Source organism: Pteropus medius, unplaced genomic scaffold (genome assembly GCF_902729225.1).
Source record: "Pteropus medius unplaced genomic scaffold, Ma_sr-lr_union100, whole genome shotgun sequence".
NCBI lineage: Eukaryota > Metazoa > Chordata > Mammalia > Chiroptera > Pteropodidae > Pteropus > Pteropus medius.
Window position 1 is genome coordinate 2,450,609 of NW_024350924.1, and position 133,492 is coordinate 2,584,100.

The window sequence follows — 133,492 nt, forward strand, 5'->3', positions numbered from 1 at the left end:
CTTCCTTCCCCAGGGACCGCTGTACGCCACTGTGATGAGCACAGGGGGTGGCTCCCCCCAAACCTCTTTAACTGCACGTCAGTCACCTTCTCAGAGCTAAAGGGCTTCGTAAGTGAAACTCCTCATCTCCGTTCCCTCCCTCCCCTTCCCTCCGTCCAGTTTTACGTGGCCCACCCAGCTTCGAGAAACAGATTCTGGAATTCTAGCCCCTGCCTTTTGGGGCCCCAACTTGGAGAGGCCATTTCTCCCCTTTCCTGAAGCCCTCATACTCCAAAGTTCCAGTTCTGACCTATGAGTACCTCATTGCCACCTTCCTGAGCTGACCCCTCCCCTCCCACCTGGCTCTGTCCTAGGCTGAACGGCTGCAGCGGAATGAGTCAGGCCTGGACTCGGGGCGCTCCCAGCGGCTGGCGCTGCTTCTGCGCAATGCCACCCAGCACACGGCTGGCTACTTTGGCAGTGATGTCAAGGTGGCCTACCAGCTGGCCACACGGCTGCTGGCCCATGAGAGCGCCCAGCGGGGCTTCGGGCTGTCAGCCACGCAGGATGTGCACTTCACCGAGGTGGGGCTTGGAGCGGGCAGGGCTGGCTAACGGTTAGGTCAGGGTCATGGTGAGTGAGCCTGCTCCTGGCAACCTGGGGGCAGAATGGGAAGCACTCCCCACCCCTTCCTCCACGAGATCTCCTGAGCCGTGGCCCAGCACCTGGGTAATTTAGAACACCTCTACCCAACCCTTTTCATAGCAAGGTGCCCATAGAAAATAAGTTCATATTGGGGCCTGGTCTGACCAGGCTTCTCAGAGCAGAGGCCCTGCCCATAGTGCCAGGGCAGAGAGGAATCAGCATTTAGTACATCCGTGTGGGTCCAGGCACAGGGCCTGGGCAGCTTGGCCAGAGAGTGAGCTGGAAGGATTAGAGGGAGGGCGAGGTAGGTGGGGAGCCAGGGCTGGTCTAGGCACAGGCTGGGGCCCAGTGGTGGGGAGGAGAAGGCGCGGGGCTACAGGCACGGCTCATCGTGACCACGCCCACCCCAGAATCTGCTGCGGGTGGGCAGCGCCCTCCTGGACGCGGCCAATAAGCGGCACTGGGAGCTGATCCAGCAGACGGAAGGCGGCACCGCCTGGCTGCTCCAGCACTATGAGGCCTATGCCAGTGCCCTGGCCCAGAACATGCGGCACACCTACCTAAGCCCCTTCACCATCGTCACGCCCAACATTGGTGAGACTGGTGCCCAGGGCAGGGAGGGTCCATGGCAAGGGTGGTCGTGCTGAGGCCCTACCTGCCTCACATGGGCTCCGACCTGTGGCCCCCTCTCTAGTCATCTCTGTAGTGCGTTTGGACAAGGGGAACTTCGCTGGGGCCAAGCTGCCTCGCTACGAGGCGCTTCGGGGGGAGCGGCCCCCGGACCTTGAGACAACAGTTATTCTGCCTGAGTCTGTCTTCAGAGGTCAGTGGGTGCCTAAGGGGCGGGGCAGGGGCCAGGCTGGGACATCTGTGCAGGGCCCAGCTCAGTGGACAGTGTTCCACTCCCAGAAACACCCCCTGTGGTCAGGCCTGCGGGCCCCGGAGAGGCCCAAGAGTCAGAGGAGCTGGCACGGCGTCAGCGGCGGCACCCGGAGCTGAGCCAGGGTGAGGCTGTGGCCAGTGTCATCATCTACCGCACTCTGGCTGGGCTGCTGCCCCATAACTATGACCCAGACAAGCGCAGCCTGAGGTGAGCAGCCGGGGAGACGGCGATAGCACGGGCAGGAGTCGGGGCGTGGATTGAGTGGGCGAGTGCTGAGGCACGGGGCAGGACGAGGGGCTGGGGGCGTCTTGGAATGGCAAGGGGGATGCCTCAGTCACACGACTACCATGGTGACTGTGTACCTGCCTGCCACACATCAGAGTTCCCAAACGCCCTGTCATCAACACACCTGTGGTGAGCATCAGCGTCCACGATGATGAGGAGCTTCTGCCCCGCGCCCTGGACAAGCCTGTCACGGTGCAGTTCCGGCTGCTCGAGACAGAGGAGCGGACCAAGCCCATCTGTGTCTTCTGGAATCATTCGATCCTGTGAGCCTGCACTACCCTACCGCCAAGGCTTTGGGCCGAGAGCCCAGGCCCCTGGGCTCCCCACCCTCCTGTGTCCTGACCCTGCCTCCCTCATGCAGGGTCAGTGGCACAGGTGGCTGGTCAGCCCGAGGCTGCGAAGTCGTCTTCCGCAACGAGAGCCACGTCAGCTGCCAGTGCAACCACATGACAAGCTTCGCTGTGCTCATGGACGTGTCCCGGCGGGAGGTTGGACCCATAAGGGGCGGCTGCAGAGTGGGGGTGGGTGGGGGGCCCAAGGCGCTAGGCTGGGTGCTCAGACCTTGCCTGCCCTTCCTAATTTCCCTGGTCCCCTGCTGCCCACTCTACAGAATGGGGAGATCCTGCCACTGAAGACACTGACATACGTGGCCTTGGGGGTCACCTTGGCTGCCCTGCTGCTCACCTTCCTCTTCCTCACTCTCCTGTGTGCCCTGCGTTCCAACCAGCATGGCATCCGGAGGAATCTGACTGCCGCCCTGGGCCTGGCTCAGCTGGTCTTCCTCCTGGGGATCAACCAGGCCGACCTCCCTGTAAGACGTCCCTCCTCACCCAGCTCCCAGCCACTCAGGCTCCCCTACGAGTCCTCCCCACTTTCACTGTCCACCCTGGTCCCTGCAGCAGCACCTGACAGAGCCCAGCCCTGGCCCGGCCCACGATCTCCTCTTCTCTAGCTCCCCTTACTTCCCCAGCACCCCAGAAATGCCTTCCGCTTGCCCAGACTCCCCATGAAGCACCTCCCAACACCCAGGCCTTCGCCCTCTTTGCCCGACAAGACCAGAATCCACGCTCTGGGGGTGCCCCGGCTGCTGACGCGGCCTGCACCCTCAGTTTGCTTGCACAGTCATCGCCATCTTGCTGCACTTCCTGTTCCTCTGCACCTTCTCCTGGGCCCTGCTGGAGGCCTTGCACCTGTACCGAGCTCTCACGGAGGTGCGCGACGTCAATGCCGGCCCCATGCGCTTCTACTACATGCTGGGCTGGGGCGTGCCCGCCTTCATCACAGGTACCCCACCCCGCTTCTGGGGCTTGAGGTTCTACATCCCCAGGTCCACCTTCATGCCACGTTCTCCCCACCGTATCCCAGGCCCAGAGGCTCCACATCCTGATGCCCCAAGTTCTTCATAAGTGTCCCTCGGATTTAACCTGGCCCCTGGGGGTCCCGCCCAGGGGCTGCGTCCTCCATCCTGACCTACGTGTCCCTAGTCGAAAGGATGGCATGGACTGATGGTGGACAGAAACTGTCATCCTCTGTGCCTGGCCCCATGAGCCCACCTGACTGCCTCATTCCCAAGCCCTGACCACCCCTTCCCCTGCTGCTGTTGTGCTCCCAGGTCTCGCTGTGGGCCTGGACCCCGAGGGCTATGGGAACCCCGACTTCTGCTGGCTCTCCATCTATGATACACTCATCTGGAGTTTCGCTGGCCCTGTGGCCTTTGCTGTCTCGGTAAGTGTCAGAAAGTGGACTGGGGCTGAGCAGGCTGAGTGCATCTTCAGGATCTCCATTAGGAGCAGCCAAGGCTGCTGGGCCCTCTGGGGTGGAAGCTGTCCATCCCCTGATGAACCCCCTTCTACTTCCCCCTCTGCTGCTAGATGAGTGTCTTCCTGTACATCCTGGCAGCCCGGGCCTCCTGTGCTGCCCAGCGGCAGGGCTTTGAGAAGAAAGGCCCTGTGTGAGTATGGGGTGTGGGTGCCTGGGCAGCCAGTGGGCAGCAGTGTGCTCCCACTCATGGCCCGCCCCCTCCCCAGCTCGGGCCTGCGGCCCTCCTTCACAGCCCTCCTGCTGCTGAGCTCTGCGTGGCTGCTGGCACTGCTCTCTGTCAACAGTGACACTCTCCTCTTCCACTACCTCTTTGCTGCCTGCAACTGCATCCAGGTACCCTGTGGGAGGCCCATGGGGGCGGGAGGGGAATCCTGGCTGTAGGTGCCTGAATAGGCACTGAGACGGTCACCGCCTCCCACCTCCCAGGGCCCCCTCATCTTCCTCTCCTACGTGGTGCTTAGCAAGGAGGTCCGGAAAGCACTCAAGTTTGCCTGCAGCCGCAAGCCCAGCCCTGACCCTGCTCTGACCACCAAGTCCACCCTGACCTCGGTGAGGGAGCCGGGGTCTCGGGTGGGGGGAGAGGCCAGGTGCCCAGGGAGCCTGTGCTGTGTGCTCTGGCCCCACTTTTCTTCCATCCCTACATCCTTTCCCGGAAAGGAGGAAGGGGCGGTGCAATGGTACGTGTGGCCCGAGAAGAAGGGGACCTGGGGGTGGGGAGAAGGATTTTGATGGAAGAATTGTGTGTGGAGCTTGGAGGAATAAGGGGAGGAAGTGGCCAAGGCAAGTAATCAGGTCCTGAAGGCCTAACACCTGAGAAGCCCTTGGGACCCTTGGTAAATTTTCTGTATCTCCCAGGATGCTCTCAGGAGACAATTCCTGGTGCCGTCTTTTACCAGCAAGCTCTCATACGGCCGAGTCCGTGGTACTCGGGGCACGTGGGACTGGCACAGCTATGGCAGAGCCACAGACACTACTAGGCCCCGAGATGGAGGGCAGCCCAAATGTGGGGCCTCTGTCTTCCAGACTTGGGCGTGTGGGAGGTAGAACTTAGGGCAGGCTCCCTCAGATCTTCCACGACCAGCCTGGGGCCGTCCTGTCCTGCTCCTCTGCTCACTGACCTCTCTGTTTCTTGGCTAGTCCTACAATTGCCCCAGCCCGTACGCGGATGGGCGGCTGTACCAGCCCTATGGAGACTCAGTGGGCTCTCTGCACAGTGCCAGCCGCTCCGGCAAGAGTCAGCCCAGCTATATCCCCTTCTTGCTGAGGTGAGCCCTGGAGCTGGGAGGGCAGGGAAAGGGAGGAGAGCGCCACGCATGTTGCCAGACCCAGGCCAGCCGGCTGCTGGGCGTTCACACCATGGCTGACACCGGTGGCAGCTTGGATTAGAAGCCGTAAGGGATGGTCGTGGGGCAGGAACTGGAAAACCCAGGAGAAAGAAGAGAATGGGACACTGGGCCAGAGGCCAGGCTGACCTCTCCAGCATTGTCTTGTCTTCTTAGGGAGGAGTCCACACTGAACCCTAGTCAAGGGCCCCCTGGCCTGGGGGATCCAGGCAGCCTATTCCTGGAAGGTCAAGACCAGCAGCACGGTGAGGACAGAAGCCCCTGATGGCCGGTCGGGTTGAGAGCACAGCTGTCCGGGTTTTGCGGGGTGGGCAGAGGCCCGTGGGCCAGCTGTGGTCTCTCCCCCACCTCCCAGATCCTGACACAGACTCCGACAGTGACCTGTCTCTTGAAGATGACCAGAGTGGCTCCTATGCCTCTACCCACTCGTCAGACAGCGAGGAGGAGGAGGAAGAGGAGGCGGCGGCCTTTCCTGGAGAGCCAGGCTGGGACAGCCTGCTGGGGCCCGGGGCTGAGAGACTGCCCCTGCACAGTACCCCCAAGGGTGGGCCAGCGCCAGGGCTGTGGCCTTTGGGGACAGTGGGAGGGCAAAGTGCCTGGGAGGTAAGACTAGGGAGGTGACACTCCTGGCTGTCTGCCTTCTCTGGGCCTCATCTACTACCTTTCTCCACCAGATGGGGGCCCTGGGCCTGGGAAGGCCCCCTGGCCAGGAGACTTCGGGACCACGACAAAGGAGAGTGGTGGCAATGGAGCCTCCGAGGAGCGGCCACGGGAAAATGGAGATGCCCTGCCTTGGGAGGGGTCCCTGGGCCCCCTTCCAGGCCTTTCTGCTCAGCCTCACAAAGGCGAGTGGGCAGTCTCACACCTCACATTTGCTCCATGGGTGGTGGGGCTCGCTAGGGCAGCCTGGTGCTCTCACCGCCTGCTTCTCATGACACCTGCCCTCCTGACTCACAGGCATCCTCAAGAAGAAATGTCTGCCCACCATCAGCGAGAAGAGCAGCCTCCTACGGCTACCCCTGGAGCAGGGCACAGCGTCATCTCGGGGCTCCTCAGCCAGCGAGGGCAGCCGGGGTGGGCCCCCTCCCCGCCCACCACCCCGGCAGAGTCTCCAGGAGCAGCTGAACGGGGTCATGCCCATCGCTATGAGCATCAAGGCAGGCACAGTGGATGAGGACTCGTCAGGCTCCGAGTGAGTGTGGCTGGGTGGGCGGGACAGGGTACAGCCCCGAAGAGGCCCCCGCCGGGCTCAGAGCGCCTCCAGGCCTCCCCGGCCTGTCTGGTTGGCAGTTGGAGGATGACCGGGTAGAGCATGGCCCAGCTCCCTTCCTGCGACATGCCCACGAACTATGGTGCCTGTGGGGTTGGCCCAGCCCAGCATCTGGCAGAGTGAGGGAGGTTGGGGAGCTGGGGTTGCTTTTCTGTTTCCTTCTTCTGGTGGAAGCTTCTCACTGTCCCCTCTGCTCCTACTAACTCTCTGTCTGCCTTTTCTGTCACTTTCCTTTCCTGCCTCTCCAGATTTCTCTTCTTTAACTTCCTGCATTAACCCTGGGCCGGTGGTTCCTACACCCTGAGGCTCCTTTACCTTCCCCAGCTGCACTCATGCCTCACTCCTGTCTTGTGCTTTATCCTGCCCCTGCTCCCCACCGCCTGCCCGCAGCAGCGACGAAACGTCCATCTGAGGAGCCTGGGCCTTGCCGGGAGGGGCACCCAACCCCACCCAAGGCCATCTAGTGCCAACTCCCTCCCCTACCATCCCCCTCACTGCACTTTGGACCCCTGGGGCCAACATCTCCAAGACAAAGTTTTTCAGAAAAGAGGAAAAAAGAATTTAAAAAAGAATCTCCACTCTTCATGACTTCAGGGATTAATTTTTTTTATATGCTGGAAACTGACTCCCCTTTCCCTTCCCAAAGAGGATAGGACCTCCCAGGACGCTCCCCAGCCTCTCCTCGGTTTCCCATCTGCTGTGCCTCTGGGAGGAGAGGGACTCTTGGGGAGAGCCTGCCCCTCATTTGCCATCACCAAAAGGAAAGGACAAAGCCACACACACCCAGGGCAGTGAGCCCTGCAGGCTGCACCGGGCAGGCCTCAGTATGGCGAGGGCATCAGGGCAGAGGGCGCACCTCAGCCAGCCTGTGCCACCCTCCCAGGAACTGAACAAGCCCTGTTCGGAGAGGGGGCAGAAGGACTCAGCGCCCCCGGACCCCCAAATGCTGCATGAACACATTTTGAGGGGAACCCGTGCCCCTGGGCAGTGGCCGGGCCACTCCAGCCCCTCTCCTTTCCCTGGACTCTGGCCTCGTGCTGCAGCCCAGGCGTTTGCTCAGTTTGCTGACCCAAAAGTGCTTCATTTGCCTGCCCGACCCGCACGTGGGGAAGGCCAGTCGTGTTGAGTTGCGCTTCTTTGCTGTTGTGTGGGTGGGACGGAGAGTAAGAGTAAATACAGTGCTGACTCAGTTGCTCCGAGCGCAGGTCTCAAGTCTGGGTTCTGGGGTCCACTCACCCGCCCCCAAGATCAGACAAACCCCACTTTGTCTGACATGCTGTAGCCACTGAGACATGTTCTATTTTTAACCCCTTCTGGGAATTGGCTCTCTTCTTCAAAGGACCAGGTCCTGTTCCTCTTTCTCCCTCACTACTTCCCCAGCTCCCTGCGAAGAGAGAGTTAATATATATTTTTTATTTATTTGCTTTTTGTGTTGGGATGGGTTCGTGTCCAGTCCCAGGGGGTCTTGATGTGGCTGTTGCAGGTTGGGTGTGTACCCAGCAGTCCTGGCATGGGGGCCCGAGGCCCTTCCCCTTACTACAGGCTGTCATCTCCCTGCCTCCCCCACCCCACCCCGCCCCAGTTTTGCCAACTGCTCTTCATTTGAGTTGCCATTTATGCTCAGCATGTATTCCAGACCTGTCACAGACTTTCCTCTGGAGCAGGTGGCTAGAAAAAGAGAATATGGGCGGAAAAAACACTCCTGTTTCTCATTTGTAAAGCTGGTTTCTGGCTCTCCTGCTGTGGATTCTCCCCCTGACTCTCCCCTCAGCAATTCCTGCAAAGGGTTAAAATTTTAACTGGTTTTTACTACTGATGACTTGACTTAAAAAATACAAAGATGCTGGATGCTAACTTGATACTAACCATCAGATTGTACAGTTTGATTGTCACTGTAAATATGGTAGGGTTTTGTGTTTGTGTTTTGTTTGTTTTGTTTTTTCCATTTCCCCATACTACTGAATAAACTAGTTCTGTGCGGGTTGAGCATTATCATCATGTGCTTCTGTTCAGTGCCCTACCCTTTCAGAGGGAGGGAGGCGTGGCTTCTGGAAAACAAGGGCAGGAAGGGCCAGGAGGTCAGGGGACTCAGATAGCAAGTGGTTGGTGAACTAGCCCCTCTACTGATACCCCCAACAGTGCTCCCTAAATAACATCATTGGTGCAGAACTCGTGTCCTGGCATTTCCAAGGAAGATGACAGGAAAGTATCATTTTTGTGAGGACAGGAGGGACTCGTTTAGCAGGAGAGGCTGCACAGAGCAGGCAGGTTTCCAACCCAGCCTCTTAGGGCTGAATCCTTCGAGCAGAATTCAGGAGGTAAGGAGGGACGAGCTGAGAAGTTATGGGAATTTAAAGGTGCTCAGTCACTGGGGGCCTCCTAACTCCACTTCTCTGGGCCATTTCGTTTTTCCCCATTGGAAATGAAGCAACTATTTATTTTCTAGACAACTCTGTATTCCGTGACATTTCTTCTCTTCCCAAGTTCTGTGTTTTTCAGAGTTCTGTCTGACATACTAGACAGGGAGTTAACAAGGGGACAATAGAGGGTAGTGATTAAAAACACAAACCTGGGAACTAGATCAAGTGACTTAATCTCTCTAGGCCTTAGTTTCTCTGCCTGTAAAATGAGGAAGATAATAGCATCCACCTATTTGAGCTTTTATGAGAATTAAATGAGTTAACACACGTAACATGCTTAGAACAGTTCATAGTGCATTATAAGAGGCCGATAAACTTTTTTTTTTTGGTTTCCCTCACTGTTGCTACTGGTTGGGGGCAGGCAGAGGTGGAGTGCAGAAAGAAAAAAAATAGGAAGCGAGACTAAAAGGGATGGAAGTAAGCAGGCAGGTGAACAGGAAGGGCCACTGCGGCAGGCAGGGCTTCTTCCTAGCTGGCATTGCCTAACGCATGTTGCTCAAGCCGGTTTGGAGCAAGATGGGGCTGGGGACGTACAAAGCTCAAGACTAACCGAGAGGGTCAAAAGATCATGCCTTGCCATCTTCGACCACCAGGTGGCAATAGCACGTGGGTCTGCTGCTCCTTTTGCTTCTAATGACCCACCAGGGCCTGACCCCACCCAGCCCTAGGCCACACCTGCCATTTGCTGGCCACATCTAAGTGTGTGCCTAGGCTTGCCAACTTTCCAGTGCTTCTGTCAGAGCAGATAGTCAACTGGGCCTACTCACTAGTGCTGGACAGAGCTGGGAAATACACCTGAAGTGTTCTTGCCTCTACCAAATTTCTCCAGAGCCAAGTATTCAGTGTGTCTCCACATCCTCTTCCCCAACTCAATTCTTGGAATCCCAGAGGCTGCAGGGGTTGCTGCAAGAGACTGAGGGAAAGGTGAATGTCCAGGCAGCTGTCATTGTGATATAGGTGAATGTGTGAAATGAACCTGAAGATCAGCCATAAAAAGGAGAAGAAAACAGGGGAGGGCCCCTGGCCTGGGAACAGAGGAAGGCCATTTCGGTGCCTAAGTAGGGTGCTTCTGGGCATATGGGAGTGGGGGTGGGCAGCACCAGCAGGCACTCCACTCTTTGCCCAGTTGCCAGCTGGCTCCTTAAGTCATGGCCTGGCCTTCAAAACTCACAAGGTATTGAGTTGGTTCTCATTGCAAGAGTCAATAGCTGTGAGAAAAGGGAGACCCTTCATTAAATCTGTTAAATGAATGTTTGTTGTGCATTCAACAGCCATCTTGCACTCAAATATTTTTTCAATAAATGAATGAAATTCTCTGCCACATACAAATCACAACACTAGGCACTGCAAATCTGGGTGCCGGCCCTCGAGTCCACTAGGGGAGATAAGAGGAGAACAATTCTAATGAAGTAAGGTAGAGTATGATGGGGTGTTCCAGTATCTTCTACCTGAGGCAATCAGCAAAGCTGAATACCAGGGTACCCAGCAAAGGACCCTCTCATTGTATAAGTACAGCAGACAAGATGCTGAGGACTTCTAGGAGGCTCCATTTTCTTGCCACAGGAGGAGACCCAAGTTTAGGATCTAAATAATATATAGACCTTGGCTTGAATAGCCTCACATACTGTGAAATAAGCTATACTTAACTTGATCTGGACCTTTTAATAACATACAAATCCTGGGAAAAGGCAGCCTGTTCCCATCTAATGCCAAAAAGGGGGGTCATCACGGCTTGATTAGCTGGAATCTCAAGGCTCTAGGGTCTATTCAGGCCCTTGCCTGAGAAGCCCATCCTGGCTTCCCCATTGGAATTACATAGGCGTTTACTCCAAATTTTTTAGAAATTGGACCAAAACTTACTTTCGCATATGCAGAGACTATAAAAATACATTTATTTTATTTTAGAAAAATGCAGGTCAACAGAGTAAGCTTATCATAAACTGGCCTGTTAAGAGTCACAGAATTCACAGGAAACAAGTTCTGGAAGCCAAGGGCCTGCCTCTGCCTCTCCAAATAGGCTGGAGTCCAGTGGAGGATATGATTCAGGAGGACTGGTCCTCAGAGAGCAGGGAGGTTAGCTGCAGAGGCCATTCGCTTGTAAATGTCCAGTGAACCCACTGCCTGGGAAGATCAAACTCTCTGGGGCCAAACATGGAGTTAGGGTGGACGAGGACAACCCACTCTTCCGCATTTCTCATCTTCCGTTTGTTAATTTCACAGCTGGGGGTGACCTCTTGTTCCTAATCTTCTTTCAAACCAGAGAGTCTGAATCTCCTCCAGCTTAACCCTAATCCACTCTGCTCTCATGGTCTCTCCTTCTGGGGTGCCAGCCCTGGTGGCAACTCTTCCTCCCGCCCCTGGGCCAGGATCTGCTGAAGCCGGAAACTGCCTCCAATGAGAGTGCTTAGGAGACCGAGTAGAGTGAGTCCAGGCAGTGACTGTAGTGGTTTGCTACTGACTTCTCACTGGCTGTCCTGATCTCTTTACCTAAAGAGACAGGAGGAACCGCTTTATTGCCCTTCTTCCTCAAGCCTCTATGCCATCCAGCTGAGTTCAAGTTCCTCGGGCTAGGGAGAAATGAAACACTTGGACTCTCCAGACTTCCCTCCTCATCCTCATCTTGCCACACGGGATTCAGGGCTGATGTGTATAACAGCGCAGAAGCCCAGGAGACAGTGAGGAGAGTGACAGCATCTCAACTAGTCTTACCTGGTAGGTCCTGGGACTGCGACTCTCCTGGGGGGCTGCAGATTGCTGCGAGTGGCACCAGTAACGGGAAGATCTGGTCGTTGGGAAACAGGAACTTGATGGGAGTTTACAAAAGAAATGAATTAGCAGAAAGTTCAAATGACCTTCTCAAAATGACATACTGGTTGAAGGCAGAGTTTGGGATCGGTGCCTTTCCTCCTACCCAAAGTAAAGAACATGAAGTTATTTGAAAAACCAAGGCTCAAACTCTTGGCCCAGTCCCAAATTCTCTCCTCAACTCAGTCTCACCATCTTCAAGGAGAGTTGCAATGAAGATGGAGAAAATGGTCATTGTTACCAGCTCCGGGAGGGTACGGTCAAGCTGGGCAAGGGTAGGTATTCTTCCTCCTGACTTCTTACCCTTATGTCCATTCTTCCTACCTCTGTGCCCAGTAGTGCTTGGTTTTGGAAGTCCTTTCCGAGTTGACAGAGAATCTGGAGCTAGGGCACCTTTGCTGGGTGGTATACTCCGGCTGGTGAGTGGCACTCGGCTGGCAGGCCTGGGGATGGCCGAGGGAACAGGCAGTCGACTGGAAGTTTTAGCAGCTGCTCCCTGTGGCCGAGACAGGCGCTGAGAGTTGCTGGTAGAAGGTGGTGGGGCCAAAGCTGGTCTGACAGGGGTAGGTGGGCCTAGGTGCAGAGTAGAGGAATTTTAGGGTGAGCTCTACATCCTCCCTACTCCCAATCACCCACAGCTTTGCTGCCCAGGTCCTCTCACTTGCTGTTGCTCTCCCACTGGGCCCAGCTTTTCCCCGGATTGGAGGAATTGGTCGGGCAAGAGGAGAAGATGCTGGGCTTTTGGATGTGGGGAACAGATTGCAAGTGGGTGACTCCTGAAATACAAAGAGAGAGAGAGAGAGAAAAGGGGACTAAAATGGAAAAAGAATCTGTTCTGCTGGCTGATTAAAAGATAGCGGTGGAAAGTTGCCTAGATCCCAGTAAAGAAGGGCAGAAGTTAGCTGCCAACATCATCGCACCACCAATACCATTTATTGAGAGCTAATTATAGACGTTATAGAGCTATGCGCAGACACACTGGTAAACACATGGCTTATGGTATCTCGTTTAGTTTCAACAGTTCTGCGAGGTAGAATTTTACTATCCCCATTCTACCAACGAGGAAACCACTGTATGCCTATACCGAATCATGCACTGCGTCTGGGGGCACACATCCAGCCCAGACCCTCTAAACTCACCCTCTTCATGCTGGAGGGCCTCTTTCCAGAGGTTGCCCAAAGAGCCCTGACTGACCCCTTCCTATCGCTGCTCCGGAGTCGGGGTGTCAGGCTGCTTGGGGAAGGGGTGCTCCGAGCCAAAGAGCTCACAGTGGGCAGCAGGTCGCGGACAGGACTGTCCTTCAGCACAAAGGTCTCCCGCCGAGGGCTGGGCTTCACCCTTCGAGGCCCCAGGCCCTCGCCTGTGGTCTCCCGTTCCTGCAGGGCACACCGCTCCAGCTGTGCTGCCAGCTTGTTGGCCTCATCGAGGATCTCCTCCAGCTTCTCTGGGCTGAGGTGGCCTAAGCTGAACCTCAGACCCTGGGGGGTGGGGGCCACGGCATTTGAGTCACTTCGGTGGGAGAGGCCTCGTCGGGGGGGTTTCTCCGGAGTCACCAACACTGCTATGTCTTCCTCCTCACGACTGAGACAGAAAACAAACCAGGCACCGTGCCCACACCACAGAGAGCAAGAGACTGTACAAGGGAGACTGAGCAGAACCCACGACAGAGCTAGAGACACAACCCCAAACCATGATGCCAATGCCGGCTGTGAGATCTGACTTCTAGGTGATGAGACACCCGGTTCTAAGGCCTAATAGGCCTTTAGCATTTACTGACATTGGAAATTATGCCAGGATGAAAATGCAGCAAATCCATTTACCCTTCTTCTTCACTCCCTGCAATCTCATTCCAGCTTCTCCCGTCTTTCTTCCCCCGGTAGTAGTGTCAGAGGCCCAAGTAAATCAGTAACCCATCAGCCACAGCATGCCCAACCTTGCTAATTTACCAACCCAGGCCCCAGAGAGCAAAAATTCAGCAGTGAGGGGTTAGAGACAGAGGCATCCCTGGAAGAAAGTAAGCAAGATAAAGAGGCTGGTACCTGTCAGATGGTGACAGCCCTCCAAAGTCCAACGTCTCATCCACTATAAACTTCACATCTGTAGGGAGTCAAGAATGAACGCCAGCTTTGGGTCCCTAACGTGGTTCTCAATGGCAGGGCTTCGATCTTCCCTCCAGGGTTTCCTTACCTTCCTGCAAATCTCCCATGTTCCAGCCAGCAGGAGCAGGAGTCGGCTTAGACCTGAGCTGGAGAGAAAACATACCTTTCCTTAGGTCTCCCTCCTGCCCAAGGCCCCCAGCCAGATTCGGGGTGCGAGCCAAGGGGCTGGGGGTCATGCTGGAGGTAAAGCAAGCTTCTCAGAAGCGGCACCTGCCCGTTAGTACCGTTATCTCTTGGGAAGGTGCGCAGAGCTCTCCCTGCACCCTAATCCCCCTCATCAGACTGACCTCCCGCCCCCCTGCAGCGGGCCTCTCTCCTCACTGAGGGCGGTCTATGCGCTCTGTTTTCCTACCCGCCACCATCCTCCAGATCTTCCTCTCCCCAAGCCACCTCTCCACTCCCCGCGGCACCGTAGACACACCACACCTCCAGCCCACTCTCAGTTTTCGCTTTCCACTTCGCCTCACCTCCCGCAAACTGTGCTTTCTTCCCACAACTTAGTCCCGGGAATCTGCTCCGAGGGGGCGGGGCTCCTTTCGAATCTTTCAGGCCCCACCCACCCCTACCACCTGCGCGCAGTGATTGGCTAATCCCAGCATTCTCCGCCCCTTGGGGGGCGGGGCAGCAGTGGAGAGCTGGCCGGAAGTCTGCAGGTGGGGGCCGTGTGAAGAGCGGTTCCAAGAAAGACTCCATCCGGAGAGCTGGAGCGCGACGGGCGCGCGCGGGTGCCCGGGAGACCCTCGCGGGCCAATGAATATGGGTTTCGTTCCCTGTCACCCCCTCTTCTCCCTCTCCCCGAACCGCTTGGCGGAGCCAGAGTTTGTGGCCCCAGAGACCGGCGTGGTCACCTGACGCCCTTCGCGGCCGTCGGCCCAAAAGCTAATGCTCTGCCTGAGGCAATTGGTTTTCTTGGGTTCACTCCATATGCAAGCACCGCGTTTGCCATATTTCTTCAGTGGTGATTTTTCTAAGTTATAGAAGCGCTTAAACACTGATATCTTAGTTATGTCGAGCTTCTTCTCTAAGAAGTACATCTTCCATGGCTTTTTAGGTAAGAAATTTCAAAACCCGAGGCAGCCAAGGTGTAAAAACAGCGGGTTTTTCAAACAGGGAGATTTGGATTCAAATTCAACCGTGATCCTTTCGTTTACAAGCGAAGCAAGCTTGTCTCTTTTTATACTTAACCCCTCGGTTATCTCGGGACCATCACAGTTCCATCGTTGGGGGATAATTAGGAATATCGAATTTTATGCCGTGTGCCTTAGAGGCTTTGAGGGGCTGTTTATAATTTGCTCCTCTAAACTCAAAGCTGTGTTTGTAAAATGCCTAAGCCTACTTGTTAGGGATTTTCTTTCTGTTGTTTTCAAATGTTGCCTGTGAATAGGCTGGGCCACCAGTTAACAGCTTCTTAGGAATGTTCTAAAAATTAAATTAAAAAGGTCCTAAAAGTGGTTGAAGAGCTAGCCTGTAAACAAAGCCTGAGCGCTAGTCTCCAGCCTTTGTGACCATTATTATGGCCATTTTATAGGCTTTTTTGTTTACTTCCAGGTTTTTAGCTGTGAAGTTGAGGTGCTGAAGTTTGCAAGAGTGAGGTGTTACTGTAATAAATGCCACAGGAAGCAAAGGAGCCTTCATATTTAGTGGGGTGATAAGGGAAAGCGTGGGGAGGCCCAGAACTTGCAAGCTTCTGTGAGGGAGAGCTGAGACAAGAGGATTGCTGGTTGGGGAAAGTGGAATTTTAGTTGCTTGTAGGATTCAGGGTCTCTGGAGGTGAGAAAAACCAGTAGCTTCCCTCTGTCCAGGCAGGTAGTGGTGGAGTGGAGATCTGGCGGGAAGAAGCTGTTAATTAACTGCATTCTTTCTTCCCTTACGAAGAGCCTGAGTTGGGGAACTCTGCACTTACTTCTTCACCCATTTTCAGGTAAGTGGGGGAAGCAGTTTTGGCAAATTGCAAGTTAGTTTCTCCTAAGGAAACTCATCTCCAATTTCTTTCACCAAATTATGATTTTGAAAGCTGTTGCAGTATCAGAAAAAAGGCAGTAGAACTATTTTCTCTTCCAAATGACAACAAAGTCAGAAAATATAGATTTCAGATACAAGAATTCTTCACTCAACATAAGGCCACTAATTTGGGAAATATTTGCCCCCTGGAGCTGACATGTATGAAAAGATGTTTAAGATTTTGGATAAATCATAAGTGAATTAATGAAGAAATTACACCCCCTCTCAGGCACATGGTATGCCTTAGTTCAGAAGATACTCCACAGTGTCCAATGTATAAATGAAAAAATTCAGGATTCCAAAGCAGGTCTCCTTGAATGCAGAAAGATTAACTGTGACTGGGGTTCTGCTTTAGTGTAAAGAAGATTTTATTCCTTCATCATGAAGGTTGAGAATATATGAACTTTAAGGGGTAGCCATTGAGTACTTCAGCAAATAGAGGCATGGGGCTGTTGGCTGAGGCCAGAGGTCTAAGTAATCTTAGGGCATTATAGCTGGGAATATTTCACTCCTTCCTCACCTAGCCAGGCCCTGCTTCTGTACGCGACTGGCTGGCTCTGGACTCTACTCCATCCCCCAACATTCTCAGCAGTGGTTAAGTACATTAGACCCTACAAAATGATTTGTGTAACTGTTTTCTAAATTTTCCCAAGGATTGTGGATAACTAGTAACATTTTAGATGTATAGGAAGAAGTTAATTTATGACATATAATGGATGCCTTGGGGGCATTGGGACTTAATTCTTACAGAACACCAGTTGAGAAAGGCTGGAATAGATACTTTGCTTCAACTTGAAACAGACCTTTGGTCTGAACAGAAAAGCCTTTCATACTCTTCTCAGTGGAAACACATCCCCTTCCTCCTTAAAATCTTACCTAATATATACTAGAACCTGGAAATCTTTTCTTCTTAAGCCCATACCTACTACAGTGGGGGTCACTTAGTAAAAGAGATGAGAAGAAATAGGGAAGGCTTGAGGTCAAATAGACCTGATTCAAATCCTGACTCTGCTACTTACCAGCAGTATACTTGGAGTAATTTATGAGGTTCATCTTATTCATTTGTAAAATGAAGACTAAAAGAGACAAAGTACTTAGTTCAATAATTGATACACAGAAGGCTGTTTCAGTAATATATTACTGTGTAACAAACCACCCCCATATTCAGTGAAACAATAGCAACCATTTATCTGCTCGTGATTTTACAATTCGAGCAGGGTTCCACAGGGACAACGTGTCTCTTCTCCACAAGTAGATTGGCTTGACTATGGCTAAAGGGTCCAAGGTGGCCACACATGTCTGGGGCTGTGGTGCTGGCTATCAGCTGGAATTCTTGGCTGTCTTCTACAAGACCTCTCATAATTCAGTAATCTATCTTGAAATTCCTTACATGGGAGCTGACTTCTAAAAGCAAAAGCAGAAACTACCTGATCTCTTAAGGGTTTGGCCCAGAACTGGTCCAGCATCACCTCTGCTACATTCTTTTGGTCAAACCAGGTCACGTGGTCAGTCCAGATTCAAGGGGAAGGGAAACAGACCCCAACTTTGGATGGGAAGAGTACCATGCTCATACTAGGATGAGACGAATTGTCATTGTCTTTTGCAGACTCCATCACGGAATGCCTCCACTATCTTACTTGTTTTAAGAATGAAAACAAATGTAAGCAAGGCATCTCACCTTATTCTTTCCCTAGGGCTTAATGAGACTCTGCTCCAAGTTCTTCAGTATCTCCCAGCCCTCAAGTCTTAGGGCTCTGTCTTTAATAAGCTATGTACGTATATGTGTTTCCTGCTGTCTGGTCCCTGTGCTAGATATAAATCCTATTATCTAACTTTTACTGAAAATCCCAGAGAGGAAGAGAGCAAGTCATCTTCAGCATCTCTTTTAGTACCTGGTACTAAGTAGAGTTAAACTCAACTCTGTCACAGACTGCCTCGGGACAGGACAGTGTTAGAAGCCTCTGTGGAAGAGAATGTGGATGTGGAAAGAGAAAGTGGAGTCTGAGGGGTTCGGAGATTCCATACAGTCTGGCTAACGAATTCCAACTTTCGAAATTTTTTCCATATGGAAAAGCTCAAACAGATGGCACTTAATGCACTGAGGATACACACATTTATTTAGATCAATCCAAACCAGACGCTGTGCTGAAGCTTCTTAAGGATACAGTCTCACCACAGTTGGGCTTCCTGGAGGCACAGAAAAGAGAATTTGTTGTGGCCATAACAGTGAACAGCCAGAGCACATCCAGGGTGCTAAAACAACCCCTCTGCATGGTCCCTGGGTCCCGTGCTATGAATTCTCTACTTACCCCGCTTCATTGCTGGGCATTGGCTGGGAGAGAGGTAAAAGGACAATTAACACTAACAAGGCTAACACCAACCCAACATAACTCTCTGACAGGGAGAGAATTGAGGGATGGCGAGAGAACCGTCTTTGCAAGCCATCTGGCAGAGAGAGCTCTCCTGAGAAGTCTGTACTCTTAATGTGTACCTTACGGTTTTCATTTGCTATTTATCAATGATAGGCTTAAATAAATGGCTTCTGGGATTGAATTCATTCTCAATTTTTATCAGCCAGTAGCTGTAAGTCAGAGGAGACATTGCTAACCAGTTCTCTTTGATTCTCTCATGAGCTTCTTTATCACCTCACCCATTGATTTGTGGAAAACAATTCTGCAGCAAATAAATGATGTAGTCTCCGAAGCTGCTACAAAATTCTAAATAATAATTTGAGTTGCCCTTTGCCAGTGACATGCTGCTTGGAACCACATACCCACACGTTCAATGATTATTGACATGTAATGATAATGATGGTTATCTTCTCTTGGAGGAGAAGGAATCCATAAACTTCAAAGTAAAAAATAGGCAATGAATCTGTGTTTCACCATGCTTATGATACTGAGGTAGAAACACAATTGACAAGAGTCGCTTCCCCCTCCTTTCCACGCTGCTGCCAAGCGGTGGTGGTGAGCTTCGCCCATGCTCCACTCCTGACTGTTCCCTCGACATCTTTTCTCATAGCACCCGCCTCGCTCCCTCCCCACCCCCTTTACAATTAGGTAGATACTATCACTCTTCTTCAGAGGACCATTAGGTTTAATTCCTACCATGGAGTTGAGGAGTACAGATAGATAGAGGGTGTGATAAAAGTAGACTTCATCTATGGTAAATTCCCTCCATGGGGATGATAGTATTAACTTACAAAACAATGGTTACAGGAAAGGTTGTCACCAGTGCATGCAGGGTTGAAAGGTGCAGGAATGTATGTTTCCCAGTCTCAACAACACTAGCCGTAAACATTACATACTCTGTTCAGACACCCTGTTTCTCTTTCCTTACCTTCCTCAGAGTTGCCCTTGTCCTCTTAGGGAGCCTCAATAAGGAGCTACAAGAATTCAGACATTTCTTAATATTAATATCTCGGAAATCTCTGAGAAACCTTTTTAAAGTTTGGCAAATTTATTGGAGCGACATTGGTTAGTAAAATTATATAGGTTTCAAGTATAAAATTCAATAATATGTCATATGTATATTGCATTGTATGTTCACCCTCAAAGTTAAATTTCATTCTGTCAACATATATTTGACCCCCTTTATGCTTTCCTATCCTCCCCTTCCTCTCTGGTAACCACTAAACTGTTGTCTGTGTCTATGAGTTGGGAAACCTTCTTTCAGAGTACTGGGAAGGGATATACTTCTCTGGTCTTTTGGGAGTCCATGGTGCTAATGAGGAGTCTGTGCATAGAGAAGAACAGGTCATGTAATGATCCATTCATTCTTGATTTATGCTACACACGCTTAGAGAGAGCCCACCGTATGTCCGAACCTGGGCTCAATGCTAGCTGGTGGGGGTAGGGGGAGGAGAAGGCGGCAAAGGCAAACAAAACTGTCCTCGCCGTCACAGTGCTCATAGTTTAATGGGGAAACAGATCAGTAACTAGACCATCATAAAAACAAAGTGCTAAATGCAATGATGGAGATCTGAACGAGGTGACAGGAATGGACAAGAGAATGAATACTTTAAAAGAGGTAGAGAGGATGTGCATTTGTCTTTGGTTTGTCTAAAAGCCCAAAAAACAGCTGCAGCTTTCCTGGACTGAGTCAGAAGCAGACTATAGTTTAAAGAAAAATGATCTGGATGAGGACCAGGAGACTTGGGCTCTTTCTACCATAGTGACAACTCCTCAATTAACAGTAGAAACCTTGGGTAAACCCTTCACCTACCTTCCTGTGCTTCGGGTTCCTCCTTTGCAAAATATAAATAGCAATTCTTCCTATATTCCAGAATTAGGATGGAGAGGAAGAAATGAGATAGTGGAAAATAAAAATGGCTCCTCAAATACATCCTGATGATGACAGTGATGAGTGGGCCTGAAATGGGAATCAAACCAAACCCTTCTCCATCTAGGCTTGTATCTCTGCCCTGACTTTTCCACCTTTGGAGAGAGGAGATGACACACCTCAAGGCATGAATTCTGCCCTTACCTTTCACATCCACCCGACAGTCCACCGACGCCTCCCCCAGGGAGTTAACTGCCTTGCAAGTGTAGATGCCCCCATCAAAGGGACCAGGCTTGCGGATTTCTAGCGAGCAGATTCCCAGATTTGTGAGGGCTCTGTACTTGGGGTCACCTTGGATATCCATCTTGTTCTTCAGCCAGATGATCTTTGGCTGGAAGATAAAGTCAAAGGGGCAACAGGGATAGTAAGAAACAATTGTTCTGTCGGTGCTTAGTCTCTGGGACTCTTTGCCTACAAGGCTTGGGGACACACCAGCCAGAGAAGCAGGAGTAGGGTGCTTTAAGAACAGATGGTGCAGGGATCAAAAAGAGCTAACAGCCTTCTAGATAGCTAGCTCCCTGAACCTTCTATTTGGGAAGGGGTTCCCCTTCCAGTACCTTCAGCAGCCTTCACGCTTCTTCTTTTGATTGAAAAGAGCACCTGAAACCTCGCCTTGTTCACCAGATATTCCTGACTAGAAGAAAGGTGATAACTTCTATTCTGCCCTGCTCACGCAGCCCCTTCATGGATCAGAAGCACCGGGCGTCAGGGGCTCCTCTTTGCTGTATATACATTATTGAATCATTCATGTTCTATTTCCACTGTTGGCTTGTTCCTTCTGGTTAGAAAAGAGTTTCTAGAGTGGAATTATCGATATTTTTTCTGAGATATTATTTCCACATAGTTTGGTCCAGGACTAACACACAAAACGTATTTGATAAAGGCTGTTTTATGCCATGTGTGGAGAGCAGTGACTAGATTGTAAATAAACAGCCTTTTTCAGGGGCGTGGCCTAAGGCTCAACTCTAGGCAGCTCATATGTGTGTGGCCCTGATCAGATGAGGCTTGGGTGAGTAAGGAGAAACCAGCGGCATTCCATCACCCTTGCTGGAGAAATGACTTTGAAGCTCATGCCCAATTGTCAGCTGGTCACAAAGTGACGTCTTTATATATGAGGGACAAACATTAAAGAGAAAACTGGGAGCATTATCCACATTAGACTATCTTAGATTCTGAGTGCCCTCACTGTTCCTGCATAACCTGCTGTGGAGGAGGCAGATGATGGTGATGGGAACAAACATTTTGACGAGAATGCTCTTTGACATAACTAAGGTCAGATCAGGAGTAGGAAGCTGCACGGCTCGGCCACCCCATAGAACTCCCTGCTTACCTTGGGAGAGGCGCGGACACAGCAGAAGAGCTGAGTATCGTAGCCGGTGACTGTAGTGCAGTCTGCCAGAGGCTGGGTGAACTTTGGGGCTTCAGAGAAATCTCGCTGGGCAAAACCCTTGGTCTTATAAACAGTAGCTGAGGGGACCAAGAAGGGCTATACTCGAGGGCCTAAGATCCCCATCCTCCTTCAGCTCTTCATCCAGAACTCTTCCGAGTTCAGGGTCTCTGTGCCTTACCTGCTTTCTGGATGTGGGCGAGGTCGGCAGTGACGGGGGCCGTCTCGCTGAGCCCGCACTGGTTTTCAGCAAAGACTCGAAAGGCATAGGAGTTGCCAGCGATGAGGTTGGAGACTGTGCAGCTGGTGCGGCGATAATGCTCTAGCACCGTGAACCACAGCTTGGGGGCCCCGAGAAGATGCCGCGAGTGAGACACCCGTTTTGTGAACTCAAGCCACCTTAGCCCACCACGTGGAGCTACCAGAGCCCCATTCCAGAATATGCTATGGCTCCATCCCTCCCTCCTAGCTGGGCCTCACCCCAGATTTTGCGTCGGCCTTCTGCACCGTGTATCCGAGGAGTGCTGCATTGCCTGTGTCTCGGGGAGGTGTCCACTCCAGCGTAGCGTTGGAGCCCGAAACGTCTGTCAGTTTGATACTCTGAGGAGGGCCAGGCCTCTCTGAAAGGGTCAAACAAGGCAGTGGGCATGGTACAACTCATATGCATGGAAATCCCTTCAGGAGTGCCCCTTCCCCTTCTCTGCTCAGCTACCCTTCCCTTCAGCTACCACTGTGTCCCATGCTCCGTGTGGGGAAGTCACCCTGGCTTCTCGAGCTCTCTGTGATGGCTTCTCTTCAGCCTGGAGAGGGAGCCCCTGAGGACCAACCCATCTTCTACTCCCCCCACGGTACCGATCACCAAGATGTCAATGGTGGCAGTGGCCTCCAGCCCACCCAGCTGCACGCTGAGCTGATAGCGACCCGAATCAGCACGCTGGGCTTCTCGGATGAAGAGGATGGAGTCCCGCTCCCCATTCCGCACGCTCACACGACTGGCATCCAAGGCACAGCCATTATGTGTCCAAGTGGCTCGAGGTTTGGGTTTGCCCTGAGAAATGGGGATAAGGCTGTGAGCAGTCCCAGGAGGCCTCTTGACTCTCCACCCCAGTTCCACATGGTTACTTGACTCGCAGCTGCAAATTCATTGAGTTAGAGGTTGATGGACTCTCCCGGGGGACTTTTATCTTTCAGCAGCAGCCTATAGGATCATGGGGAAGGGGGATGGTTTTGAGTCTCCCACCCTTTGGGACTGTAGGTCATGGATACCCAGGGCACCTGAGACTAACAATAGCTACCCAAACTCCTGAGAGCCCTCCCAGCTGAGAGCTCCCAGATCTCTGCTGACTGAAGGGCATAGCCTCACCTCAACACATGAGGCCTGACCCGACCCACCCTCAGGGGTGCAGATGGAAGGGCCATTTGGTCTCAGACTTCTGGTCATGTGGCTCCCTCCATTCAAGGCCAGAACGACTGCTCGACTGTTAGCAGGACTCCTTATATCTGTTGCCAAAATCAAACCCTGTCCTGGTCCCAGAGATGGACCCAGCATGGGGCCGGCATGATCACCTGGAACGGGATTAGTAGGTTCACAATGTCTCCAACCTTCCGGATATAGGTCTGCCTCAGGGCCCGAGGTAGCCAGATCTTGGGGTTCTCTGAATGACAGAGAGAGAACAGGGTGGTGAGCCTCCTGTGGTGGAAAGAGTAGCACTCAGAGGGGATGGGTACTGCATCCAGCTGTGCTGCACGGGCAGGCGATCCAGGCGTCACAGTAAATGAAGTCCTCTCGTAGGAAATGGGAAGATTGCTCCCATCATCTTGCTGGGATTTAGGGATGAGCGACTGGCTAAAGGATCCTCTAGAAAGCGTTAAAGTCTTGGCAGTAAGAGCACTAAAGTGTGAGCCTGACGCTTCTTTTCATTTAACTCTCACTCCTGACTTTCCATTAACTGAGATTTCTTTTTTCTGTTTGTGCACAGACCAGTCCAGTCTGTGTGGTTTGTCTTTCCACTCGTTTTCTACTTTTATCCTTAACAACACTCCTTTTACCAAGGCCACTTTCAATGTTAATCCGGACCTCCAAGTGTCAGCCCCGTTCCCCAGTTTGGTGCCAGATTCCAGGAGAAAGCTTCCCCTCCTGCAGGCAGAGTCAACATCCTGGCCCCACTAGGACAGCACTGATGTCATTGCAGAGGGAGCTGGTGTCTGAGTCCCTTCCTCTGCGTAGCTGCCCAGCTCAGCGCCTGGTAGTGTCCTTCCAGTTTGTGGAGGATCACTTTGTACAAACAGAATCTGGGAAAGACTAGGTCCGCTGCTCACTCTCCCTTGATCTCCCAGGCATGTTTCAGTGAGAAGAGAGATTAGATTATGTTTATCAGCTTCCAGGATGAAGGTGAGAGTTGCTCAGGAACGTGCTGAGTGTGAGGTTTGGAGAATGACCAGGTGTAATTTCTCTCCTCAGCCTCAGGCTGCCGTGGCCAAGAAAGTGCAAACATTCCACCTGGGTTCCCTTGGGGCCTGGCTAAAATTGATACCATGTTCCAACCTTCTTGCAGCTTCCGTCTCCTCCTTCTTAGTCTGAGACAGTCAGTCCCCTACTGCTGTTGTCTTAAGTGGAATATGACAGTGCCTCAGTTCCCACCAACTCCGGGCTTCCCCCCAGTTCATTCTTAGCAGTTGCAAAGACTTCACCCCAGTACACAACTGCAGGAAACAGCAGAACTGCTTGATCGTGAATTCCAAACATTTTGATAATATCCATTTCCCTGTAAATATATTTCTGAGCATTCACCCCGATGTATGTATGTTTACTTATAAACCGAACTATTTAAATACGTACATTATATAATGGAAAATTTTGAATGGTGAAATTTGAAATAAAATACACAGTGGTTCTGCTGTGTTCTTCCTACACCTCAAATTGTGACTATTTTTTAGAGACCAGGACTTCACGTCCATATATCCCCTCCTCCGTTATGATCTCACTGTCACTTGGCCTTTGTACATGAACATAAATACGAATATTCAGTGCACGCTGTCCATCTTATTTATCTAGTTTCCATTTTTGCTATGTGGCTTATGTTTCCACCTGGATTGTGCTGTCTTCGACTGCACCTCACCCCTGCCCTGACAAAAGCAGGACCCAGGGATACAGGGCCTCGGGTGCTCTGAGGGCCGCCCTGCCTGGGCTGCTCAGGGCCTGACCGCCTCAGTAGGAACGCGACCGCCTTGGAGCCCCAGGCAGCTGAATGACCCTGCTCTTCTTGCCCTCTGTTTGACTTTGGTGGTTTGGGAGGGGGCAGAGCATGAAGAACAGAGGAAGTGTTTGTGTGATGCATTCCTCTCCTGGGGCCATCTTGGCAAGCCACCAAGTAGTTGAGAACAGGCGGATGTGACTTAAGAGTTTTCTGAAAAAAAGGAGGGCGGCAATTGAAAAGGAGGGTCAAAACCTCATCTTGTTGGGCTTGGTTCCCCCTTGTTGGGTGGGGAGATCGCCCTTCACACTTGCTGAGGAGAAGCTGGGTCTGCTGTCCTTTGCTCTGCCTATAGAATATCCGAACTGTGAGGGGCCTTGATGAGCATTCACTACAGAAGACTGGAAAGAAAGGGCTCAGAGAGAGCAGCAGATGCGCCGAAGCTGTCATGGCCGTTGTGACGTCGTGCTGGCACCAGGACTCCTGCCTGCTCCTCTAGGAATATGTCTGAGGGACCCATTCCCTGAGCATGGCGATCTGTTTACTCAGGGAATGGGTCCACTTGGGACTGGGCACCATAGTCAGGCCTTGACCATGATATTGTCCCTGGAGGGAGGCAGCAAAGAGAAACCCTCAAGAATTGAAAAGGCTGAGGCGAAGAAAGGAGCCAGGTTGTCGTGTCTGGAAGGTTTGCCAACTGAGCCCTGCGCTGCTTAGGCCTCAGAAAGGAAATGGGCTTCTGGAGATTAGTGCATGCTGATGTAGGTATTTGTTCCCACTTAGTGTTTCTTTTGTTTCTTAGAAAAATGCCTTGGGAAATGTTAGCATTGTTTCACCTGAACTAAAGAGAAAAATTAAATAAGTTTACGTGTAACATAAACTAAGATGGAATTAGAAGGATGAGCAGAATGGCCCTAAGACCCAGAGGGGACTCCAGTGGAGGCAGAGAGACAGGGACGAAAGGCTGACAGCTAGGATGGTGTTCTCTCCCTCCCTGGAGGGCTCCTGTCCCAGTTCTTGGCTTATGTGTGGAATTCCCTGACACGATGATGAATTGATAGGGGACAAACTTAAGTTACTAGAACGTTCTGACAGGATTAGTAGGTGAGGATATGGCTTTCAGCAGGCTCCAGGCCCTGGTGGGAGGGCAGAGGATGGGCTTGCCGCCAACACAGTTGACAGTGTGCAGCAGGTGGCAGAAGAGTGTTTGACAGCTCTAGGTGTCCCAGGAGCAGCAAGCGCTTCCCCAGCTCAACCCAGGCCTGCCCAGCAAACAAGAGCAACCTGACCCCTTGCTGAGAATGTTAATAGGAGGGCTCGTTCGGGCATCTCTTTTCACGCCTCCACAGTCCAGCGAGGTGTTAATTGTACTGACCTTGGGGAAACATGGCCTTCCCCTCCTCAGATGCAGGAGGGGTGTGAACCAAAGACTAGAGACCGAAAGTGGAACCTAGCTTTTCTAAGACCGGGTTTGAGAGCCACGGTTTGGTTTTATCCCTCCAGAGAGTCTTGGGGAAAAGACATTTTGAAAAGTCCTTTGAAAGCCCTCGACTTCTGAGCTGTATCTCCCTTAGCACTGTATTTCTCTCAGACTGTCGTCTAATTCTTTCTTAGAAATTAGTAGAGAAGGAGACTACTTAAAGTCCAAAGATCTCGACTCTTCTCGTTCGAAAATTCCTCCTGGCTCCACCCTCTTTCATTCTGCTGAAGTTTATGCCCATTTTCTTATTCTATGCTCATGGGAAAAATTGTTCGTATTCTCTCATAATTTCCTTTCACATGGTTAAAGATTTTCATCCAGCAGCTCGCTAAGGGCTGTGTCGTTCAGACGATGTTATTAATTGTGGCCTGGAGAGTGAAGAAACAAGATGGACACATTTGAAGAGTGAAGGGGGTGCGTGTGTGCACGCGTGTGTGAAGAGCATGAATGTGTGAAAGCGTCTGTGTGCATGTGAGTGTGTGTGTTTATGTGCATGTGTACATGCACACGCACATAAGACTATGAGTACATGCATGCGTGCGAGTGAATAGTTCAGACGAGGATGAATGCACGAGGTGAGCTATGGCTTTAAAATGTAACCAGAGATTTCCAGGGATCCAAAAAGTACCAACATTTCTTAGGGAAACATTGGCAGATACCTAGGATGTGGCCTCGTCTGCGGGAGTGTGATGAGAGAGCAGTGTGGTGACCTCGGGAGCGCCTTGCGAAGGACAAAGTGTCATCTCCTTGAAGCCCTTGAAACTAAAGTCAAAGAAATTAAAAGGACATAGAGACAGGCGACACTTCGCTGAGGAGACCCGTCACCCCTCCCCTCGCAGTAGTCTTCCCCTCGAGCCCTGGCTCACTGTCGCTCTCTCCAACATTGTTCCAGTCATGATTCCCGGTGAATTCAACACCGTCCTGCCAATTTCTGCAGGGTGTCCCATCTGTGCCCGCCTCTCCTCCAGTGATTTTGTTCCCCTCTCCTTCGGTCTGGTTCTTTGCTCATTCTCTAGGCTAATAACCGCATTATTGCCCACCAAACTTTACATGATCTTTTCCATAGCATAGTTATCTGAGAAGTGCTGCCTCCCTGGCTGTCTGTCTGACCGTGAGACTAGTTCTGCCAGTGATATGTGAGTAAAAATGATCAGAATTACTCCTGAGCCAAGGCTTTTAAGAAATGAGTTCTCTATCCCTTCTTCCACTTCTGGTCGGCTGAGCCAGGCACAGTGGGGACACCCCAGGTGAGTGTCGCAGAGCTGTTGGCTACCGAGATCCCAGCCAAGGACAGCTAGGGGTAGGCGGCATGGCTGCTAGTAGGGAAACTTGGGACTGGAAGGGGCATCCGCCACCTCCTAGTTGCAAAATGCCTCTTTGCCGAGAGGCTCACGGAGATCACCAGGGAGGAGAAGCCAGATGCTCCCACAGAAGGGTTCTGCTTCCATGGAGCTCAGAATGCGAGAGGACGGGACTTCCCACGGGAGCTGGGGGGTGTTGGGGTGGGCTCTGGAACCATGGCACTGTCAAGGGAAAGAGTATCGTGGACCGTTCACTAGCTAGCCTCTCAGTTATGCAGGCTTTTCATTTCCCTCTTCTCCTGATCTAGATGGCCACCATCTCGCCCCTCATTCCCTTCCTGCCTGGCATTGGTATATCGATCAGGTCCTCCCAGTCCCTATGACAGACATTTTTTAAAGGTAAAAATATAAGATCATTTTTAGTTACTCTAAAGTGCCAAAAACACCATTCACTGAATTCTCAGCTAAAAAGCAAAAACCCAACAGCCATTTGAGCAGCAAGAAAGAATCTACCAAGGAAGGGGGCGGGAGCTCCAACTAATAATCCTCCATCCTAAGTCCCATCCCATGAAGTCATGCACCTCTGCATACACCTACGGAGGTGCAATGAGGTATAGGAATATCCTCCCAACTCCCACAACCCGGCCTCCCCGCCCTCCATAACCCCCACAGGTCACCTTCTACAGGGGACAGGAGGAGCTGGGGAATGGGGCTGCCGGCTCCCTGTCGAGGTGAAGTCTGGAGTTCTTCGGCATCAGCTGGGCTGACTTCTTTCACCTTCAGCGTGGGTCCCGAGGCCACCTCTGCTGCTGTGGCTGCCTCCATGCCGGGCCACCCGAGGCTGGGCTCCAGTGGCAGATTTTCACTGTTAGTGGTGAGGGAGGGGCTGAACACCTGCTCTCCAGCCTCTCCAGGGGTCCCTGCCACAGAGTTATGTAATTGGGCTGGCTTTGCCCCACCCAGCTACTCCCAGCAAAAGGGCTGAAGCAGGGGCTAGGGGAAGAGAGGGGGATCAGGCAGCAGCCGAGAATAGCCACAGGAGGAGGCTGAGATGGCTGTTATCTTGGGAGCGAGATGACACCCCTCACACAGCACCAGGGAGGGAGGAGAGAGCTTGCGCTTCAAACAGCTCCCCGCTCTCTACCATGCAGACCATCCAAATGGGGCCTCTGGCTTCTGTCAGGAGGATTGGGTGACATCTCGACTTCTGACCTCCAGATCATCCGACAGTGTGTTCAGGTCCAGAGAAGGGGTTCCCGGGATTAGCTGATTGACAGGCATACCTTTAACTGCTCTCTGTTCCCACATTCAATGAGTTGTCTTGTCAACTCGACCTTTCTGGGGTGCGTCCCCATTCTCTTTCACCTCCCCCTAGTGGTAGTGGAAGGTAGAGTGTGTGCTCTGGAGACAGACGACCAGGGCTCACTTTGGCTGTACCACCAACTAGCTGTGTGACTTGCAAACACATTAGTCTCTTTGGTCTGTTTCCTCACCTAAAAAATGGATATAATAATAACCATAGAGTTGCTGCAAGGATTAAAAGAGGTAATCTGTGTAAAGTGTTTAGCAGAGTGTAACCAACTGCGTGCTTGATAAATAAGCTATTTTTAGGTCAGGTCAGCACTTGCCCCTTTGAAAGCTCCCTTGCCTATGAGATAAAGTACAGATAGAGTAAGAGGCGGCCGTTGTGGAGGGAAGAGAGCCAGGGGCATAGGGTCAGAGGACTTGAGTGTGACTTTTGGCTATACTGCTTACTCATTAGTTAGGTGACCCTGAGCAAATCACGGCCTCTGGTGATTTGGTCTATGGTCTATGAAACAAGGGATAATGATGCCATGATTGTGTTGAGGATAAAATCACAAAAATACAGAAAAGTGGCCAACCCACTGTAGGTGTTACATATTAAAGGTCCTATGATTTCCAGGCTTACCCCAAACTATCATTCTAGACTTGTTGTACCCTCCATCCAAATTATCTGGTTTCCCATCACCCCCTTATCTCCAGAAGCCAGCATTCCCTTGTGTGTGTGTATGTGTATATATTTCTATATAGACTCCGAGAGCAGTTTTAGGTTCATAGCAAAGTAGAGCGGAAAGTACGTAGTTCCCATATACCACCCTCCACTATGCCTTTATTTTTTTATGGAAAAAAGTGAGGTGAGCATGGTTGAATGAATAGACTCTTTACTCATTTTCCCCCTTTTAGCCCTCAGTTTGAGGGCAGAGTCAGTAGGATCCCAGAAGCCTGTGTTACCGTCTTAGGGTGTGGGACAGAAGCCCAGAACTCCTCTTTGCAATTTGTATAGGCGCTCAGGGCCAGGATAACCTGTAGACACACTTTGGATCCAGGAGCTAGGATGGCCAAACAAACAGGGTGACTGTGGAGCTCGACCTCTGGAGCTGGTTGGTAAGAGGCTGCACTTGTGCCATATAAGGGCTAATGTGAAGGCCTCTCTCACTGATTTCTCTTGCCTGACCTAGCCAAGGCCCTTGTATGTACAGACAATCCCCACACCAGGGGACTCCACACTCCCCCTTACACCCCACTTAACTCGTGCTTTGATGAGACTGGCCCAAGTTTTTTTGGTTTTAGCCCTTGGTTGCAATGAAGGTGTGAAATGCATACTCCTAGGGTCTGTCCATTAAAACAGTCTAATTGAACAGGTTTGGGTGGGATCCAGGAATCTGCATTTCATAAAGCAACCTAGTGATTCTGCTGCAGGAAGTCTGAGAATACTATGTTAGAGAAACCCCTGAAAATAAAACCACCTTAGATCTACTGGGGGAGGAACTCTTCCACCAGATGGTGGGTTCCTCAAGAGCCAGGTTTTTTCAGACTGAGGTGAGAATAAGTACTCCGTGGATACATCACCCCAGGATGGCAGGCTGAGGAGCCAGCTCAACCTTGGCTCCTAAAGGAAATATTTTAGAAGCGAGGAAGCCTGCAACTCTTTGAAGGTCTTTAAATGAAATGGATCAGGAAGGGCTGAGTAAGAGCAGCAAGAGAAATATCTTGTCACCAAAGTTCAACTTCAGTGTTGTCATTTGTCAAACCTGCTATAAGGAACACATAATTCGGGAGAGTAATTATATGTTGCTGTGTCCGGAGGAAAAGTAATTGAAACCTGAGAAGGTGTGTGGGGTGGATTAGACTTGCTGGGGGTAAAACAAGAAAGCTGGTCTTACAAATACCCACGGGAAGTAGACGTTTATGAGCATAAAGAGGAAAAAAAAAAGTGAGTAGTTTCCTCCGTAAGTTATCTTATGCCTTTCATACTACAAATGCACAGCCCTGGCATTTAACTGGCTTATTTGCTGGTTTGGTCTGATTGCTGAAGCTAGAAAACTGGAAAAGCTATCATTATTAACAAATTGTAGCTTAGTCGTTTCAATAGGTCAGGTAACAAAGTCTCAGTCTGTTTTATTTCTAACCCAAATATTGCAAATATACAGAAAATTACCAGTACAAAGTTAAACACATCCAGATTTATTTATACAATGCTAAAGAAATTTGAGTTTTATTTCCATATTGTGGAATTTTATTATGGGGTCTGGCTTTGTTGTATAAATGACATGGGTCATTGAGACTTGACTATATCCCACTTCACATGCAATTTTCTGTCCCAAGAGAACAGAAAACTGGGCTTTTTAGCGCACATGCAGTAATGATCTTAATACTGCTTTACACTTTAGTAGGAAGGCAGTTGTCCCCCAGCTTGGGGAGGAGGCAGGGAAGATATAGAACAAGGAGGGACAACATGCTCAGAAAGGGGACAAGAGACAAGAGAGGGCTGAACAACAGGCACATGGGGACCCTGAGCATTTCTGTGCACGAGGATAAAGAGGGTATGACCAAAACCCTCCTCCCTAGACATCCAAACACACGAGGTGGGCAGAATCATCAGGGAACATTCAAGTCACCTGACCACAAGCTGAGGGCATGCACAGGATGAGAACTGCATTAAAGATTTGGGACATATCAATAAATCATTAACATGTACACTATACAGTTTATACATGTATATATGTACATATATATAAAGGTACAGATTAGTTTGTTATTCTCTATTAGCTTAAGAACGTACTGGTGTGAAAAACTGCATACAGCAAGGTGTTGAAGACAATTTCATATTAATGTTCTGAGTCTTACTGTTATAACCAAGAAATCGACATGCTCCTGCTATTTCAGTTTTCCTCCATGAGGACAAGGCCTGGGCTCTGCTAGGGCAAGACGGTGCTCCCAGAGCTGTTTGAGCTGCGCAACTGGTGGCAGATGGAACAGAAAGTCTGGTACCTGCTGAGTGCCAGTGCTGAAAGTCTGGCCCTCCCTATCACTCCATCATGTAACGAATCCTAAACTTTGGTTTTGTTCAAAAGACACTTAAGTCCACGCTTATTTTCCTGCTTGAGGGAAGGTAGTGGCCAAACTGAAAAGCTGAATCTCTTCCTATTTTTAGCAGTTTCAAGCATCCAGGCTTCGCATGGGATGAGGGGGCTGTACTGATAATGAGCAGGGTGAGCTATAAGCCATTACAGATAGGGGCAGGGCTCTTTAGAGCTCCCCTAAAAGGAAAGAATCTCTCTACCTAGATGATTTGCCTGGAAAATAAAGAAATGACTGAAGCCAGGCCAGCCCTGCCACCTGGCTGGGTGTGGACAACCCTGAACTCTGATCTGTATCCTGGTGTGACAAAGGCCATGGGAAAACCAGCAGGAGCTGGAAGTGACTGGCACATTACCAGTCAGAGATGAAAGGCCAGCTTGGGCATGTAGAGGCCGAGGCAGACCTAAGAATGAGAGATACACACTGGAATGCCTTTTCAGAAGCAGATGGCAAATTCTCAGTTTCAGTTAATCTACTGAATCTCCTGAGGTCAGCCTAGAACTGCCACACCCTCTAAACATTTTATTCTTCTAAGTGGCGTTCCCATTCAGTTAACAGCCTAGCTGTATACATCCCTAGTCTCTCTGGTCTAAGAACCAGAAGCTCCCTCAGGTCCAAGACACCTATCCACAGAGCAGGAATGACGGCAAGTTCTTCACCTGGATTTGCGAGCTCAGACCACTTTGAACAATCTGATATGTCCAATCTAACTTAAGATGCTAAATTCTATTGCTGAAACCTCCAGAAATAATCTCTTTTGCTACCATCAAGGCTGGGACTTTACACAATGATATGCTAATGCTTTACTTTCAAAGATGATGCTCATAACCTAACATCAGGAGGACAAATTAGAAATCTTTTCTTTTTAGACGCATCATAGATTTGGGCAGTTTTACTCACTGGCTGAGGGCGTACACTTGTGAGTGCGCAGGCTGATGCAGAAAGCTAACTAGGGAATATGAAGGGAATGAACCACGCTTGTTAGCAGTCCTCAAACCAACTGAGCCAGGTAGCCAGTCAGGGACAGGAAACCAGGAGAATGGAGAAGGTGACTCAGCATCCTGCACTCTTGAATAATGACCTTCAATGAGCTGAGGGGCAGTTTTTAAAATGCATATTTAAAATTATCGTTACTTTTGTTTTCAGCCATGAGAAACAGAATAAAATTATCTGTTTACCAAGGGGCACAAAACACTGCTCTGAGAGAAATGTCTCTGCCCTGCAGAATGGCAGGTGGTCTGCGAGCAGGAACCCTCTCCAGGTATGCAGCACGTGCAGAAAAATGACAAGAGTTCGGAAGACAACCAACCAGGATTGCTCGTAACACACTCAGAGACCCTGGGGCAATCTACTCAATTTTTGTACTTCAGCTCCATCTTCTAAAAAAATACGGATTACAACCCCTGCCTTTTTTTTAACCTCGCAAGAATGTCATGAGGTTCAAATGACATAAGGCAAATGAAAGTGCTCTGAAAATTGCTAAATTCTACAGAAATCTTAGGTATCATTATATGCAAATAACCCTCCTGTTATATGGTTAGAGAAAAATATGAACTTTCCTACATCTTAAAAGTGATCAGAGAATCAACATGTATCGGCACACCTAGCCCAGTGAGTATATGCTGGCAGAAAAAGTGTAGGTGTAATTAGGTCTTTTCTGGGCATCAATTTCGCTTTGAGCAGAAGGTAAGGGTGTCTAGGACAACGGCTGACACTTTGCCATTTGTGAGCAGGTTATTCTTTGGAATAATTTTTAATTATTTTTAATTTAAAAACAACGCGAAATGAATGACTAGTGCTCTCTGGCTCTTACAAGTATTCTTGTCACAAAAAAATACCCTAACTTTATTTCTAACTGAAGCTCCCTGACTTGTTTAATTTTACTGTAGTTTCAAAGTCTCTAAAATTCTCCATCCACTCCCTCCCCCACTTGCCCTGCTGCTGTTACTCCATTCTGGTGAGGAAAGAACTTAGCCATCTGCTCACACGTTCTGACAAAAGTCAATTTGGCACATTTCCTTTTTCTGACTTTCTAGCCATAAAATGAACGAGCAGCAAAATGGCCTGTACCAAAGAAAGTCCCAATCATAATTATTGGGAGGAACTGTGACCAGCACAGTACATACCTAAGACCTTGGAAACATACTATAGTACATTCCTGTATAGCAAATATTCGAGCTGTATTAAAACTAGTTATTGAAGCTTTCCATTCCTATATGGCCAACCCAAAATCTACCTCACTACATTCTATAATTTATTTAATTTAAAAAAATGTCAAATGGAAAATTTAAATTCAAAATATGGACTTAATGTATCACACAAAACATCATCTGCGCTGGAAGTGTCAGCTGGTTTTAGGCCAATACGTTACTTGGCAAAGCAGGGAAAAAGGGGTGAGAAAGAGAGGCGAGCCTGGCAATAAAATTCCAATTAAAAAAAAAAAAGCCTATTAATCTGAAAACATGTCTTCCCGGCTCCATGTACAGCAGCCACCTAAGAGGAATCAAATAAGCAGCCATTATAACGATTCGCCAGTGAGCCAATACAGCAGGTAGAAGGGCACATGGAAGACTGGTGTTCAGTCCTCAGGGACTACACCCTGCATGCCACCAGCAGCTCGAGCAAAGCGATCACTCAGCCTGGGCAGACATCCAGGGCAAGCCTGAACCCTGTCCTTGAGTAAGTCCACTGGCACACATACAAAGCATGGCTTGAAAGATCTCGGAAGAAGGAAGAATTCCTCCTTTAATAGGTGCTAAATCTAGTCAATTCTCTGCTGCTCCCTTTTTCCTGTCCCAAGTTAAAAATATTGTCCTTTGAGTTTTCCTGATTTAGTGTCTTGGAAGCACATGGTTTAGTCACCAAAGGGCAATTAACAAGGGTATTGCCTAATTAAACAGGGAAAAGAAAAATCACTGTGATCTATGGTCCCTGAAAAAAGAAAGAAAGAAAGAAAAGTAGGGATCTGTGTGAGGAGCTGGTGTGTGATGTTCTTGGAGCAGGGCTGTCCCCAGACGGGTAAAGACAGCCCAAGTTGTGCCAGTCACTTCAGCCTCTGTGTTTATCTGTGCATCTGCTTTTTGTCACCAGCAGAGCCCAGGGACAGCACCAAGTACTTTGTGAGAGTTGATGCTGGAGCTGGCAGGTGCCCTAGGGCAGGTACCATGCAAAACATGCAAGAGTGGGGCTAGTAAAACGTTCCCTTTAAATTCCATTTCATTTCCCTTAAAAAACAAAACAAAACCAAAAGACCCCATACTTTGCAAAAAGACAGAACTTGAAATAAGAAGTTAAAGAATTAAAAATTTCCCTTCTTCTCAGAGCCAATTGTAAGAGCATTTAGGGTTTTGCGCCCTCGCCCGCCCCCTACATTTCTTTAGTGGAGGTCCTTCTGGCTTTGACGGAAGCAGCAGAAACAGAGCTGGGTCCCTTGCAATGGGAAATTTATTTCCCTAAGTCGGAGCCACAGGGAGTGTTAAGAGGTACTGCGGTTCCATCATCCACGCTCAGTCCCAGGTCCGTTGAGGAGCTATTCCAGGAGGTCCTGAAACAACAGACATAGACCAAAAATTCCCATTTTGAAAGCAATTGCCTCGTATCTGGCTGACTAAGTCTTATAGTCATTAAGTTGCTGCTTCTAGCTTATACCCTCCTTTGCCTCAATTGTATCTTGATCATGAATAGGAGAAGAATCACTTTTTTTTTCTGTACTTCTGGACCACCCCTCAAGAAGAAATAGTCTCACCTCATCTGAGTCGTCATGATAACCACTTTTATGAGTGTGGGAGGCTGTGTCCAAAGCATCCACGCCATCCACACCGTTGGCCTCTGCATGCTGCTGTAGCACAGAGTACCGATGTACCAGGAACCTGTGGACAGGAAGCTCTGTTATGCCCCACATGGTGAGGAGTGCATTTCTCATAGGACTGTGGATTTTCTGTGTTTTATACACTCACAGAATGAGTCACACATATAGGAAGCATGGCCCATAGTTGGCATATGGAAACTATAAGAGCCAAGAAGATTTAGGCCTGATGTTTTAGGACATCACTTCAACTAGCTGGTTTTTGCCAAGGGCAGACTCAACCATACACCCTTGGCTGACTTTCTGGTTTGAATGCAGCACCTGCGATTGACTTCCACGTTCCTTACCTTCCCCCACAGACATATTTCTTCACAATGAGCACTCCTGCTACAACTGTGACCAGCATCAGTCCCACAGTGGCCAGGATAATCGGAACAGAATTTGACCTGGAATTCTTGATAAAGTAAAACACAAACAAAAAATTTCACGTTTGCATATTCTAGGGCTGAATTCAAAAAGGCCACTCATTCCCTTTATTTTTCTGAACGATCTGAAGTCTTTAGACATTTCATGATGATACTCTTCAACCCCCAAGATGAACCATCTCAGTGTTACCAGAATATTACAGCTGGCAGAGGGTCACCAGAACTTCAACTGCCTTGAAGCTGTCAGAATGGTGCAAACTCAGTGGCTTCAATGTCAAAGTTACACTGGAAGCCTTGGAAACCTAGATCAAAAGGTAACTGACTGTTGCCCACTGTAACTATTTATAAGTCTTGGCGCTTTTAAGGGTGGAGCAAGAAGGGGAGAGTACGATAATAATGAGTTGAATGAATCTAGAAAAGGGCCATTACCTGGGAAGCAGCTGTGCCAATGCTGTATCAGGCAGGCCATCATATGACATCAAGATTTATTTTTTTACTTAGTTTTTGGTAGGTTTTTACAAATAAGCCTTTTCATATCATTGTTTGAGTGTGACCTACCTGCTTCTGGGTGGGAGATAGGGGGTGTGTGTTTTCAATGTATCCAAGAGGAGACGAAGCTGGATTCTGGGACAAGCTGTGTCCCTGTGGACGGGAGTCCTGTGCAATCACACACACAAACGCTCTGAGGACAGCCACCAGGAGTGCAGGGCAGGGGTGCAGAGAAAGAGGAACTTGCCCCCTGACAAATACACACACCCACACATTCTTCTCCCACTGCCTTAATCCCACCCCTGGTCAGGTCCTTGTCTTTCAGAAGTTACAGGAGGGACTACAGATTGTCCAACTCTCATTTTACAGATTAGAAAACTGGGGACCACAGTTTATTGACCTAAGTCACACTGCTTGTCCCGTGCTTCTTTATCAAGAAGTTTTCTCTGAACATATCCCTAAATCCCAGCCAGACAGTTCAGTACTGCAAACCTATAATCAACCCCATAACTTGCTTCTAAATCAAAACCAGCCCAATATTACAAAGAACACACTTGGCATGACTGGGCACAGAGATCCACCCTACCTACGGTCCAGTGCGCTTCTCTTCCACATGCGCAAAACTCCAGCCCTTTACAGCCAAACTTCTTCAGTCTTTTTTCTAAATGACCCCGAGCCTCAGAAATTTCCTCAACTCCATGCTTCTAAGCCTTGGAACTTTATGGAATACAATTTTTTCCCCAACAAAAACGTGTTCAGTATGTGAGCTTATAATTGGGTTACGTGACCCCACCCGTCATCCTAACAGTTTCCTTTGACAGAAGTAGTCTGGCCACCCTGTATTACGTAATAAAATTCTGGATGCGTTGACTGACTATTCCTGATAGAATACAAAACCACGCTTGCGCCTGAACCAGATCTACTTTAACATACCTGCTTTTCTGGATTCAAAAAGTTGCTTGTGCATTTCTTTTTCAAGTCTTTTACTTCTCGAGCTGGATTCACTCCACCTTGGCACCTGTCTCCTGGAATTTTCCGGTACCTGAAAGGCAGATCAAATTTGTTAACAGAATAAAAGGATATATGCCTGGATTCTTGCCTATATCCTGAAAATAAGATTTGAAAAGCTACAGAAAAGCTTCTCATCCTTACACTACCTTTCGGGCCTCGGGGGAGATCCACAGGGAGGTCTGGGGATGTTTTGTGTAGTTTCAGGCCTTGAACAGACCAAGCATCCCTGGCCTCACTGCAGGGACACGCCCGCCTTTCTGCCTTAGGCGACTGTGCCAAAGAACTGTGACCTGGGAAAGCATGTTAACACGTGGTATGAAAATGGGAGGGGGAGTGTTTATCAGGGGAGGGGGCAATGCGGCTCCTCTAAATCAGTACTGTCTAATATGGTAGCTATTTAATTAAAATTAATTCAGTTCCTCAGTCACTCTAGTGTCAGTAGCCACACAGGGCTCATGGCTACCAGAAGGGACACAGCAGACTATAGGACCTTTCCATCATCACAGAAAGTTCTGTTAGACAGTTATTTTTCTAGAGTGCTCTAAAACCTTGCTCAGATCTCTCTGCAGAGAGGAGCCGCTTTTTACTCTGAATAATGGTGATTCATCTGTCACAATAAGGGAGAAAAGCCATCTCACCCGTTTGTTATCAGGTGCTCCTCTCTGCCATACAGACAAAACTCTAGGTCGTGGCCCTTCAGCTCTGGCTGTTCCACACACTTGGAGTCATTTTCTGGACGGAAGTAGCCAAAATCACTGCAAGAGTCAACAAATAAAGTATCTTTCAAAGTTGCTTAACGACAGTAAGTGACTAGCAATGAAGATTTTAAGTGGGGCAGTGGATGGTTAATATTCCAGTCTTGAGTTTCTAAAAAGTAGCTCAGAAAGGCTTATTTCATCTATAAAGAAGGTCCATTTAGGAAAACAGACATGGAGGGCTTAGCTGGTGGTGGGAGGTGAGTAGCTTATGGATGGGCCTGGTTAACTCAGGACTCAGTGGCTAGGAGCCCTGAGGCTGGAAGCCCTGCACAGACAGCTCAGGCTCTGGGAAGGGAGTGACTGTGACCCATGCAACTAAGACAGGTAAACAATGGCATCAGAGTCCGATCTAAACTCAGGGACACTTAGCAGTTCTTTTGTTTACCTCCAGGTAACTCATTATTACGTTATCTGGAGGTGTACCAGGGGTATACGCAAACCTTTCCTGCCCTCTCCATTTCCGACCCGCTTAGCTTCTCAGATGGTCCTCGCCTCCAGTGCGCACGCCCTGTCCTGCCCTGCATTCTATCCCATTTCTCCATAGTGCCTCCCATCTGCTCTCCTTTCTCCCACTTCCCCACAGAAATAACACACGGCCTCCGCTCCAAGCTGACCCTCTTCCTGAGCATCCTTGGCTCCAACCTTCAAACTGCCCCGGGACCTGCTTCACTGCCAGTGTGGGAGGGACCTTCAGGACCACTCACCTGGCGGTTTCTCCTCAGCCAGCATCTCTCCTGTTCCTTCACCGTCCTCTGCCTCACTTGTACTATTTTACTCATTTACTTTTAATTTTGTGTGTTTTGGCTTCAAACCCCTCTGCAACCTTGAAAATGAACATGAGGCCCCAGGAGGGCTCACTAATCATCCATCCAACCCAGGGCGCCCTCCCTGGCCTTGTTAACCTTGACCACCTGTTCTGTGGCACCTGACACACGCCGTGCTCCCACCCACCTCGGCACTGCAAAGCTGCACTTGTCTGTTTCTCTGGTCACTGATGGCTCTTCTCTTCTCTTTTTTTACCCCATAAATGAAACGGTTCCAAAGGTTCTATAATTCATTCTCTTACTTTGTATCTGTTCTCCCTCTGTGAGCTTAACTATTTGTTGCAACTAAAACTTCCAGGTTTTACCTCTTGAGCTCTAATCCTCCATTTCCAAATACCTGCTAGATATTACACCTAAATCTGTTGACAGAACCTCAAATAGAACGTTCAAAACACATTTTTTTCCTTCATGCCAGCGTCTCCTATTATTTCCTTATGTTTGTCCCTGACACTACCTTCATCACCTAAGTTTCAAGTTTAGCCTGAGCATCCCCCTGCTACTCACTTCGTTATCGTGACTACTGTGACGCCCCCCATGGCCTATCTTCCAGCACACCCTGCTTCTTCTCAGATGCTCATGGTCAAATCCCGCCGCTCGTCAGGGCTCAGCTCAAACGCCACCTTCTCACTCAAGCTTTCTTTGACCTGCCTACTTCTAGCGGGGAGTAGCCTTTCCCTTCTCTAAATCCCTGGGGGCACTTACCACCTTCTGTTTTACAACATAATTGCGAGCATCTTACCAGGAGGGTCTAAAACAAACCTTCTGTTTTCATTTTGCACTGCCCTGTGCACGGCAAATATTCAATGAATACTTGGGGAATATATAGATGCTGCTTGTACTTCAAAGTTTTTCTGACAAATATTTAGGTGAGATGGTTGGGAGAACCTAAGATGAAGAAGCCATCACCCCTCCAATAGCAGAGGGAAACTTCCAGTAAAAATTTTAGGTATTCAATCCAAAATTTCAGGGAAAGTACTCTTGCCACTCAAAAGGTCCACATTTCTCAAGCACACGTGGTTCAGCGTACGGGCTCTGGAGCCGAACTCCGGGTTCACATCCCGGCTCCACCACTTCACGGCTGACTGACTGTGGGCAAGTTAATCGCAACCTCTCTGTACCTTCATTTCTTCCCTTTGTGAAATGGAAAAGACAGCAGTACCCGTCTCGTAGGGCTGCTGAGGTTAGGTGTAAATTAGGACAGTGCCCGGTACAGTTAGTGCCCCATAAACTATAGCTGCTACCATTACTTCTATATGATTATCAAATATAACGTGCCTTCCAGGAGTCCAGAGCTCAGTGGTGGAACCAAACCTATACTCGATGATTAAAACACAGTAATGGGGGTTCAGTGGGAGCCGAGGTGAGGGAAACTTGGGAAGGCTTTAAAGAGGTAATATCTGAGCTAAGTATCAAAGGCCAAGTAGGAATCCATCAGGTTTGGGGGTCAAGCAGGGACTGTGGAAAGACTTTCCCGGCGGAGGAAGCAGCATGTGCAATGGCATGGAGTTGGAAGCACAGCATGTCTGGAAAATAGGAGAAGCTCAGAAATTAAGAGCCTAGCCTATGTGCAGTCAAGGGTGGGCAACAGCGCTTAAAGAGTTTCATGGCATCAGTGAGCTCTAGCCATACGGCATCAGCGATCTGAGAGGCATTTTTCCCGTGGAAACAGAGAAGGGAGGACCCCTGGCCATTCCACAGACAGATATAAGCCACACTGGGTCAGACTCAGGTTCCCTAAGACCCATATTCTCTGTCACCTGTGGTTTGAGAGAATATGATGTAGGGGGACATGACTGCTATCTATCTGCCTCTGTTCCAATCCTTTAGGATCCACTTTTACCTTCTGTCAGTATCCATAAGATTAATATCTGTGATGTAAAGGAGTCCCTCTTATTTGCCTCCTTGCTTAGGCTACCTAGGGACTGCCTTGCCCTTGCATAATCAACTAACTCCATACCAGCCACACAACTGATCCTTAAGCCTGGATGGTCCTGAACTCTAGGGAATTCACCTTAATGGCCTCTAAACCTTGGGGAACATATAAGGACCATAAATGTACCGATGTAATCTCATGTCTCAGGATAGAACCACTCTCTCTGCCTTCAGTCCTGCAGGTGACCCAAGATATAGTACCTGCTGAACTCAGGTTGCTGGGCTTTCTGCTAAAGTCCAATGCCCCCTTAGCTCCTGTACCACTTTTCTTTGTGTTTCTGTCCTATCACCTATTTTTTTCATTCTCCTCCTCCTTATACACCTCTCTCCTTCCTACCACTGCCAAGTCAGAATTTCTGGTTGTTGCTGGTTCTGTCCAATAATTAACTATCTTATATGATAATATTATCTGTCCAATTATCAACAACTTTGGTTCTCTTTCTCTCTGCCTTAAGTTCCTTAGTAAGAAGCAGCAGTTCTCTGTTCTTGGGGAAGAAGGAGAAGAAAAAGATTTAAATATTTTCGGCTCTATAAGACAACTGTGTTCCCCCTTCTCCAGTACAGGAAAGAGGCTGACAGGGATCTGAGGAATGCTGATACCAAAGGAAGTCTTCCAGGGAGCAGAGGCAGACGGATGGCTGCTTGGTCACAACATAGTCCCGGCCATTCTGACAGACAGATGACTTGCGTAGCCGTAGAAACTGTTCTTTATAACCTAAAATGCAACCATCTCCATAATCTCCAGGGTCTGTGGAGTGAGCCAACCATATGGTATAGTCCTTCTCTTCACCTAAAGGAAAGACAGGTTGTTCGGGAAACTGCATGGCACAGAACCCACCCATGTGATGCGGCTGCCAGGCTACAGGAAGAACAAGGAGAGGAAGACTGGGGGTGTCTGCCTCAATCTATTGCTTCGTTTTGGAATTGCAAACAAAAGTTACATTAGTTGGAGCATACCAGCAAGTAGCATTTCTTCATACCGAAGGGAGATTATTTGCATCTCATTACTCATCTGAGTATTAGGAAAACCCTATTTGTTTCGAAGTGGGAAGCTGGGCAGAGGACCTCTAGATTCCTTCTAAACTGAGAGGCTGCTGTCTATTTGTCTTGTGCTCCTGTACCCTTACTCAGCAGGAGCTGTCAATGGTCAGCAATCAGATGTTTTCCGTTAGGACAAGACTTCAATCAGTCAATTTCGCTATGGGTTAGTTTGCTTCATATAAAGGGAAAACATTCTTTTTCTAGACTTTTAACTCTAGTCAACTGGCTGTTAAATGAAGACTTGATAGCAGTCAACCTGGCTTATATCGTATCATCGACTTTTGGAAAAATGACTCAAAGGCTATGACCTAAAGACTGTGGATTAGGTTTTTATCCTTTGGGATATGAAGACCAGCACAGAGCCTGTTAAAGAACAGGTGCTTAACAAATCTTTTAATGACATTAAACTTTAGGGATAACTGTAGAGCTGCCTGCTGAGCGGAAAACTCGTAAGCCAGCTCCTTTACAGCCTATTTGATACATTTAAATAATAATGACTCTCCAGTATTAAATCACGTTTAAAAATTTTGTAGAAAAGTAAGGTCCAAATGAGTGCTTGTGTTTCCTCCAGGAATCACTGAATTAACATTCTGGGGAAATGGACCCATAATACACTTTAATAATAGTCAGAACCAAAATTCAACTAAAGCGTCTTGAAACCTTGAAACCTTAAGTATCATATTATGCCAACAGGTAACTATGGGTCAAATGGTAGTCGCCTCTGCTCCAGTTTTTTATTTTCTCCTCCATATTTTTCAGTACAATGTCAGCATCTTTTGTTCTGGGGCCTGGATTTGCTTGCGATTTTTGCACTTAACATTTAACTCCTTTTCTGAAGCTATTTTCTGGGCTTTTATCATGCCTTCTAGTTTGAAGTCAAAAACTCTGAAAATGGTTAGCGTGGGCTTCATGCCTGCCCAGTAGCCATTCTAGTGACTCACCTATGACTGACGTTTAAGCCAAAACTCTTGGCATGAAAATTTCTTCATTTATCGACATTTTGATAAGTGACACAATTAATTAGATGCTCTTTGCAACACTCTTTTCTTAAAGTTTCCTCTTTACAGTTCTGCTGTACTCACAGGTGAAAAATCCTGATACGTTATGAAATAATTTTAGTCAAACACAAGCATGCATTATCCTTATAAGCGGAAAAAGTCTCATGTGACAGATTGAACAATGAAAAGCTATACTGAACTGGTCTGTCACACTTGCTTGCAATAATTTCATGAAGCTTAATCTCTGGTATTTCTATATGACAGTTGTAGCCACATGTGGCTGGTCTGAATTGAAATTTACTATAAAGATAAGTGTAACATATACACCAGATTTTGAAGACTTAGAAGAAAAAGAATGTAAAATGTTTCACTGATAATTTTTAATACTGCTTACATTTTAAAATATTTTGGATATGTTAAGATAATTATATTATTAAAATTAATTACACCTCTTCTGCTTTTATAATGTAGTTGATAGAATAATTTAAATTACATATTTGGCCCTCATTTTATTTCTCTTGTCCAAAGAGGGAGCTGCTTTTCTGATACCATTCCATTGCCTGATTACCCACATGGAACATCTCTTAATCCTCTTTCATACGCGTTTTCTTTTTCCAGCGAAAAGATATTAAGCTGAATTGGTTATTTAGGAAAAGAGGCTTATAAGTTTCTGGTAGGAAAGGTCAAAGACGACACTCACAGTTCCTTTCAAGGACATCTTTAAAATCGATGGTGTAAGAGACCCACTGGCGAGTCAGGAAAGATTCTGTGAAGCCCCAGATGCTGATGTTCATGGACCTCGCTCCAGGTTCCGAAGCGAGGCCTGTAAAGTAGATGGGCTCCCTGGTGAACACGTAGGTTTGCCAGCACTGACCTTCATCTGTGGAGAACCTGAAGCCCCAAACATCATGACAGGGGATCAACATTTATCAGAGTATCAGGAAACCACTCTGGCTGTCTGATCTCAAACCAGGGAGGAATCCTCATATTTAGGGGATGGCTTACTGACTGACAATTCTATCAATTTTTAATGCCTATTAAACAGGGTAGGGCAAAGGGATCCATTCAGAGAGTATAGAAAAAAATGCCTTTATAAAAATTCTCTCAAAGGAAAGAGAGGGTAGTGATTATGAAAGAATGGGCTTCCAAATAAAAAAAACAGAAATTACTTTATAAAAACTTGTACTTAAAGAGTTATTTCCCATCCAGAGAGCTTAAACACTTCCAAAATCTTTTTGTGGAAAGAATATTTTAAAAAGTGACAAGAAGTGTCACCTAGAGGGAGTGTTTTAATCTGAGTTGCTCTAAATGTAATCCCTTCCAGAATCTTCTTTGCAGTTCTTAAGAATGCACAGATTTGAATCAGGGTCTATAACTGCCCAACAAACTGAAAAACTTCCCACAGTTACCCTCTACGTGGATAGTGTGGGCGGAGCTGAGCTCATGCATACTTAATCACATTGATAGGATGGCTGCTGTGCTCAATGGCCACAATGATGCCTCCGGAATCCAGGATGGTATAATAGTGGGGTCCTTCCAGCATCTTCGTCCAGGAGTAACCCCCATCATGTGAGATGTACACATCCGGGATCATCACTGAGATGGCATCTCCCACACTACCTGCAACACAACCCACCATCTCCTCAGCACAAATCAGCAAGGAAACAGGATTTCCTGCCAAGAGAATAATTTTGAATGATTTTATCCTATTATTTCCCATTATGTCTCCTGTGATGGGGAAAAAAAGGCCACTGAAAATTTGGGAAAGGGGAAAGTCATGCTGCTCTCTCTGATGGGAGTCTATGAAAAACTCAAAGTACCATTATTATGCAAGACATTCTACAAAGGATGGTAAAAGCCACCTATGCTGATTTTCTTACAGGTTTCAAGGCTGTGGCTGAGTTCCAGTGTCGTCAGCTACTTCTTCCTGTTAGGTGGGAGGGAGGGGAGGGCTGCTTACCATGGGCAATGACTATGCCAACGGCATTGGGCTCTGAGAGAGGGGCCATTGGAACGTTTAATTTCTGGGAGATGCTGTAGGAAGCGTGAATATGGAGGCTGCACTGTGAAAAGAAATCAAAGTTTAGATTAAAACCAAAGGTGCAATTTTTTACTGATCCTACAGAGCCTAATAAAGCTTTGAACCTTACCCAGACCTTAGTAGGATCCTCCTTTAAAAAAAAAATGATAAAATACACATACCATAAAATTTACCATCTTAAACATTTTTAAGTGTGCAGTTCAGTAATATCAAGTACATTCACACTGTTGTGCAACCATCTTTCTTCAGAACATTTTCATCCTGCAAAACTGAAACTCTACCCATCACACAGTAACTTCCCATTCCCTGCTCCCCTCAGCCCCTGGCAACCACCATTTTACTTTCTATCTATGAGTAACTATTCCTGGTACCTCATATAAGTGGAACCACAGAGTATTGGACTTTTCGTGACTGGCTTATTTCATTCAGCATAATGTCCTTAGGGTTCGTTCATGTTATAGCACGTATCAGAATTACCCGCCTTTTTAAGATTGAATAATATCCCATTGTATGTATATACCACATTTTGCTTATCCGTTCATCTGTTAGTGGACACCTGGATTGTATCTACTTTTTGTCTCTTGTGAATAATGCTGCTATGAACATGGGTGTGCAAATACTTCTTTGAGGCCCTCTGTTCAATTCTTTGGATATACACCCAACGTGGAATTGCTGGATCATATGGTGGTTCTATATTTACTTTTTTGAGGAATTACCATACTGTTTTCCAGTGGCTGTACCACTTTTCATCCCCACCAACAGTACACGAGGGTTTTAACTTCTTCACATCCTTGCCAACACTTATTATTATTTTTTTTTTATAGCAGCCATCCTATGGGCACGAGGTGATCTCTTGCTGTGGTTTGGATTTGCATTTCCCTAATAATTAGTGATGTAAAGTATTTTTCTTGTGTGCTTAATGGCAATTTGTACATTTTCTTTTAATTTAGGTTTTTTGTTGTTGTTGTTGTTGCGTTATAGGCTCAGTGTGATATTCTTGATTCTGAAATGCATTAGTATATTTGGGACAAATTATGCAATTATTTTTTCCAGTGTAATCTGCCTTAATTTATTTTATTCATGCATTACACCAAAGCCTCTGATCAATATTTAAAGCATGATTCCACATAAATAAACTTGATGAATACCTGACATATTTTAGATACTGTGCAAGACGTGATGGTGATTCAAAATAAGACACCGTCCTATCTTTAAGAAATATTTCTTAGAAACTAGTTGAGGTATAAAGCAGAATGAAGTTTAGTGCTTTAAAAGAGATTTCAAATTGGTTAAAATGTTAATTTTATGTCACGTATATTTTACTGCAATAAAAAAAGAGGTTCGAGCAATCTATTAATGAAATGAATTAGAATGATTAGTTCTAACTGAAGATGGGCGGCGAGGGTTTCCACTAATCCTAATGAATCAGGGTAGGGGAGACAGGCACAGCGTCCCTAGGAACAACGTGAGCAAGGCCGCAGAGGCAGAAACATACAGGAGCAGCAGAGGATGCCAACAAGGGCATGTCAGTGATAAAATGGGCAGTGACGAGGGAAAGGCAGAAGAGAGCCTGCCAGGTAGGCTCAATCACCAGGTCACTGACTTCATTCACAGGCAAAGGGGAGCCATGAAGAGTGTTGAGGAGGGAGAGGCACGGAAGTGTGAGGGTGGCAAGGCAGTTAATGAGGCCACTGTACTTCCCCAGGCTTCAGGTGAGCAGAGCAGGCTCAGGGCAAGGTCACAGCGGAGGGATGAAAAAAGGGAACAGAAGGGAGACAGACACTCAATAGCACTTAGGAGTATAGAGAAGGGAGAAGAGGGAGCATTGGGGGTGGTGTAGGTACCCTTTATCTCACACTGTCGGAGGCTCTTAAAATAAGACAAAAAACCCTGTCTGGAACAGCAGTGTATGTCAGCCACAGGCATTCTGAGGAGAGCTCAAGAACTACACACGCTGTCATTTTTTGAAGAAAATTCTGAGTGTTTCCCTAAGCTCCTCTCAAATTCTGAAAGAGCCAGACACAAAGCTTGTTTTCTTTTTTTTGTTTGTTTCTTGCCTGTCAAGACTTGTCACTCCTGGAATCTGGGATCTCCTGGAGCAATGCCTTTGTATTTCTAGTTCTGTCTCTCCTCCCGGTCAGCTCTTGCTTTCCCATGCACTGCTGGATTACCGCCCACACCCACACCCACACTACGTGGCACCCAAGAAGAGGAGAGGGCCAAGTTCTCTTCCATTTGTTTCCGGCCAGTTCGGCTTTGCACTGTTCATAAATGGCTGGCTGGTCTACGGTTTTTGGAGAATTCCTAATGTCTCATAGCGGCCATGCTGACGCCTCACTAATCAAAGGCCCAACTGTCTATTCTATTTTCACTCAACAGTTTAATAGAACACACACACTGCCCTCACTTATGCTTTTCTTTGGAAGACAAATAATCCATAGTATTTTGGCTTTTTTTCACAGTTCCTATTTCCTACATTCTAAATTAGTTTCATTACTCTTATTCCCAAACTTTCCACCTTTATCTGTGGACCTCAATCAAGTACAAAACTTCATTATTCAAAAGCCTGGCTCAGGAAGAGCGTAATGGCTGCTTTGCTCCAAATGCATATGACAATTGGAGTAACACAAACCTCATTCTTATTTTTTGCTGTGGCGTCACATTCACTGTTTTCAGGCTTCCTCAAGTGCTTCCACCTTCCTCCTTGGTCAAAAGTAATCATAGTCTGGATAGAATTATCTGAATGAGAAAAGAATGACATTAAGCATGAAAAACTGAATTTAATAGGGTGCATACAGTGTATCACTGTAGAACTCTCTCCTAACTAAGACTGTGTGACACCATTATAACCCTCAGTCTTGGTGAGTAAGTGAGCAGCACTCTAAATGTGATATCTGAAAAAGGCTTCTCACCTGAACAAGACCCTGCTGATTCCAGAAATCATCTAGACTGACACTCTTGAAAAAAGATACCTTTTATCTCTTTATTAACACAAACAGACGGATGTCCATTCTCCTTTCTTGTTTGCTTGTCTTGGAAGTAAAATCTACAATGGGAAGGCATCCTCATCTTTACTCAGACAAGGCCATGATACTGGACCTGTTTTAGGAAATCTCAAGATTGGAATGTATGTACTTAACTCTGAATTAATAATTCCCAATTTTGTCTCATACCCTATCCTTATACCTTTTCTTTTTTTTTTTTTCTCATGTCTTTTTTCTCCCTATTCTCTATTTTCAATGATACAAACTGTGGCAGGTTTAAATTCAGAGATAATATGCTTTGAAGGAAACGAGAAAGTAAATAAAGGAAAATTCATTTATTCAATAAATATTTATTATGCATCCACTATGTGAAAATTGTTTTAAGCTTTTGGGAATATATCAGTGAACAAAACAGAAAAAAAAAATCTCTGTGAAGTACACATTCTAGTAGAGTGAGGTAAACACTAGATGCTGTAAACAGGTAAATTATATAGTATGTTAGAAAATAAGTGCTATGGAAAAAAATCTGCACAGCTAAAGGGGGACTGAGTGTTTGAGTGGGGAGGGGCAGACTGAAATTTAACATAGGGTAGTCAGGCAGGTCTCATTCAGAAAGTAAATACGAGCCAAGACTGGAAGGAGGAATGTCTCAGCCTTGCAGGTATCTGGGGAAACGGAGCGCGCAGTCAGTGCGTATCTCTAAGCCACGAGTGTGTGAACCTGGCGTGTTTAAGGACTGGCAGAGAGCTGGAGTGACCAGAGCAGAGTGAGCAAGATGAAGGTGAGGTCAGGAAGGAAACGGGGCCAACATCACTTAGGACCTTGTAGACCATTGCAAGGTCTTTACAAAATAAAAACAAACATCCCGTGCTTCCTGCCAAAAATAAATGCATAAATAAATAAAACCTTAGGAGTCTTTGTACTTTAGAGTAATGTGTTTATTTGTATAACTGGGCTTTAGTAAAGGTGAGTGTTGCAGAACCACTGGGTAGAACACAAGAATCTTGGCTGGCATTGCTATGCCCTCTATAAGGAGAAAAGCAGGAAGTGGTTCAAACTCAGGCTCATTTCTATAGGCCTAAACCTCTCAAAATGGAAGACTTATTTTATAAACTAAACAAAATAGAACCCCCAAAATATTACTTTCTACCTTGTGGTTGCTTTGCTTTTTCTTAGTTCTATTTACCATAACTTATTTGAAGAGCCAGAATTTACATGGGTAGGCTACTGGCTAGGTAAGCAACATTAGTAGGGGGACAGGACCATCAGTCTCCCCAAAATCCTCAACAGCCAACATGTTCAGCTGAAGGACAGCTGTGGCAAGACTCACCTTCTGAGAGCACACTTGTAATGTAGACGCCCCGGAGGGAGGTCACGTTGGTAAAGTCCGTCTCGCCGCCTGTGGTGGTGTAGAGATGTCGGTCCAAGGACTTGGAGTAGATGATACCTCGATCATCTGACGTAAAGATTGTGCCAAATCCAGTATCTGAAATAGGCAAACAAACGAAAACTCTAAGTCCTGGGAGGGAACAGAGAGACAGCAATAGCCTAACCATACATACCCCTGAACGACTGACTGCACATTAGCCAACTGTCTCTTTTCATGATGTAGACGCAGACCTGAGAATTAATCAGTTTAATATGCAAAATCTTTAGGTCCATTTTTAATTCTAGTACCCAGCTTAGTGCCAGGAATATGGGAGATGCTCAGTTTATTGAATGAATTAATCAGATACTCCAGAAAAGCTCTATCCAGATATATTTTGGTGGCAGAGGCACTGCACTGTATTTAGAGTCGTATCTTACATATCTCTAAATCTTTATACTCTGGAACAATGCTTATCAAACTATCTGTGGTGAAGGCTCAAATTTTAAATTTCCATTATGTCACAAACCAATGCTTTTGTAAAATATAAAATTAATCTTCAGAAAAATGAAATACAAAAGACAGACAAAATATAATCAACTCTTTTATCATTAGATTCAACAGACATTAAATTACTTTGTCAAATGGCTGTAAGAGTTTTGAAAAGCTTGCTCTTACTTCCTCTCCTTAACAATGAGTTTGCAAAAAACAGTCCCAGTCCCCGGCCATTCTTTGAGCAGCACTGCTCTAGAACACCTGGACATGCACACGAACCATTGAATGTCAAAACAAGTGGCCTTTTTGACTGAGGCTACGTATTATCTCTAAGACAAAATGTTCAGTAAAACACCTAGGTAATAAATACCTAGGGGTAAGAGGAAAAATCAACATGGAAGAAGGAAAGCTACTCAAAGTAAGTCTCGAAGCTTAAATCTCTACGATTTCAAGGGTGGGCCAATGAAAAGCTCTCACCTCCAGGTTCATCTACATGCATGAATACCATGTCATCATTAGCTGCTAGGATAGAATAGAACTGTTCCTGCCCCACAGAGGGGAGCTGGGCCATGCTCCATGTGTCCCCTTGATCTGTTGAGACATGAATCCTTCTTGTTGTATCCTGAAACAAATGACAGCATTTATCTTTTTAATTTTCTGCCAAGGTGTTATGTGCAGGGACATAATAGGGACATTATTATTTAATAATCATACGTATCATTATCCATTTCCTCACTGAGCACAATTGCTATAAATGAAAGGTCCCAGTACCAACTACCAAAGCGTCTTCTAACCTCCAGCAAAGTTCCAGGCAATGAGACAATCCATTCTGTTGTAAGTAAGGTTATCTTGGCTTCCTCTTTGGCTTCTTCATTCTGGTGTAACCTAAAAGCTATTATCCTCTCAACCTCTGACATCCCCATTTCCTTCGACAGAGCCAAGAGTGTGCTGGGACCATCATTTGTTTGGCTTTATAGCCATTCACATATCCTTGCTCAGATAATTCTTAATACGATGATTGCTGCATAAAGGTTTGTTTCCTCTGAGACAGTCCTGGCATAATCCAAAGAAATTAGATAATTAAGGGTCTAGAAAATGGTGATAAAATCCATGCTTGGGAGGTCACAAGGGGAGTCAAGATGTGACATGTCTCCTCTTTAAGGAAGTCTCTCAGAGCAGCCATAATGAGGGCAATGAGGCTGGGAAGAGGCCAGAGTCAGAAATCAATAAAAAGATGGTGATCAGGGCATATTTAGCTCTTAAGAGGAGTCTGTTAAGGATGCAATTAACACTTACTTTCTGACAAATAGTTTAAAATAGCTACAAGGCACAATTAGCCACGGTGGGAGAATTAGTCCTGGGGCTTCCATATGTTAAATACTCTTTAAAGTTCAGTGACAAGTACGGTTGGCTTATTTTTCTAACTTACACCTAGTTGTTTACATTGACTCTTACTCTCATTGTTAGGTAGAAACTAGAATTCAAAAGCACATGGTAGAATTTTAATTTTGTAGACAGTAGCAGTAGAGTGGAGGGGGCTACCTCTGGAATTAATCTGATTTCCACCAGGGTACCACCTCTGCGTGACTCCACGGAAATGACTCAATTTCCTCAAATAAAAATCAAGATAACAGAGCATTAGCTTATAGGGTTGTTTGGAAGATTATTTCAAAAGTGCTCGAGGGAGTTATCTGTAGTTACTGAGTCTACTTCCCCATCTCCAATTCTCTCTGAATCCACTTTAATCAGTCTTTTAATCTCAGTACTCCAAGTGAAACTGCTTTCATCAAGCGCACCAACAACCTCTATTTTGCCAGCGCCAGTGGATAATTCTCAGCACTCACCTAACTAATTTGGCATCTCTGTTGAATTTAGCACAGCTGATCACTTCTTCCTTCCTGAAACATTTTTCCACTTGACTTTCATGACATCACACTGTCCTACTTGCCCTGCCTCTCTGGTCCCTCCCGTCAAATCTTCTTTGCTGAGTTGTCCATCTCTTTCCAACCTTTCAGTGCTGGGTGCTTCAGGGCGTGCGCAATCCTCTCAGCTCTGATCTACCTACTCCTTCCTCCAGAAGATACCATCTAGTCACATGGCTTTAAATATCATATATAACTGTGGGAGATTCAAATATCCAAATGCTTATTTGACATTTCCACTTAGATATCCAACAGGCATCTTATATCTAAAACTGAATTCTTGATTTTCCTCCCACAAACTTGCTTCTCCTGCAGTCTTCTGCCGTCTTCGTAAACAGCACCACCATTCGCCGAGTCGCTCAGACCAAAGACCATAAAGTTATCCTTGGTTCCTCTCATTCTCTCACAATCACATCTAATCCATCGGCAAATCCTACTGGCAATACATTTAAAATATACATCTGCCATCTTCCCGCTTCCTCCCCTCATCCACTGCCGGCACCTGGTCCAACCTGCCACGCCGCGCACTACTGTAACAGCCTCCCAGCTGCTTCCGCCCCATCAGACTACTCTGCACACGCCCATGCTGTCAAAAGAGAAGTCACATTACATCATTCCCCTGCTCGCAACCTTTTCACAGCTTCCCGACACAAAGAAGAATAAACGTCAAGGTCTTAATTACGACGTACAAAAGCCCTGAAGGACCTGGCTGCCGGCCCCCTTCTCTGGACCGCCCTTCTCTGTGCTCCAGCCGTGCTGCCCTTCTCACTTCTCGTCGCGCTTTCAAGCATGCTCCAGCCTGAGTTGTTTGCACTTACTCTTTCCTCAGCCTAGATGTCCACATAGCTAATGTTCTCACCTCAGTCAGGTCTCAGAGCGCCCATCCAAACCACCCCCCAACCCCGCTAAAAATAGCCTGCCACTTTCTACCTCCTTATTCTGCTTTAGATTTCTTCATAGTTTTAATCATTACCTGACGTTCTATCATATTTGTCAGTTTAGTATCTACCTCCCCTACTTAAATATAAGCACTTAGAGTGGGACACTTATCTGTTTTATTCACTGCTATATTCTCAGGACTTAGAGTTGTACCTCGTATACGGTAGGTACTCAATTAATGTTACCTATTTCTGTTACTGTTCCTGGATAATGAGCAAGTGGATTGCTTTTTTCAAATATTCATGTCTGAGTGAAACCCAAATACTAGGTCTACATACCCCAAAACAGATACCAGAAATCATGTGGTGATGACAGGCGAAGTACAGAGTAACCTGGAAGAGTCAGTCAGCCTCTATAAAAAGAATCACCCCCAAATCTTACAGTGATATTAGATACGGCAAGAAGGCAAGAAACTGTCAGTACAAATAGTAAAAGGGATCTATTTGAGGCACATTTACAGAAATATCAGAACCCAAAGAGAAGAGGCAAACACCCACCTTATCAGCCATTACAGAGGCAAAAAGAAAACGTCCCCCAAGACCAAATGAATAGATTTTCACACCAATGGTTTTGAAGCTTTTCCCCAAGTCTGAAGTCCTCCATAATTCCAGCGCTCCAAGATCAGCTTCTTAAGCAAGACAAAATATTAATTAAAACTTCACTTACTGGTGAGCCCCTAGGTTCAAACAACTGTTTTAGAAATGTTTTAAAATTATATGGCATTAGACATAGGCAATTCACATTTGGGTTTTATTTATACACTGGACAGAAAGATAGAGTTTACTTAATTCCAATACAGTGTTGCATTAAAACATTACAGCCACAGCACCCTGCTTTACTTTCTTCATGACACAGTTTGAAATGATCTTATCCTATTTTAAGTTGTCTTCTTTGAGTTTGCTTTTCTTGTTGATCATCCAACATCCCTACTTAAATTTAGCTCTATTTAGCTCCGTGAGAGCAGGCCTTGTTCTCTCCGTCCTTAGAATAGTGTTTAGCACACTACTGTAGGTGTTCAAATGAATGAATGAATAAATGAAATGAATCAGTTGAATAAATAAGTGAAAGATTATGCTCTCTGCTTTGAAACTGTGCCACTGATTGGAAAGCCAATTGCTTCCACTGACCCAAACGCAATCTATGTTCTTTTGCAAAAATCACTATGCATTTCAATGTTATTGTTTGTAGTCCAACATTTACTTTATGTAAACATGTTGCTAAGATTAAGTATACTGTATCTATGTATAGCCCGTATTTTTATTTGATCTAGACACAGTATAGTAATTTGGTTGTAATGTCAAGATTTTAAAAATCATTAACAGCTATCTTCAGCTATTAAAACTATAGAAGAATGGAAGGATCTTTGATGTTTCTACCTCTTAAAATCCTAGAATGTTCTATCATAAACAGACAATAAGACATTCCTCTGGAACTAAAATATACTTACTGCAGGAGCCATTCACATACGTTGTAAAGAAGATGATGTTTTCTGATCCCCTACAATGAGGCAAAGACAGGGAAAAGACATGGTTCAAGACTGTTAATGGACTGTGTCGACCTTAGTCACAAAGCTCCCGGCAAGTTTAATAAGCTTTATCCGTTGGTATTAGCCAAAACCACCTTCTCTGTACGCCTGATTCTTCCACAGCCTCCCAGTCAAGGTCCCCACATCCTGGGCCCCAGGCATTTTCTATTCTTTATGTCAGCTCTTCCAGCTGGTCAAACTGGTTTACTCATGCTCTCCAAATCTGTCTCTTGCATTTGTTCACAGTACTTCCTTCTTAAAATGCTTTTCTTTTGTGTAACCAATTCTTACCTTTACAATCTTCAGGCTCCAGCTTAAAATCTAGCTCTTCCACGAAGCTTTCCCTGTCACCCCAACTAGAAGGCTTATTTGCTATAAACTTCTAGAGCAATTGTTCCCAACCAGGGAGGATTTTGCTCCTTAAGGGGTATTCTTGGTTGTCACAGCTGGAAGAAGGGGAGTTGTTACTAATATCTAAAGGACAGAAGCCAGGGATGCTGCTAAATATCCTACAATACACAGGATGATCCCCACAACAAGAAATGTCTGGTCCAAAATGTCATTAGTGCTGAGGTTGAGAAACTGTTGTAGGGCACTGTTCCATTCTGTACCAGCCACTCGGCACTCCCCTGTCTCCCATTTAGTTATTTTAATCGCATAGTATATGCCTTATCTCTCCTATTAGACTATTGGGTTCTTTAGGGCAGGCACTAGGTTTTATGCTTTGTTGCTTCCCTTCAGAACCTAGGTCAATGCTCTGCATGAGCTAAATAATTTTAGTTCTTTCAGAGCTTGAATTATTTAAATTCTAATTTGGAAAGGGAGTTCGCAGGCAACTAGGTTTAGACCATGATGGTACTTATAGGTCAGCAGCAGCGAAAGAGGCTGGCACTGAGCGTGTTCTTTCAGAACTTTAGGTTGTCAATTCCTAGAAATCAAAGATCTAAAAGTGAGTAAACAGTTAGCCACTCAGTTAGCTTATATTTAGACTAATCAAAGAAACGAGTTACCAAAGTAAAAAATCTTGTATAGAATAAAAAATAAAACATCATTTTAAAATACCTTTTCAGTTTTAAAGATGAGTTTCTATTTGTTTCTTTTAGCTTTATTGAGGCATAACTGACAAAAATTGTAAGATAGTTAAAGTGTACACTGTGATGATACATATGTAAAGATGAATTTTAATGATCAAAATTACCATCTTTCTTGAACATATCCTACATATTTTAGGTTCATCAGATGCGAAACAATTTGTTAACTTACTTTAAAAATTACTTCCTTCCTGATAAAACCATATAAGGTACAAACACAATTAAGCCACATAAAGTGAAAGCAGATGTGGCATGTATACCATATTGGTACTGTAAAAACCAGCACTTTCTGGAAAAGGCCCACTTTAGTTAAGCAACATTTTAAAATATTTTAGTTAATTTTGGCAGACATATTTGGCAATATCTGTATTATACATTTCCCTGACTCCCTAAGTAGAAGACAGTAAACATTAAACTCTTCCTTGGGATTATGGATCATTGTTGTGAACATCATGTGAAACTCTAACAACACAGCGTTCCCATTAGAAGTTACTGAGGTACGTGTGCTGTCTTCATCTAGCACTAAATTCCATCCTGTCCTCTCAGCTTTTGTCTGCTTACAGTTCTCCGGGCATGTGCCTGCTGTTTGCACTCATATACTCCACCTCTGGCAGCAATCTGCTATTAACTGGGAAACCAGATTAACAAATTTGCTGAAATTAGTCAAAGAGAAAGAACAAACAGGCTCTAAACAAGGGTCTGAGCCTAATCAGAATTTTGGAGGTATGAAGGCTCTTCATTCAATTCTTGCTTAGCCATCCCCCAAATTCCTCAAGCAAATCTCCATTCATAGACAGAAGGAAAAATCTAAAGCCCAGAGAGGTTAAGCCACTGACTAGCAGCAGAGCCAGGTTAGAATAAAGGTGACCTGACTCTCCAGTAAGAGCCCCTCTACTGTGTCATCTCTGAGCAGGCACCTGGGTGTGGGGGTGTCCCAGCGAGAGAAGCGAATGAAGTTTGGTGCACGGTGTGATTCCAGCGGTCTGCAAGCTTTCTGGCTTTCTTCCTTATTCTGTACTACATTCCTTATAACTGAAATGGATCTCTAGATGAGGGAATATAAATCTGGGCACAAGGAAGTACGTAAGTCCCCAAATCAAAGCTGTATTTTCTACTAGTCTAACTGATGTCACCATTTATGGAGAATAAACCTTTTGCAGGCAGCAGCTACTTAGTCACATGCCTTGTTTTCTAGTCAAATTCTAGTGTTTAGCGAGACTAAGTTTTCTTTCCCAGCAGAATTAGAAGCTCCTTCAGGTCGAGGTCTGTATAAAACCCCTTTCTCGTGTCCCCTGTGGCACCCTGAGGAGTGCTTGGCACATAGTAAATGCTCAGTGTTTATCTGTGTGACTTTTGGCAGTGCTGTCTGAAAAGGTTCGGGCTCTGCGCAGATGGAGTCTTCTGTTACTCACCATTTGGCCAAACATACTGCTTTGTGGATTTCTTCCCATTTTCCCCCAAAATTCTTGGACACCCATAGGCCATTCTGAAAGATTATAAATGACTTATCAAAATTCCAGCTTTATCCTGTGCAGCTGCTTATATGACCTTTAATAATTCATATCTAATCATTCAGGACATTAAAAACATGCTAAAGTTCCGTCCGAGCTGCCCGAGCTCTAGAAACACACACATGGTTTACAGGGGCCCCCTCAGGGTCTTGGAAGCTCAGAATAACCAATGCTTATGAAGTGCCTACTATGTGCCAGGCACTGTACCGGATGTTACTGCTGCAGGGGAGGGGGGGGGGAGATACAAAGACAAATAAGACACGCTACCTGCTCTCAAGGAGCTCACAGTTTAACAAGGGTCCCAGATAAGAAAGCTTGATACAATGTGGTGTTACAGAAGCATGGTCTCTGGACTAAGAGTAGGGGGAGGAAGGACACTGACCGCATCAGAAATGGTTTGTGTAGAAGACAGCTGAACTACGTCTTAAATGATGAGCAGTGTGACCTAAAGAAGGCACGTGGGGAGAGTGGATGCTATGGCACAAAGGCAGACTAGAACCAGGTAGGAAAGGCAGTGAGGTGATAAGACACTGCAGTCTGTGCAGCGAGCTCAACGCCTTCAGACACTGATGGAGCACAAATTCCAAGGTGAGGGAAGGAAGAGCAAATGCAGGGAGCGAGTGGAGGGCCAGCTCAAAGACAGCCCTCCTGTGCCATGCTGAGGAATCTGGTCTTCATTTCATACGAGGTACTCAAAGGAGGAAGGTGTGCTAAATAGAGGAATGACACAGTCAGTTTAACTTTTTTAGGTGGAATACTTGGATGCCAGCGGGAAAGACAGAGTTCAGAGGGTCCAAATCAGAACCACGAAAAGCAGTGAAAACTGCCACATTAGCTCATGAAGAGTTAGTGAGGCTCTAAGCCATGTGAGGAACAGGCTTTTAAGCTAGATTCAGTCAAACTGGACAACTTTTCCTGTAGGATAGAAGAGGTGTGTGTGTGTGTGTGTGTGTGTGTGTGTGTGTGTGTGTGTGTGTGATGTGTGTCTGTATGTGTGTCTGTGTTTGTAAGTCAATCACTCTAGCATTTTGGTTGAGGGATGAGGTGTACTGTAGACTCTTTAGCTAGCATAAGGATTAAGGGAAGAGAGTATGTCTGAGAGAAGAGCAGGAAGAAGTTAGTTAAGATTGAGTCTGAGGTGCCTGTGCGAGACCCTGCTAGAGGTATGCGGGGGCAGCAAGACAGGACGCTGAAGCCCCAGGAAAAAGCCAGGGCCAGAGACCAGGACTTGAGAATCTTGCACATTACAGTAGTAATATAGAGGAAGAGTAGAAAGTTGCTCGGAGTGAAATGAGCAGTAGAGATTTAAGATTAGGTTGAAAGGAGTTTAAGAGACCAAGAAGGAATGGCTAGGAGAAAAAAAGATGAAGCAGAGTTCCCAAAAAGAGGGATTGGCCAAAACTTTCGAATGCAGCAAAGACTTTAGTAAGATAAAGACTGACAGACAGTGCTGGCAACAGAAGCCTCCTGGGCCCAGATTCAGTGGAGGTGGCACAGCGATGTCCTGGTACAGCTGAAATTAAATGGGGCTCATCTAGGCAGGATTTACCTTCAGTGCTCACCCCACCCCTGACCATTCTTCTTTAACTTTTCCTGTGCTTATAATATTCACCTCCCAGAATTTCTAATTTACCTAATTTTACTTAGAAGTAAGAAAGGGTCTGATATCACCTCTTTGCACTTTAGTACAAACTGGTCCATCTTCTCTATCTCAATTATTTGTACTTCAAACTTACCCTTAATTAGAAGAAAATTTAAGCATAAAAGCAGATTGTGCTCACCTCTTTCTGAAGATAGCCTGTTTTAATAATCTTAAGATATTCTGTAATGGTGATGGGGTGATCAAAGGGGATACGGATAGTTCTGTCCCCTTCGAAGGGGTCTTTGCTCCCTTGAAGGGCCTTCAACTCAAGCTGCTGGAGGCCAATTTCCAGGAATTGTTTCTTAAAGATCTGAAGCCTACCCAGCAGACCAGTTTCCTTCCTCCAGCCTTCTTTGGCTAATCTTAATTCCGACCTTCCTTGAGCCCTCCCATCTTACTTCTGCTCAAAGATCTGCCCACTGAAGGCCCAGAATGCAGACGTCTCTTCCAGTGCCCCTCATCCTCCCTTTGCTACTCCTTTGCTTAGTCTGACTTGTCCACATTTGATGACCCTATTTCTGTCCCCAGAACGGTCATCACAGCTGTGGCTCTCAAATTTTAGTGTACAGGCTCAGCTTGTTAAAAATACTAGTCAACTTGCCACCAAAAGTCACCGATGTACTATATCTGCATTGGGGCCTAGGAATCTACATCTTAAACCAGCCTCTCCGGGGTTTCTATCTGATGTTGCTGGTCAGTAGACCACACTCTAAGAAATAAGATGAGAGAAAGCCATATGAATATAAAGTATAATTGTAATCATCACAGTCTAGCAACTCAGCCACTTTGGGCCTTGATAAAAGACACTGGTCCTCAGGAAAAGAAAGCTGAACATCTTCCTCAGGAAACTGTCAGAAGAGGTGGGAGGGAAACTGGTTTCTGAGGAGAGTATAGGCATGTGGTAGGGTGTAGGGATTTAAGATCTTTTTTTAAGACTCTAGATATTTAATACATGAGTGTCGAAGACAGAAATCAATATGCTTGATATACTATGCAGCAAACAAAAAAGAAAAATTATGAAGATGTGGTTTGGCCACAGGACAGGAACAATGACAACATTAGGACTTTGACAATTTATGTTTGTCCCTTGCAGAATAGGAATATAAACTGTTTTCTAGTTCATTACTCCAATAGCACACATCTATTTACTTAAAAAACCATAATGACAACTAGAAATCATACTTATCTATAATAGATAACACATGAAAATCATGCCCTTTACCAAATAGGAAAAAAAAAAACCACATACTTCAAGACATAAGAAGTCACTATAAAGCAGTCCAATACTGTATAAAAAGCATTACATACAGGGTTCTTTTGAGGCAGTATATTCTGAGACAATAAAAACCCAAAGGCAAGACAAGTTCTTTAACTAGACTTACTTCAGTGCTAAGGGCTAAAAGATAATCAGAATTCTGAGGGCTGTACATCATCTGAGTCAGAGGATGAAAAGGGAGATTGGTCTGAACAAAGTTCTTTGCAAAATCTGATGATCTGAAGATTCTTCCTCCATGACTTCCTCCAGACACCTCTGCTGTTAAAATCACCTGAGTAGGAAGAATAAAGTTCAGATTCAGGGTATAACATTATAAAAGCACAAGAAGTTCTTACATCATTTTCACCAGACATTAGTTAAGAAAATTTTAATACCGAAAGTAAGAAAAGTTATAAAAACAGATTTGTTGGTATACCCCACCCACGTATTAGTCTTATCAAAAAATATTATCCTGAATTGAGCTAATGGATCATACCTAAGAATTTGAGCCTGGTCAGTTTGAGATTAGCCAGTTTCCCAAAGACTAAAATGTTGTCTCGAGGGTTAAACATTGTAATGCCAAACAACTGCCACGTGAAGTGTTGTTGGTGCACCTTAGGGGCCAGAAAAGAAACTGTGTGCCGAATTCCATTCTTTTGTGATCTGTATTAAATTATGTTTAATTTTAAAATATAGTAATAGTAAACTAAATATATTGCTGTGTATCACTGGATCATCCCAATATTAATATCTGACAGCCCACGTGTGGCTCCATACATGCATGAATGAGCCTCACCTTTCCAGAGTTCTCAGGACCAATAGCCATGCCAAATTCAGTCCGAATGAAGGTATTATTGATGAGATTTGTAATATCCTTAAAGTTCTTTCCATAGTCCTCACTGAGGGGAAGAAAAACAAAGACAAATTTAGAATGCAGTGGTCACAGACACTGTTGTGTTCCTACCCAGCTTCCATTCCCTTTCACTGACTTTACTAAAGACCCGCCCCCCTACCTCCCCCACCTCAGCCCTGGTCACATGCCTCAGGGGACTGACTCCATCCCTAGCGCAGGTAGTGGGCCTGATTGGTCTGAAGGGAATTTCACCTCCTTAAGAGTAATGGAGTAGGGAATGGGGGAGTGACCCACGCTGAGGCAGGAAGAAAAAGGGGGAAATGTAGCGTCTGTTAGGAAATATGTTTCCTCATACTTCAGACAGAGCCACCTGACGAAATGATCTGTCTTCCTTTAGACCAGCAGTTCTCAACCAGGGTATTGTTGCGTGTGCGCGCGCGCGCACACACACACACACACAGCCCTCTACGCAACCATCTGGTAATGTCTGGAGACATTTTTGATTATCACAACTCAGGGTGGAGGTGCTACTGGCATCTTGTGGGTAGAGGCCAGAGATGCTGCTAAATATACTACAATGTACAGGACAGTTCCACAACAACAAAGAATTTCTGGCCCCAAATGTCAACAGTGCCCAGGTCAAGAACCCCCAACATTGTAGTATATGAACACAAAGCAAAACATTGCTATGGGCATTGTGGCACAATGAAGCCAACACACGGAGAACACTGTCGAGGCAATCCTGCAATCCAGCCTACGACGCTGGACTGAGCGACCCCGAAGCCCATCCTTCCTCTGTATTTAGTTACGAACCATTAATTCCCTAGTTTTAAGTTGGGATCTCTGCTAAGCGTAGCCAAAGCCTCACTCATAACTGATCTGTCTGAGCAGAGTACTCGTGAGAAAGCTGTAGGCTAAGCAGCAGGAGTCCCGCAGTCTCTCTTCCCCCAGGAGGTTTCTATCCCTAGGCACAAGTATCTAACACATGCGGCTCAGGAAACACAGCTAGGGAAACAAACTTAATCTCAGCTCTTGGGTTGTTAAAGCTTTTCCCAACAGTTCATTCCAACAATAATCTTTGAGAGGTCTTCAATCCCATGTTTAGATTTTGAAAAATATAAGCAAGAAAATCAATGTCTAACTCTGACAGGTTTAACACTATGTGCCATTCTCTTAAAACAGAATGTATCTTAAGACTCATTAAATTTAAATATCCATCATTGAAGACCACTGTATTGCAAGTTAGTTGCCCAGTGATAAATGCAACGTGAAGTAGTCTTTGCTGATAGAATATGTGACTTCAAAGGTGGTACAATCTTGCCAGCAGCCTCCACAAGCAAAGAATCACAGAACCAGAGGACATGAGAGATGCAAGGGATGATGAACAGAACATCTTGTCCAATTCCCTCAATTCACAGGTGAGGAGGTTCAATGGAAGGCAATTTATCAAAAGCCAACCAGTCAATTAAGGGAAAAATTGAAGCCATATCCAATTCTTTTAACTCTCAACCCCAAACTAGAGACAACTTTTAATTATTTGTGAGGAGTCTGTCCCTTACGACCTGCAGTTTTCATCTATTTTGCCAGGGCCTGTGGCCTGGCAGTAACGATCAGCTAAGAGGAAACTGGAGACAGACACAGGAGAGAATATCTCTGAGTTGTCTGTTTGGGTCCCTGACAGTGTGCTAAAGCAAACTACACGTGAACTTAAGTTATCTGAATGACTCTTCCCATCTCTTTGCATACACACACAGAAAATTCCTAGATAAATAAAACGGATCAGGCACCACCCAACAGATTCATATGTCTCACCCCCCTGCCCCCCTTTTTTGGCTTTAAAGTACAAGAAGAGTTCTTATCTTCCTGACCGCAGGCCAAGAGATGTGCATAAACAATTCCTAGCTCTACAGTGTACATATCATCAACAGCTCTGACAACCTTCTAAAGGGGCTGGCAGCAGCTTGATTATCACCAGCTCACAAATCTCCCCTCCTTCATGATATACCCCAGGGAACCTTCACAAATCTGCTGGCAAGTATGCTGGCTTTTTAAGAACTTGGCACAACAAACACATCCCTGACCTCCAGAGAAAGAAAGCAATGTGAGAAAAACAAAAAATCATCTGCTACACTCTGGTATTTATCCAGTTGAACAAATGGAGCTCAATGAACTAGGGTCGACCTGCTGGCATTGAAGTGGGACTTTGTGGAGGCCATGCTGGGTTCAGGGATGTGTTTAACATAACATTTTATTTAAATGTAGCTATACTTTCTATCAGCATATATATCAGCATACGGATATATTACCAAGAGGAAACCAATGAAACCCCTTGAGAAATAAATCTACTTTTCAAATTCCAGATGATAATTAATAGAGAGCAGTCAAATGAAAAGTTAACAAAACCCTGTGAAACCATCTGCCTTAGAAACAAATCATTTTAATAATAATTCTATACGCCAACCCTAATACTGCTCTGATTTCCAAAAGTATATGATCATTTTTACATACATCTGTGGTAATTTAGTACATAAGAATATGCACGTTTATAAGAAAATAGTGGTAGAATACAAATATTTTTGGAATAGAGCCTAATACCCCTAACGAACAAGAAAAATCTAGAAATTATTAAAACAAATGAAAGAGAAGTAATCATCACACAAACTTCTGGTAAGCTACAGCATCAAAATTCTTAGGGAGATGAAGCACTTAAAAGGGAGTTTTTCCAGAAGAGTCAAAGGTTGATGTTCAATCCAAAGGTCAGTAATCTAGAATTACACCCTTGTTTTTGAGTACTTTTCATTTACAATATATAGGTCCTTGTGACACTAGGCATGTGACCTGCAGACATTTAATTAGAAGTAACAGTAAAAGAGTCCTACAATATCTCAGAGCATCTTACATATTTACTTTTCTCAAATAAGCACAGATGTTCTTGTTTGGTTTGTTTTCAGGCCTAACCATTTCTCTATTCCTTTAGTTCACTTTTGCCATGACTAAGTCACTATAAACTGCAACATTAATAAAACCAAGGGTGACAACAAACTCTTTAAAAAAGAAATTATAGTTTTGTAGTTTTCACTGAGAGAGCTTATGTAGTTGATTCTCATTATTCATGGATTTTTTTTTTTTTTTACTGTGAAGGTATTTTTTAAATAATTAAAATAATTTTAAATACAGTTGGCATATAATATTAGTTTCAGGTGTATGACATAGGGATTAGACATCTACACAACTTACAAAGCGATCACCCCAATAAAACTAGTACCCATCTGACACCATACATAGTTATTACGATATTATTGACTACATTCTTTACGCTGTTTTACATTCCCTTGACTATTTTGTAACTTCTAATTTGCACTTCTTAATCCTTTCCCCTTTTTCACCCAAACCCCAACACCCCTTCCCTCTGGCAACCAACAAAACGTTCTCTGTATCTATGAGTTTGTTTCTGCTTCGTTTATTTTGTTCTTTAGATTTCACATGTAAGTGAAATCATAATGGCATCTGCCGTTCTCTGTCTGACTTTCTCCACTCAACACAGCACCCTCTAGGTCCATCCATGTTGTTGCAGGTGGCAAGATTTCATTCTTCTTTTATGGCTGAGTAATATTCCTTTGTGTATATATATACCACCTCTTCTTTATTCATTCCTACATTGGTAGGAATGTTGCCTCCATATCTTGGCTATTGTAAACAATGCTACAATAAACATGGATGCACACGTCCCTTCAAGGTTGTGTTTTGAGTTTCTTTAGATAAATACCCAGAAATGGAATTACTGGGTCCTTCTTTGTCTCTCATTGTAGCTTTGTTTTAAAGTCTGTTTTGTCTGGTATAAGGGTTGCTAGCCCAGCTTTTTTTGTTTGTTTCCATTTTCATGAAGTATCTTTTTCTATCCCTTTACTTTCAGTTTGTGTCTCAATCTGAAGTGAGTCTCTTGTAGGCGGCCTATGTAAAGGTCTTGTTTTCTTATCCATTCAGCCACCCTATCTTTTGATTGGAGCATTTAATCCATTTACATTTAAAGTAATTGCTGATAGATATATAGTTATTGCCATTTTATTATTCATATATGTATTTTTTTCTTTTTCTCCTTCTTCCTCAAAAAGTCCGTCTAACATTTCTTGTAATGCTGGTTTGGTGCTGATTAACTCCTTTAGCTTTTTCTTGTCTGGGAAGCTCTACATCTGTCCTTCAATTCTAAATGATAGCCTTGCTGGGCAATTTTGGTTATAGGTCCTTTACTTTTCATCCCTTTGAACATTTCCTGTCAATCCCTCTGGCCTGCAAAGTTTCTGTTGAGAAAGAAGCTGACAGTCTTTTGGGAGCTCCCTTGTAGGTAACTAATTGCTCTTCTCTTGTTGCTTTTAAGAATCTCTACCTTTAACTTTCGGCATTTTAATTATGATGTGTCTTGGTGTGGGCCTCTTTGGGACTCTCTGCGCTTCCTGGGCTTGTATGCCTACTTCCGTTGTTAGGTTTTCTGTCATTATTTCTTCAAATAGGTTTTCAATTCCTTGATCTCTTGCTTCTTCTTCTGATACCCTTATGATGTGAATGTTGGTATGCTTGATGTTGTTCCAGAGTCCTGTTAAATTATCTGCACTTTTTTGGATTCTTTTTCCTTGGTGCTGTTCTGATTGGATACTTTCTGCTACCTTATCTTCCAATCACTGATTCAGTCCTCTGCTTTATCTTATCTTCTGTTGACTCTCTCTAATTATTTATTTCGGTTATTGTATTCTTTATTTCAGCTATTGTACCCTTCATTTCTGATTGGGATTTTTTTTTTTGTTTTCAATCTCCAGTTTTATGTTTCCTATCTCTTTACTGAAATTCTCGCTGAGATCACTGAGTATCCTTATAACCAGTGTTTTGAACTCTGCATCTAACAGATTGCTTGTTTCCATTTTGTTTAGTTCTTTTTCGGGAGCTTTGTTCTGTTCTTTCATTTGGGACATACTTCTTGGTCTCCCCTCGCCCCCATGTTGGTTGCCTCCCTGTTTGTTTCTACATATTGGGTAGGGCTGCTGTGTCTCCTGGCCTTACGTTTGTGTCCTATGGGGCCCAGTGGCACAGTCTCCATGGTCACCTGAGCCAGGTGCTCCAGGTGTGCCCTTGTGTGGGTTGTGTGTGCCCTCCTGTTGTACTTGAACCATAGTTGCTGTTTGCACATCAGTGGGAGGGACTGATCCACAAGCTGATTGGTTGTGAAGACTGGCTGATGACTACAGCGGAGGAGCTGCTGTGCAAGGGCTGACCCCACAGTATTGTAGTTTTCACTAATTGAAAAATCTTATATAGTTTATTCTCATTATTCATGGATTTTGCATTGGCAAATTTGCCTATTCACTGAAATTTATCTGTAACCCCAAAATTAATAGTCGTGGCACTCTTGCGGTCATTTGGAGACAAGCACAGGGCAGAGAAATATTTGCGTCACCTAGTGCACATGTTCCCAGCTGAGGTCCAACAAGGGGATGCTCTGCCTTCTTGTTTCAGCTCTTATACTATAAATGTCTCCTTCATGGTCTATTTAGTACCATGCATTTTGTATTTTTGTGCTTTTTGCTGGTGATTATGCTGTTTAAAATAGCCTCCAAGGATAGTGCTGAAGTGCTGTTTAGTGTTTCTGATCATAAGAAGGCTTTGATGTACCTTACGGAGAAAATATGTAAGTTAGATAAGCTTATTTTGGACACAAGTTGGTTGTGAGCTCAATGTTAATGAATCAACAATATATATTACATAAGGTAACTTTAATCAGAAACACACATAAAACAATATTATGTATTGATCAACTGATGAAGATGAATGTTGTGACCAGAGGTTTGCAGGATCTTGACCCTGTATTCCTCCTAGGAGTGATGGTTCAGTATTCACTAATTCAGTATTCATGGAGACTATGCAGAACATAACTATTATGAAGAATGAGAATTGACTGTATTGAGATTTTCAGTTAAAAGATCAATAGGGAGAATGTAGCTTATTAAAATGTGCCAAAAGAATCATAGCCCTGAAACTGTTGCCAGGTTAAATTGGTAGAATTGAATTTACAGTAAACTGAACTCCCAATACTTTAGTCTCTTTTTTTTACTCCACTGTCTAAAGCAGTAAAAAGTGAGCCACGCATATCATTAAAAAAATCTATCAAACCATCTTAGAAAAGGTGGTTTACTGTACTTTGCTTCAATATCTGTTGTATACCTTTAAAGTTATCCTTATTTTAACCTCAAGTAACATCCTGAAAAACTTACATCGACTATGAAATAAACTTTGATGTAAAATCTATTAGAGAATTCTTTATTAACGTCTAAAATGTGAAAAATTCTCAATAGAAAATAAAATCATAACTAAAATAGTCTAGCAGTTTTGTGGTAATTAGGTACGGAATAGTGGTATAGGATAATACTTACATTTTCTTCACTATGTTTATGTTACAAGAGGCCATAAAAGGAACAAAACATCTTTTAGTTGCCAAAAATCAAATTATCATCTTAACTATAGCTAGCTTATTTCCTTTTTAACTTCATATTTTAACTTTAAATGTACTTTACAATCTATTATGTAAATTAATATTCCTTTACAGAGACTCAAAATTTATACTATTCAAACACGACTTCTTTAAATTGACGATATTAACATATTATTCCATTTTTATCGAATCATTAATTCCTATGAGGCTTTATTATTTACCAAACCTCTCAACAATTCTTTTTCACAACCTAAAGACCAAAGTCTACTCTCTCTAACTCAGAACAGGTAATAGAGACAACTTCCTTCTATTCTCGTGAGCCTCCACGCTGTACTACTCAGAGCAAGTGGCATGCGATGAGCTGCCTTTTATTTGAACTCTTGACTATCTAAGATTTAGTGGAGAAAGGTAATCCAATAGGTGATACAATCATCAAAGCTGTGAAGAACAGAAGAGTCTTCAGAGTGCATTCGACAGTCTTTTATTTTATTTCTCAGTTGGGCAACCTCAACAGTCAGGACTCAAGTTGATCAAACTTCTCCATCCCTTTCCCATTTCTGAAGCAACACGTGCCTCTTGGCTGTTCAACGATATGTGTTCAATAACGTAACGTGAGCCACATCAGGCCAGGCCAGATGGAGAAGCAACAGGCATATTTGTAGTTTCCACCTAAACTCTGGAAGACTTTTCAATTCACGGCAAGGAGGAAATAATTAATATTCAAAATGACATTGGTGAAAACACACAACAACAAATACTGCTGTGCAACATTCAGAAAAGGTATCTTAGTAATATGATACTATACCAGAAATAAATAGGATTGCTCTTTAGTAAAGTGTATGTTTGGGGTTTCTCATGGACTAGACAAATATAGGATGAAAAGGGTTGAGTCAGATGGTGGTAGGTATTTAAACAGTAACCCAGTGATGCCGTTTTTGTTTTGTTTCTGGCTGTCTTAAAGTAAGCACAATATTGAAAAGCAAAATGATGGGGGAAAAGTCACGAAAACACATTTCACTCCCCGTGGGTCTGACTTGGGAACCTGTCAGGTCCAATTCTGGCCACATGGTTAAAGAGCAATGTAGAAAATAAAAAGTGAATTCAGAAGGCAAGAGGAAAAGTGGCTGAAGCAACAGGTATACAAGATAATTCAGCCTGGAGAAGGGGGAGTTTACTGAATAGCCTTCAAACAATGTAGAGGTCAATCAGAGAAGAGGTTTTCATTTGCTACTAAAAGATGAACTGCAATTAGCATCCTCTATGACATATATATGTGTGATATTTATCACAGCAGCATTAGTAATACTGAAAAAAAATTAGCTACAACCTAAGTGTCCAAGGTAATACTGATTAAGTAAATTCTGTCAGTCTAGTAAAAATGATAGGTTATAAGCAGAGGGGATATGAACAATATGGTGTGAGCATTCACCAATCAGAATGGATACAGGTCATAATGCCAGGTAGTAGTAAAACTAGCATGTTGGCAGGGGCAGAGGTGTGTGTGCACCTGTAGAAGCCATGGAGGCATTTGGGGGCAGACAATCACTTCTCACCAACTGGCACGAAAAGCTTTTCATTTCAGTGGCTAGTACAGCAGCGCCAATACACGCTGGCTGCATGTCATGGCTGGCTGGAGGCATGGCAGCAGCTACCACCACCAAGTTCTTACTCCATGCCAGACACTGCAAAGTGTAACTCACGACTGCTCTAAGGTGGCCATTATTATCATCTTTCTTTTACAGATGACAAAAAAAGACTCAGGAGAGGTGGGGTAAATGACTTGCACAAGTTCATTCTGCTTGCAAACGACAGTGCTGAGATTCAATTCCAGGCTTATTTGCCAACAAAACCTTGCAACTTTACGCTGCACCATGTTGCTTCCCAAGACTATGTAGCCATATGGTAAACGGGAAAATCAAGATAACAAACTGTAAATAAATTAAGATTATACTTGATACCAGGGTGAATCCTTTTCTCTTAAAATTTCCAAATGTTTCATATGGTTGTACTACTTTTATAATGGAAGAGAAATTGGTAAGAGAAACTGTATCATAAGGAAAAGTTTTATGACAGCACGATTTCTTAAACACTGGAAAGAGTTACTGAAATTACAATTTTTTCCTCTTGGCTTTATTGAAATATAATAAACAATTAGTTGCTTGTATTTACATTGTACAATTCGATGAGTTTTTTTTTTTAAATTATAGTTGGCATACAGTTTCAGTTGTATAGCATAGTGATCAGAGATCCATATAACTTGCATGAAATTACAATTTTTAATGTATTTTTCCCTCCCAAACAAGATACTTTTCAACTGTCTGATGGTTACACTATTGTTCTAATTAAATAAATAAAATCAGCTATAAATTATGGCCCTTTCTAGCACTAGAATTCTACAATACATTGTCAACCCTTATGAAATAAAAAAATATTATCAGTTCAAAAATTACAGAGAAGCCAAGGCAAGTCGCTCATTCAATTAGTATGGATTTCCTGCCTGCCATGTGTCAGTTGTTTGGTTAGGATGGAGAACACCGAGGTAGTCAAAAACCTTGCCTTTGTGGAGTTTACAGCTATTCCAAGATGGCAATTCCTTCTCAGCCTGTCTTTAAACCAACATTACTGTGTTGAACGGCAAAGAGCACTGGCTCCAGGCTGAGGAGCAACAGGTGAGGATCACACCTACTGGGGAAGGTTGGCTGATCCAGATCAAAACTTCGACACGGGTTCCCTCCCACCTGGGTCAAGACCAACAGTCAAAGAAAGAACCCTGAGAAAGTATGAGGGCTGCTGGGAGAGCCCTCGGCCTTGGGGGCAGTTTCTATGTCATCTACTAGGACGCTGCATTTCTTTAGGATCCTTGGGGGAAAATGGGGTAGGAAAGAATGATTGAGAAGACATTTAGCAATTTCCACGAGTTAGCTGGTCTTGAATCTTATGGTTAAGGAAAAGAACCTACTAGTTAACTAAGCTGCGCCTTTGAGAAGACGATTCTAAAACTTTGTGAATGTCAGAGTAGAGGTTATGGTTCCAGAACATATGTTCCACCAGTGTGGACACTACAAAGTACTTTGGTAGGTCTGAACTGAGAACCTCTGTCTGATCTAGAAACAATCTGTTTGGGGCTCACAATGTTAGAGAAATATATTCACTTGGAAGTACAGTGAGGATTGTTTCTTCAGGGATATAAAAACCGTCTGTGCTCATAATAAATAAAAGATCATTGAATTCCATGCTACCTTCCCACAAATATTCATTTAAATTAACAAACACCCCCCCCCGCCCCCCACCCTCCAGATCAAAACTTCGATAGTTACATATTGTTCTAATTAAATAAATAAAATCAGCCCCCCCACCACTCCCAGCCCCATAGACTCTTCCTCCACCTTGCTTTACTTTTTGCCACTCAGTCAGGTCAACTTAATCTCCTTGGTACTATTCCTTTTCATATTTCTTCAGGTTGCTAAGCAAATACAAAAAGTGTGCTGAATGTGACAGTTTGGTGAAAATTTAAGATGGCTGGAAGATCTTTTAAACTAACTATTAGACTCCATCGTGTCTGGAAAAGCGGGGAACTTATATTCACAATGTGTTACTGAGTCAATCCCCCACCATGTTATGCATCTCACCTTCGATACAGCTTGGACTGTCCAAAAGTCATAATTACCAGCGGTACATGGAAGGTAGTCAAGACCAGAACGATCTGGAGAGAGACAAAAGCATTTGGTCAGTAAGAAAGATAGTCTCATTACATGTTTGCCTATGATGGGATTAAATCAACACCTAAAAAATTGCCAATAGCCCTGCTCTGTCACAGCCTATATTGTAATATGTCAGAAAACTAAGAAGGACCAAGTTACTAGGCTTCAATGATTCAAGGTCTCAAATCGCTTGTTGAAATGGTCCCATCTCCTATGCTTGAAGCAGTGAGGCAGAGCTAATCAACTACACATTACAATAAAGGAAGGACTTAACCGTTTTGTATCCATATTACTGTAAGATATTCTCAGGCAAGAATCATCTCTCTTCCTGCTTACAGAGGCTATAACAGTGTGGGTGCCCTAATAGAGGTCACGGTGTCAAATGTGTCTCTCCTCCCTGCTGTTAGTTCTCCATGAAATTAATTTCTTAAGTATTAAAAATATACATGAGGAAAAGATTCTGATAGATTAATACAAAAAGCTAGGGAGCCTCAAAATAGCCATGTAACAAGAAATTTTGGAGATACCAACTATCTTAAATGAATGGATATATCATGGAAATTAGGACACAACTCAAATTTTAGAAGAAACTGAGACATGCTTACAGAAATTCTACTAGAAGCTTAAAAATTAAGGTAAGAAATTTCTAACTTGCTCTTCTGCGCCAGAATTATATTTCTTTGGGCTCCTGACACAGCCCTCATGCACCTCAGTGACATGATACACTGGAAAATCAGAGAGTATGAGCTGTGGCCCCTGCCCGTATTCAAGCAGGACAATGACAGAGCCAGCAAACGTCAAGCCTGAGGCTGACGCATCTTCAGCTCCATATGAGGAGGGATGAGGAGCTGAGTGACTCTCCTTCCATCCCGTTGATCCTGGCAGCACCTACTGAGTGATGCAGGAAGAGACAACAGATGAAACATGAGCCCATGGGTGCCACAGTCCTTCGACACTGTGAAAAAGGACACGGGACCAATACAATTTGGAGGAAAAATGCCAAGATGTGCAATGTGCAGTTTTCCACTTCTACACGGGGAATTGACCAAGTACCGTGAGGCTCCTTTCTCAGCGTATAGCACTCTCTTTCCTTTCTCCTTTTTGCTCATCTCGATGCAAAGTAGCTACCATGGGCTCGAACGGTACCTATCTTCCCATTACAGAAGAAAGTGGTCACGAGATGTTTCCAGTTCTAAAGCAAAACCTAAATGACCACACCTTCTTGAAAGTCTGTCCTGCAAACATGCATTTCTGTGACTGAGCTTAAACGCCCCAAATCTCCACCTTCTTCTTACTAGGCTGAATTCACAGCCTCAAAACATTACTTACCCCAGTGCTATCTCCAACCCAGGACAAGGATACTGAGCCACTGAGATCATCAAACACATGCTAAAAGGGAAAAAAAAATCACTTAGAAATGACATCTCTCCTTCCATCTCTGACTTCCTTAAATAATTCAGAAGACTATTATTTTTTTTCAAAGTAATTAAGTTTATAATTATAAGGGGAAATGGATTCCCAGAACAATATTTGAGAGAGACAGGATTTAACTACTTAACTTGAATTACAAACAACTTGGAAATTTTAATTCTCTCTCATATAAAGTAAGCCAAGCAGATGCGTTTTCTTCACTGTACCAGATGGGGAGATGGGACATTCTAATTGCTTTCTCCAACAGAACTAAATATAAAGATGTAGAAAGTATTCTTAGGCTGCTTTAAAACAAGAGATCACAGCCCACATTGACAGATATAATTGTAACCCAATCGGCATAATTTAAATTTTTCTAGGCAGCCTACATAGTATAGCTGAATAGTTAATAGCAGGATTCCTTTTGCTTCTAGGCTAACTCACTCAAAATGACGAGGGACAGGAGCAAGAGCACATGCCCTTGTTTCACCTTTTTAAATGATAATTAATAATAAGAAGAGACCCTTAGGAGAGTTGTAGCGAGAGAGAGGAGATAAAGGAGGGGTCGCTAGAACATCGCATCCGAAGTACGGTGAGCGTGGTGAAGTGTAGCTTCAATAATCGCTGTAGGTGCTTTTGGGTTTCGGTTTTCCAATACTTTCTCTATTTATAAACCACTTATATTTATAGTATAGATCCATTATAGGAAAAATGTAGATAATACTAAGGAGGTATAATGAAGAAAATATAAATCACTCATAATCCTATCAAACAGAGATATTCAAAGTTAACGCTGTATGTATAATCTTCTAGTCTCGATCGTTTTTTAACTGATAAAGAAATAATTCCAAAAAGGCCATATTGGCACTTGGTAAAAATTTCCGACCATACAGAAATGTACATGGACAACGTGAAGATCCTTCCTCTCCTCCTGCCACATGCCCCACTACTCCAACCCCCTCTCCCCAGAGGGGTTAATAGTTTAGTAAACACTTCTAAGTTATTGACAGTTATACTTTTCTCTTCTGGAGACTTACATCTTATGAAGACTTTTAAAACCTTAAACGTGCCTCTCCAAATATAAATAGTTCCTTAGAAGCAGAGGATATAATTTTATACTTCTTGGTTTTCCCTGTGCCTAACACGATACTTTGCAAGTCAATAAACATCTGTTGAAAATGGTTATACATCCTTCCCAAACCACAAACTCATTCTCAAAATAGAACATGTCTATAAATGGTGGGATGCCAGCTGCTTGGTCACTCAAGCCACCAACTCCAACAGAGATGTTTGAAGAAACAGAACTCAAAACACTAACTGTTTTGTTTATCTTCTAATTTTCTTTTGTGGTCTTCCTGAATGGGCCTCTGAATTCACCTTTTTCTTCTCTGGACTGTAAGTACCTTTGAGATTAGAGGAATCGCTTGTATAATCTCCGTTAGTTGTACAATCAGTGCCTCACAAAGGGCTTGCTCGGTAAGTGCTGTTTAACTATCAAATGCTCAGGCAGAGCTTCTCACAGCCTCTGCAGGACAGAAAGGCTATTCATACATACGAGCTGGCCAAGCATCTGAGAAAAAGTAGGGCTGCTAGAGACATCTGGAACCAGAAGCTTAAGAACTGACACAGCAGTGTGTCTTGTAAGATATTCCACACAGAGCAAGACGGCATGTTCTCTTGAGTAAGGATACAGCATCTGAAATTACATCAATGAGTTCCTTTAGAAGTAGAAATATCCGGAGCTACCACAAGTACTGGATAGACCACACAGGCTAACAGTCATCTAAACACAGGCTATCTTTCCAAGGAAGGTTCTGGTCACAGCAACTGAATAGGATAAAAAGAAAAATTCCACAATTGGAGTTCTGGCTATCTCGATCAGGCCACAATGTAGTTCATCTTGAGCCAATCAGGACCTGCAGCTTTCGCTTCTGAAGCAATGCTCTACACACCTGGCCCCGTCAGTGCACGCTGGCATCACTCACTGTTTCCTTTTACCCTGTCACAGAAGGGGGAGGATGATGTTACTAGCAACCCACAGCTTCACCTAAACAACTCGAAGGCTAGGTGACCTCATTCATCATCCAGAGGGTTCCTTTGTCAATGTAAGCCAGAGTTATCAACTACATCTGTGGTCTTCTGCTACTCTTAACCCTCCCTCCTTTCCCTTCCCAAGAGCCAATTAAAATTTACTTTTGAAAATAAACAAACTCATCCACTTACGGCAAATGTAGCTAATTCTTTATATTTCAGTGTTTAACATTCTTATACTGGTAGAAGTGAAATAGAAAACTGAACTCAGATTTAACAGACCAAAGCTCGAGTGTAAAGAAAAGGTTATATGGAAAGGAGACAAATCCAGGGGAGTCGGAGGACTAAACGCACAGACACAGTCCCGCTCCTTCAATGAGAGGATTGCAGATGTCCAGAAAAGGGCCATGGTTAGGAGACAGAATTCACAAGTGTCAACAAAAGGCCATCGATTCTAATGCTTAATCATTTATCATATTTAACATAATGTACAGGTCACTCTACAGTGTGGTGGCATCTCAGATATTTCGAAATATGTATTACTTTTAATTATAGCAACAAGAACATTGACCGTCTCCCTTACTAGACCTGAAGCCTATCCGGTGCAGAGACTAAGCCTATTCATTTTGGCAACTAATATATAATATACTACATGGAAGGCACTCAGTAAATCATAAATTCATTTTCTTTAAGAACTTGTGAAGCTCTGAAAAGGAAGATGATGAAGTGAAAAGGTAAAGCCAGACCCTCTTAATTTCCCCATGGCAGAAATGAGTATGAAACGTAAAAAGTTCTATACTGAGAGGACTTCTGCTTCTGGCCAAGATGGAATAACAGAGATCAGATTTCTCTTCCCACCTGAAACAACTACAAAACCTAGAAAATATATAAAACAATAGTTTTCAAGACTTTGGATTTCAGTCAACAAAGGACAATAGTCCCTGAAAGACAGGAAACAAACAAGGGCCTGCATCTGTCCTAGCTGACCATCTGGGGGAAATTCCATGCCACAGTGTAGGGCAGGGGAACCTAGCCAGAGCCCAGATGTCTCCTTCAGTTGAAGAGATGAGCTTGTAGTCTGGGGAGGCCACAGAGGCTGTAGTTACCATCGACTCCATCCACACAGTCAAAATTTGGAAAAGATGCCCTGAACACATCAAAGTGTTTAAAGGCACTGGCCAGGAGTAGACTAAACAGAAGAGAAATTCAAGTATTTGAGTATGAAGAAATAAAGGTCTGCATACTGAGATTTAAGCAGGGCTTGCAGAGGTGGGAGCACATAGAAGCAATAGCAAGACGGTGGTGGAAGGCAGCTGTGCAGGTAGAACAAACATGAAAATATATGCAAGTATTTTGAAAGCTGTCAAAGGGCAAGAAATAAAATATGTTAATATCACCAACTAGTAAAGTGCTGAGCATACAGTAGATGCTATTAAGTACTCATTAAATATGAATTTCAAAATCAGGATAAACAAAGTTAAGGTGGGAATCAAAAGAAAATAACAGAGAAAAGGAAATGTGTGTGAGAAGAACAGTGCTTTTGCTTGAAATACCCAAAGAAAGCTGGGACAAGGCCACAGGATCATTTCCTTACACAGGCATGGTGTCCAGTGGTACATACAGCTGAACAGAATCAACCAATAAGTTATGGTTCAATTGTTCTAATCAAAGCAAAGTAAGATGAATAAAAGAAATACAAGTAGAGGACAAAGCTTGTGGCTACAAAACAAACAAACAAAACTGTAAGGCAGAATAACCCCTACAATATTAAAATACTGAACACATAAAAATGTTAATACACTGAACATAGACATTTAGGAGCAAGAAGTCCAGCCAACAGAAGGTAGCGTGAATGTCTACTTTAAGCACTGTTACAAAAATGATGTTATGTGTTAGTTGTATACATGACAATTAAAATGGAGAAGGTGGCAGGGGGACGGGGGGATTTGAAGCATGTTTTATTTCTGGGGAACAATACCTATGTTGCTCCAGCATAATATGCATAAGAAGTAGATTATTTAGCACAAAGAGAACATAATCTGGCCACTACATATTGCTAAGCAGATAGCCAAATGTATGATCTAGAAGCAGGTCAAAATTAAGGGAAACTATGTAAATATGCTTTTTGTGTAATTAACAGTCCAAAAGCCAGTATCCAGAGGGGCTACAGAGTAAATACGGTAATTCAGATTACTTAATTATACCCTAGGGTAGGAAGCTCAGAAATCAGGAAGTTTAAAACTATGTGGTTACTACAATATTATTGACTATATTCCCTATGCTGTACTTCACATCCCCATGGCTACTTTGTAACTACCAATTTGTACTTCTTACTCTCTTCACCTTTTCCACCCAGCCCCGCAATCATCCTCCCATATGCCAGGTGGGTACTAGACTAATCAGGGATCACTTCGTAAATTATACAAATTCTAACCACTATGCTGTATACCTAAAACTATTATAAAATAATATTGAATACTGAACTCTAATTAAACAATAAAAACAATTAAACAACAACAAAAAAAACTATTTAAAATGTCACTGGATCTATCAGGAGTAGGTGAGCATGAAACTGACCACATCTAAAGAGAGATACATTAATCCCCTAGCACACTTACTGGCACAGGAATAGACAAGCCCGATCGATGGAACTAAACAAAGTCCAAGACTGGGCCAGGTTTCTTTTAGTGTATGATAAAGTTAGCGTGCAAGTTAGTGGTGAAAGATTTTGGAAAAACTAGCTATTTGGAAAACATAAAAAGCTGAATTCCTAAATCCCTTCTTACTCCCACTCCCAAATAAATTCCACATAGAGCGAAGATTTAAATATAAAGTTAAATCATAAAAATCCTAGAAGTATGAGTGGATATTTTTATAATCTTAGCATGGGAAGACTGTTATAGAAAATGATACAAAAACCAGAACCCATAATATAATACAGGGATTACTTTGACTATATAGAAAATTTTAATGGCAAAATACCAAAGAGAAAGTTAGGGGAAAAAAAAAAACTGGGAAAATTATTTGCAACGTGACAAAGGGTTAATTTAGAAAGAGTTTTCAAATCAATAAGATAAAAGCAAAAATTCTCAAAATAGGCAAAGGACACAAATAAGCAATTCACAAAAGGACACAGAAATAGCCAATAACATATGAAGAGCTATTTAATCTCACCAGTAATTAAAAGAATCAAAGAAAAATAACGTGACAGACACTTTCCACCTTTCAGAAAAGCTTGACAAAATGTATACAGTGAGGGGTGGTGACCAGAACCCTTATGTTCACTGTGGGTGGAAATATATGAACTGTTTTTCTGGAGAGCTATTTGGTGATGTAAATCAGAACTGAAAATGTCCACACCATGTGACCCAGCAATGCCACTCTTAGGAATTTATCACAAGGGGATAATTATATATTTTTACAAACGATGTTATGCATCTGGATGTTTATTGCAGCTAACAACTATTGAGCACATTCTGTAGACCACTGTAGATCCTGAGAAAGAAGATACCCAGAAAGGACTCTTGGTGGCTAACTGGGCTCAAATTTAAAAACAGAGCCTAGCAGCCGTTTCTAAACAGGGACCTCTCATGCAAACCACACTTCTGGAAGAAGCCTGCACTGAACTGCCTGCCTGCACTGTGATCCTGTCATATGAGCAGACCTTTAAAAAGGAGTTCCTAGAATTGTATTTCAACCAATAAGACTGAGGTTTTCCCTGTCCAATCAGAGCTGTGCAGGTATATCCCAGCAGCCCCTTCATGGACTGTTCAGAGTGGCTCCATTCTAACCAATCAGGACAGTGCCTTTTGGACCAATTAAACTGTGAAGATGTGGAGTCCCCGATGGACCAATCAGGGACCAAGGGCGGAGACCTCTCTATATAAGTCAGCTCCCCTCTGGCTCAGGGAGCACACTTTTCACCTAAGATAGGAGACTGCCTTTCTGTGGCTGGAACTTAAACACCCAAGAACTCTCACCAGAGTAGAGCCAGGTAGAGCAGATTAGAGCAGATAAGAGCAGAGAAGCTGGACCAGTGCAGGGCTGCCTCCCAGCTGTGTTGTTTCATAGCTGAGATGCAACACTATTCCGCTGTTCTCACAGCCATGCTATAGCACAGACTGAGCTGTTTTACAATGAATAGTTTCCTTCTTTACCGCACCGCAAACTGGGGATTCTCGATGGTGCTGAACTGGCACAAATGACCATTGGTTGCACCATCTACTGTACTGAGCATGTTACATAAATTATCATTTAATCCACATAACAACCCCATGAGCTATTACTATGTCTGTATATTCTAGATGAGGAACTTAAATAAATTATGTTAAGCAATAAAACAATAAATCAGATGCTACTGAAAACCTTTCAGGGATTTACTGACATTGAAAGATATTCATAACATGTTGAGTAAAAGGTTAAGAATAGCATATAAAGTTGCGTGTGTGTATTATAGTTAAAAAAAGTCCGAAAGGATGTTCTCCAAAATATTAACGGCAACTGTCTCTAAGTGGTAGAATTTATTCTGATGCTCTTTATAGTTTTTTTTGGATTGACTGAATTACTCCTTACCCCACCTCTAATTAGCAGGAATCGTTTAAAAAAAACCTATATAATTTATTTCTATTTTGAAAAAAAAGGATATAGGAAAGGGGAGTATTAAGAAGTACAGATAGACCATGTCAGCTTATTCTTATATTACACTGGCTGACAGACGTAACAGAAAGTTAGAGAGCCTCTCGACCCTAAACCACACTCACACGATGGAGTTGATTTAATTTAATGTAGACTTCTTAATGCCACATCCTAACATCATTATTTACTGACACACTAACCTTTTCAGAGCCACGTTCATGTTGAACAGGGATTTCTAGTAGATCTGGGATTTCTAGTGTCCCAGATGTCACTGACAGGCATTTACTGCCCTGAGTAGGGGAGCTCTGGACAGCAGGGAGTCACTGGCTGGTGTTTATAACCAAATTGGTTTAAGGGACTCATTATGTTAGGAAGTAGGGGACAGCTTGTACTGCCTCCTTTGAAATACATCCACCTTGATAACTGCTGATGCAGGACTCATCAAAGAGTTTACTGCCTACCATTTTAAAGCCTGAGGGCCACACGTTTTATGGACCATGAACTAACACAGATGTCCATTTCTGTGGTCATGTGGCTAATCCCTCGTTCCACCTAGAAAAAGAGAAGGGCCACAAAACACAACATTCTTCATGGAAATAACTTTGTCTTCACATCTAATGAAACCAGAAGCCTAGTTAAATTGTTGTTACTATTGCCTGGAGAACTTGAAGTCAGTCCCAAGAGTCACTGTAGCTTGGGGAAAAAAAACTTGGTAATGAGAAACTTCTGCCCATCTTTAGTTACACACCTGATCAAAAGTAAAACACTGGAAGCACTGGCACAGCCACGCGTGGGGCGTGTCACATGGCAGTGCTCAGTTCAAAAGACACTTGCAGAAGACCTGACCGTCATGCCATCAAGAACCACCTCTCTGACAAGTAAACAAGGGAGTGAATTCACAGATGCCAACCTTCCCACACATTCCTGCTTCTGACAAATACGTGGGTGTGCCGACCATGTGCCGGACCCTACGTGGGGTGCCGGACCCTACCTGGGGCACCGGAGAATCAGCAGTGATTATACATGTCCTGTGCTCATGGAGCTTATACCCTATAAACATGCTTCTCACAGAAGTCTAAAAATTAAGGCTAAACATGTCAGACATTTAATCTACAGAAGATAGCCTGTCAGAGTGAAAATTAAACTACAAAAGGGTATTAAAGCCTAGTCCAGTAACTAACTGGTTGGTGAAGCAGGCACAAGCATTTTCTCTTGGGAATCTAGGTTTCCTTAAGAGTAAACCTGAATTATGCTCCTTCACTCACTGGAATAATACAAATCAAATGAAATAACATACAAGGGCAAGGCACTGGTGATCCCATAAAGGCTAGAAATTCTAGATTTAGGTTTCCAAACCCCAACTACGGAATATAGGGATAGACAGGACAAAGTGATGTGCAAGAAAGGTCTGGAACACAGCTTGGGCGATGCTCCTGCAGGCAGGAAGAAAGTCTTACGAGAATACAGTTTTGTTAAGTATGGCACTGCTAGGATCATAAAAACAGGAGCCAAAAATAAGATCACAAATGTTCTAGTTCTCACAGAGTCTATTCTTAGAAATGAAAAAGCTAAACATAAAAATATTATACAAGTTTTCAAACCTATTCAATTATTCAGAGTTTCCTGTGAGACAGGAGATAGAGAGGTGAGCACTGGACTAATAGTCAACCTAAATTTTATTTCCAGTTCTACCTAAAGCCTTGTGAACTTGAGCAGCTCAACCCTAACTTCAGCGCCAAGGCCAGGCGGCTGGAACAACATTTCTAGTCCCTATAAGCTTTAAAATTCTATGACTCATCAATAATTTAACCTCTCAGTTTGCTTTTCCACTGCTCTGTCTTCATTAAAAAGAAAAAAAAAAAGAAAAAAAATCAGCTCCCTGCTCGACAATACTCATGTTAAAAGCAGAGAACAGCCACCTCCATTATCTAGAAACCTAGAAACCTCAACAACCTGGACACTCGGTGAAAGAAAGCAAAGGAGACCACTGATGCCACTGTCCATGCAATACAAATCTGTGCTTTCGACCTCTAAGAGAAACGTGCAGACCATCACTCTACATCAATTTGTTGAGCCTGTCAGAATTGCCTAAAATTAGAAATCTGTTTCCATAGCTTACAGGAGAAGCAAATCGAATTTGGAGATAGTGTATCTAGAGACAGGGACAGCAGCAAGAAGGAAAGGGAGTTACAAGGGGGCTACGATTTCTGCGGGAAAAAGGTAAACTTCAACAAGAAGACAATGGCACGAGGCTTATAAACCCGGGCTGCTTAAAACGGGAGAAAATAGCCCCACCTATCTCAACAGCCCTTAAGGGCATTAACGCCATTAATGTGGGTCGTGTTATAGCATAATGTAATCTCTTCTGATCCAAGGTCATATGGTTAACTAAGAAGGCAGAGAAGTATTTTAGAAATTTTTCCATTAAAACGAAAACAAAACCTTCGTCACTTAAAAAGGTAGCCTTAGTTTTTGAAAAATTCACTTTCATGGGGTAATTCATTCATTTCTAATCATGCCTAATAAATGAGCTAAATTTCAAAACTGTTGGCATTTAATTTTTATATCTTAGTCGCATTTCAGAGAAAAGAAAGTGACGAAGGGACATGCCCCAGCTGCCAGCTGACCAAACCGAAACGGCTCGCCGCTCACCCACTGGGTGCAGGGGCAAACTCCTCACTCCCTCTGCCACCGCCACGCTGGCCTCCTTCCAGACCTCCGGGCACACCAAGCTCCTTCCAGCCCCAGGCCTTTGAACATGCTGTTCTCTCCGCCTAGGACACTCCTACTGGCAAAAATTCATCTTCAAGTATCAGTTTAAATAATGTCTCAGTAAGTCCTTCCTAACGCCCCAAACTAAAAGGACTTCCATCAATTATTTTCCTGTAGTTATTTTTTTTGTTCTTGGTACTTACCATATTTATAATTACATATTTGTATAATGTCCATTTTCTCTACAGGGATCTTGTCTGCTGTGTTCCATATCAGTTCCCAGGAGCCAGTACAATGCCTAACATGTGGCAGGTGCTCAATAATCAATTGTTGAATTAAAGAATAATGATAATAGTATTGACATTTTACTGAGCACTTACATCAGGCACCACTGCTACTTTCTAGATGAAGAAGGAGGCTCTGAGAGGTTAAATAATTTGTCCAAAGTTACACAGCGGTTAAGTGGCAGAGCAAGGATTCAGACTCATGTCTGTCTGACTCCAAACTATACACTTAATGACTACTGTTTCTCCAGCACTGTGTGAGGCAAAAGTGGCGAAGGACTCCTAGTCCAAGTGTGGCCTCCACCTTCAAGGAGTTTATAACCTGGGGAATAAATATTTAATAAATGAAAGTGAATGCAAGACAGAACACTACGGTGAAGTGCTGGATTACTTAGCATGGTTGAATGCAGGAGAGAACAGGGAAAAAAAAAAAAACCAGCTAAAAGGGCATTCGGACGGGAGGAACGCTCTGAGAACAAAGATGGAAAAGCAACACAACACACGGCAAGTGAGAGAGAATGGCGAGAAGGTCATTTACCCAGAACGAAGGGTTAACATAGCCAGGAAGTGGTGTAACATTAAAGGGATAAGCACAAATAAAAATAATTACATTAACGTTCTGGTCTTCTATGCTTCCAAGCAAAGTTTTTGAGAAGTACCCACCACATCTCATTAATATTTCTTAAAACTTCACAGAGGTCAGTAGAGCACAAGGCTAACTGCGGCTGCTCAGTTAAAGGATGAGGGTGAAGCAGGCAAGGGGCTGTCTCAGAGCTGTCGATGTAAAACCACAGTCACCGACTCCAATCAAATAAAGCTTAATAAAGGAGAGAAATAGTTATTAAATTATAAGTAGTCTTACGTTTTATAATTGTAAGTTTTTTAAAACTGTGTAAGTAAATAACTTTATATACTTGAAACTATTCTAACCAGATGACCAGGTATCTGATGATGGTGAGATTAGTATCTTCTCCGACTCCCAGAGTGTCAAGAAAGACTTTGGATAATCTCTCCTTCACCTTACCCTTTTTGTTAACCCCAAGTCCAAGGATGTGAGTAAGATATATATCTTAATCCAGATTTGGTTCCTATGAAAACCCATAGTAATTCTCTAGGAATATGCTATGGAAAAGAAATATAAGCATATACACAAATATGTGAGCATCTAACTGGTCATGCATCAGAAGCTTTATGAAGATAATCACCAAAAGGTGACCTCGGGAAAGGATAATACACACTGAATCTCACAGTCTTATTTAATCTTCATAATGACCCTAAGAGGTAAGTATTAGTACACCCATTTTAAAGATGAAAAAACTAAGGTTCACTGAGATTAATCCATCCATGGTCACCACTGAAGTATGAATCTAGGTCTGACCTGAGATCCTGTTGTTCCCTCTTAACCACTGCCTCAAAGAACCATCACTCATATTAACAAGTTAAAATTTTGATGTAATTATGAAGGTTAAAAAAAAGAACAGACTCTTCTTACATTTCTGCCAGTCTTGACTCACTCTCATTCTCGCCGCCCCCGCCCAAGCCTGTCACCCCACCTGCCAAGTGATAAAACCAAACACATCCATGCCTCAGCTGTGTCCTTTTATGCGCATGGTCCTCTGGAGTTGGTATTTACCAGGATTATTTGGCTGACAGCTGGGCCTGGTGGACACAGTAAAAGACCAAGAGGCTTATTAAGAAATCACATAAATCATATGTATATGGTACTTTAGGGTTTTCAAAATATTTTCTCTTCAAAGTCTCATGATAATGCACCATTTTATATGATGGGGATCTGAGGCTTAGAAAGGCTAACTGAACTCTGCTGAGAGTACTAAGACCTTTAAGGAGCAGAGAAGACCTCACAACTACATGACTTACAACTGGAGTCTATAACTGCCTTATCTCTAAAGCAAATGCACCAGTTTAAAACATCGCTGTGAAACACTTGCAAATGTAGCAGCACCATGTTGGGACATGTGTTCTACTCCCAGCTCTCGACCCATACGCAAGTCATTTGGCTTCATTAGTGAAAGCAAGAGATCTGACTAGCAAATCAGCCTAACTATGATTCAAACAGTTTAGCACATTATCAGCAAGAGTTCAAGCTTATCCTTGTTCACTACTATTCAGAAAAGTCTGTTCACGGGCTTCACTGTCTTACAGCTCTGGGTTTCTCATACCTCAGCTCATGTACTCACTTTCAACAAGACCAAGGAGTCCAGAAGTGTTCCTTGGAACGCTTAGCCCTTCAAGTGTAAAAGATGGCTGCCCTGCTCTCTACTCTGTTCTCCTATGGGACATACTCTTCCAAGACCACAGTAATGGTCACCTTCTGAAAAGATAACTCTTCTTGGCTCCCCATTTCCAACTCTGGTTTCTCCAGCTCTAGCCCCACGTCTAGCACTATCTGTTAAAACACTCTCTCCAGTAAGTCCTAACAACGAACTCCCCACTGGTACCACCCTCTCTTCCTATCCCCTCCATCCAAAGAGCTAATTTTTTTTACCTCTATATGCTTTCCTGGAAACTTTACTTCCTCATCATACTCCTCATCAACCACTTCTCCCCAACAGAAACTTTCCATCGACCTTGCCTGAGCATGTCTTGGATTTCTCTACCTCCGTGCCTTTACAGATCCTCCTAAGAATGACCTCCATGCTTTGATTCTCTCTTCACACGGAGGCCTTCCCAAAACACATTAGAGTGGTCATGCCTCCTTCAAAAATTCTTCCAAACTCTCAGCAAGCCATCTTTGAACACCTCAGTCCTTAAGGTGGCACCCCTGCAGGCATCTTTAATGTTTAACTTTGCTTGTCACAGGCCTGGACTCTATTACATGTAATTTAGCAAGTGTTTCAATAAATGACAATAGTTTACATTTAATAAAGCATTTTGGCAAAACTTCGCATTTTCCCCTTCAACTAATCTTAAAACTGTTTCTCTAGTTAAAAAAATAAATAAGTAAATCTATGAAAGTTGGAGAAGTTGAGTGACTGTCCATGATCACAAAGCTATGAAGCAGCAGAGCCAGGACTCAGAGCTGGTCATTGAATATCTCCTTTGAGTTTTGTACACAACACGTCTATGATTTGAATCCCTTTGACAAATAGTATGTACCAGATAAAAACCTGAACTATCCTGTCTTGGAAGTACTAAATTAAAATTTTCCTTCTCAGTTCAATTTTTCTTGGTTCTTCAAGGTGATCTTACTATTGAATCAGACTTGCAAACTGGCTCGAGGATAATACTGGCACTTAATTTTTTAGAACATACAGGAAGAACAAAACTCTTAACAAAAGCAAGTACAAGAAAGATAGTACTCATAAGCCATAGAAGGAAAAGAACATACATTTTCTTTTGATGAAAATAAATCAAACCAAAGAATCACACATAAGTTCTAACTAGCACAAGGTCGAGTATACTAATGGTAAGATGACCATCTATTTTCAAACACACAGGCAGCCAGGGAAAAAAAGCCCCAGTTTTGGCAGAGTACTTGCAGGGAGGGGAAAAAACAAATTTACTGCTATGTATCTACTGCGTTTGTTTTTGGACTATCCAAGCTAGTAGTTTTGATTAACATTAGATTTTTTCGGCCAACAAAGAACGATAAAGTACTACCCCAAAAATAAAAGAGTCAAATGTCTTTCATAATTCTATGGAAAAAAAAAAACCCACGAAATCTCTTGCTATCTTTAAGAACACTCATATTTCATTGAAGTAAGCTCTCGAGGTGGTCACAAATTACCCCCAGATGTGCAATGGTCAAGTTCAACTGTGAAGCGGAACAGCCCCAGTTTGCTTCTAAATTTGGAATCAACCAATAAACATAGTGATCACAACCTCTGGCCTCCTCTTCTCCCTTATGAATCACAAAATTATTTTAGACATTTTAAGTCTAGTCCAAAACTTCTCATGTTGTAGATGAAGAACTGAGGGCCAGATACCGAAATGCAAAACAGAAAATAAATTACATTCACAGAACACTTTTTCAGCAAACCACCACCAGCTCGGAATGGAAGATTTTGCTTTTTCTATGGTTTCCTGAGACTACGGTTGAAGGTAGAAAGGAAAAAATAGCCTCAGTCTTTGGGGTGGCGGGGAACCCGACAAAAACAAAAACAAAACCCCCACATGTCCAGCATGTATCTAATAACCTCCATAGGTTTGAAGGGTCTGTGATGAGGGTTCATTCGACACAGGTAGCTCAAAGACACATATCACTAACCCAGCTTTGTAGTCACCATTACAATAAAAAATCTGCCTAGAACGGACTGAAATTGACCAGCTTGTTCCTCGAGCCTCATTACTCCCCAAACCCACTTACATACAGATCAGTGAGGCCACAGACAGTGGGAAGAACAAGTTTTCGCCAAGTTTTTTAAGAGTAAAAGATGCAACAGAAACTAGTTACAAAGGGATAAAAAAGGAGCTGAACTCTTTCAGAAATTTACAGATGAAGTATCTATTTTACAATACTTTTAGAGCCACTGATTCATAGCCCTTTGCTAGAAAAGCTGTATTTTTAATTACATGTCAAATTTGACGGTTTTGTCTTCCTTAATACTAGCTTCTAATCAAATAAAACATCTGAGCATCATTTCTTCAGTCTCAAAACACAATTCACTTTCTGTAAAAACAGACCTTGAGGGGTAGGGGTGAATAGGAAGGGAGGGATTAAGGGGAAACGTTACCTTCCTGCTCTGCCCACTAGACTCAGTGTTGAGCGTTGCCCTGCATGTGAGGATCACACAAGGGGAACAGGCCAACTAGGACAAAGTTGGGGAGCACAGTGTCTGCAGTCGCCCACTGAGAATCCAAAGCTTGTTGGCAAGAGCTGATTGGAAACCGGCAGAGTAGAGAAGGAGCTGTTAAGAGCCTCTGTGAACCAGACATGAAAGATCAGATCAACATAGCAGGATGGAGCCTGTTATTTTATTACAAAAATAGGCATTAGAAATTGACCAGAAGAATAAGCCTTCTTCCCACTATTTCCACAGTCAGTAGACTCAGATTTCTAATTAACAATCACTATGCACACAGTCAAATATTTGAGTCTGCGGAGAAGTCACCTAATTGTTATATTGCATTCTCTTAAAGCTATTTGTCCTACTTGGCTAGCTCTCCACCCTCACCCCAACCAAACCTCAGATGAAGACTAACCTTTGTCCAGGTAAATATACTTCATCAAATCTGCTGCTATTTCCAACTGAAATTCCCCAAGCATAAGTCATTTTAACACCACTTCCAGGTTTAAAATCTGGTCAGTATACTGCATGGGAGTAGAATCCTCATGAGGATTTTGCTCATTCTGCTCAACCAGGACCAAGAAGGAGATACTACAGAACTCCTATTTCTTGACCCCAAAATGAAAGGATGAAATAGAACTCAAGAGAAGATGAACCAGAGGGTGATGGTGGGAGTGCTGGGGAAGGTAGTATGAAGAAGAGCTGAGCACTGGAATAAATAAAGCAATCAGAAAGTTCCAGGGCAGTTAATGGCACTGACCTTCAGATTTCCAGGTATGATAAAGATCCACAACAGGCTAAGAGTGGCAGCTCCCTGAGGCCTCCAATAGGCACCTTCAGTCCGCTCAGCCTGAACCCAGCCCTGCCAGCACCGGCAAACAAACAAACACACACGCTCTTCTCGGAGCTGACAAGATGTAGGCCCCTCTCTATGGGGCCTGTTTACTTAAGAAACCAGATGCTTTGATGTTGGGGTAAAAGTTGGGAAGTAATGTGTCAAGAAGTAGTTAGTGACAGGAGCAGAGGGAGGACAGAGAATGAGCAACAGTTCCTGGCTTTACTAATCATGTTTTAAAAGTTTTAAGGAAATTGTCAAATGGTCTGAACACAGGATTGAGAAGTAAGGAAATTATGTCAGCCACCACCGAAACTCTGTCCAAGGCACTTCATCTATTTCTTTAAGTCAGAGTTTCATGCCTAACCTCAAAGGGGTGCTTACAGGAGGAATGTTTTGAAGCAATACAACTTAGCAACCAACATTAATAAAATCTTCTAGGCTTGTTCAATTTCTCTCATGTTCAAAGGTTATATATGGCATGAACACTCCAAGCACTTAAAGGAAAGAATCAGTTAAAAGTGTGGCATGAGACATTTGGAGTTAAAGGCAAAAGGTTATTTACTGAGTGTCAGAAAAGAGCTTTTATAAATACACATGCATACTTGTTGGATTCCATGAATGCAGAAGCCTGAGTTTTAAGTAATTAGGGCACAAGTGTCCTAAAACCAGAGGAATATAAAAGCAATGTCATGCTTTAGTTCTTTTTTTACTTTCTGAAGATGAGTGAAATGCCAATATGTTCTCAGAAGCCAAATAAGATTGAAACTAGGAGATTTGCTAAAACCTTCCGAAGCTTTTCATTTTCCAGTCTGAGTTTTCTTTTGTGTCTCAGCATTCCCAGAATACAGTGCATCTTGGACATCTGGAGATATTCACATACATTCTGAATTAATGTCATAACAAGCAAGTCATAACAAGTAAGAAGAGAACCAAGAACTTCTGATTTTTCCTAAGAAGTAAATCCTGTCATCTTACGAATGGCACTTTCTTAGCTGTACAAACATATATATCTCCAATAAAAAGTTTCTGTCATGCTGACATTTTTATCTCACACTGTTTATAAAGGGTCCTAAAATACTACATCTCTTCAATATAGTTCAGGATGATTTATTATGACATTTAAAAAGACAAAACTGAAAAAGTAGAATAAACTATACACAGCAATTCTCGGTTAAGGCGGTAGACCTCTTAGGCTGCTTTACCCGACCACTTCTAAAGTGAAGATTGTCAACAACGGCTCCACTTTAACCACATCTGCGTGTCCCAAAGAGGAGAGGATCTATGGAGACCATGATTGATTAACGAATGCAAAAGTAGTGATTAAAAATTAGGTCACTGGAGGAACACTGAAAAAAAGCTACAAAAATCATTAGAAACAATAACTAAATAAAATGAAACAATTAGAGGAACAGTTCTTTACACATGGACTTCGAAGAATAAGGCGTCAGATATGCTTCTGAGTAGATCTGGCCTAAGAACCCCCCGAGCCAGTTTTGTCAACCTCTTGTTATAGAAATCAATATATTACAAATGCCATATCATTGCAAAGTAACCAGGGAAGACTCTGACTAAAGAAATGAATCCAGAAGCAGCAGCAGATCCTACAGGTATGTCAACCAGGAAGAGAAGAACCTGAAATATGGGGTAAGAATGCTGTGTCCAGCTGGCTCAAAGAAGGAAATGGTTCTGTTATAAATCAAGCATCAGTGCTGTAAAGCCCTTCTCAACTCCCCACTGTGAGGTGGAAGTCTACAGGATTTCTTTTCCCCTGGTCAAACAGGAAGACTTTCCAGTACTCACATCACCCTCTCTGCACCCAACCTGTCCCATCTCTCAGCACCACCTTGGCCACCTTTAAGCAGCGGCTGCTTGGAATGCATGAAGCGGAGTTATACCAGGATGCCTGTGCCTTGACTGCAATCGCCCAAGGTCCCACATCGGAGAATCCTGCAGAGGTAACAGGTATAGACCCAGCAGAGGAAGATAGTTCAAGGGGAGACAGATTCGGCTAATGCAAATGTGGCTATTCAAGGACAAGTGCATTTAGCCACTCATTTCTGTCCCCAACTGCAACTCTCCTTGCAAGAGGAAGGGCTATAACAGAGAAAATACATTAAGTTGAAAACATGTTATGCAATGTGAGTAGCGATAATGAGATCATTAGTTCTAGAGAAAACACGAGGACGATGACCACGCTGCGCTGGAGCAAGGAGCCAGGACATTCCTAACAACTGGCTTTGTCAATCCAGTAGTGCGCAAAGGTAGAGCTGCTTGTCTCGAGAGTGGCAGGCACGGAACTGCCACAATTTAAAAAGTTTTCAAGTAGAACGTAGGTCAAAGCAGAGTGTCTGTTAGACGTGTTTCTTAACAACTGGAAACCTTGTTACAGGACATAGACTTCCTGGTCAGAGTCCGATGCCACCTTAGAAAGTCAAACCGAAGGCGTTTTTAAGAGAGAGAACATGCATAAAGTCATCCCACTTCCACGCTTGGTCCTTTACCTTGCACATACGTGGTCACCTAACAGCTGCTTTGGGGTTTCTGACCACCCACTACCCTACCCTGGAAGTACTGACCCAGGGGCCACACCTTTCCCTCTGCGCAGCCCCAACTTCTGCAGGCACTTCAGAGGTAACTATCCCTCCACCTCCCCGGTGAGTTACAGCGTTGTCGGGTCCCGATTATTTATGCAGACGGAAAACGACGCTCGAGAGATTTTGACAACTTGGAAAAAAGAATGTCGCGAAAGGCTACGCCGGCCTCCCCTGTGACGAAAGAGCCTCGCGAACCGCGGCTCCCGGGGGCCGCGCCCCGGGCCGGACTGCGCCTGGCGCAGTTTCGGGGCCGCGGCCCGAGCGGAGCGGCGAGAGGCCGGAGCGCGCGGGAAGGGCGCGGGAGGGGGGCCCCGGGGGCGGCACCTCGCAGTCCGGCGACGCCCGGGCCCGGCGCCCGCTCACCTGGTGCGTGTTGTTGGCCAGCTTGGTGACGAAGTCCCGGACCCGGCCGCAGTCCTCGTCCTGGGCAGGCGGACTGCGGCGCCAACGGCCGGCGCGGGGAGCCGGGCCCCCGGGCGCGGCGGCGCGCAGCCCCCAGCTCACCCCGACGGGGCCGGCCCAGCGCGACGGCGGCGCTGCGGGCGGCGGCGGCGCGTCCAGCCGGTCCTGGCCCAACGTCGCCGGCGGTAGCAACGGGAGGAGGAGGAGGAGGAGGAGGAGGCCGAGGCCGTGGGGCCAGCGCGAGAGGCCGGCCGCAGCCGCCCGGGGCCGCTCCATCGCCGCCGAATGCCGACGCCGCCGACACCTGCCGCCCGGCGCGCCCGCCCACCCCCGCCGGCGGCGCCACACCCCCGAGCCCGGGGCCGGCGCTCCTTGGATACGCGCAGCCGGGCCTCTCCGCCCCCATAGGCCCGCGGCCTGTCCTTCTTCTCTGGCCGGCTCCTCATTGGCTCGCGTCGCCTCGGGCTTCGGGGGTCCTGGATTCGGGTGCCAAGATGCGGGGCTGATTGGCTGGAACGTGGCAGAGACGGCTGAGGTCATCCCCCGCCTCGCCCGCGTCTCCGGGGCCGGGCTTCCAGAGTTGGTGGGAGCTTGTCCCCCTTCCCGCGAAGCTCCCCGTGAAGCTCCCCGCTCCGTGGCGCCCTGACCCCTCGCGGCTCCCACGGTCACCCTCAGGCCTGGGCTCCTCTCCCCCAGAGACACCCCCAAAATTCTTTGGGTTGCGGCAGCGCGAGGAAAATCTCGGAATCCTTGAGCTCGTCATGAACCGGTGCTTCAGGTTTTTAAGCTCCGCGCACTGGAGCGCCCATTGTCTACTGAAGCAAGCCGACTTGCTGCCAGAAAGGTGGATGCGAATCGTGTGAGCTAAATCCTGCGGAGAGGACAGACATCAGGACATCCGTGACTCACGCAAGCTTGAAGAAAGGTCTCCACGTACGGCCTCACTCATCTTCCTCTTCTGCAGGGAGTTAGGCCAGAGGTGGGATTGCTTATTGGTTTTCCTGGAGGTACAAAGTAGCTTGGACATTAGGGGCAGGTCAAAGCGGGCAACAAGATTGCCTACATCAGACACGACTGTTTCATAGGTGCATATTTACCTCTACTAAAGTGCCTGAACCTTGCAGTGAGTGCATTTGGTTTTCAGTATATGATGTCCCCTGAATTGGCACCCTACCGCTAATAAAAACGCCTACGCTTATCCTTTTATCGCGGAAACAGCAAACACGTAACTTCTAGAAATGCAATGCAGGTAAAACCAGTTCAAGATCTTAACCTTAACTGATTCCATCCCTTCAGAATGCTAGTTGTTGGGTAGAAAAGGTAGCAAATAAAAAGATACAAAGTGTGAAAAACGTTCCTCCCAGATAAAAAAAAGCATCTAAAAGTTACTTTTAACTATACACTGGAGATAAACACAAATGAGAATATATTCATTGTAGAGTAAAATGGTGCACTGCACCTAACCCGTTTACAGTAAAATTCTTGTCACTTTAATTTGCAAACAAAAAGATTTACAAATTTACATTTTCCAGAACAACCATTAATAAGACGGGAAAAGTGAAAAATATTTTTGAATGGCATCTGAGCAGGATGGGAAAATCACTACGTCTTCCAAGTTCTCAGCTACAGACATGATAAAGCTAGATGAAAACTGGTGAACGATTTGTTCCTTTCCATTGGACCTTTCCATGTGTCAGATTTGTTCCTTTCCATGTGTCAGATTATTTTTTAATCTATGCCAGCTACGGAGTAGATCACAAGACAGTCAGTTCCAGTAGCATGTGATTAGCTGGGGGGAGAAAAGGGGCTATACAGGAATATTTCTTTGTTTGGTGACACAAAGATGAATGGTCTATTGTCTTACTGTCTGGAAAAAAAAAAGTCAACTCAACAGTGCCATCTCCTGGAGAAACTACTAAATACTTTTAACTCAATATTAAAGAGTTGCAATTATCTGCACCTTCACTTTTTAATATATTGCTTTTAGTTATCATTATAAGCTTACATAATATATATTTCCTTCCTCAAACCGTATCAGCTGCTGGAGACATGGTACCTTGCATATGGCACTGAGAAAATGAGTGGATTGTTTTAGTATTTCAGTCTAATGACACAGACACTAAATACAAAAGTTGTACTGTCAGATTTCCTTTGTGAAACACTGCACACAGATCTTACCTGACTTGCAGGACTAAAATACGTTACACTTCCGTTCAAAATAAAATCTCCAGCAGAGATGAATAGAAAGTAGTTACGTATCACAAAACCGTTGCTTTTTCTAATAAGATCATTTCTCTATTTAAATTGGACACAAGAAAAAAACTTGTAGTTTTTAAATTCTACAGAAAACTAAAGTTATCTCTCGAGAATGCTATAATTCTATCTTTTCACAAATTCTAAAATTAGAATTATAGAGGGTATGACATTTACTGTTAGCAGTTGTCTAGGGTACGGATACACTGCGTAGGCCATGGGAGGGAAAACGGTGCAAGCTGAAGCTGAGACATACGCTGAGAGCTATTCCTTACTACTTGGGTTTTTTTCCCCTGTGTAATACAGGCGATTCAGAGACACAACTCTCACCTCTCCCTAAAGCAGCATGTTTTGTCCATTCCCACATTAACATACACTAAGTTAAAGGGCATATTGGTTATTGTATAATTCTCCCCCCTGGAAGCTTTATGGGAGCACAGACCATATCTACTATTTCTCCAAGGCTTAATGCATTACTTGGCATATAGTAAGTAGATACTCAACAGATTTGTTAAATTGGAATAAGTGGAAGATGAGACAGGATTTTTCAATGGCATCTTCTATTAAAATTTGATAATAGGTGAACATAAGAGAAACTAATCTCATGATCACGATCTTTTATTTAATAACAGGGCTAGAATCAGTAGAAGTCAGTCTCCAGAACATAAGTGACAATATAGTTCTCATACTTTCCTTATGTGTATGTCTAGGGCAAAATTCTTTTCTTCTAAATATTTTCCGTCATAGGAGTTTCCAAATGTATATAATAAGCACAAGCTGTTTTATGCTGGAAATATGGTGAGTTTAATATAAATTCAGCCTACTTAAATCATCTGCATTTATTTTGACATCACAGAGTACAACTTCCTACAAATGTTAATGAAGACAATACACAATCAATTCTGCATTATCCACATGTTGATTAGCCATATTGTGGATGTTGCAAATACATTTCAAATCTCGATGAGATTTCCCCATTACTCAGTAGGTGTCTAGGCTTCAAAGGACCTGGCGTTGTAAAACAAAGAGTTGATGATTTGAAACCAGAAAATCTGAGTTTGGTTCCTAACAACTTAATTTTCTGTCCAGTCACACAGCCTTAGATTCTTCATGTTAAATACAATAATGAGATCTACTTTATATGGCCATTTTTGAGGCTCAAATAGACTGATTCTTTAATCTCAACCAGTTATATGATGGCAGCTCTAATGGAGGAAGTTCATAGTACATTCCAAAGTGTTTAATATAAACTACTGAAGAATTATACCATTCTCTCATACTCGTTTTGTAATTGAATTCAATTTTTATTGTCCTTACCTAAATTTTTTTTTTAAATCTCTTTTCAAATTGTCTGTTAAGACACTAGAACTGGTACAACATCATAGCTGGTGTATTCTAACTGTTCATCAGGGTTTGGGGAGGACCTCAAAACATGTTCTTTTGATGGTCAATTAGTAGCATCTCCTTCATGTAAGAAAAGCAGCAAAAATACCTGTTTACTCAAGATTAACTATAGGATTGAAGTGGCTTTACAATGGTATTAACATCTTAAACCACTGGGAGGAGCTGGATTAGTTTGAGTTCATTGCCAACACTCAGGAACTCATGATATAGTTGATTCTGTGGCAGCAAGCCACTAAAATTATTTCAGAATAGATACTCTGAGAGGGCAGGGATATGAATACCACTATCTTTTTTGCTCCCTAACATAAGCAGTTTGAATAAAAGACTGCATTAGAATAGTCTATTAACAAATACTTTAAATTTTTCTTTATTTCAGAACTGCCTTTATGTACAGACATCATAAAAAAATGCACATATACTGGAGATTTTCCAAGGAATATGAGCTGGAAATAAAAGTTAAGGGCAATTAGGAGAACTGAAACTGTCCCAGAGAAGCTCTGAGGATCACGCTTCCTTAAATGTCCTTGATAACCTCTTCGAGCTCCTCCTTTGTGAACATGTGGAAGTTCTGGCCGGGCTGCACAGTGGCTAGCTGGAAAGAAAACAGGAAAACAGAAGGGTTAATACGCTGGGCTCGATTAGCCTGCTGCTTCCCTAGCACAGGCCGGAGAAGCTGTGCCGGTGACGCAGCTGTTCCTTAGGAACGAAGGGCTCTGCTGGTCCAGGGATAGCCTTTCCGGCAGCAGCGTCCGAAAATAGCTCTCCGACTCCAAATTAAAAATTCTTATTGACCAAATTTTCTATTTTGAGGTTAACCCACGACATCATAGTTAACCAAATGCCTCGTGTCGGCGTCACTGTCACTTCTTGAAGTTACTTCAACAAGGATCACAAAAGCAACAGCAAATTACATGGGGTCAGTATTTTTTTCTGTTAAAGATTCCTTTAGAAATATATCAAAAGCATATTTACACACTTAGCAAGTCAAGCTTGTGTGTGTGACCTCAGGTTACTTGGCCACTCTGTGCCTCAATTTCCAACAGTAAAATGGGGACAATGATAGCGCCCAACTCAGAGCAGTTCTGACGATTAAATCTAGGTACCTAGAACATTATAATAAGCACAAAATAATTGTTAACAACTTTTGTTTGATATTATTTTCTCTGAATTTGGTCATATGGCAACCTAACAACAAAAAGTTGTTCTGTTTTGCTTTGTTTCTTAAAAAGACTGGCCATAAAAAGGTTCCATTAACAATGACAAGAAATCAGTTGTGACTGAAGTTATTAGTAATAACCAGCAGTCTAGATTATTATCTATTTAAATAATAAAAAGCTAAGGTCAAAAGATGGTTAATTTTAAATTTAAAACTATCAAGTTTTCTATCATCTCTGCTGACAACATAGTCCCACATTTTGGGGTACTGCTAAGGAATAGGTGTCACTTCACATGTACCTAAAAAGCTTAGGTGTTTTATTTGTTTTAAATGTCATTTCCTCATATTGTCTTTAACTTTAAAATTAAACATACTAGGGCCTTGTAAGTAATATTCATTACTGATGTTTAATATAATTTGAAAACTTCCATAATTGGCATAGTCCAGTCACATGGTATTTATTATTATTTGCCTTATCTACAGGTAAAATTTAGAAAAAGATTACATCTTAAAACACCTGAAGATCTGGGCTGGAAACAGCCTAAAAAAATGTTCTCAAAGCCTGCAGTCTTCACTCAAATCTCTCAAGCGATCTATCCAATTACATGAAATATCATAAGAGTCCCAAATATATTTGCAAAATATGTTATATAATCCATTCACGTCCACAGAAACCTCGAGTTCTAGTCCAAGGAAATTAAAATATATGTTATTACTGCTTCTCTAGAGGACATGAGGACAGACATATAAGGTCAATGAACCAGAGAAGAGTGAGGGCCTACAGAATTTTTTTGTCAAATCAATGACCGCTCACAGACTAGTCCTCTTAAATCATCACAGGAACTATGAAACAGAAACTGGGCAAACTCTTAATAGAACAGTCCCATAGAACCAGGCTGCAAAACAACACTAACGAGACTTGAAAAGTACTGCCTTCAGGAAGGTACTCATCATTAGACAAGTAAAAACAACCACTTGCATTTGCATAATGATAAATTTATTTACAAAAGCATATGAAAGATACTATTCTATTTATTTCACTTTCGAAAAACCTGTGAGGTAGGTAAAAGGTATTTTCTTTCATGATTCGATCAATAATTAATGACTAAGCACCTGTGTACTAGTCGTACAAGGCACAGGGATCCAAAGGTGAGGGAAGTCTCTAGCTAAGGTGCTCGACAAGAGCACTCAGTGTCGGGTAAGTGTTATAACAGAGCCGAGGGCATGTATAGTGGAGGCACAAGAAGGGATCTAGGAGTTAAGGAAGACTTCAAGGAGAAGCAATCTTGAGAGTTACGTCTTGATGGGTGGTAACAATGGGCCAGACAAGCGAGGAGCAGAAGGGCAGACTGTGCAATTGCATAAAAGCATAAAACAAGATGATGTATTTGCAAAACTAAAAGTAATTTTGAGTGGCTAGAGGAAAGGTTGTATATGGGATGAGATGAAATGAGGAGCGAGTAGGAGGTCAGAGCCCAGAGAGACAGGACCCAAAATCAGACCTGGGTTCAAATCTTGACTCCGCCATTTACCAATTCTGTCATTTTGGGCAGCATCCTACCCTCTCAAAGCCTGTTTCCTCTTCTGTAAAATGGAAATAGAAATACGTATCTATAGAGCTGTTGTGAGGATTAAAAGAAATAATGGCATGTAAAATGCTTATTACCAAGGTGCCTAACAGATTTAAGACAACTTAAGTAGTTGTCTTGCCATGAAAAGAAGTTTAGAATTTATCTTACGACGGGAGCCAGAAAAAAATTTTTTTAAGCACAATCAAGATTAGATGTGCAATTCAGAAAAACAACTTCAGTAGCACGATGGGGGAAAATGGAATGAAATGGAGGAAAACAAGATTAGAGGCAGGAGGAAAATCAGGACCTGAACAAAAGAAGGCACTGAAGGTAGGAGGGAAGAAGGGGCACTGATGGATTTATGAGGCAAAGACACAATTTTGTGAAGGGAAAAGGATGCCTTCCAGGTTTCTGCTGGGAATGAAGGGATAATGTTTGTGTTATCAATCAGGATTAGAAATACGAGAAAAGAAAATGGCTTTCAGGAAAGATAACAAGTTTAGTTTTACGACTGTCAAAAATTTGAGGTGTCTGCTTCAGAAAGGTCAAATAGCAGGTCTAAAAAGTGCCCATGAAAACTGACAAACAGGAGCTTTCTTAGTAAGAAGCAGTCTCAAGGGAATAATAAGAACAGAAACAAACATTAGTGATTAAGGAATAAATGAGATGAAGCAGTGAAGATAATGAACGTAGATTCTGTTTGGAAGAAACCTAACGATAAAGGTTAAAAAACAGGATGAATGGAGAGCACTCAACATAAAACGTAACTGATTACTGATACATGCAACATGGATGAATCTCAGAATCATTATGCTGAGTGAAAGGAGTCGACGCAAAAGAGTACGCACTGTATGATCCCTTTATATGAGATTCTAGAACACGCAAAACAAATCTATAGTAACAAAAAGCAGAGCAGCACAAAGGAAGTGACTGAAAAGGGACATGAGGAAACTTTTGGGGATGATGGAGACATTTCCTATCCTGACTGTGGTAGCAGACAATGAATTAATTACACATTGTCAAAATCCACTGACCTATATAATTAAAATGGGTACCTTTTACAGGATGTACATTATACCCCGACAAAGGTGATCTTTTAAAAAAAAGACGATACTAGATAGAGGAAAGGACTAATGTGAGTTTTGTTTTTGTTTTTCCAAAGAATGATGCAACTTGGAAATTTCCCATTTTTGAGGGGAAAGCAGTTACCGAGAAGGAGAGGCCAGTGATCCAAGGGACAACTGATGGCGCAGGGGCCTAAAGAGAGATGGAGGAGGACGGGCTTCAGAGCAGTGGCTCCCTAATGCCTGACCTTCTGAGACTGACCATCGGAATCATCCAATGAGATTTCAAAAATCCAGACGCCTGGGCCTCATATCCAAAGACTGACGGATGGATAGTCAGGTTTGGACACCATGAGTTGGAGCACTGGTGGACTAAATAGTCTTGGACAAGTGAAGTGTTCTTTTTTAATGTGAAGAAAAACTAGAGTCAGGGACTACAGCAGCTGATGGTGGAGCACAGATGACACACACCTCTCTTCAAAGCAGCACTGCAGTTGCAGCGAAATTGGAAGAGCATATATATTTGCAGTTGCAGATGAGCCAGGCAGGCCTCAGAACCCGCACTGTGAAATCAACGGAGCTACATCTGAGGTGGCAAGGACTTAGTCTCAGCAGAAATGCCAAGACCCTATTTCATTCAGCACCGAAGGAAATGACAAAATCCCTCCTAAAAGTCAGAGGGGGTATCACTGCATATGTTGCACCTCGTTGTCTCAGAGATTGGCAAGAAAGGGAAGTATCTTCAAATCTTTACTAAGAAGCGGGGAAAAAACAACATATCTATAAAGTAAGTTTTTCCATTTTCATTCCAAGCTCCCTTCTCCCCATTACTGCTCAAGGAGCAAACCAAACGACCACTCCCACCCCACCCCCAATCCTCTCTTCAACTCCTCTCAGATCCTCTTCTGGCCAGCCCGTTGTTTCAGAATCCAATTTTGCCCCTGTCTCTGCAGCCTATGGAACCTGGCTCCGCTGGTGAGACACTCGCCAACACCACCCTCCTGTACTCTCCACTCTTCTGCCCGTAACCAAGCAGTCAGTCCTCCACCAGGGACCAACCCAAACATACGTTTTCTGTCTATGCTGAATACAGCTGACAAATATCCTGGTAAGTGATGATTGGTTTAATTGCTGATTTGTGATTACAAGCCTCAGTTGCCTTAAAAAAATTGAAATACAATATACACATATACATACATACATGCATACTATGCCTCCAAGGGTAACCACTATCCTGACTTTCTACAATTTGTTTTGCGATTCCAGCCTCAGCTAGCATTTTAATGTGGCCCAGCAATCCTATTACTCATCTGTTTTCCCTTTTTACTACCCAACTGACTTTTCCAAATATTTCCCATTCTCTTAATTTCACTGTTGCGTTCACCCGCCCTCAGCAGGTGATCTAACAAGCACCAGAGAAATACAGGACCTCTCTCCCAATTCACCTCCAAATCGGCCTAACCTTTACTTATCATTACCTCCTTTTCTCCTATAACCTCTTAGCATCCTACACAAAGGCATTTAGAATCTGGTCCATGCCTGTCTAGTGTCATCTCTTGCTATCTCCCTATCTTACATAGATCTCACACCCCGGCATTCAGACAAAACCCTTAAAGCTCCCTTTAATGCACAATGTCATTTTACATCTTTGAGCCTCTGCACATGGCTGCTCCCTCTTCCTGGAGTACCATTCTCTTCCTTTCTGCAGACATCACCCTCTTCCAGTAAGCTTTCCTAATGCCCCAGTATAAGTTACGTGTTCTTGTGACAATTCATTCTTATTGCTGTTATGGAAGTTCTCACCCCAAGCTGTTATTATCTGTATGTCCTTTACACTACAAAGTATACAACTTCAATGGGAACTGGATTTTCTGTGTCTGTATCCCTGGTACCTAGCATAGTACCTGGCATACAATGGGTATTTAACATAATGCTAAATGAATTCTCTTTTCGAAAGCAACTTCCATTTATACCACGCCTTGCCCGCTCTTGAGTATCTATCCTCCATCACTATCTAACCTCTGCTTCTATTTCTTTTAACATTCTTTCTACCCTTCTAGTTTCTTCTCAGTCTATAGAAGTATTTTCAAGTCTTTCCTAATCCTTAGAAAAGCAAAAATCCTTTTCTTTAAAGCTGCCTTCTGCCGTCACTAGTAACGTCTTGAGAAAGCAGCGAACTCGTTTTGTCCACTTGACCTTCCTTTCACTCTAACTCATGGAAGTCTGGCTTCTACCATTACCACTTAACTAAGTTGCTATTCAAAGGATATCAGTAACTTCTTAAGAACTAGGCATATAAAAATGTGATTACCTTGATCTATTCAATCTTTCGCAATGGGAACTATGATATCTGAATAAAAAACAATAAAACAAATATACCTCTATGTTAGTTGCATTCAGCTTCTCCTCCATTACTTGTTTGAGGATGATGAGTGAAGATTTGATGGCTTCTTTCAGTGTCATAGACTTGAAACAAAGAGGGGAAAAATAGCTATTAATTATACATAATCCCTCTTTCCTTCAAAGATTTCCCCTATATATCCCTGCAGAAATGATTCAGCAAATATTATTAAACCAAATATCTTAATAAGTATAGTGCATTACAAGTATCTCCAGAATTCAAGTAACTTTCACAGGGTAAGTGATCTCTAAAGAAGGGGAAAGGGCTATATTCTCTAGTTATATTCTTTCTAAGTTAAAAGAAGCAAGACAATATTGGTGATATCAATGAATAATCATTACCAAACGATCTACGAAGGTGGCCCAATGGCTTAGAAAATCTTTTTCACCCTATTGTGTTCCTCATTTCTTCCACACGTAAAATCAGTACTTTAGGGGTTGATGAACCACCTGAATGGTGAATACGGCAGCCTTTGACCATAAGAAGTTATCCAAAACCAAGTCTTCCCATCCCACAAAGATAAAAATTCCCAAACGCCTACTTGCTTCAAGAGCCAGACGATAAGTATAAATCCTTACTGTTAAGTAGAGTTGTGACAATGAAGGATAAATAAATTGTGGCACATCTATACCACGGCATACCACTCAGCAATAAACTACTGATACGTGCAAACACGTGGATGGATCTCAAAAACAGTATGTTGAACGAAAAAAGGCAGACGAAAATACAAACTGTATGATTTCATTTATAAAAGGTACAAGGACAGACAAAACTAATCTATCATGGTAACCCTGGTTGTAAGGAAAGATGACAGATGGACTGGAGCATTTTGGGGTGACAGAAGTGTTCTATATCTTGTTTTAGGTAGTGGTTACAAGGCTGTTATACAATTGTTAAAACTCATAGAACCAAATTCTTAAGATGTGTACATTTTATTGTAGGTGAGTTACATCTTTATTTAAAATAATAACAAAACGAAACTTGTAAGAATGCTTAATTACCTTGTGGTAAACTTCTTGCAAAGAGCTCTGGGCACCCTCTGAAGCAGAGCCAATTGCTCGAGCATCACACTGTACAAAGGTCCCAGACGGGTCCATATGAAACCTGCAAAAACCCCCAAAAGAGGATTAAAATACTTAAGAGTGGTGGCATTTTTTTATGTAACAAAATGTCTCACTAAAAAATATAAATTCTTGGCCTGCAGCCAGGAAACCACCAAAATACTGAGGCACAGATTGCAAAGATGTTCTATGCCTGGAGAAATGAGATCTTTTAAAAAGTGTTTAAGAAAACTATAGCTTTCTCAGAGATTTAGAAGAGAAGTGTAGTTTATTATATCCGCATATGGCACTTGTGTATGACTATCTAAACAATATTTGAGAATAGAGGTCAAATCAACATTCCAAAGCAAAGCTCTAAAACACATCCTGGCTACAGTAACAAAGTTACTTCTAATCCTTTCCAGAACTAGGACTGATTCCAATAGGGGAGTTCTTCAGAGAATCCCCAAATCTGTCTTTGTATAAAGAGCACAGAATCACTTAACTTTAGAGTTAGAAGCCCTTTGCTTTTCACAGCTCTACAGTAATCTTCCCAGTTGATTTAAACTACCAGTCCCCATCCCAATTTACAATAATTCTCCCCAAAAGGAGGCAGGAAAAAAAGGCAAAATGGTTCTTACAGCTGGGGTCCTTTCTCATCAACTCCTCCAAATAACAGTGCTACTCCAAACGGACGAGACTAGGACCAAAAAACAAGAGGTATTAAGATAAATGGCTATGAAGCAGAGGGACGAGAGGGGCTGGGAAAGATATGTTCAGAGGACAGATTCCCATGTCCCATAGAACCGCAAGAAAATGTGACGCAAGCATCACACACCCACCATGGCACCCGGGTCTGCATCTTCTTCTCCAAACTGCAGAGCAAGATTGGACACAGCCTGGGTCACACTCTCCACTGTCATTGTCTCATTGTATGTGAACCAGTGGTTCTAGAAAAAGAGCAAAGCATGGTCTGCCTTTCAAATAGGAAGGGCATGAAAGCAGCCCGCCATCCCACCACACACGGCCCGCTTCGAACGGTGCTTGGAAACCGAAGGCTCAAGTTCCAGTGAGTTTCCCTTAACACTAAACTCGAACGCCTGGGACTATGTGAGAGGAAGAGAAATAGCTCTTATATTGAAAGGACTCTCAGCAATGACAGACTAGCAGATTACTTCCTCGAAAAACAGTGAACCCCTCACAGCACCAAGGCTGGTCTTTTCGAGAAGAGACTGCTAATAGCTGGGTGCTACTTTCCCTCAAAGACCTTATCATTCTGTTCGTGTTTAAATTAAATGACATTCTTACATAAGTACTGACAGCAAACTTGCAAATAAGTACAAATTTTTTTACCATCAGTTATTTTTTTCTTACTCGTCTACTCTCCAGGCAGCAGGTGCTCAGTTAAAAAAAAATCACTATTCCTGGCCAGTATTTGTCACCTGGTACATATCATTACCACGGGAGAGCTGTCATTTGCAAGCCCAGCAGCAAAGGCAGCTGGGGGAGAATGTCCTTTAGCTGTGTTTACCTCCTGCTATGGTGCTTCTACAGAAAGTCAATTAGGGAACAGAGTGCAGTACACTGCTTGCTTTACATAACGCAAATCAAAAAGAAGCAAGAGACTGTGAGCACTATTTACCAGGGCTTCCTTAAAGCTGCAATGGGTGGATGGCTAGACCTCAAGCCTCATAAAGTTATAACTAGGAATTCTACCCAAATCACTCCAAAGAGCTACATCTGATATTAACACAGAGTCCTACAATGCAGCCCAGGCAGCTATTGTATCACTAGCAACTCAAGCATCATGGTAAAAATGAGAGGTGATGCTAATTTTACCTGTGTCTCCACTCTGGCTTTATCAATTAAAGTCTTAGCGTCAGCAATTAGCCCACTCATGGCACAACCTGCAATGTAAAAGCAACAGTGACCCAGTGGCCAAATCCTTGTAAAACTCTTTCATCCACTCAGGAGATACAGAAATTCTGGAGTGGAATAATGGCAGCCATTCAGGAATCCCATAGCAATATAACCAAGAGATTAGACGGGAAATCTTCTGCACTGAACACAAAGTATGATTATATCATAAACAAATAAAAAACCATCTGCAATGACACAGAAGTCCAGCTAGTAAGATAGAAGGCAGACAAGAACAGCTCATCAAACATGAATTTCCGCATATTACATTCTTAAGCATCCCTTCAGCACTCTGTAGTTCATGATACACCTTCAAACTAAGCAAACACCAACATCCCAACAAGAGAAATAAGGAAAAATTAACTATGTCACTAACAGCTATGATGGAAGAACCTAGAATAAAATCAAAACACTTTTTACCTCCCTGACCAAATAGAAACCAACTAATTAAATTAAAAGGAAAATTTGCCTGATGGTCCAAGTTGCTAGGGTTATGGCTGTTACTTTATATGCCATGACTCAAATCTAAATCTCCAGCCTGGGTCATGTTCCCATGTTTCAGACCTATAAAGTCCCAGATTCACTTAATGTATCTACTTGGGTATACCACAGACTCAAATCAAGTTATTCTCCTTCTAGACTCCATATTCTTTGGTCTCCACAAGCAATCAAATCCTAAATTCTATCAATCTCTATCTGATTAACCTGTCTGGCATTAGTCCTTATCTCTCCGTTCTCTAGCCCTGGCCTTGGTTAAAGCCCTCATTAACTCTTTGTTTGGACTTTTAAAAATTTCTTACCTGGCCTCGCTGCCTCCAGTCTCAGGCCCCTTCACTCTACCTTCAACACTGTTACCCGAATGGTCTTTCTAAAATCATAACCTGATCATATTACCTTAATGTTTAAAACCCTTTCCATGAATTCAAGATCAAGTTTATGCTCTTCAGCGTGGTAAAAAGGACTATCTGATTCCAGACTCATTTCTTGCCACAGTCCATCTCCTGGTCATACCAAGATCCTTGTGCCAGTATTTCATATTTCACACCACCAAGGCTTTGCTCATTTCTATTCCTTCTGACTAGAATGCTCTCCCCTGCTACCCCCAGACACTTGCTCTTTGGTAAACATTTCCTTTTCTTTTAGAATTCAACTTGGCTCTGGCATCACTTTTATGGAATCCATTTCTGAAAGCCCTACCATCACTGGCCCCTGATAAAGTTAATTATTTCCTCCTTAGTACACCTACTGAGCACATACTCCAGCCTTTTTTAATACCTACATCACTTAGTTGCATTTACTTATTTACACATCCACCTGCATAATTAGACTGTATGCTCCTAGAAGACAAGGGCTATGTCTCATTCCTCCTTGTATCACTGGTGACTAGCATCATGTCTAGCACATAGTAGGCTCTCAATTTCTTGAATGAAGTGACACTGACCTACCTCTAAAAGACAGCTAATTTGAGATAAAGCAGATACAATGTTCTAATCTTAAATCTCAATTTCTATACCTATGAAAGAGAAAATGTCAAGCTCCCAGTTACCACAGAACTCAGTTCTGATGCCTTCAAGCAATTAATTATTTTACCAATGTTTCATTAATTAGATGACTAGATAGGTTAAAAAAATTTAGACGGCCAACTAAAATGCCATGCTATAAATAAGTAGAACTACTTACTAAATGGTACTAGAAGCTAAGGCAGGGAATTATAACAGAGCTGAAAAAAAGAGAAATAGGGGGAGACAGGGAGTAAAAAGGTGTATCTGAAAACAGAGGCAGAGAACTGATCTGGTCAAAGTCTATCATTCTTCTACTCTCTGAAGCTGGTCACTCTGAAGGTCTTCAATTTTCTGCACTGTCAGAATCCTCTGCTCCTGGCCTCCTACCAGGGCTAATGTTATGCATCCGTGAAGACCCAGACATCATAGGGAACTGGCCAACGAGTCAACCTTAACTTATTTCAACAACCATCACATTTGCCATGTCTAAATTTGAGGGAGAAAGGACCTTCTGGGTTTGAGTAAGTCCTACAACTGCTTCCTACTCCTATATTATGCTCATTGGCCTACTGCCAGGAAATCGAGGGGATAAGAAATTCATATAATGAACCTCCTCTGGAACATCAAAGACCAAACTCTACAGAGCAGCTTTTCCCCACTCCTTACCTATGTGAGCATCAATCTCTACAATTTTCTCAATGCTGCTTGGCTCCATGAGTGGGGAGGTAATTCTCTTCTCCACAGCTAGGCACACACCCTCTGATGTCTGGATTCCAATAGCTGTAGAACCAAGCTAAAGAGAAACATGTTGTGGTTATCATGTACAGGTCAAAGAACAGTCACAATACTCACCAGAACTCTCTCTGTAGATCTTCACAAGACTAACACCTCATTTGGCCATCGCTAGTACCCAGAGAAAGAATAAGGAGCACTCTAATAAGTAAGGTACTGTTCCTTTCAATGGAAAGGGCACTGATTTACAGAATTTTGGGCTTCTGAAAGGGAAGTTCAATAAGGTCTTGAAAATATCTGGAAAATGATCATCTCTAATGCCAATATTTTAGAGAAAGGCAGATTCTAAAGTTCTAAAACATAGTGGGTAAGGAAGTAATAAAACTCTTTTTTTCTGGACCTGGTTTCTTTTCACCTCTGCTATCTTGATCTGTTCCAAAAGGTGATATTCCTCAATCTATATGACTACCAGAAAATAAATTTACTTTAAAAAAGTGGGGACCAGGGTAGGTGGTGGCAGGGGGACAGGGGAGGGGGGGACAAACACACCACCTACATAAAAATATTAACTTAATTTTTCGAGGTCACTAGCAGCCCACAATATAGCTTAATTTCATATCTCCATCTCCATGCCACCGCCCTCATCACCTACCCCTCTATGTCTCAGTTTCCTTATCTACAAAATATGGATGATAATACCTACATCGAGAAGGATAAATACAATAAATAAAATGCTTTAATGGTGTTTAGCACATAATAAATGACTGACCAATGTTAGTTATTCTTATCGTATGCCTGGATTACTTCAATAGGCTCCTAACTTAAATCTCACGTTTAATTTTTCACCCAATGTATCTTTCATGTTATGGCCTGACTGATCTAATAAAATTCTATTTTCATCATACTTCTTAGCTCTGGAAAAACTAGTGTCTTCTTATACTGCCTGTAACATAAAATCTAAATAAGATTCCAGAGCCCTCAAAACCTAATCGTACTTTTCTCTTCTAACTTATTACTGATTATTCTCCAACAAAATCTCTCATGTATAGCCCAACCCATTTTCTCAAGCTATATATTATCCCCTACCCTTGCATCTCTGCTCATGCTGTCTCCCCTGGAACACATGCTTCCCTCTGCTATCTGAATCCACCCATCATTCACAAAGCCTTTCAAGACTGTATGTGCTCACTCCTCTAAATTACCTTATCTTTAGTTAGTTCTACAAAGCAATGACTGCCAGTGTGAGCATCAGACTCTTAGAGCCTGTTATTGCAAAGGATTCCAAAGAATTCCATGAATCATTATGCATAATACACTTGACACGCAAAATAGCCTGCATGAGACAAGCTATTTTATAAAACCTATCTCAAAATCAAGATAATTTTATTTTGTACACTTCCATTTACCCCCAGATATTTCAATATTACAATTCTGCCTTAACTCCAGCCCTCTTCCTTTGGTGGGGACTGGGGAGGGGGAGAAAGGAAGAGAGGGAACATACGAACTGACTCTGTAGTATTTCTTTAATATAACTCACTAGCATAGTAATCAACGTCCAGATGTTCAGTGTAATACAGTAATTTGGACATTGTCACAGATTTCCACTCCTTCCCCCAAGAATCCTACTCTAAAGGCATTTTTTCTTCCACCTCTGCTGGCTATATCTTACCCACTCCACCCGTTACAGTACCTCTACGCGATAATTTCTACAGCCATTTTTAGTCATTTCTCCAGCTCCTTTCATACTACTAAATCCTTACAATTATCAAACTGCTTTCTCATTGGCTAATCATAAGTTGCCAAGGCAACAATCAGGCTGTTTAAAGGCCAAAGAGACTGAATTTTCACAAGGGGTAAGTCGCCTCCACTAAGGGCCATATCACTATTGCTATCCCAGCCCAACCAACGGCTACAGATTCCATCTCATTATCATTAAGCAATCTGGAAATTACTAGCAGCAAGGACCTAAAAGGAGAACTCCTCAAAATGAGGACTGCTCTTGGCTTGCAGAACTACTGTCTTAGCTGAGGCTCAAAATAAATGTCACAGCTTGGAATTGTGATAGTCCTGTACTTCATAGTAATGTATGGTTTCAACACAGAGCAAAAATGGTCAAAAAAAGAAATAGGCACTTGTAGCTGGCCCATCATTTTCTGTCCCACTATCTGTCACGGTGCTTCCACCTTCGCGTGTATGTCTTCAACTACTAGAATCTCTTTTCCCCTTTTCCAGATTCTCATACAACCGTTTCCACCAATACACTTCTAGAAGAGGTAGCTTAGAAAGAAACACAGTAGCTCTTCTCAATTATATGTGAAACTGTCTTATGGAAGAGGTTTAACATCCTGTGTGGTTCAAGGATAAAACTAGGACCAACTGAAGGAAATTCAGGAAGCCAGACTTCTGATTCAATACAAGGATAAATTTCTAAACCATTATGAACTGTTTTCAAAGAGAATGAGTTATCTGAAACACAGAGTGAAGAGCTGGACTAGATCAGTGATTCTCAACCCTTGCTAGATAGTAGAATCACTAGGGAGTCCTTAAAAATACTGATGCCTGGAATCTAGATTATCATAACCTAACAACAAATATAGATTCTAAATAATAACTAACTTTAGCTTACTTTCTAACCAATTTTTGAATACTGGTTTGAACTATTCGATTTTGTTACTAGATTACAGAGCACATCTCTTATCAGTCCAAAAGTGTCTAGTACAAATTTACAATTTTACCAACAAGAATACAGGTGATAAGTTAAATGATGTGTTAAAAATCTCTCAGGTGCTAACTCTGGGCTTCTACATACTTTCTTCATAGCCAAGATTATAAACACAAACATGTCCCTAAAATCAACTGAGAAAAAGCTCCTTACATAATTATGAAACAGTTATATGTTCAAAAAGTTTTAAAATAGATCTTAGGAATGGGATTGAAATTGTTACTAAAATGGTTAATAGTGGTAGGCTAAAAAGAGATAAAGAACATTTTCTAAAGGAATAGCTAAAACAGATTTACTCTAAATGGTCTTCCAGCAAAGCATTAGGTTGCCGTGAAATTAAAAAATTATGCCACTTGATACTGTACCTTGATAGCCTCGATGGCATATTCCACTTGAAATAATCTTCCTTCAGGAGAAAAAGTATTCACACCCCTATAATTAAAAAAAAAAAAAATGGTGTTAAAAACTGTCAGAAAAAATAAGCACAGAGACAGTAAACTAGGTTTCTTGACATCTAGCTCAGATGGCTACAAGATGTGCACGTTGTCATTATTCTCCTTTGCCCACAACAATCTGTAGTTATTTTCTTGCACATCAACAGCTTTTCAATATACAGAACACTTCTACCTCACTCAGAGAGTCTTCAAACTGATCAAATGAGAGCAGGTGACTTTCTGCCTTAATCCTGAATCAATCTGGAATTCCTTCGATAAATTCATGCCCCAAAACTATTAGGCAATTCCCAAGAAAATGGGCATTTATTCTTATCCTCTTCCCATTATGATCATTTGATGTTAATATGTTACTTTTTAGTAAATGTCAGTCACAGGTACATTTCTCTAATTATTTGTATGAATTAGTATAAATGACAGACTGAGATCTGTGGGTTCCTAAAACCTAACTCAGTTCATTCACTGAATATATATTTCTACCAATTCCATGACTGACTGCTTTTGTCTCTAAAACACTCCCCCACCTTTCCTTGCTCCAGTTTGCTGGAAATCTCTATGGAGAAGATGCATCAATTATGGTCTTAGCTATAAAACCTTTCAACACACATGGGCACTTTAAAAATATGAGCAAATGAATGAAAATAGTTATGATCCTTGGTTTACAGAGTCTGAGATTTTTAAACATGTAACATGATGTAGTATAGAAATTAGTTTTCAAATTTATTTTATCAAAAACTTTTTTCAAAAAAAAATTTATATATATCCCCAAAATATAAAACATATAATACAAGTCGACATTTACTACATATCTACTATACACTTGGCACTGTTATAAACTTTTAAATGATTTGACTCACTTAATCTTCAAAACAATCTATGAAGTAGTAGTCTAACATAGATACTATTTTACGGATGAGAAAGTTGAGGCACAAAGGTTAAGTAAATTGCCCAAAGTCACTCAGCATATAAGAGGCAGAGCTGGAATTAGAATTTAGGCAATCTGACTACAGTGACCAAGTTTTCAATTATTCCACTAAACTGCCTCTGGGAACTATTCTGGCTAAATCTGAGGCAGGAGAATCTCACCATCCCAGCCTCCCTTTTACCCCAGAGTTAATATCCCTAAAATCATTTAAAAAGTTTAGGATTGTAAGGAACACATTTTTAAAATCACTGAGAGAAAAGTCTGAGGGCAGAAGAGCTGGGATTAAGTTCTAGTTCTGCTACTTACTAGCTTTAATTCCCTCAAATGGAAAACCAGAAAACCAAAAAACCCTATCCTGCCTCTGTCACAAGTCAACTACTACTAAATTGCATGGAGTATGAAAAAACTTTGTAAAGTGTAATGTACTTTGTGAATGTAGCATTTTTACCCTAATTCAAGAACTTCATCCTAGTGAGGTATTACTCCATCCTCCATAATATGGGGCTCTATTCTTGACCCTCTTCTCAAACTTTACGGTCTCCATGGGTTATTTAATTTATGCCAAGTACCAACTCCGACTTCCAAACCTCTATTACCGGTCTGACCTCTTCCCCTATTAATCTAAATGCCTCCTGAGCATTTCCACTTGAATATCCCATTAGCACTGAACACTCAACATTTTCTAGTTTGAAATATCTTTAAATTCAGCCATCTTTACAAAATCAGCTCCATCTCCTGCTATTCCTACTTCATTTTTATTTTAAAACACCTCCAATCTCCCAGTTCTCCAAGCTAGAAAATTTAAAATGATCGGACTCATTCCTATCTTTCCCATATCAACCATATGCCAAGTCATATCAATTCCTCCTCCACAGTAACTCGACACTCCCTACCTTCCATTCTCTATGCTCTCGTTACCTTTCACCTAATCATTGTAATATCCTTCTGGTATTTACTCATTCTTTCCCTTAATCCAGTCAATTAATATCTATAAAACACAATTATGATCATATAACTTCTTTAAACGACTTAATGGCACAGATTTACCTACAGAGTAAGACCCAAACTTCTTAACCTAACATTAAAAACCATTCAATATCTAGCACCATGCTGTTTTTTCCCACATCTCCCACTATTCTCATACATGTACTATATGTGCCAAACAGACTAGAATTTCCCAAACATGCACTGTTTAGGAAACATGGACTTTCCCACTGCCTCTCTGTTCATCCTATATTCTCTGTCTCGAAAGTGTTGACTCTCACTATCCACATTTATTCAAATCTTGCTTTCTCAGGATTCAGTTTAAATATCAGCTCCTTCGTGAGTTTTCCATGATCCCCTAATATTGAATGTAATCTCTCTCATGAAAATCGCCATACTGTTGATTTGAATTTCTCTGACATGAATACATTTCTGATTCATACTGTAGTTACTTTTGTGAATAGTTCTTTAAAAGACAGTCTCCCGTGAAAGCCAGGATCTTGATTTTGTTCACTGCTGTATGACTAGCAACTAGAACGGTGCCTTGAACATAGCATTCAAGTACATTAGCTAGTTTTCGAATAAAAAATAGTGGTATTTTAGGCATTCTTGGGAAGATACAAAAATGAACAGCACAAAGTGGCAATAAAGATAGATGTTAAGTAAATTACCACAAAACCTTAATAAAGGCTTTCTGATAAGGATAACAACTTCCATCATACACGCCCTAACTAAAAAGTTTATCATCACTCAAAGATGATTCTCTTCAATGCTCTGGAAGGTAAATATTGAGTAACAGTTATTTCATAGGACAGTAGGAAAAAATGTCAGTTTTAAAACTTCACGTACATCTTCTATGTATGCAAAAGGATAAAAAAGAGGTAGTTTCAGATGATAAAAACTTTTGACAGTGTCAAAATATGCTTGACAAGAAATCAGCTTCTCAAGCCACCTAGTACAAAGAAAACATCTGCTTTCCTGGCTTAAAAGAAAAAAAAAAATTAATAGCTATGTGAAAACTTAACTGATTAAAACGGAAACTGAAAGTAAAAATGTCTACAGTATAAAAATGTATAATTTAATATTACTTAACATTTCCAAGACCTGAAAGGTTTTTTTTAAAGTAAATACAACAATCTCACAACTTTGATTTCGAAAACATCTGGCCTTCAACATACACTTAAATTAACTTGTTTAAAACTCTTTAAAACGTCAAAAAAGCGTAGATGTAGTGGAATCAGCCCGTAGAGAAAACTTTTGCGAACAACTCTAAATGCCAGCTCCTATAAAATCAGACTCCAGACCCTGTATCTGGGGAGAGCTGAGACCGTCTTCGCGATTTTGCAGAAACTATACATCCTACATGCCCTACTACATCTCAATCAAAGAAAAGGCTGCTCTATTCCCATTACTAAGAAATGGAAAATGAGATTGTTTTCCTAGAAGGAAGGAAGAGCTGAAATTATCAAACTCATTAAATACATTCTAGTGCTTTCTCTTCCAGGCAGCACGAAAAGATGAACCGGAAAGGGGGTAACCCTTGGCCTTCTCCGGGTTAAAGGTCAGAGTCTCGGCCCCTCAACTTTCTTCCCCAAGTACAAAGCAAAGCTTCTCGCTTCCGCACCGAGTTAGGACCCAGTAGTGACTCAGCGGTAGGACAAGGGAGACCGATCGGCGCAAGTGTAGCTTAGGGAATCACACTGGGCGGCTCGGAGCGCTAGAGATCCCCAAGCTGGACCAGACTCGGGTACCTGGGGAGCCCCATGACACGGCAGAACCCAGGCCGGGACTGGGCCCTTGGCCTGCCCGCCCGCCCATAACCCCAACCCCATTCCCACCCCCCGCCGCACACACCTGTCGTACTCAGACCGGGTGAGGAACATGGCGAGGGCTGGAAAAGGCGACAGTGGCTACGCGGGGATTTTGAGAGCCAACACGAGTGCACCGCCACTCTATCCACTCACACTGCCGCAGAACTGAGCTCCAGCTCTCAACTGCGCGTGCGCCCACGACCCCTTCAGCCCGCCCTCCTGTGCCTGCCTCCTATTGGTTGGTCGTAGTTCTAGCCACGTTGATTGGGCCAAAGTGCTTCCCCGCCCGACTTCGGTTGGTCCAGTGTGGGCGGAACAAGAGTCGTCCTTCCGCTTTCAATCGCAGGTGGTTGCTACGGGCACTGGAAACTGAAGGTACGCCGTGAGAGTTCTTTTAGAGAAGGTGTGAACCTGGCCCAAGATTGGCAACTGGGAAACTTTATGTGGAGAAAGGGCGATCTGAGCCCTGACTTGATAGGTCCCTCGCCGGCTCCCGTAATCCCCGCCAGAGCACGTTGGCTCCATTTTCTCCAAGCTCTCCAGCCGCCGTGCCTTTCGCGGGATTCCCCGGTCTTCCGGTTCTGGTGCGGTCTTCTGCGAGGTGCTGTGTGGAGTACTCCAGGGCCGGACGTGGGCGGTGCGAGCGAGTCCATTCGCTTCACCCCTCCCCTGCCATTGCTGTTCAGGAAAGTTGGTGGGTTTTAACCTGTCGGAAAGTCCTCAAGTTTCCGCAAGGTAACTTTACCAGCATTTCCTTTTATTCCCTCACCCCCACCTCTACTCCAGGGCAGATTTTATACCTAGTGACCCAGAGCTCTAGATTCGGAATTCAGATTGTTCACTGCCTTTTCTGTTATTCATGAAGAATTAATTAGCTGAAGTTGCCGTTTTTTTAAAGCTTGTTTCCCTTCCCTAAGGGTAGAAGAGCAACTTCACATCTTCGTTGAAAGACTGTAAATGAATTATTTGTTCAAGGAAGATAACCGGTTAAGTCATTTAATGGGCAGTATATGAATGAAAAGAAAATGCCAAGGTTTCATTTTCAGTTAATATACCAATGGTCAAGTCCTTAACCTTTCCAGGCCTGTATCTATCAAGTAAAGTTTATACCTAGCCCTAGATTAGGATTATAAATGACCAAGGCATTTCAGAAAAAGGTGGAGGAAATGTAGAAATATGCCTTTTGGGTACCGATATGTTTTTCCCATCATTTATTCCCTGCCTTCATGAATTCATCAGGAATTTCATCCTGTGGTCCCTAGCCAATAAGATGTTTGATACTAATAAAACTGAGGAGAAATTCCAAATAGCAGTTCTCAGGGATCTGTTAGATTTCTTAGGGTATCCTTTAGGTTTCTCATTAGCTAATGTGACCTTTCTATTAACAATGTTAGTTAAATTCACTATGCTTGCTCCTTCAAAGTTATTTTGAAATTAATATATAGTAACTACATATGTATCTAATATTTCCTGAACACCCAGGAATACAGGATGCTCTGCAGCCCCTACTAATATCTGATAAGGGAGTGAATGTCTCACAAAATTACTTGAATGTGGAGTCTCCTCTTGGTAAATGTGTTTGTGCCCTATATATAAATGAAGGGGGTGAAGGTGCAGGTAGCTGATTGTGGATAAGAAGGGACATTTTGTTTTCTCAGAAAGTGGATCGTTATATATAAAAAAAACTGCACTTACTGAGGTTTTTTTTTTTTTTTTTTTAAAGTTGAACCACATGTCCCTCTGAGGAAAATAATAATAGAAGAAAGAAGGAAGGGGATACAGTAACATATGAGAGAATGAGCTAGATTCAGGAATTAAGAAAGGTATATAAACATCTTAGAGAACTAGGCACCTGGTCCTGGAGCAAAATAAACTGTGGCAGAATAGTCAGGGTGGACTGGAGACATTACCTAGATAAAGAAGCCGGTAAAAGCTGATCCCCAAACTGAATTCTATGTTATGTACCTGTAATTGCCTAACTTGTATTTCTGACTGTATGTAAACTAGAAATTATTACTTTTTAAAAAGACACCTGAAAGTGTGTATAGCTGTCCTGATGACTCAAGGAGAGATACAAAAGAAAAGATTGGGAACTGTTTCCAAGACTACAGCCTTATAAGGAAGCACCTGGTACTTTGGGTGGTGGCAGCAAAAGCAGGGAACTGACATCTGGGCAGCTGCTATGATGCTAAAGACACTACCTTAAAAAAGTAATTCTGAAAGCCTTGTGAAATCGCTTTTAAATGAAAGATTAGATATTTTAAAAAGTAATTGAGTATAAACAGGAATGAAATTCTGATACATTCTACAACTTGGATGAAGCTTGAAGACATTATGCTAAGTGAAACAAGCCAGACACAAAAGCTTATTGTACGTACTTATATGAAGTACCTAGAACAGTCAGACTCTTGGAGACAAAATGTAGAATAACGGTTACCTGGGGCAGGGAAAGGGGGGGGCGGTTGGGGAATTATTATTTAATGAGTACAAAAATCTCAGTATGAGATGATGAAAAACCTATCTGGAGATGGATTGTAGTGATAGTTGCATAATTGTGTGAATGTACTTAATGCCACTGAACTATACACTTAAAAATGGTAAAAGGGTAAATTTTCTGTTAAGTGTATTTTACCACAATAAAAATAATTTTTTTAAAGGAAGGTAATTGAAATGTGAGTTCTTTGAGGACCAGTGATGTGTCTTATTTAACTTGATGTATAATAAATGCTCTAGAAATATTTGCTGAGTAAATAGACAAGTATGTATTGATTGCTATAAACGTAATGGCCACATAGAGATTAATATAGGTGTCACTCAGAGAGTTAGAGTAAATATAAAATTCAGTATATCAAATTGCCACTCTTAAAATTTAATTTAAAACTAGTATTTCTTTTTCTTTTATTTCCTCATGGGTTTTTTTTTTTTTAAGTGGAAGTTTGTTGGTCACAACCTTTTCAGTGAAATACTGAGAGATGGGAAAAATTGTTTCTTAAGAAATGCAGATCATTTGGATATTAATGAAAGTTCTGCATTCACCCATAGAATGAAAGCTCTCAGATATTTTGGTACTTTTTTGCACATTTTTGCCAAGAAAAAAGGGAAAGCAATCCCCTAATTGAAAGATGCCATAATTATTTTAGAGATAAAACACAGAGGTCTAATATTATAATAAAACATGATATTTTCCCATCTATAGCTTAGACGCCTTAAAATTCCACTGGAAGTAAATAGTTTGGTAAAAATAGCCCAATAAATATTGGAAATACTCAGATTTGTTAGTAAATCATATATGGTCACTTTGTGTCAGATATTCCTGGGCAAATGGCAGAAGATATATAGAGAATTTTGTAAGTGATTGCAAATCAATCTAATATAGGTCCCTTTGCTTTTCCTAAATATTGTGCCCCCCGAATCCAACTGTTCATTTATCTCTAGCAGCTACAATTTGTCATTTACATAAAAAGACATTTTAGATTTGGCCACTTTGCCTTGTATGTGATTTTTTTTTTTTTTTTTTTAATTCAGTCATTTTGTAAGAATATTTAAAAATAAGCAAAGATTTTCAGCCAAGGCTATTGGGAGGTTTAACAAGCTTTGATTCTTGCAAGTCCCTCAAGAAATAATAATTGGCCAGTCCTGGCCAATGACTGAGCATGGTTGGAGTACTAATGCAGCTTCATTGCTACAATATTTGGAACTCCTCTGATGGGCAGTTTTGTCTTGAGGACTACTCATAAGCTTAGCCAAAAGGTTCTTAGAACTGTGCTATCGTCTGAGATGCTGTCTACTCAATCCTTTCTTTTCCCTCCTTTATAGGCATCAGACCTGTGTCACAGTTTGCAGACTCTCCCACCTTCTCTTGCTTCCTTCACCTTTTATCTTTCACAGATATTTCCCCTAATGAATCTTTTGCATTTTGTTCTGTGCCGAGTTGTGCCTTCCCCAAAATTTATATGTTGAAGTCTTAAACCCCCAACACCTCAGAATGTGACTGTATTTGGAGATAAGTCCTTTAAAGAGGCAATTAAGTTAAAAATGAAGCTACTAGAGCAAACCCTAATCCAGTCTGACTGGTGTCTTTAAGAAATTTAGACAGAAAGAGACACCAGGGGCATGTGTGCAGGAAGGGCCATGTGAAGACACAGCAAGAAGGTGGCTACGTACAAGCGAAGGAAAGAGGCCTCAGAAGAAACCAAACTTGATGATACCTTGATCTTGGACTTCTAGCTTCCAGAACTATGAGAAGTTGATTTCTGTACAGAGCTTATGGCAAACCCGAGTAGAAAAATCACAGTGCAGTCCCTGGGACTCTGGAACAAGGCCAGGCCATCTGCAACAAAGAATTATATACATTTTAAGAATCGACTACTAGAGTGATACTGGGCCTTGGTGGAAATAGAACACTTAACCATAAGGTACCAAGTAACCATGTGTCTCGAACTGCCTGTTATGGACTGGGTTCTATTGATCCAGATAGAACCAGCAGCATCTATTGTAAAATGGAAATGTTACATCATGGATGGAGCTCAAGTGTATTGTGGCACTGGTAAGCCGTATGACCGGGTAGCCCAGATGGCCATGTCACCTGCCACAACCGGACTAATATAACCAGCTGAAGGAGGAGGGGTAAAACCTGAGTTTGGTTTATGGATATGTCAGCTCAGTATATGGGTGCAGGCCAAAATTAGATGGCGGCTACATTATGGTCATATTCTTGAGAGGCTTTAAAAACAAAATCTTCCCAATGGGCGAAGTTGGAAGCATTGTTTCTGTTCATTTGCTTTGTATATAAGGAGAAGCAGACTGAAGTAAGTATATATAGATTCTCGTGCATGTGTCAATGGCCTAGCCTTTGGTAGAGGACCTGGAAGGAAAAAGACTAGAAGATCAAAGACAAGAAAGTCTGGGGTAGAATCATGTGGATGAATATAAGGAGTGGGCATGAAGCATGAAGATTTTTGTATTGCCTCTCATATCCACCAGGGAAGAGGCACTAAACAAGTAGACAGAATGACTCATCCATTTGTCATTAACAGCTTTAATCATCAGCCACTTTGGACTAGCACAATGAGCACTGTATGGGTTGTATTATATCCCCCACAAAGTTTGTTTGTTGCAATCCTAACCCCTAATACCTCCAATTGTGACCTTATTTAGAAATAGGATTGTTGCAAATGTAATTAGGATGACATCACTGGAGTAGAGTGGGCCCCTATGTCAATATGACTAGTGTCGTTATAAGCAGACACCAAGTGAAGAGAGAGATACACAGAGATAATGCCATGTGAAGATAAAAACAGATCAGGTTGATGTAGCAGAAGCCATGGAATGCCAAAATTGCCAGCAAACCACCAGAAGCTAGAGAAGAAGCATGGAACAGATTTTCCTTCACAGCCCTCAGAAGGAACTAAACCTGCTGACACCTTGATCTCAAACTTGTGGCCTCCAGAACTGTGAGACAATATCTGTTATTTAAATCACCAGATCTGTGGTTCTTTATTAAGGCAGTCCTAAGAAACTAATACAGGTATATAAATAAAGTGGCCACAGTGGCAGAGATGCAGGCTATGTATGGGCCCCAAAGCATGGACTTCAGCTTTCCGAGGCTGATCTGGCTACTGATGCCTAAATGTCCAACCTGTCAGCAAGAAATCGGTGCGGATCCCCCAATGTGGCACTATTACTCAAAGAGAACAACTGTCTACTTGGTGACAATTTGACTACATTGGGTCCCTTTTTTCCTGGAGGGGCCAGTGGTTCATTCTCACAGTGATAGGTAGCTATTCTGGGTATGGGTTTTCCTTTCCACGCACAGATCCTCAGCCGGAGTTACTGTATAGGGGTTTATGGAATGCCTGATCCACAGGCATAAGGATCCTGTGTAACATAGCATTCGACCAGAGGACCTGCTTCATGGTAAAAGAGGTGTAGGAGTGGACACGTGACCATGCAATCCACTGGTCATACCACACCATCCAAAAGAGCTGACCCCAAGGAGAGCTAGAATGACTTTCTAAAGGCACGGGTGAAGTGCCAGTCAGAAGCAACACTCAGAAGTTGGATGCTAACGTTCAGGATGGGTTGTACACATTAAATCAGAGGCCTTTATGACCCCAACAGGAAAAATACATGGGTCCACTTACCAAGGAATGGAGGCAGGAATAGCGCCACTTACCTTTGCTGCCAATGACCCACTAGAGGATTTTGTGCTTTCCATACCCACAAATCTGGGCTCTATAGGGCTGGATGTACTGGTCCCCAAAGAGGTTGCACTCCTGTTAAGGGACACAGCAAGGGTCCTATTGTACTACAAGCTGTGACTGCTGCTGGGTACTTTGGACTCATTCCAGGAGCATCTCCTGATACTCTCTTGCCCCATTGTAACTGTGAATACATGTAGCAACTCTGGCCTGAGAAAAGTATGGTTATCAGGAGCTCAGACCCCTTAGGAATTAAGGTTTGGATCATACCACCACTTAAGCCAACAAGACCTGCTAAAATGATAACTGAGGATGAGGGGAATTTAGATTGGATACAGGGAAAAGGAGAGAATGCCCATGTTGGGGCCTCCAAACCAGTTGCTGTGTTCATTTCACTAACCTTCCTCTTCTAAGTTTCCCTTCAGGAAGAAAGGCCCATGGGAACCATGGAAGAGCATCTCCAACCCTGCATCAAGAAGTAGGTCTGTGGGGCAAAGGAATGAACTGTGGTGGTTCGGAAAATGGGCCACTGGATTTCCTGCTGTGCAGAACATAGTTAATTGATGACCCCAGCTGCTGACCTGGATCTACCACTGTGTTCACAACTGAGGCCACACTTCCCATAATCTGTTCCTCGCTGATGACTGAGCATGGTGCAGTAATAATACAGGCTCATTTCTTTGAGACTTGGGACTCCTTGGGCCACTCTGACTAGAGAACTACCCATAGGATCAGAGCTCAGAGGGAAATTTAGAGAAAGGATCAGGAAATTTATGCAAAGTAAAAGAAATTAAAGATAAAACCAGAAATCAATGAAATAGAAAACAGATATACAACAAACTTGGCAAAGCCAAGACTTATTAATCTTTGAAAAGACTTAAAAAATTAACTCCTGGAAAGACTAATGAAAAAATGTAAGAAAACACATTACCAATATCAGTAGTAAAAAGGGGGACATCACTACAGGTCCTGTAGACATTAAAAATATGAGGATATTATAAACAGTTTTATACCAATAAACTTGATAATTCAGATGAAATGGAAAATTTTGTCATAAAAAGAAAACTAAGACTGAAACATAATAAATAGAAAGTTCTATATATTTTAAAGGAATTAAATTTATAATTTAAATTTAACTCCAGATGGCTTCACTGGTGAATTCTTTCCAACATGTATATTTCTTTTAGAAAGGCATAAAAGGCATATTCACACTTTCTAATGCTTATATATTACACACTCTATTTGTGCATTAACTTCTCCCTGCTCCATATATCATTTATTGAGACCTACTAAGCGTTATGTTGAGAGTTGTAGATAAAAAGCTGAATAGTTTTTGGCAGAGGGAGCTTTCAGATTGATGGAAGAAGCAGACATAAAATGTAAATGCACTGAAATACTGCTAATAAAGATTTATATCAAGTACTATGAGAGATAGGTATGAATCCAGGGAAGGGAAGGCTTTCCAGGCATGAGAGGTGAAGCCATGTACCATGTGCTAGGAGCATAAAAATAACTGGAAAATAGAGGACATTCTTTCTCAGTGTTCCTTACTGGATTTTCTCTTATTTCCTTAAAATTTTTGATACCTCAGAGTTCTCTCCTTGGCTTCTGTTTTTCACTCTCCCCAAACAATTTCATCCATACCCACATTTGTCCTTTTCATTCCAAAATCTGTATGTCCAACCCCTACCTCTCCCTTGAGCTCCATGCCCAAATAATCAAGTAACGAGAGAACTCACAACAGTTGGGAGAGCTAGAGGAAACATCTCTAACATAACTGGAGCTTGAGTTCAGTCACGTGGCCGATGATCTAATTAATCATGCCTATGTAATGAAATCTCAATAAAGTCTCCAGTCATTGAGACTCAGAGGAGTCCCTGGTTGGTGAAAACAGGTGTGTTGGGAAGGTGAAACGTCCTTACTCCATGGGGAGAAGGCATGGAATCTGTGTTGAAGATCTTCCCACACCTCACCCTTGGTGCCTCTTCATTTGGCTGGCTCCGATTTGTATCCTTTAAATAAAACTGTAATGGTAAGTGTAGCACTTCTTTAGTTCTGTCAGTCATTCTTTGAATTATTGAACCTGAGGGGGTCATGGGAATCCCCAGATTTCCTCCAGTTGATCAGAAGTGTGGGTGGCCTGAGGAACCCCAAAGTGTGGCTGGTGCCTAAAGTAAGAGCAGTCTTGCTAAGGACTCTTCCCTTAAACTTATGGAGTCTGATACTAATTCTAGGTGGTTAGCATCATAACTGTATTGCCAGTTGGGTTTGGTGTCAGAGTAACAGGTTAACAGAGAATCCTACTCAAACTGCCTTTATTTGTGCACATTACTGAAAAGTCCACAAGTACATGGCTTTGTGCATAGCTTGATCCAGCAACTCAGATAATGGGACCCGGACCTGGTTTTTCTTTGTTTTTCTTAAGACTGGCTTCATTCTCATCAAATTCTCCCATTGTGGTGCAGAATGTTTGCCAGTGCTTCCTGAGGCTATGTGTTTGTGGATTTATATCCAATTGAGGGGGCGAGGGAAGATGGGGGATGTAGAGATAGAGATAAATAGTTTTATTCGTTCAAATAGATGTCCAAAAATTAAGTATAATTGGTCTGAGTTGGGTCATGTGCCCATCCTTGAATGAATTACCATGACCAGGAAGGAGTATTGCCGTTAGTCGATCAGAGCCTACTCCTAAAACCAGAGGCAGGCTTTATCTTACCCAAACCATTTGGCCATGAATGGCTTGCTTTGTGCAAAATCTGGGTACTGTTGTTGGAAAAATGGGGAAATGAATACTGTGGAAACAATCAGTAACGAAAGAGTGTTCATTTGGTATTTATTGAATTGACTACTCATTTTGAAAATTAGCTGCATTCTGGAAAGCAATCCCAGACTTCTTTAGTTCTTAAATTCTACACTTAAGAGTTGCTCTATTTGTATTCCAGGTGGCTTAGGTATCCTGTGATACTTTCTTCGCCACATAATGATTGCTGGTGCAATTCCAAAAGAGAGAAATACAAGTTGTCAGATTATGGTACAGCTCATCTTCTCCAGAGATCATTTATGTGACAATTACACAGAGAATAAAACCCTAAGAAATGCCCACACTTGAAGAGCTGACAGGGGAAAACGATTTTGCAAAAGAATGTCTCTATGCCCTCAGCTCTGCAAAACCACTTGGAACCACCAAAATAGATGTCACAAAGTTTATATACTAGAATTCATGGGCTTTATGTATGGTAAACATTCTTAGATCTTCACTTAGAGCCAATTTGCCATGATTCTAGATACAATTTAAATAAGTTTAGTTATCTGATGTAGTGAACATCTGTTCACTGTTCTTTCTCTTTTAGGCAAAAACACCCTGATCTTCCTTTGGGGAAACTAGTTCTCTAAATTTTGTAGGTTTGGTAGGACTAATACTACCTGCAAAGTCCAGGAATGGGCACATGACCAAGATCAGACCAGTCCCTTGACTATCATTTGGGCCCTTGGATCCGGTCATGACTAAAATTCTTGGACTTTTGAGCTGCAGGAGGTGACAAATTACCTTTTTTTGCTTGTGTTTGAGTTGGGTATCTGTACCAAGAGTCTTAACCAGTTCATCTAGTTTTCTGGTCAAGCAAATTAGAAACAACAGTAGAAGAGAGTTTTTGCTTGGAGATGTGAATTAGCAGTTTCCTGATTTTTTTTAATATTATAAATTTTGAACACTTAATGAAATAAAATTTAGTACTTTGGCACTTGGTGCTGATACCAAAGGAAGGCAAAGGAAAACCATAAAATCTCAATCTCAATCTCTCTCTCTCTCTCTCTCTCTCTCTCTCTCATTTAAGAAAAAACACATTTTGGAACCTTAATCATGAACCCATATCTTATAATACAGGACAATGTTTGTTAGTCCTGATGACATTCCCTATTTTTATAACTGTCCTCAATGGTCTTTCACACTTTAAACCATCTTTGATTCCTCTCTTAGTACATAGTTATTATATTATTAAATTATATTATATAAATTATATTGTTAATGTTTCCATTTTAATTTACTGCAAAGCCAAAATACTTTTCACATGTTCAGAATTTATAAAGTTTTTTTTAAATTAATGAAACTAAGTATTATTTAACACACTTTAAAACAAAAATTATAATACTTACATGACAAAATGGCCTTCTGGCCACTACAGGCTCTGCAGCTTTCTGTGACTTCACTGGTCTCCCCACTCCCACCCCGACACATGTACACACTTGCACATATATCATCTCTGACATAGCTGGTCTGGAAGAACTTTTAAGACTTCCTGGACGTGGTTCCATAGTGTAGCGGTTAGCATCTCTGCTTTACATGCAGAAGGTCCTGGGTTCACGCCCCAGTGGAGCCACCCTGAATAAGCCCGATGTCTGATGCTGGAAGCTAAGCAGGCTTGGGCCTGGTTAGTACTTGGATGGGAGACCACCTAGAAAGATCAGGTGCTGTAGGCATAAAAAAAGAAAAGTTAAAAATAAAAAGACTTTTCCTGCCCAGTTAAACTCCCCTGAGTTTCCAGGAATGCTGGCTCCGATAATAATGTCTCTCCTGTGAGCCCGAGAGAGATGGCCCAAGCTGGGTATAACTCTTCCTTGTTTCCTATGAGGAGATTTCCTACGTTAGAGGCTCCTCCAGTCAAGTCTTCACTCAGCATTTTTGCCGAGACAGTGTAGTATGTAGAGGATTAAGGAGTTTGGAAGAGGTAGGGGGTTGTTGGCACTGGGTGGTAAAAAGGGTTGGAAGGGCTTGTGGTGGTAGTGATGATGAAGGGGTTTGGGCAGGTTTGAAGACAGCTAAGAAGAGTAAATGCAGCTGCTGACCAATGTCTAAAAGAATAATATTACACCAACAAAAATACCTGAATTTCAGTGTTTAAAAATAGTATAGTATACCAGAACACTGGAATATAGGAAACAGTAATGTAATTATGACTTCCTCTTTCCTGAGTAGCCTCTAAATCTTAATTTCAGAGACATGCCATTTCACCTAGAGATTCTGCTTCCTGAAATATACTTGGCACAAACGTTGGAAGGCCCTGGTTCTGTTTAAGAAGGAAAGCCATATGTTTATATCACTGATACACATGGCTGCCAGAGTCATATTTCTGAGATACAGTTCCAATCAAGTAGTCACTAATTATTGAACATTTGCTATGTGCTAGGCACCAGAATATACATTATCTTATTTAACCTTCACAAAAGCCCTTTGTAGTAAGTAAAAGCTTAGAAGAATCTCTTGAAAAGGAAACAAAGCTACTAGATGGCAGAACTAGGGTTAGAACTCAGATCTCTCTGACTCTGGAGCTTGGGTCCTTAACTACTATTCTGTATTATCTCTTCTGCTCAAAATCTAAGAATGAGTGGTCAATAAATTCTAAGGGCTTATCACTCAAGGCCCTTACTCCCAACTACATTCCAATTTTATTTTCTAAAACATCCCTTCATACATCCAATTTTCAGGGCAATATTTGCTGATCGCCAATATCCCTCAATAGTTCAGACTTCTATGCCTTTGTTTGTGTAAGAATGCTCTCTCTGTGCACTAGTTCCAGAAAAAATAGAAATCTTTAAATTGTTTCATACAATAATTGTCATGATTTTTATTTTTTATTATAATGACAGCTATTGATTTTTACTCATATATATATTTCCCCTTAAACTATTTTTTTTCTGAAGTATGTACAAAGATTAAGTGGTTTTTTGAAATGTATCAGTCCTTTACAAATTGTTTATAAACCCCAGTCCAACAGAATTAGGATTCTCGATAGTAGAAGTCATTTTACCAGAAGTCCAAGAAGTCTTTAGTGTCTACCAAGATTATCTAAAACAAATGAACAAAAAACTGAAATTTGGCAAGCAGTCATGGATGTTAGGACTGAAATTTGGCAAGCAGTCATGGATTTTAAAAAGTGCTGGGGGAGTGATGATACCTTGAATGCATAGTTGGTTTGATTACAATGTGATAACAATATGAATATAGTACTGCTTTTTAAGAAGCAGTAGCTCTCCAGAAAATATAAGAGAAGGAAACATTTTCCAGCTCTTTTTAGAAGGCTATCATTACCTTGATAACAAAACCAAAGACAGTTCAAAAAAGAAAACTACAGACCAATAACCCTCTTGAACATAGGTACAAAAGTCCTCAGGATATTAGAAAATTGAACTCAGAAATATATAATATATAAGTAGATATTACAGGATACAAAAAAGAAAATGTACAAAGAATAACATTGTGACCAAAAATTCAAGGCTGATTCAATATTCAATAATCAGTCAATAGACCTACAAAAATACAGGAAACTTAGCTTTGACAAAAGAGCAAAGGCAATTCAATGGAGAAAGGATAGGTTTTCAACAAATGGTGCTTGAACAACCGGACTTCCACATGCAAAAAAGTGAATCTAGACACAGACCTTTTCAAGTAAGCTCAAAATGGATTATAGATCTAAATGTAAAATGAAAAGCTATAAAATTCTTAGAAGATAACAGAGGAGAAAATCTAGATGACCTTGGGTTTGATGATGACTTTTTCACCTTCTTGGGTTTTCAACGGTAATGACTTTAGATACAAAACCAAAGGTATGACCTATGAGAGAAAAAAATTGAAAAGTTGAACTTCTTTAAAGTTAAAAACTTTTTACTATGTGAAAGACATTGTCAAGAGGATAAGACAATCCAAAAACTGAGAGAAAATATTTGCAAAATACACAAAGAACTCTGAGATCTCAACAATAAGAAAATGAACAATCCAATTTAAGTGGGGGAAAGATCTGAACAGTCACTTCACCAAAGAAGATATATCGATGTCATATAAGTATATGAAAAGGTGCTCGATGTCATATGTCATTAGGGAATTGCAAATTAAAACAATAATAAGATACCACGACACACCTATTAGAATGACTAAAGCCCAAAGCTAACAACATCAAATGTTGATGAGGATGTGGAGCAACAAGAAGTCTCATTCATTGCTGGTGGAATGCAAAATGGTACAACTTTGGAAGATGATTTCACAGCTTCTTGTAAAACTAAACATACTTTTACCACACAATTCAACAATCACACTCTTTGGTATTTACTCGAATAAGTTGAAAACTTATGTCTGTACAAAAACTTGCACATGGATGTTTATGTCAGTTTTGTTTATAATTGCAAAAATGTGTAAACAACCAAGGTGTCCTTCAGCAGGTGATGGATACATAAACTGTGATACATCCACACAATGAGACAATGGGATATAATCCAACAGTAAAAGAAATGAGCTATCAAGCCATGAAAAAAGTAGAGGAACCTAAAGGTATATTACTAAGTGAGAGAAACCAATTTGAAAAGGCTACATACCGAATGATTCTAATTATATGATATTCTGGATAGGCAAAACTATGGAGGCGGTAAGAAGACCAGTTGTTACAAGAGAGTTGGGAGGAGTGAAGGATAAATAGGTAGAACACGGAAGATTATTAGGGCAGTGAAATTACTCTATGATACTATAAAGGTGGATACATGTCACTATACATTTGTCAAAGCCCATAGAATATATAACTCAAAGAATAAACCATAATGTAAACTATGGTCTTTAGCAGACAAAGATGTGTCAATGTGTTTCTGATTGCAACAGATAAATGTACTATACTAATTCATGATCATGATGGGAGAAGCTGTGTGGGAGGGGGTAGAGAATTGGGAATTCTCTGCATTTTCTGCCCAGTTTTGCTGTGAACCTATGGAACTGCTGTAGAAATTTAATATATATAAATTTAATCTACCATACTAATCATTCAGAAAAGAAAATACCCATGATCATTATCAATTGATACAGAAAAAGCATTTGACAAAATTCAACATCCATTCATGATAAAAACTCTCAGTAAACTGGGAATACAGAGGAACTTCCTCAACTTGATAAGGGGAATCTTTTAAAAAGATTCCTACAGTTACTATAATGATACTAAATAGTGAAATGCTGAGCACTTTCCCCTGAGATCGAGAACAAAGCAAAGATGTCTACTCTCACCATACCTATCCAACATTGTACTGGAAGTCCTAGCCAGTGCAATAAGACATGTAAAATAAATAAAAGGCATACATGTTGTAAAGGAAGAAATAAAAATGTCCCTATTTGCGGACAACATAACAGCCCATATAGAAAAGCCCAAGAAATCTACAAAAAAACTCATGGAACGAAAGGTCACAGGATATAAGATCAGCAGAAAAATAATCAATCGTATTTCTATGTATTAGCAATCATCAAATGGAGATTTAAATTTAAAACAACACCATTTATAATTGCTCCCCCCAAATTAAATACTCAGGTATAAATCTACTAAAACATGGTACATGATGTATATACTTAAAACCGCAAATGCTGGTGAAAGAAATCAAAGAAGACCTAAATAAATAGAGGCATACTGTGTTCATGAATTAGAAAATGCAACTTAGTAATAACTATTTTGCTTAAACTGATCTATAGATTTAATGCAATTCCAATCAACATCTCAGCAGAATTTTTTGTAGACATAGACAAGCTGATCTTAAAATTTATTCAAAAGGTAAAGGAACTGGAAGAGCTAAAACAATTTTGGAGACAGAAGTTGGAAGAATCATATTACCCTATTTTAAGATTTACAGTATCCAATACAGTGTGGTATTGGCAAAGGTCCAGACCCATAAATTAAATAGTCCAGAAATAGACCCACACAAATATGGCCAATTGATTTTTTTTTACAAAAGTGAAAAAGCAATTAAATGGGGAGAAAATAGTCTTTTCAAAAACTGGTGTTAGAACAATTGGACATCTATATGCCAAAAAGAAAACCTTGACCTAAATCTCAACTTTGTACAAAAAAACTTCAAAAATACCTAAATGTAAATCATAAATCTATAAAACATTTACATGATCTGTAACATAGGAGAAAATATTTGTGACCTAAAATTAGGAAAGTTATTAGATGTGATGCCAAAAGCATGTTCCATTAAAAAAGTAAATTAGACTCCACCAAAATGTAAAACATTTGCTCAGCAAAAGACATTATTAAAAGAATGAAAATGCAAACACAGACTGGAAGAAAATATTTGCAAATTACATGTCCAACAAAGGACTTGCATTCAGAATATATAAAGAATTCTCAGAACTCAAATGTAAGGAACAACCCAATTTAAAATATAGGCAAAAGACTCGAAGAGACACTTCAGGGGAGAAGGTACACAAGTGACAAATAAGCACATTAAAAGATGTTCTACATCATTAGCCTTTGGGGAAATGCAAATTAAAACCACATTGAAATACCATACATACCTTTTATAATGGCTTTAAAAAAAAACCTAATAATACCAAGTGCTAGAGAAGTTGCAAAACAATTGGATTACATTGTTGATGAGAAAGCAAAATGGCACAGCCACTCTAGAAAACAGTTGGCTAGTTCCACATAAAGTTATATTTATTTATATAGAACCTAGAAATTCCACTTCTGTGTATATACCCTAGGAATAAACACGTTTACTCAAAAACTTGTACCAGAATGTTTATAGCAGCTCTACTCATAATTGAAAAAAAGGTGAGGGGAACAACCTAAATATATTTTGGCATATAGACTGTGAATGATATGATAGAATACTACTCAACAACAAAAAAGAACAAACTACTGATAAGTGCAACAATATAGATGAATCTCAAAATCATCATGCTGAGCGAAAGAAGCCAGACACAAAAGAGTACATTTTGCATAATTCCATTTATTAGAAATTCTAGAAAAAGCAAAACTAATTTATAGTGACGGAGAGCAGATCAGTGTTTGTCGAGATTGGCAGGTGGGAGCTCTTTGGAATGATGGAAAACTTCTTGATCATGGTAGTGATTACATGCGTATATATATTTATCGAAACTCGAAGTTGAAATGTTCACATCTTATGACCTAGCCAGCTCATTTTTAGGTATAGAGCAATGTTTATCAAACCGCTGGTAGAAACCATTATTAGTGAATCATGACATCAATCTAGTGTGTCTACTCAGAGGGGTATTTACTGTGAAAATAATGAAGCTTGAGCTTCAGGCCCTGTCACTTGCAAAGCTTTTTCCAGAACCTGGTTGCTAATTTCTTATTTATAATTTTGTATTCTTTTTCTAAAGGGCTCCAAAATTATATTAGGCCCCACAAGACCAGTATCTTCCTCTGGATGACTAGATTTTCTTTTTTAATGAAATAGTATAGAAAACATAAGAGTATTTTGTAAAACTTTTGTTTCAGTTTATATAACGGGTCATAAAAATTTATTTCTTACCAGGATTTGTGTTTAAGAAAATAAAAACAGAAAGAAATTTGGAAATTAAGTGCTGTGTAGCAACTCACACACATGCGCACAAGGAGATGTGTACACATTCAATGCAGAACTGTGTATAAGAGTAAATATTTGGAAATAAATGTCCATCGATGTGAGAATTAGTGAGTACACTGCGGTCTATGTATGTTGTGGAATTCTATGAAGCTAAAATGAACTCAAGGTACATATATCAGCCTAGATGACTCTCATGAACACATTGACTAAAAAAGCAAGTTAAAGAAGGCTATTTGGATAAAGTTTAAAACAATTTGAAAAATACAGTACTGTGGTGAATGTCTATGTATTGTTTCTAGATATAGTTACATAGAGAGTAAAAGTATTAAAGTATGCATGAGGCTTGCAAAAAAATGCAGGAGGGGATAGTGGTTACTTGTGGGGAGGAATAAGGAAGGATATGAAGGTACAAACAGGGCTTCGATTTTACATGCAATTTTTGTTTTGAAAGAATGGATTTGGGACAAGGCAGTGTTAACAAGCATAGTTGGTGGATATGTGGACTTCTGCTGTATTCTGATTCTTTTCTGATTGTGTTGTATTCTCTATGCATACTGTAGTGGACACTGGTAAGAAATATTATTTCATATTTGTATTATGTGGACGTTTACATACATCACACCACTTAACCCTCATAATGACCCTATGCAGTAAGTAGGAAAGAAATTATTATCCCCATTCCATAGAAAAGGAATCTAAGACTGCAGACCAATTTATTAAGAACTGGATTTGAGGACTCAGTTGTTCCTTATATAGCCTAGATTTGCATGGCAATCTACTAGAGAAGTTTCCTTCAAGTCCAGGAGGCCAGATCCAGCCCCTCCCTCCTACCTCAGCTTTGGGAAGGCTCTTACTCAATGGAGGAATGAACTGATGAATAATAACTAAATGCTTGTTCAAAAAGCAGTCATTCCGAAGTACCAGAGAAGACCTCCAAGAATAACTTTGCAAGGAGGCGAATATGAGGGGTTCTCAGGTTCTCTCCTCCTGGCACCGCCCACTGGCTCACTCCAGTGACCTTGGACAAATCACTTAACCTTTCACTACTTACATTTACAATCTGATAACCCGAAAGTGTAAAATTTATGACTGCTCACTCGGGGCTCCTGCCGAATACTTTTTGAAAGTCAGGACTCGATTTAAGGTCGACCATAATGCAACAATGTCAACTTTTCAACACAAATTTCATTCTCAGAGCCCCCAATTTCTCAGACTATTTTCACTCATTTAAGTGGTAATAGCTTAAAATGGGAAAGTGAGTTTATATTTTTAAAAGATTCATATCTTTTATATTTTTACATAAGAATGTCTTTTGTTGTTTAAAAATTAAAGCAACGCCTAACTAGACAGAATAAAAAGTGAGCAATACATGTTCTATTGCCTCTTTTGTTGGTATCGGCTCCTAAAGCTTTTGGAAGCAAGCGGTTTGTTAACAGTAAGGTGTAGAACTTTCAGTCCTGATAACACTTTATGAAAATCCTTTAGGTTCTGGGTATTGGGGTGTGGAAGAAGAAGAGGAAAACGGCTCCAAACCCAGGGAAATCGGGAAAGATAAGCTAGGAACAGGTGCGTCCCAGAGCGCCAGGCTAGTTCTCGACATTGGCAGAGGGTTGGAGCGGCCGTGGTGTTTCCCTAGGGAGGCTTCTGGCAAAGAACTTGAGCCCCCTTGCGGCCGAACTGTCCACAGAGGCCAGAGGTCCCTTTAAGGCGCCCAGCAGGCAGAGACAGGGGAGCAGGGGGCGGGAGGAGGGTTCCCGAGCTCACGCCACGTGACTCGGCGGCCAAGTTCACTCGCGAGTTTGACAAGTTTGAATCGGACTCGGGGGCTTTCTGCAGCCGGAGGGGCAGCGCAGCGGCCGCGGCCTCGGTGAGCGCGAACAGCAGCGCCCCCGCGACTCACCTCGCCAGCCTGGATCCCCGGCCGCCGCCGGCCGCTAGCGCACCCCCACTGCTCGCGTCCCTCGCCGCGGGTCAGCAGCCCCTAGCCCCACCGCGGACCCCACAGCTTCCACGCAAGGGAGTCAAGCGCCCGCGCCGCCCTCCGGCCACGCTGCGCAAGCATGTCCTCGACCGAGAGCTCGAGTCACCCCGCGGACAAGTCGCCGCGCCGGCAGGTACTCCCCTCCGCCCCTGGGGCTCTCTCGCCGCCCCTTCTCCACCTTTATTCCACCCCCTCTCCCAGGTGTGGGTGGGAGGAGGGGGACCAGCGCTTTCCCGGGGTTCCCCACCACCCTTATCCCCGGCGCGCTCTGTCTCAGCAGGTGGACCAACTGCTCGTGGGGCTGCGCTGGCGGCGGCTGGAGGAGCCGCTGGGCTTCATCAAAGTTCTCCAGTGGGTGAGTCGCTGCCCCGGCCGCGGGCTATTTCGGGAGCCTGGGCTGTGACGCTGACCCGAAGCAATGTGGCCAGGGAAGTGCCTGGGGGGGGCGGGGAAGGTCTTGTGGCCGGCCGCTGCGGAAGGGTGGGGGGCGGTGACAGGTGGGCGGGGGAGGGGCGGGCTGGGGTGCTTCTCCAGCCCTTGGTGGCAGGAGGGTGAGAAGCAAAGGCATGCAGAGTCCCGGATTCGGTCCTTCTATGTGCAAGGAGCCTTTGCCCAAGGCGCTCACATTTCACCCGGGCGAGAGGACCCGGGTGTAACCTTTCCAGAACTCTGATCCTGCACATACCGCTCCTCGGTAGCGGGAGGGGGGAAGAGCACAGAGAAGGAAAAGAGGCAGGCGATGGAAACCGTCCTGCACCCAAACCCGTCAGGAGTTGGCTGATCCTGGAGTTGGACTCAGGGGCCAGGGTCCCCGGCTGGTGTTTGACTTGTCCAGGTCACTAGAGTAATCCAGGTTCCTGTCACTGAGTGCGGGAGTGGATGAATGAACGAATGGAGTTCATGGCTCTAGGGTTAAATAAAAGAAAAAAAGAGAGAGAGAATAAAAATCATAGTGTGGCCAAAATGTGGCTTGTAGAAGATAGATAATCTGGCTGGGAAGCTGAGCTTTGGGTTCCAGACCCGGACCTGCCTTTTTCTGCCATGTGACCTTGGGCAAGTCACTTCTTTGGACCTCAATTTCCAACATTACTCAGATGTTGATCACACCAACCCTAGAGTCCCCTTCTACTATAAACGGGTTGGCATGATAGAATATTGCCGTTCCTTAGACTTACCCTGTGACCTTGAAACAATCACTCTCTCAGAGCCTTAGTTTCCCCTATAATGGGTCTAGGGGAAATACAGTGTCCTTACTTCTCTGGTACTTTGAGACAGTGGTATGCTCTTTGTCCTTCCCAGTGCCCAAGACCTCCTGGGCATAAGTTAGGGATGTGGACAGGTGCAGTCACTCTTTCAAATCATAAAAACTAGATGGGAGCATTTAGTGTACTATCGCAGAGAGATTTAAGTTAGACTATCCACACACCAAGTGGTGTGTGAATAACTTATTAATGTGCTTTCAGCACAGAATTCAGCTAGAGAACATTGCTGTTAATACTGAGGAGGATTGAGTTCCTAAGGGCTTTTAACTCACTGGAGACAGGACTTAGCACCATGTCACTGATTCCAAAATCATCATTTGGATGAAATCATCAAATCTGGAGTTCAGGAGCAATAGTGCATTTGAGGTTATCTCTGGATATCTGAGACCCTGACTGGGGCTATGGGCCAGCCTGGGGACCTTCCAAGTGCAAACTCTGGGACCTGGTGGGGACTTTCCACTCTCCCTTCTGCCTCAAGAGCAATTGGACCGACTGCTGACTGAGCTCTTTCACCTCCCCCCATTTTTCTGTTCTGACCCACCACATGAGGACCGGAGAGGGCCATATAAGAATGATGTTAAGTCTCCACGTGACTGCCATCCAGAACTAGGGAGCCATTATGAGTGATCTGGAGGAGCAGAGCCTGAAATGTAAGAGTACAATTTTATCATTAAACTAGACAAATGGATCTAAGGGAAATTTGAGAAAGACTGTCAAGGGACAAGGGAAACAATGAGGTTATTAGACCATGGAATCATCTTCCATGGGGGGATTCTGAAAAACTTCCTTTGCAACCCTTCTATCCTTCCTTCGACCCCTCCCCCTCCCCTTGCCCCAATACCCACCACATTTCTATAAAGGCTGCACAAAGCAGTGCCTAGGGAAATGATCTAGACTCCCCCCAGGCTCTGCACTGATCCCTAAGAATTAAGACCTATTTGATTTTTATGATCCTCAACTTCTTAGAGAGGGGATGTATTTTCCACTCACAATGCTAAGTCCAGGGGCTCAGGGCTGGACTCTGAGCTCAGCCTTCATTTGAAGGGCAGCCTCATCGGGAGACTTGATTTGCTTTTACCACCATCCTCACAGCCTGGATTCAGAGCATGAGTTTCACTTGCCTTGAGTCTCTGCAGAGGAGCTAACGTGAAAGTACACAGGAACCAGCACCAGAAATGACAGTGAAAATGTCATTTGGGACTTTCACTCATTTCCTGCTTGGAGGGATCAAATGCTCCTGACTGGAAAAGGGGGGTGGAGGAGGAGGAGGAGGAGGAAGGAAGGAGGAGGAAGGAAGGAGGAGAGAGAAAAAAAGCGCAAATCTC

At 43.1% G+C, this 133,492-nt stretch overlaps 6 protein-coding genes and 1 long non-coding RNA gene across 39 annotated transcripts in view; 3 read left to right on the forward strand and 4 right to left on the reverse strand.

Moving 5' to 3' along the window:
* Window positions 1-8,218, forward strand: part of CELSR2 (cadherin EGF LAG seven-pass G-type receptor 2) — a 25,248-nt gene extending 17,030 nt beyond the window's left edge. The window contains exons 16-34 of one of the 3 annotated variants that reach the window (XM_039841070.1): window positions 14-108; window positions 354-563; window positions 1,035-1,218; window positions 1,319-1,447; window positions 1,534-1,714; window positions 1,888-2,055; window positions 2,154-2,280; window positions 2,403-2,603; window positions 2,902-3,076; window positions 3,405-3,517; window positions 3,664-3,743; window positions 3,820-3,946; window positions 4,040-4,162; window positions 4,751-4,878; window positions 5,113-5,201; window positions 5,312-5,500; window positions 5,631-5,801; window positions 5,914-6,148; window positions 6,617-8,218. In XM_039841070.1, the coding sequence (XP_039697004.1) occupies window positions 14-108; window positions 354-563; window positions 1,035-1,218; window positions 1,319-1,447; window positions 1,534-1,714; window positions 1,888-2,055; window positions 2,154-2,280; window positions 2,403-2,603; window positions 2,902-3,076; window positions 3,405-3,517; window positions 3,664-3,743; window positions 3,820-3,946; window positions 4,040-4,162; window positions 4,751-4,878; window positions 5,113-5,201; window positions 5,312-5,500; window positions 5,631-5,801; window positions 5,914-6,148; window positions 6,617-6,638 (2,747 nt within the window). In that variant the 3' untranslated portion in view covers window positions 6,639-8,218. The remainder of the gene's footprint in view (window positions 1-13; window positions 109-353; window positions 564-1,034; window positions 1,219-1,318; window positions 1,448-1,533; window positions 1,715-1,887; window positions 2,056-2,153; window positions 2,281-2,402; window positions 2,604-2,901; window positions 3,077-3,404; window positions 3,518-3,663; window positions 3,744-3,819; window positions 3,947-4,039; window positions 4,163-4,750; window positions 4,879-5,112; window positions 5,202-5,311; window positions 5,501-5,630; window positions 5,802-5,913; window positions 6,149-6,616) is intronic. The other 2 variants (XM_039841071.1, XM_039841073.1) reach the window with 2 other exon arrangements.
* Window positions 8,219-10,506: 2,288 nt separating this feature from the next.
* Window positions 10,507-14,165, reverse strand: PSRC1 (proline and serine rich coiled-coil 1). 19 transcript variants are annotated; one of them, XR_005648181.1, is made up of 8 exons: window positions 14,078-14,155; window positions 13,639-13,696; window positions 13,491-13,548; window positions 12,591-13,084; window positions 12,113-12,227; window positions 11,644-12,024; window positions 11,356-11,553; window positions 10,507-11,133 (listed from the first exon to the last, which is right to left on the reverse strand). XR_005648181.1 is itself a non-coding variant. In XM_039841080.1 (8 exons), the coding sequence occupies exons 2-8, from the start codon at window positions 13,655-13,657 to the stop codon at window positions 11,051-11,053; spliced, it is 1,140 nt and encodes a 379-aa protein (XP_039697014.1). In that variant the 5' UTR covers window positions 13,658-13,696; window positions 14,078-14,165; the 3' UTR covers window positions 10,507-11,050. The 19 variants fall into 19 exon arrangements, 18 of the variants coding, with proteins under 18 accessions (XP_039697014.1, XP_039697026.1, XP_039697023.1 ...); XM_039841080.1 differs by having other exon boundaries at window positions 10,507-11,213; window positions 11,356-11,449; window positions 11,776-12,024; window positions 12,591-13,032; window positions 14,078-14,165; XM_039841092.1 differs by having other exon boundaries at window positions 11,356-11,449; window positions 11,776-11,894; window positions 12,084-12,227; window positions 12,591-13,032; window positions 14,078-14,165.
* A 4,426-nt stretch (window positions 14,166-18,591) lies between these two features.
* On the reverse strand, window positions 18,592-30,573 carry MYBPHL (myosin binding protein H like). 2 transcript variants are annotated; one of them, XM_039841099.1, is made up of 8 exons: window positions 27,992-30,573; window positions 22,906-22,994; window positions 22,192-22,387; window positions 21,820-21,959; window positions 21,521-21,680; window positions 21,283-21,419; window positions 20,097-20,283; window positions 18,592-18,996 (listed from the first exon to the last, which is right to left on the reverse strand). In XM_039841099.1, the coding sequence occupies exons 1-8, from the start codon at window positions 28,137-28,139 to the stop codon at window positions 18,986-18,988; spliced, it is 1,068 nt and encodes a 355-aa protein (XP_039697033.1). In that variant the 5' UTR covers window positions 28,140-30,573; the 3' UTR covers window positions 18,592-18,985. The 2 variants fall into 2 exon arrangements, with proteins under 2 accessions (XP_039697033.1, XP_039697032.1); XM_039841098.1 differs by lacking the exon at window positions 18,592-18,996 and having other exon boundaries at window positions 19,639-20,283.
* A 206-nt stretch (window positions 30,574-30,779) lies between these two features.
* Window positions 30,780-90,761, reverse strand: SORT1 (sortilin 1). Of its 4 annotated transcripts, none has more exons than XM_039841095.1 (21): window positions 90,399-90,761; window positions 72,113-72,172; window positions 70,712-70,785; window positions 60,548-60,650; window positions 59,879-60,043; window positions 56,756-56,829; window positions 54,175-54,224; window positions 53,225-53,352; window positions 50,344-50,488; window positions 49,336-49,491; window positions 47,654-47,760; window positions 44,941-45,043; window positions 44,432-44,600; window positions 43,681-43,871; window positions 41,542-41,731; window positions 38,066-38,182; window positions 37,350-37,458; window positions 36,486-36,584; window positions 35,850-35,956; window positions 35,443-35,566; window positions 30,780-35,241 (listed from the first exon to the last, which is right to left on the reverse strand). In XM_039841095.1, the coding sequence occupies exons 1-21, from the start codon at window positions 90,711-90,713 to the stop codon at window positions 35,227-35,229; spliced, it is 2,601 nt and encodes an 866-aa protein (XP_039697029.1). In that variant the 5' UTR covers window positions 90,714-90,761; the 3' UTR covers window positions 30,780-35,226. The 4 variants fall into 4 exon arrangements, with proteins under 4 accessions (XP_039697029.1, XP_039697028.1, XP_039697031.1 ...); XM_039841094.1 differs by having other exon boundaries at window positions 53,225-53,355; XM_039841097.1 differs by lacking the exon at window positions 36,486-36,584.
* Window positions 90,762-94,433: 3,672 nt separating this feature from the next.
* On the reverse strand, window positions 94,434-112,583 carry PSMA5 (proteasome 20S subunit alpha 5). Its single transcript, XM_039841100.1, has 9 exons — window positions 112,415-112,583; window positions 108,565-108,631; window positions 105,412-105,538; window positions 103,166-103,233; window positions 102,169-102,276; window positions 101,968-102,026; window positions 101,288-101,390; window positions 100,265-100,351; window positions 94,434-94,686 (listed from the first exon to the last, which is right to left on the reverse strand). Exons 1-9 carry the CDS (start codon window positions 112,441-112,443, stop codon window positions 94,609-94,611), a joined length of 726 nt encoding a protein of 241 aa, XP_039697034.1. The 5' UTR covers window positions 112,444-112,583; the 3' UTR covers window positions 94,434-94,608.
* Window positions 112,574-119,673, forward strand: LOC120584986 (uncharacterized). Of its 3 annotated transcripts, none has more exons than XR_005648182.1 (2): window positions 112,574-113,106; window positions 116,188-119,673. It is a non-coding gene; the product is annotated as an uncharacterized LOC120584986 (long non-coding RNA). The 3 variants fall into 3 exon arrangements; XR_005648184.1 differs by having other exon boundaries at window positions 118,986-119,673; XR_005648183.1 differs by having other exon boundaries at window positions 112,574-112,746.
* Window positions 119,674-130,614: 10,941 nt separating this feature from the next.
* SYPL2 (synaptophysin like 2) overlaps window positions 130,615-133,492 on the forward strand; it is a 15,632-nt gene continuing 12,754 nt past the window's right edge. For 2 of the 7 annotated variants that reach the window (XR_005648186.1, XM_039841111.1), the window contains exons 1-2: window positions 130,617-131,038; window positions 131,183-131,260. Coding sequence is in view for 5 of the 7 variants with exons in the window: in XM_039841111.1 (XP_039697045.1) it covers window positions 130,985-131,038; window positions 131,183-131,260 (132 nt within the window). In the remaining 2 variants the exon portion in view is untranslated. Of the gene's footprint in view, window positions 131,039-131,182; window positions 131,261-133,492 lie in introns of all 7 variants that reach the window. The other 5 variants (XR_005648185.1, XM_039841113.1, XM_039841115.1 and 2 more) reach the window with 4 other exon arrangements.

Coding starts and splice junctions, on each gene's coding strand:
- PSRC1 (XM_039841074.1), bottom strand. CDS start 13,530: ATGAGACGTTGGACTTTGGAGGGCTGTCACCATCTGACAG. Junction 13,085..13,490: donor GGGCTGTCACCATCTGACAG/GTACCAGCCTCT, acceptor TCCCTTGTACAG/TCTCTTGCTCTCTGTGGTGT. Junction 12,025..12,112: donor CAGTGGGAGAGCAACAGCAA/GTGAGAGGACCT, acceptor CTCTGCACCTAG/GCCCACCTACCCCTGTCAGA.
- MYBPHL (XM_039841098.1), bottom strand. CDS start 28,139: ATGGAGGCAGCCACAGCAGCAGAGGTGGCCTCGGGACCCACGCTGAAG. Junction 22,995..27,991: donor CCTCCTGTCCCCTGTAGAAG/GTGACCTGTGGG, acceptor TCTGTCATTCAG/AGAACCCCAAGATCTGGCTA. Junction 20,284..21,282: donor GTGTCCGCGCCTCTCCCAAG/GTAAGCAGGGAG, acceptor TTTATCTTCCAG/CCAAAGATCATCTGGCTGAA.
- SORT1 (XM_039841094.1), bottom strand. CDS start 90,713: ATGGAGCGGCCCCGGGCGGCTGCGGCCGGCCTCTCGCGCTGGCCCCAC. Junction 56,830..59,878: donor TTTTAGCCCTTAGCACTGAA/GTAAGTCTAGTT, acceptor ATAATCTTTCAG/AATGGCCTATGGGTGTCCAA. Junction 54,225..56,755: donor GCAGTATGTTTGGCCAAATG/GTGAGTAACAGA, acceptor GCCTCATTGTAG/GGGATCAGAAAACATCATCT.
- PSMA5 (XM_039841100.1), bottom strand. CDS start 112,443: ATGTTCCTCACCCGGTCTGAGTACGACAG. Junction 103,234..105,411: donor AGAGATTGATGCTCACATAG/GTAAGGAGTGGG, acceptor TTTACATTGCAG/GTTGTGCCATGAGTGGGCTA. Junction 94,687..100,264: donor TGAATGCAACTAACATAGAG/GTATATTTGTTT, acceptor TTTTCTTTCCAG/CTAGCCACTGTGCAGCCCGG.